This window comes from Amphiura filiformis, chromosome 17 (assembly GCF_039555335.1).
Source record: "Amphiura filiformis chromosome 17, Afil_fr2py, whole genome shotgun sequence".
In the NCBI taxonomy this organism is placed as follows: Eukaryota; Metazoa; Echinodermata; class Ophiuroidea; order Amphilepidida; family Amphiuridae; genus Amphiura; species Amphiura filiformis.
Genome location: NC_092644.1, coordinates 14,127,730 through 14,269,942, shown reverse-complemented (window position 1 = coordinate 14,269,942; position 142,213 = coordinate 14,127,730). Strand labels below are relative to the sequence as shown.

Here is a 142,213-nt window from a genome sequence, read left to right as displayed (position 1 = left end):
ATTAATCTGTAAAGAAATCAAGCCAGGTGAGCAAATGGGGTATCATTGATAGTGTGACGACACTTACCAAGTTTCAGATATTTTTCCCAAAAGATGTTGAATTAAGATAAACACAGGCGGATCATGTTTCAATGCTGTTAGAGTTAGTCGTTGTCGACGTTTGACGCTATACACTCCAAAAAAGAAACTTTTTTTCTCTGCTGAATTGTTTAAAATTGTAAGCAAAGCCTTGCTCAATTGTACTCAAAGCATACAAAGTGAAACATTTAAAGAGTTAACTAAATGTTTATATTTTGTACTTAATAAATATAAAGCAGTTAATATTTTTGAGAATGTATAAGCTGTCACATCTCCTACAAGTCCAGGTAATGGTTATGACTAATTAGTGATATGATACGATGCATTTTATTTTACGATCACAGTTTGCTAAATTAGACTATACTCAGGTGGCGGGAAGTTTGTGTTGTTAATTGGATATTAATGCACTTTGTTTTGTTTAATCAAGATTATTCGTGCAATGGAAAGATCATTTTATGTCCATGTATTTTTGAACCAAGTAGAGCCGGGTAAATGTTAAGATCACTTAAACCCATATCAAAAAATGAGACCTTTCCGGATAACTTCCCGATAGTCACCGGGTAGACACCGGCAAATTTCACATGCAAATTAGATAGGTAGTGGGTGACTACCCGATAAATTTTTGGGAAACCACAGTGGATACCTCTCAGGTAATAGGTACCGGATGACTACCCGATGACGTTTTTGGGAAACTAGCGGGTAACTACCCGATGACTTTTTTGGGGAACTAGCGGATAACTACCCGATAACTTTTCGGGGACCTAGCGGATAACTTTTGGTGACAATATACCTGGTGACCTCTTTGGAGACTTCCTGTTGAACTTTTGGGGAATGCAGAAATACAAATTCATGAGCATGCACAAATTTATTAGACAACTTAGCTTATTATTTGAATTGTAGTTTTTGGAGAAATACAACTCTGCAGGCATATGGTATAGGTGGTATAAACTAGTACACTCTTAAAAATACCTAGTCGTTTTAGTACTTCCTACTTAAATTGAATACATGAATACAAAAGCCACCTAAGTCCATGCGAAGTTATTTTGAGAGAAAAACCCGTGTATCATTTTAATTCCTTCAGTTAGATTTACATGGTCAATATGGTAAGTTTTACGTGCAAATGAGTGGATTAACCTGTATTAGGTATGACTATTAGCATTTCAGGGACTTCGTGGGGTTCATTTTAAATTTTGGACTTAGGTGGTTTTTGAATCATATACAAAGACAACAATGTTAGAATGAGATTACCACTAGTAAGATAATACAAAATAAAGCACACAGGTATGTATAATGTTGATAAGCATTCTGCCATGTAATATAAACCACACACTTTCCTTTATTAAACCCATTTTTTGTTCAAAAGTCATTCTCTAGCAATGAATGTGTTACAAGTGGACTTTTATACATACTGGATTTCAATCAATGTGTTACAAGACTCAAATCATGGAATTGGGTGATTCTTTCATACATGCTATTTTTCACATGCCCAATAGACACAGAGAATGAATTTGAGTTGTTCTTTCATGCATATGACAGGCCTATGTATAGCAACAATTTCCCATGCTTAACTCAATTTGGCCAAAGTATGGACTTAGGTGGCTTTTGTATTCATATATTCAATTGTCAACTCTGTATAGTATGTACCTTGGGGATATATTTTCTAATGTATGCATCAATAATTCCACGCGTACCCGAAATTACCCAATCAAAACAGGACTCTGTTTATATAGCGTATCATATTTCAGTTGCAATTATGTAACATTTGAGGTAATTCAACCCAGTGCTATTCTGGTTTGTCATACATTATATAATCCTCAAGTGTCATGCAAAGGTATCATGTATTTTACGGTATTTTACGGAATCCCTAGGGTCTTCAAACCCTGTTGGGAGACCTCACCTCGATAGCACCTTCCTCCTCTTTCTAATTTAAAGGTTATTTACATTAATGATATTAATATTAAATTATGCTTTCAAATCTAATATTGACAAACGTACAGTGAAACTTTTTAATGGATCTTTACTGTCTAATGTTATTCACTAAAATTTCCTAGAAGTCTTGGCATTCCTTTTCAACATTATTTTTTGTGTACATTATTAAACATGGTAGCATTCACTTTAGATTTGAAACTAAATTAAAATATATTTCTTGATTAAATAATATTTTTGTTGCATTCAAATTAAAATATATTTCTTGATTAAATAATATTTTTGTTGCATTTCATAAGAAATTTTGAAAGAGAGCAGGTGCATTTTTTATGTTTTGTTAACGCTAATAAACTTAAGTCATTATTCGCATGAAAGTTCATCTTAAACTTTAATCATTCCCGACGAGACGCTCGTTTTGAGAAATTTAAACTGTTCGATGAACAATGCGAAAATAAAGTGATCTTTCCAATACATGTTTCTCCTCAGTTCAACAATACACGGTTATATAGTTAGGGGAAAAAGTTCACTTTGGTGACCACTCTCTGGCTAGTAAGGTTTGACGATTGATTCGACTTCTATGGACCATTTAGAAAAAAATAGCCACCATGTCCCTCGCGAAAATCCCGGCATTTTTCGCTAGAGGCCAAAATCCAAAATGGCGGCCACCACCATTTTGAAAATTTAAGTTTTGAACCAGAGCACCTATAATCATGCACAAAGACACTTTTTCGGATATGTCGAGTACAAGGATTCCGATTCTGACATTAGTTTGACATTACGGCATCATTTTCACCCAGAAATCCAAGATGGTGGCCGGCACCATCTTGAAAAATTTAGTTTTGAACAAGAGGACCTTAAATCGTGTACAAAGACACTTTTTGGATAAGTCGACCACAAGGATTTCAAATTTGACATTACTTTGACATTACGAACTCATATTTACCCAGAAATCCAAGATGGTGGCCGCCGGCGCCATCCTGAAAAAAATAAGTTTTGAACCAGATTACCTAAAATCGTGTACAAAGACACTTTTTCCGGTAAGTCGACCCCAAGAAATCCGAATCTGACATTAATTTGACGTTACAAAATAATTTTTGCCCATAAATCCAAGATGGCCCCCATTTGGTAGAGCGTAAATGTGATTTTTGAATGAAAGCAGAAGCATAAATGTGTCATTTCCGCCTTATCTGGGGTTCATGTCCCTTATATGGGGTTTAAACTGCCTTATCTTGGGTTTACATCCCTTATCTAGGGATAAGGCGCCTTACCTGTGGTTTAGACGGCCTTATCCTGGGTTTACGTTCCTTACCTGTGGCTAAGATGCCTTAACCTTAGCATATCGCAGTCTAAACCCAGATAAGGCATCTAAACTCCAGATAATGCGCCGTAACCCCAGATAAGAGACGTAGACCGTCGATAAAGCAGTCCAACCCCCAAATAAGGCGCTTTAACCCTAAATGAGGAACATAAACCTAAGATAAGGCATCTAAACCCCACATAAGGTGCCCAAACTCTAGATACGGGTCCTTAACCCCAGATAAGGGTCGTAAACCTCAGATAAGACATCTAAATCCAAGATAAGGCGCCTTAACCCCAGATAAGAGACGTAAACTCAGATATGACAGTTTAAACCCCCGATAAGGCGCCGTAACCCCAGAAAAGGGACGTACACCTCAGATAAACCAGTCCCAACCCCCAAATAAGGCGCCTTAACCATAAATAAGGAACATAAACCTAATATAAGAGAAGTAAACCCCAGACGGCGCCTTATCTGGGGTTTAGACTGCCATATCTGAGTTTACGTCTCTTATCTGGGGTTAGGCGCCTTATCTTGGGTTTAGATGCCTTATCTGAGGTTTACGACCTTTATCTGGGGTTAACAACCCTTATCTAGAGTTAAGGCACCTTATGTGGGGTTTAGATGCCTTTTCTGGGGTTTATGTTCCTTATTTAGGGTTCAGGCGCCTTATTTGGGGTTTAGACTGCTTTATCTGGGGTCTACGTCGCTTATCTGGGGTTACGGCGCATCATCTGGGGTTTATATGCCTTATCTGTGTTTAGACTGCGATATGCTAAGGTTAAGGCATCTTAGCCACAGGTAAGGAACGTAAACCCAGGATAAGGCCGTCTAAACCACAGATAAGGCGCCTTATCCCTAGATAAGGGATGTAAACCCAAGATAAGGCAGTTGAAACCCCATATAAGAGACATGAACCCCAGATAAGGCGGAAATGGCACACTTATGCTTCTGCTCTCATTCAAAAATTACATTTACGCTCTACCAAATGGGGGCCATCTTGGATTTCTGGGCAAAAATTATTTTGTAACGTCAAATTAATGTCAGATTCGGATTTCTTGGGGTCGACTTACCGGAAAAAGTGTCTTTGTACACGATTTTAGGTAATCTGGTTCAAAACTTATTTTTTCAAGATATGCGGCGGCCACCATCTTGGATTTCTGGGTAAATATGAGTTCGTAATGTCAAAGTAATGTCAAATTTGAAATCCTTGTGGTCGACTTATCCAAAAAAGTGTCTTTGTACACGATTTAAGGTCCTCTTGTTCAAAACTAAATTTTTCAAGATGGTGCCGGCCACCATCTTGGATTTCTGGGTGAAAATGATGCCGTAATGTCAAACTAATGTCAGAATCGGAATCCTTGTACTCGACATATCCGAAAAGTGTCTTTGTGCATGATTATTATTGCTCTGGTTCAAAACTTAAATTTTCAAAATGGTGGTGGCGGCCATTTTGGATTTTGGCCTCTAGCGAAAAATGCCGGGATTTTCGCGAGGGACATGGTGGCTATTTTTTTTCTCTAAATGGTCCATAGAAGTCGAATCAATCGTCAAACCTTACTAGCCAGAGAGTGGTCACCAAAGTGAACTTTTTCCCCTAACTATATAAAATAATCTTTCCATTACCTGCCTTTCCTTGGTTTAATTATACGTGGACATAAAGTGATCTTTCCATTACATGCCTCTCTTTGGTTTAACAATACGTGGACAAAGGGTGATCTTTCCATTACCTGCCTTTCCTTAGTGCAACAATACGCGGTCTTAAAGTGATCTTTTCTGTGACCTGCCTTACCTTAGTTCAACAATACGTGGTCATAAAGTGATCTTTTCAATACCTGCTTTCCTTAGTTCAACAATACGTGGTCATAAAGTGATATTTCCATTACCTGCATATCATTAGTTCAACAATACGCGGTCATAAAGTGATCTTTTCAATACCTGCTTTCCTTAGTTCAACAATACGTGGTCATAAAGTGATATTTCCATTACCTGCATATCCTTAGTTCAACAATACGCGGTCATTAAAGTGGTCTTTCCATTACCCGCCTTTGCTTGGTTCAACAATACGCGGTCATAAAGTGATCTTTTCAATACCTGCTTTCCTTAGTTCAACAATACGTGGTCATAAAGTGATATTTCCATTACCTGCATATCATTAGTTCAACAATACGCGGTCATAAAGTGATCTTTTCAATACCTGCTTTCCTTAGTTCAACAATACGTGGTCATAAAGTGATATTTCCATTACCTGCATATCCTTAGTTCAACAATACGCGGTCATTAAAGTGGTCTTTTCATTACCTGCATATCCTTAGTTCAATATTCTATTACCTCACGACCCATTATTCAAAATCGCGGACTGTGATTTGTTGAAACGCATCACGTGAAAGACCATTACTTAGCAATAAAGTGGCCAGGGCAACGAGCTTTATATTCTTCTCGCATCACAGCGGACAGCAAAGCGTGATGTAGTATATTAGCGTCGTTACGCATTCTACGCAAAGCATTATGCGCCTGTCACACTACACCGAATTTAGTAAATCCGTTGTTGTTCGTCAATGATCGTTTTATGTTCTTTTTATGTCCTGCTATCATCCGTCAAATGCGTTTCGTGTTAGGTGATGTTCGTTAAGTCCGTCGGCAAGTTTTGTGCATGCACAAAACTTGTAACGGAGTGTACCGAATACACATGTTCGGTATTTATCCGATGTGTGTTCGTATGGTGCTGCATATTGCCGGAGTTTGTTCGCTCTCTTTTCGTTCATGTTCGTTCTTTGTTCGTTGCTCTCGGCCCGTGTTCGTTGCAAATACGTTCCTGTGAGGCCTTCACCACCGGATAGCATATTTTTGCATTCGGTGATGTACGTTGACCCATACCGTGTTAGTGTCACACTACACCGGATCGGTCTTCCGTATAAGAAACGGATGGTATTTTAGCAAATCCATTAGTGTTCGTCAATGTTCGTTTTATGTTCTTCATATGTCCTGCTATTATCCGCCAAATGCGTTTCGTGTTAGGTGATGTTTGTTTAGTCCGTCGACAATACGTTTCAAGTTTTGTGCATGGAGAAATAAAGTTTAATCTATGTGGTAAATTAAATATGAGCAAGGTTTTTAAGTCAAGTCAACACATATATAAATGACACCCAGTGAAAAAATTTCACTGACTATCCAGGATTTGAACCTGGGACCTTCGGATCACCGGACCGATGCTCTACCAACTGAGCTAATAAGTCAGATGGAGAAGAGCAGTGATGTTATTATCTATAGGCCTTCAGTTCAATACCCGCCCTCTATCATCTTCTCATCCAAGAAGCTTTAAGAAAGAGGTCAGTGAAATTTTTTCACTGGGTGTCATTTATATATGTGTTGACTTGACTTAAAAACCTTGCTCATATTTAATAATTTCGGAATGATTTCCAAACCTCTTTCTTAAAGCTTCTTGGATGAGAAGATGATAGAGGGCGGGTATTGAACTGAAGGCCTAATTGGACCTTCATTTTGAAAAATGGACAAGTCTTCCTTTTTGCTTCTGCTATGGACATCCACGTGTTATTTTTTAAAACAATTGTTTATATTATACAATAATGGTGAAAACTTTTCAATGGCTTCAATTAGGCTTTCGTTTCACCAATTTGCGGCTGTTTCAAACTAAAATAGTACCCAATAATAGTGCTAAAATTGATCCAAAAAATGACAAATGGCTTCAATTGGGCCTTCATTGTCCAAAGGTTTCTCACCTCTATTGCCCCTGGACGCTGGTTGCCCTGATATATCAGATTTGTAGCCCTTTTGAACTTATTAGCCATTACTTGACCATTTTCGTCAAAGTTTTCCCCCTTAAAAGTTGTCTTTCCCTACTTTGTTCACCCTCTGAAAAAGTGCTTGCTACGTCACTGCCTCTAAGGGTCAAAAACCCTCTCAAACACCCTCTCCTCCCCACTTTTCTGATAGGGTGGACGTCCCTGTTGGTGCCACATGCCACGGATTCGCCGGTCATTTGTCGGACGTTGAACGATTGAATATAAAACGCCTGCAGGATTATTAGCGGCCACAACGCATAGAGAGACGAACGGGAATCGGACCCCCAAATCCGGACATTTGTCGGACGTTGACACCCAAATCCGATCATTTGTCGGACGTTGAACGATCGAATATAAGACGCCTGCAGGATTATTAGCGGCCACAACGCATAGAGAAACGAACGGGAATCGGACCCCCAAATCCGGTCATTTGTTGGACGTTGAACGATCGGATATAAGACGCCTGCAGGATTATTAGCGGCCACAACGCATAGAGAGACGAACGGGAATCGGACCCAAAATCCCACCGAATCTTCTGCCGGACTGGTGATTTTTCCACGGAATAAAATATTTTTGTATTCGGTGATGTACGTTGATCCAGTCCGTCGTAGTGTGACAGACCTATTACGCTTGGTTACACGTTCTGCAATACTCGCTATCACTTGCGCTTTGGCTACGCGTAGGCGCTCCACCTTGAGGTAAACAACTTGAAGTATTTGGGTAAAAAATGTGATATTTTCTCTTTAAATCGCACTATTTTGTGGTAATAGAATAGAAATAAAGGGTGCAGCATTATCCTTTACACGCAAATAATGTGTCCTCGGCAGTAAAACATTTAAATAATGGGTTCGGCTGCGCCTCACCCATTATTTACGTTTTTACTGCCTCGGACACATTATTTGCGTGTAAAGGATAATGCATTACCGTTTATTTCTTAAATATGCGGTCTTGAAGTGATCTTGACATTACATACCTTTCCCTTAATATTACCATACACCTTGTTTTGTATTTCCCTCTCCATTTTTTAAAACCTTTAGTCACAATCATAGAGCTACCACATCATGGAACAATCTCTTATGTGCTAAGAGTTTTGTAAATGTTGTCACTATAAATATGATAAATTAATAACCTGTGATATATTTAACTGTAAGCGTTCGCAGGCAAAAGCAGTTCGATCATCCGTTAAATATTCAAAAGAAACAGTTTTATTATTTGCACATTGTATTTCACATATAACCTACATGTATTCCATAACGTTTATGAGAAAAAATTGATCAAATATTAAGGGTAGACGAGGTATTGTTGGTCGAAGCAACCTAAAAATCGATTTTCATTATGTAGATCAATATATTATTGAATAATAACACATTGATGTTTTGCAAAAGTTCATTCTACAAATCGTATACTTTGCAAACTTGCTTAATTTATCGTTGTTAATGAGTTATGTACGTTTTACAAAAGTGTTGTTGTTTCAGCCCTCTTTACAACGTAACTCAAGGACCGCAGCACCTATAAAAGTATATCTGTGATATTTTTATTCTTCTACACATTCGCCATGAATTGAGCAATGCAATTTTTGCCAAAGCTCACTACCATTCGTAAGATGCTGTGAACTACCAGATCACAACAGTTTAAAATAATTAATAACCTTAAAGAGACACACACTGACTCTCTTTCCGGAGCTCTGCTCTTATAAACTCCTCAACAAAAGTTTGGAAAGTTTTGCCAACTACTACCTTCAGAATTTGGGAGTAGAGTCAACCCGATTGAACACTTGAGGGACCAGCTTTATCGTGCTGTGCGTGCCATATGCAACCACATTGAATGACCTGCGACGAATCCTTGTTGAAGAATGGAATTCCATTCAACAGTAACGTGTAACCAGGTCGGTGAGCAGCATGAGGAGAAGGTACCTGACTATTGTGGCTACCTGTGGTTTTTCCACCCGCTATTGAGGTTAGTGGCTAGCGTTGTTTGAGCACAGATTAATGGTCAATTTGGCAAATTCTGTTTGAGACCCCACTACATTCACAAGGCGCGTACTCAGCCGTGAAAAATGTTATGGTTTCAAATGGGGTGTCATTGTAAAGGGGAGTATTGTAGCTATCCAGTGATATGCAACACGATATGAATATGTCACAAATAATTGGAGATACAGATGCTTGAAAAAAACATTCCAAACTTTTGTTGAGGAGTTTATCAACTCTCTGAACCCGCACTGCTGATATTGACTATTGCCGAATATTAAAGGAATCAATATTGTGGATTACAGCAGTTACTTTCTGTTAAACACAAACACCCACACCCCAACTTCTACACACACCCTAACGCCATACACACCCCTACTCACCCACACGCCAACTCACCAATATAACCACAAACGATGATAAGACCTAAATAGATCATTACACAAATAACGTATGTTGATTATGAGGCACTGAATGCTTTAAGGATATTTAGATGGCATGTCGAACCGTTCGAGTTAACCAGAATTGTGACGATTTTTAAGATAGAAAGTGCTCAATACTCTATTTCACTGCCCCGATGAGGTATTTCTGCAGGCTTCACTTATACTGATTCCACAACTGTTTCCCGCGGCGTGTTAGCAAACAAGCATGGTTATTACCAATGGTCAAATAGATAAAACATGAATAACCTGGAATGACCCCACTATAAGGTATTGTTCTCTTATGTAAATGGGGAAGATTTAAATCTGCAACACGGGCGATTATTTCATGATATATTTATGAATGCAACATGTCAAAATGCATATCAATAGTGTTTTGTATGAGCATTACTAGAATCACAGAGTTATTGCGAAAATATAACATTGTCGAATTTGAAGGGGAAATACAGAACGTTGTTAACAAAATGTTAAATGTTGACGAGTTACAATATAGTTTTTAACATAGGCTCTGTTTACTGTTGTTGAATTAGTTACCAATATATATACCAACCACTGTTTGCAATGAAATACGATACAAGAACGGCATCTATACCTTCCAACTTAAACAAATAATTTTTTGTAGAAATGGAGCGCAGCGGTCATGAAATTCCCCTTCTTGTCTATTTTAGAAGTTAAGATAACTTATTCGTGTCCATGAAATCAGTCCATATTTTCCTTGAAATTAATACTTTAGTACATCAATATAGCAGTCCAAACTATAACTTATTCAACTAGTATTGTTGTTGTAGAGTTTACATGTAGTCTCTTTTACTCTAGCACATTGAATCCAATAATTTATCTGTATTTTCGGAGTTTAATGGAAACACTCTTGCGGAAATCGCTCGTAGCGTTTCCCGCCATTTTTGTCGATCGTGTAGTCAATTTAGTCACACGGGAAACTATTATTTTAGTCTAAGCCACGTACATGAAGAAAAAAACAGGCGTAGTAACCAATGTTAAACAACAATGATGATTGAATAATCTGTGATAATTGTGTTTCAAATCAAAAGTTTGATCTACTTATACCATTATACTTCCTCACCTTTACTGCAGCAAATTTCAATTTAATTGGAACACGGTGTGATAAGCTATTTTTTAGATTGAGGTCGACACTATGTTATCATTGATTCTTGGCGATAGACATACTACTATGATTGCAAGCGGCATTTTGTGACACACATATTATCTTTAAGAGTCACGCGTCATTTAATTCTTTGATTTTCATAATACACTTCAAAAGGCAAACTGATTATATATATGTGGGTAACCATCGGAAATTCAGATCCGATACGTGTGTAAAACAAGAACTTTACATGCTTGCTCAAAGACAATATTTTGTAACGAACAAAGCATTTCTTTGTACACGGTTGTTTGATGGCATGTAAAAGTGTGCCATTTTAAAGAAAAGTTGAACAATGATGGCGCTATTTATCTTAAATCTGGTTTACATCTTTACAACTAGGAGAAGACACTTGTATAATGTCATTAGAACATCAGAAAAAGACTAACAAATGGGAACGAAAATTTTAAAAAACTTTTTATCATGAAATGTAAGGAATAATTCATATTAATTGGCCAATTTAGATTTAAAAGATATATAAATAGCGCCCTCAATTTGCACACAAATCTACAGTTTATATAATAAAAATGACAAAAAAAGCAGAAAATGATGAATAATGTGATGTAGATCTATGTTAAAAATTGCCAAAAATATTTGTATGAATATTAGTGTGATAACTGTTGGTATTGTCCAGGTCTATAATTTTGTACATTATAGTTTTCTTAGAAAAACTAATAATCACATCAAACAAAATAATGAACACGTGTAAGACAATTTTGAACAAGAAGGTGGTCTTTCCTTTTAGTCACAACTCCATGGTTCAACAGGGGAGGATGGGTTAGGGTAGTGGTCTTCTTACTCTCTTCTCGTTTCACGCCACATGTGAGTTTGCTTTCCGATCCATGCTCTTCCTCGCATGGTTTTTTCCGGGTGCTCCGGTTTTCCTCCTGCTTCTAAAATCTCCTGCTTCTTCATATCCCTGTCCCGTCATATTTGGGGGGGGGGGGACATCCCTTTAATTTGGTAGCCTCTGAGCAATATTGGGCGTTGCCTGGCTTTGACCGAATGTTTTAAATTAAATAAATAAATAAATAAATAAATAAATATAATACGTGGATATAAAGTGGTTTTTCCATTAGCAACCTCTCCTTGGTTGAACAATAATATGGACATAAATTGATCTTTCTATTGTCCACCTCTCTATAGGACAAACATACGTGAACATAAAGTGATCTTTTCATTACCTGTCTCTCATTGGTTCACAAATATGTAAATATACATAACAATAAATTGTTTGACGTTTGATAATTGGACTATTAAGAGAACGTGTAGGTTCTGTGGTAGCAGATTTCTAGTAAGGTGTTGAAAAGTGTATTGCCTTTTAACAACTCATGATTGTGTGCAAAAAAAACTAATAAAATAATAGAAATAAAAAATATTGTAAACCAACCCGAAAAAGAAACAGATATAATCCTTTATTCTCTTTCTACATGCATATCTTTGAGTAGTTTGCTGATATTGAAGGTGATTGGCAACCTAAGGCAATATCAAGTAATCGTAAATCTTTAAGTACATGTTCGGATTAAATGCTTGCGAAAACACATTCATGTAAGCTGGTGTTAACGATTTAGAGGAAAGCTTTTACTGTGTATCAATTGTAGCATACAACATGTGTCTAGAGATCTATCATTATAGCCTTATGTGGATTGGCACGTGGTGGCAATCAAAGGTTGTTGCTAATTCAAACAGCTTATTGCCCAGCGCTTTTTGCAGTCGCTAGTCTGTAAAAATCGTCTGGCATATTTAATTGCTGAGAGAACTTGGTTTAAGAGAACAAGTTTATGCTGTCTTTTATACGTATTATATATACGTTTCCTGTAATATCCTCAATGATATCTTCCTAGCAATAACGATGGAACTAATTCATAGAATAGAGTTTAATAAACTCTTATATTGAAAAAGAAAACACATCTTATAAAGCAATGGTTTAATTACTTGTGCACCTTTTATTTAAAACAAATATTGCGCTCAAAGATCTTCTCAAAAACATATTTTTTTTTATTTTTGCAGGAATTTGTTATGCTAGCTGAATTTCTTCCATCATTTCTTTTCTGAAAATGTATACTTTTACATACTTCTCATCATTACATTTAGAGATACAATAAAAAACAATATCAAAATTATTGACTCGAGAAAGGTATACAGACTATAGTGAGATTCGGAATTGCAAATAGACTTTGATTATGATTTACGTCTATGATGTCATTATTATAATAGTATTTCATCTATATTGACATGATTTATGAAATCGAATACGGTACTCTTTGATTTTCGTCGAATAGTTACATGCATCAGCATCGTTAAAAGTCCGTAACTTACGGGATATATCTTAATAACAACAACAACAACAACAACAACAACAATGAAATGTTGTTTAATTTTGTTTAAGCATTTGATTTCTAAAATTATTCTTGTAAAATGCATAAATATTGAAGATGACGATGAAGATGAAGATAAAAGGAATTATCAATGAACAGATACAGATAAGCAAAACTAAGCAGGTCCGAATATAAAGCCAGTTAATATGGCGCTGCCCTAAGCTAGAAAGGAATATTTTGAAGGTTGCGTTTCAACAACTTCTTTCAGTTATATCCCGCATGTAAATTTTACAAGCTGATCCGCTTTTTGCAATATGCAAAGAACCTTTTATCCTGCAATGTGTTTCTTTTGCTAGATATTAAATATGATCATAAACTCCTCAACAAAAGTTTTTCAAGTTTTTCAAGCATCTATATCTCAGATTGTTTGTAATATGTTCATATCATGTTGCTTATAATTGATGAACAGCTAATTTATTTTCCTTTACAATGATACCACATGTGAAACAATCACCCTTTTCACAGCTGAGTACACGTCTTGTGAATGTAGTGGGGTCTCAAACAGAATGTTCCAAATTGCCCATTATTCTGTGCTAAAACATCACTAGTCACTAACCTCAATAGTGGGTGGAAAAGCCATACGCAGGTACGCAGCCACAATAGCCTAGCACCTCCTCGTCATGCTGCTCACCCAGCCTGGTAACACGTTCCTTTGGGGTGTCATTTTATTCAGCCAGGTTTCGTCGCAGGTCATTCAATGTGGTTGCATTGACTACTTACCACAAGTGTCCAATCTGTCGAGATCTGGGCTGATGGCAGGCCATTCCATTCTCTCTATTCCTATATTCTGTAGGTAGTCTTTGATTACCCTGGCTCTCTGGGAGCGACCGTTGTCATCTTGGAGGATTGCATTATGTCCCAGAATGCGAAGATATGAAATTGCAGCTTGCTGCACAGAATAATGGTCAATTTGACACATTCTGTTTCAGACCCCACTACGTTCACAAGACGTGTACTCAGCCGTGAAAAAGATAACTGTTTCAAATGTGGTGTCATTGTTAACATGATTAAGGGGAATAAATTAGCTGTCCATTGATATGCAACAGGATGCGAACTTGTCACAAATAATCTGAGATACAGATGCTTGAAAAAACTTTCCAAACTTTTTTAAGGAGTCAATTATGATCATGAAGACCGAGAGCCAAGGAGAGAACAAAGCGAGGACATTTTTAGGAAACATCGATCTGAATTACGATAGTTATACAGCCTGTCTCAAAAAAAATTGTGCAAGTAAAAAGCGCCCTCCCTGGCAATTAGAAAATACCGTTGTGACATGATGCTTACATCACCGTCAAGGACGTAGTCTTAGCTCTCAAATGCCGTTTGTTCTGTTCAATTTGATTGTTTTAATCTCGAGATATGTTTAGTTAAAGACAAAAGGGTAAAATGACAATTGTGCCACTTTTACTAGGGAAGAGGGCTTTACATGTAACAGTGATAACATCAAGTTTATCAAGAATTCCTTCGTGAAATCAAAAGAATGCATCAATTACACAATACAAATTTGTTTGACTTTTGACTGTTGCAGGAATGATGATTCTCTTTTTCCACTTAAAAGAGATTAAAAGATAAATAAATATTTCACATTCTGCTGTAAAAATTAAATACATGTGCATGCCAATGATTTTATCATGGTAAATACTGTTCTCTTAGAACATGTTAAAAGATAAAAAAAAAATATTGCGCACTTATAGGTTAATGAACGCGTATTACTTGTTGGGAGAGATATTAGACAAAATAATGCACGCGCGCTGATGTTGATGCGTCTAATGCATGCGCCCCGAAAGGGGGAGTGCATTAGACGCATCAACATCAGCTATCATTGATTTACATATACAGCTCTCTTCCCTAGTAAAAGTGGCACAATTGTGATTTTACCTATTCGTTGTTAAATAAACATATCTCGAAATTGGAACAAGCAAATTGAACAGAACAAACGGTATTTGAGAGCTAATACTGTGCCCGTGACGTTGATGTAAGCATTATGTCACAACGGTATTTTCTAATTGCCAGAGAGGGCGCTTTTCACTTGCACATTTATTTATTTTTAGACAGGCTGTAGATGCTTGAAAAAAACTTTCCAAACTTTTGTTAAGGAGTTTATAAGAAATGTAGTCCATTATGATCAAGAAGATCGAGAGCCAAGAACAGAACTAAGCGAGGACATTTTTAGGAAACATCGATCTGAATTGCGATAGTTATATAGTTTAAAGTCAATGTTATACAGTGTAGGAATGAATAATGCATGATCATGAAGATCGAGAGCCAAGGACAGAACTAAGCGAGGACATTTTTAGGAAACATCGATCTGAATTGCGATAGTTATATAGTTTAAAATCAATGTTATACAGTGTAGGAATGAATAATGCATGATCATGAAGATCGAGAGCCAAGGACAGAACTAAGCGAGGACATTTTTAGGAAACATCGATCTGAATTGCGATGGTTATATAGTTTAAAGTCAATGTTATACAGTGTATGAATGAATAGAATACAACTCAACCGGAATTATATTGTCACTTCCAGCAGACTTTTTCAGCCAACGGCCGTTGACATAATATTTAGCATTTATCGGTGTTGACATCAGCATTCCGCTGAATGATTTATGTAGATTAGAAATGACTGGACATGCGTTAATAATTATTCTCTTGTCCTGTTTCCAACTCAGGGTATACATGAGGACAAGTTGAATCCTCTTAGTTAGGCGTACTTTAACATGTGATCTTTTAACACGATAACCAAGTGTTAATTTTCTTCTGATGACGATTTATGTAAGTGAGTTATGCCGTTGGTAATACCTTGGAAAATACGACAATTTACCTACAGTAAGCCAAAGAATTAAGGTACCAGTTGTGTGCACCCCTGTATATCCCAAATAAAGACAAATATGTCAAAATTAAATCAAGTAGTCAATACTTGTACTCTCTCTTTAGCTCGGATTTAAGACCTTATTTGTTGGAATCGGTTGAGAATTAAAGAAACGGTGATCTAAAACTTAATGAAGAAACAAAATCAAAAGTTGCACTTCCGTGTTCTAATCAGTGAAAGCACAACGCCAGTTTTAACGTGCTAATCAATGGAAGCGCGGCGCTAGTTCTCTTGTTCACGAACGCTTTGTGTACAAATCAATAGGGCATGCAATGAAGGAAACTGCAACTTTTATATTGGTATCTTCCTTGGCTTTTGGGATCACCGTGTCTTTATTTCTTGAACAATTTCAACGAATGAGGATTCAATTCGAGCTAAAAGATGCAGCTATTGGCTGCAGGTTTCAATTATGATCTGTCTTTGTTTAGGATATACAGGAGGTGAACATAACTGGTACCTTGATTTTTTGGCTTACTGTATGCCAGATTATACGAATGATCTAATAATCGATATTGAACTGCATATGCATGTTTCATTTGATTTTGCCTCTAACATATTAATCTTCTCCCAGTTTTACTCTTTGAAGGTCTTAAGTTAAAAGAATCGTGAAAGAATTTTGCGTTGCAAGGTTATAAGATTATCATTTGATTCCATTTATGCCCTTCCAAATGAAATTGCATTATATACTTTACTAATTACGAGCAAATGATGTGTTTTACTTCGGAGAGCAGTTATTCAAATACATTCCAAATAAAAACATCTATGTTATTCTCTTGTAGACATTGTTTATTTACCTTCGTGGAGACTGGTTAAAACAAAGGTGTACCAAGTAAGAAGGCAGTATATCTGCTTTCTTACTTAATTATAGACACACCGGTTTTACTTGGACGGAAATATTTTCACATATGAATGTCATATCATGAATGAAGGTCATTTGACAGATAAGATTAAATGTCATGGGTATATGTAGCTTAGATATAATGTTTTCCAGTCGAGTTTCTCTTTATCTAATGTAGTAAATAATCAAATCGTCCTTTACATTAGTTAGGGTACTAGTTGTATAATGATATTTACCTTTAAGCCTAAAAAGACTTGCTCCTTACAGCTCACGAGTTTATCGTTCCATTACTTGCCACGGATTGCCAGAGTCAAGACTCATCAACTGAAATTGATACTGCAGCCAAACAAAATTGTTTCGCTAGCCCAAGATTGTAACAGTTCGAGAACCTTTGTAGTCGCCTGCTCCGCAGCCAATGATGATGATGACTTGCCTCTCCTTAGTTTATTTAACAAATACGTGGCCATAAAGTGACCTTTCCCCATAATGTAATATTATTATTGTTATTTTTATTAGTATTATTATTTATTATTATTATTATTACTATTATTATTATTATTATTATTTTATTATTATTATTATTATTATTATTATTATTATTATTATTATTATTATTATTATTATTATTATTATTATTATTATTATTATTCATTTACTCATTTATGCTATTTAGTTTATATCCATGTTCATCCATGGATTTCTAAACGTCAGTGTGTGTTTTATGATTTTAAATAGATGTATTTGTGTTATTTATGCTTACATATTAGCTGATATCATTAAAATTTTTAATTTACGGCTTTCGTTGATTTTTACTATGTTAGTACTCCACAAAACCTTCAAATACCACATAATTCAGGTTGCATATTAAAATGACGACAATTGATACACAATGGGAATGACAGCTACGAAATAAACGAGGTGAATGAGGTTTATAGTTTATGTGGCGATGCAATATTGCTATACCCTGGGGTAGCGTACTGCTGTCATTGTAAAGCAAACTTGGTACATTTCAAAGATGTCAAGGTATGAAAATCCTAGTTTTATTATTACGTAAATCTGGGCTTTTTGATCGTGGTTATTGCACCTGAACCTATTGGGAAATGGATTAACCGTATTGCTTTTCAAATATTTAAAAAGAGTATATTATTATCAACACAATTCAAAATAATAATAGATATCCTTACAGCTTCTTAAACTGGAAAAGTGCATTACTTGAATTATATTTTTGTTATCTGAAAGGTGAATAACTTCCATCGAATATAGAAACTTACGCAACTAATACTTCTTCCAAGGTAACATCGAATTTAATATTCAATTCCACTTTATTTCCAGATATTAATTTTCAGACAAAATACTAAATTGATATTTATTATATTATATTATTTAATTAAGACTAATACATTGCTACTGAGAATAGTTGAAAGGCCAAAAAGGGCAACATTGTCACCCTCGTAAGTCAGAAAAAGGATGCAGGTCATTTGACAGATAAAATTAAATGTCATAGGTATGTGTAGCTTAGATATAATGTTCTCCAGTCGAGTTTCTCTTTATCTAATGTAGCATATAATTAAATCGTCCTTTACATTAGTTAGGGTAGTAGTTGTTGATATTTACCTTCACGCCTAAAAAGACCAATTCCTTATGCAGCTCACGAGTATATCGTTCCATTACTTGCCCATGCTTGCCAGAGTCAAGACTCATCAACTCAATTGCTTGGCCACATACTTCGTACTTGACATTCCACCACACGGGAAGAGGAAGCCAGGTTGTCGCACACACTGTACTTGCAGTATGTCCAGCACCTCATGGGATATACTGAAGGGATACTGCAGCCAAACAAAATTGTTAAAACAGTTGGAGAAACTTTGTAGTATCCTGCTCTGCAGCCAATGATCATAATAGCTTGCCTCTCCTTGGTTCTATAAATACGTGGTCATAAAGTGATATTTCCTTTGCCCCACCCTAGTTCAACAATGCTTGGTTTGTTATAATAATAATAAATATTATTATTATTATCATTATTATTATTATTAGTGTTATCATTATTATTATTATTATTATTATAATTATTATTATTATTATTATTATTATTATTATTATTATTATTATTATTATTATTATTATTATTATTATTATTATTATTATTACTCTATTTATGCTACTTAGTTTATATCAATGTTCATCCATGGATTTCTAAACGTCAGTGTGTGTTTTGTACTATTTATGTTTTTATATACATGTATTTGTTTAATTACTTATGCTTACATACTTACTGGCATCATTAAAATTTTAAATTTACAGCTTTCATTGATTTTGCCTATGTTAGTACTCCACAAAACCTTCAAATACCATATAATTCAGGTTGCATCAATGACGACAATTGATACACAATGGGAATGACAGCAACGAAATAAACGAGGTGAATGACGTTTACAGTTTATGTGGTGATGCAATATCGCTATACCCTGAGGTCTCGTACTGCTGTGATTGTGAAGCCAACTTGGTACATTTCAAAGATGTCAAGGTATGAAAATCCTGATTTTATTATTACGTAAATCTGGGCTTAAAGCTTATAATTTTTAGATCGTGGAAATTGCACTTGAACCTATTGGAAAATGGATTAACCTTGTCGCTTTTCAAATATTTAAAAAAGAGTACATTAATACATAAATCAACATAATTCAAAATAATAAAAGGTATCCTTACAGCTTCATAAACTAGAAAGGTGCGTTACTTCATAATGTTCCTCTTGAATTATATTTTTGTTATGTGAAAGGTGAATAACTTCATCGAATAAAGAAACTTACGCAACTAATACTTCTTCCAAGGAAACACCGAATTCAATTCAATTCCACTTTATTTCCAGATATTTATTTTCAGACAAAGTACTTAATTAATATTATATTATTAATTCTAAATTGCTGCATGTAGAGAATAGTTGAAAGGCCAAAAAGGCCAGCATTGTCACCCTCACAAGACAGAAAAAAAAATAAACAAGCAAAACCAGAGACTATCACACAAGGCACATAAAACTACCTCAATCAAAAGATGAGATAAGATTCGATTAGTTCTATTTTTAAAAGGAATATTTCATGATATTATCAATTATCATGACTAAATTTGTCAATTTTGTCTATATATTTTGCTTGCCAAAAGCATCAATGATCGTAATAATTCCAAAATACTTCAAGGAACATCTGGGCTCTTGGGTTGAAATCTTTGGAAGTTTTCAGATTCGCAAACCAACATCAGGCAATGTCATGGATTGATGTTGAAGTCAACGTTGAGTCCGCAGGGAAACGTATCAGCGGGTCTGTAGTGATCTTTATTGTTTTTTAGCCCGAATGCTAGTCTTACAGGGTGTCTCAGAAAAAACATTTGAAATTTGTGCAAAAATCTAACTTTTTTATGATTTGTTTGAAAAATTAACATTTTTTGACATCACTTAAAACCGCCGATTGCAAGTTTGCTCTGATGAGGATGCTTTAATGTACATGAAAAAAAATTGTTTAATAACTTTTTGAATATTGGAAAGGAAAGTAACTTCTTGAATGAACTAAATATTGCGCCTTGAACATAATTGCCCAAAAAATGCTTCCAGCTTCTCAAGTACATAATAATTACACATTGAACTAACCAATTCGAAGAAGGTCTGTTGAATTTGTAACAGTAATCTTCTTTGATACATTTGACATTTGAATGTCCTGGGTATTAACGCTCATATTGGACATATTGAGGTCAAATTATGAGCATTAAGTGTTGAATGCGGGTTATTGGACTATGCCACTAGCAATGCGATGTTTGGTCGTAATGTATGGAGACAAGCAAATAAAAGGTAAATATCAAGTTAATATTGGACTTTTGAAATGAACGATGAATCAGCCGTCTAGATTAGTTTCAATATGTGACATTTTGAAGTAATAATTTGTGCTCTCTCTTTATCCCCACGAAGTGCGTATATTACATTGCACGAGGCGGAATTTATAGAAGACAGATGAGGGTAGTTGTATAAGATAAGTCGGTCGCTGCTAGGCGAGATGACAGTAAAGCAAAATTAATGGTGAAAAGCCGTGTTGAAATGCAGTTTTATGGAACATAGCATCGTATCTTGGTTATCAAAAGAGGCCTTATTCACACGTATGAATTTGTCTGCGGTGATTAATTCTGCTCTGATGACGCAAAACACTCGTCGGTCGTATCGCATGGTGACGTAAAATGCGTATTTCGAGAAAAACGGCATTTTTGTGAAATTTATTGTTTCTGTACTTTAAAAAATATACAATTTAGAAAAAGAAAACCATTCCAGTCTAAAGAAGACATTCATCAAGTCAATATCAATGCTATTGTAGTCACAAAACTTCACTTTTTTCGTCGGTATTTGAAGATCGATTTTTAATGCAAATACGATGTCAAATACTTCGCTATATGAAGCTGTTATTATTACGAACGGCATGATACGTTGCTATGGAAAACACGTATAAATGAACGACTTTTAGCAAATACTGCGCTATGTGAAACAGACAATTTGAAATAAAGGACATACGACCAGGTTAATTAATTAATTTGGTAATTTTGAAGAGCGTCGTCTACCTACTTAATCTGCCAAAATTCATAAACATGTCATGTCGTTTCGTCACTATGTGATATGGCTGACGATATACGACGAAATCACGCGTCACAATTTCAGCCTTCTGCTACAAAAGTTCGCTTATTCTTTTTCCCATCTGAATTTCTTGTATCGTACCGGTAACTATAAATATAATTTTCACATATCAAAACTGTTCTGTTTCTTCCTTTCCAATTTTGTTATTAGACATAATACTCCTGACTTGTTATTTGGGAAGGATTGGGAAGACATATGGCTTGGTTTATAGTTCAAAGACTAACTACGACGTGCGACATGCATCGAATGTTTTCCTTGATATTACGATCCAGTCCATTGGCCAGAACGCATTCGCTCATTCTAAGCGATTCAACCATATTGTTCCAGTCTTGTTACACAGTGTTATATCAATGACGACAAAGTTCCTGGCGTCCATAGTCTTCCGACACATTTGAAGTTTCACACCAGCACAAATATTTCACATGAAATATTTTGGTACACACAAGTATGTGATTTAGTAATGAGACAAAGTGATTTTCCGTGCATGCAATACCATACTATTAATAAACTGTAGATCAAGTAAATTCGCTAGCATTGACAAAAATCATGCCAATATATTGAGAAACTTACAGCAAACCTGATCTCAAGTTTTTATCGTCCTTGATGATGTTAATCATGTAAATGCACATATGTCATCGATATGGCTGAATTAGTATTTTGAGAATAAAACACATTCTGCTCGTCAACGTCAATGTTATGCAAAAGTAAACTTCTTATTAAACTAATAATTTGCTTGAAAAGGATTTCTAAAGATGAAAAGATTTATTTTGCGCATGCAAACTCTCTTAATAAGTCGGGATTTATATGACGTATTTATAATTGGCTTCATCTTTTTGCAGTATTTATCGCTGAAAATGACAGAAAGCAACTATTGTTAGATATATAGGAAGTTTCATGATCATTATAGCAGCAACTCCCTCATTTCCAACTTTGAAAGTTAAACGGGCTGCACAAAGGCTGAATAATCAGTCAAGTTAGCTCAATCGATAAGGCGTTCGACTATGGTGCCTAGTATGCTCTCGTGGAAAAAAATTGAGTTAGCTTGAAATCCCCCTGGACAAGGAACTAACTGTTAATTGTTTCGTTGTAACCCGTACGAAACTCGGGGAGCTGATCCTGGTTGCGATGGTTATTTGTGGCTCTTGAAGCAGCAAAGTCCCTGATTTGTTGTTACATGGTTTATGGAATGATGTGGGCCGTAGTGGTCAGCGACAACCTGTAAAGTGTGCTGAGGTTTGTGGATCAACGTCAAGGCATTGTGCCTGTGCATAGCGCACTATAAATCAGTGCGCTGGGTTTTTTTTATTGTATAAAGCCTTTGGAGGGTTTTTTTCCAGAAAAACAAAATCAGCCCCTTTTATTAAACACTGAGTGACCATTACTTCCGCCATAATTCCGTACATCGTGACGTATTTAATAAAATCCAAGGAAGGGCCTTCACTTTATTATATTTATTTTGTAAATTGCAACTTTCTAATGCAATACCAGTGGCAGAATAATTGAGACAAATATGCAAACATACAAACGGAAGTATGAATAGTGCTCTATTTATTTGATTTTCTTCTTTCCATTCACAATATGCACTCTTTTACATACCCAGTTTACATAAATCACATCAAATCAACCAGTATTCAACGATGATGATAATTATTATCCTTATAGAAGATCCAAATTCATCATTACACATGGATTGTCTCTATTACAACTACAACATACGATGTGTATTTCCACATTTCCCACCAATATATAAAATAAACAGTTTCCGAGCTCTTCGCAGACTATGAAATGTTAGTTTAACATGTTCATTTTAAGCACCGTAAGCAAATAAATATGTAGGATATCTCCCAGTCAGTCGTGGCTCTAGCTCTGATCTCACAAGTAAAAACACTGTATCTGACTTTTAACTCTCTCCACGCGGGTATCGACTGCAGATTACAAGTTTCATTTTTTTTAGAAATTCGAAAATTTAAGAATTGTACATTATCATGGCCATATTTGGAATCAGCATGAAAAATGCATTAAAATGAGTACAAACAAGCCTAGCATTGGTTCAGTGGTTCTTAAGATAGCTTTTGAGATTTTGAAAAAATATCTCGAAACTTGGAATTCTTATGTTGAAGCTTATGGCTAGCACGCAGAGCATTAATCTCTAGCAGATGTTGCATTTTACTACGAGTAAAGGGATTAAACATATCTGTGTCTCGGGCAAAAAGGCTTTAACTGATACATCATTTACTTGAGGAGCAGACTGGCTCGAAAACACCCGCCTCCTAAGTAAAAGGACAGTATATGCTACGTTATTTATTCACAGATACTTGAAAGTACTTATGAAGAGTTTGTTTCCGAAAGTCGTTAAATCCAATAGCTGCCTTGTGTCACAATTTTCTGGTATATTTTAACATTTTTAAGGTTAAATAATATTGAAGGATTTGAATGGATATACAATGTATCTGTAACTATTTATTTTTTAACTATTTTAATCATCATTTTGTCCCCTAAAATTCTCTAAAGCAAAGTTTAAAAATGGCTGTCAATAATGGATTTAGCTCCTTATGGAACAAAACAAATTCTTTTATATTTATTATTTTCTTCTCCGATTTGCAATTACTTTTTTAAGGATAACCAACAATTGTTATAAATATTCTGTTGGTACAATCTTATTAGATTAACAAGGTTACTGTAACTCTTAGGAATAATTCTTCAAATGACTTTTACACAAAGCAGCATTTGGAGTTAGCGCCTTTTGGAACAAAACTTTTCATATAAACGACTTCTTTTAACTCCCGATTTTGCGTAGCGTCTCCTCTTTCTATTTCCTGCATAGCTTTTGAATCGCTTTCGGAGCTTAAGTAAATAATCAGCTTTCGTTAACTCAATTTCAGCTGAAGTTTTTAGCGCAACAATCATCATAACCTCCAAGACCTTTAGATAATGATTACTTCAGACAAACACGGTCGTGAATGATTACAAATGTATCCATTAGTTGCATCGTTTCTTGGTAATTACGTGTTTTCCGCCTTTGGAGTCATGTTTTTCAACTCGGTGATTAATGATCCATAGGTATCAGCAATGTACAAAAATAAACTTAAAAACCTTAGGGATACTTGCATACGAGGGTCGGTCAGTATGTAATGAAGGTTGACCTTTGACTTAATATATTGAATATTTTGTTTTTAATTTCTTTATGAATCGACTAATTTTTAGCCAGTGACAGAAGACCTTTGATTTTACGCTAATGTTGTTATGTAATCATTTTTATGTTGCTTGAAAGACTAAGGAAGGTAAGGTGTTCTTACTGTTGCTGTTCATGTGACCATATAGAAATGGCATTAAAATAATCCATATGGGGTCGCAAGTCAAATTTCATTACATACTGAGCGACCCTCGTATATACAAGTATCTGTGGTATCCAGCTTACACTAACAAAATATAATGGGTTTGATTGTGGCTCATATGTATTTTGTTTTCTATTAACCCGTCCCACTAAAAGGTTACAGTGGTTCAGCGGTACGGTACGGCCTTTGATTCATGATCATAATGTTACGGGTTCGAGCCCAGACAGTAGAGAGATTGCGATGTTCCAAACGCAGCACGTGGAACGTACGTTTTTACGTACGTTAATACGGTGTTAAATATTGCTAGTCTCGGTTCCAAACTGGATTGTGCTCATTCGTCACGAAGGAGAACAAGTCAGCTGGAAAAAAGACTACAATATTTGGTATAATCTAATCTAGGTCGATAGAGGGCATAGTGATTGAAAAAATAACAGTAAGCTGAGTCTCTGCCTAATTCAAACAGGCCGCTTTTGATTTTGACTAAAATTTTGACCTACATGCTGATTAAACCTAATTAATTTTTGTGCTCCCCAAATATTATAGTTGCCCAAAAACATATATTTTGGTAGATTAAAGATCACTACATCCATACATCATGACTTTACTTTTAAAATGAGACTTTTTCATCCTGAAAATTGGGCGTGTTGCATGGACTTAGACATGAGGTAAAATCAGCATATTTCAACGCAGCATCTGCGTTTTATTCTACGTTGGAATCCAAAATGGGAAATCGCAATGTCATTTTTTGTACGCAAAGTATCACACACATTTCAATGGGCAATCTCTGCGTATGAATATTGCGTTTAAATTTAGTCCATTTTTAACACATCGCTGTACCTTTATTATAATGATTTGTTACAAACAAAAGGATCATAATAATAATTAGACTTTCCTTCGTATGTTTATTATCTTTGACTGTCTTTAACATATTGTGAAATGGACAAATTTTGTGCATTTTCAACGATGTATCTACGTCGATTTCGCACGTGGAATATCTTCAAAAATAGCTAAATACGTGACCTCGCTTCGATACAGGAGAGTGGTTTTGAATAGATCAACGTACGTCCGATGTCTACGTTTGGAAATCGCAATGTCTCTAGTACCGTCGCGTTACGCACTTATGCAAGCATTTATTCATTACCATTACAATGCTTCTTATAAGGTTTTATTTCAGTGTACAAGAAGCATACACAAGAAATCATATAACACATCTGGGCAAATTTGCATTTGCCCACTCACTCTACACACCTACTTATACACTCGCACAAACACACCTCATGTGCTTAGACCAAACTTGCCTAATGCCCCAACACACACCCCTGCCATAATACATACATACGCCCATCACCTGCACATTTACACATACACCCCACTCCACAACACCATTACATGATGCAGTCATGTCTACAGTAGAATTCATCTCGACCTTTGCAGGACTTAAACCCCATTAAAAGCTATTAAACCAAGATAACACTCATTGAAGCAGCTCAACTGATTAAATCAGATCTTCTCTGGTTGTGTACAAGTGTCTGTTTTCAATGTGCGACATCGCAATAAAGCTGGTATTACAGCTTCAGTTGGGTAACCGATTATAAAGGAAACGAAAGGAAACAATGGTATGTGTACCATTGTTCACGAAATGAGACAAAGACCAGCTTTTTGTTAACCAGCATTCTTCAAAATGAGCAACATAATGATTGTTGACTTAACACGGTTTGGAAATAATTTCTTCATATTTTTGGTGTTATCTGTCGTTTACATATCCTTCCTAAAACACAAAAGTGCGACCCTCTCCAAACATCTAAATTAGCTAAAAATTTAGGACATGTTACAAAACTTTATTTTCTAGAACCTATTTAGAATAATTTAAATGTAGCTTTTACCGTTTTTTTTGTGGCATCCTTCAGAAGTGAGCGGTCCGATACCAATATTTTCGGTCAAATCTCCATTCAATTAACACGGGGAGTTGGCTAGCTATGCCTTGCCCTCACTCATATTTTACAAAAGTGCGACCATTTCTGAACATCTAACCTAGCTGTAATTGTAGGTCATGTTAGAGAAATATATTTGCTAGAAGTTTTGGAGAATAAATAAAATATTGGCTGGTTATTTTTCACACAGTGATGTTAACTAGGCAAGTGTCCATTCTCCCAACATACATCATTTGTTGAGGTCACACGTCAATGGTGAGAGCACTGTGTATTGTGTATAGGAAAACGGACAGTAACTGCAGTATGATCAACCACAAGCGCAGCATGAAACAGAATCGATAGATGTTGCACAAATATTTTTCAAGTCATATTCTTATATACATATGGTACCCATTTCCAAAAACACACCGCGCACATGCGAATGCACATCCACAGCCACATAACCACCTCAACCTAATAGACACATTCACACGCGTACAAATATAACATCACCACGTGCACACAACTTACGTACAAACACCCCCATACACTCCTTGTCATTGGTTGGTTTTCAGTTTTATTATCATAACATAATAACATTATAACGTAGTGCATCACACATCCACATCGCATACGCAAACTAGTCGATTTATGCTCCTTCGTTACTAAACAAGGACCACAAACCGGCTGGGACCGCGACTATTTACCAACACGTATGTGCACCCTCTCAGACACACCACCACACCCCTTCCCCCACACACACACCCCACACGCCCCCCCCCCCACATCCCCCACACACACACCCCCACACTCATAATATTTTACGGACACATGATCAATTTGTCTATTCCAAGAAGAATATAAACATGTCTTTCATGCCATCGCAGTCAAATACAGCGTAGGTGTGATAATATAAATTTATATCTTTGATTGAACCAATTGATACTTTTCATCGCACACTTTTCTGGCTAGTCATTCTCAGAAGCACATTCTTCAGTGTATTCTTAAGAAGATTCATTAAGGCTCTCCTACTTGCATTGTCAGAAGACAGTAATTATTTACGATATAAACACAGGTGGAATATGGCCCGGTTAATAAACTTAAGTTTGTTACCCCTGCTCTCACTTACAACAAGCAGTGATCTGGCATGGTCATCTGAACATAATACCTTACATTGTACCGTATCCAATATAACCCAAAGACTTGTCAAACTCTATAGACACATAAATTACAATGACCCATGAGCGAACTGTTAAATATATAGTCTGCTTGAACACTTGATGGTGTGATCTGCACTTAATTTTATGACAGCTATATTCCCCTTAACATCTCTCATTTATTATAAGGTACGTCCTAATCATGTTTAAGAGTTTGTGAGATGACGTTTGCAAATTTGTTTCGACTTTTACGTCAACTTTACATAATCGATTGGTTTTCGTGCCCTATTTAACTTTAAGGCGAACTTTTAATTGATCACTGCACCAACTGCGTCTTGAGGCTTAAGCAGTTTACCAATCGAAAGAAAGCCATGTGTAATCGACTACCGCAAAATATATATCTTTTGTTCTGTCGAGTGGGTTGTTGGTCACACTCAGGCACAAAAGACTCTACCTTAATTTGATTGAACACGAATGAACTCGCTAGGCGATAGCCCCAGGCTCTCTACTAAAGTGCTAATATTGAGCACATTAGTGCACATTTAGTGCAGTGATATGGTTATTCAGTTTATTCCGTATAGCGCCATAATATGTAGTGTTACAGTATATTTAAGGTTATGCAATATTGTTAGATTAAAAAGAAAAAAAATCTAATGTTACGCAAGGTGAATGAAAGTCACCCATTTCATATTTAGCCATATTTATATTTCGAGGGCTTAGAGCAAGAACTAGCTATATCCATAATTACATGTTACTCATTTCGGCAACAAATGGACGGTTAATTCTGCCCTCTACAGTATAATGTAAGTGACTTTGGGGGTATGTACATGGTCACTTGCGTCTAACTAACCATGCTAACTGTAAAAGTGACCATGCATATACCCCAAAGTCACTTGCATTTATTATGGAGGGCAGAATTAACCATCCATTTGTTGCCGAAATAAGTAACATGTAATTGTGGACATAGCTAGTTCTTGTTCTAAGCCCTCGGTTTACTCCTCAATTTATATTTTACTCCTCAATAGAGGCGTCCATGGCAGAATGGCTTTGAATAGATAATCCTTTAGGTTTGTGCCTTTGAACTGCAAACTCTCAATCATATTCACCGTGTAACAGGTTTCATTGTATTGTGAACAAACCCTTTTTCACACTTTCAATTCAAACAGTCGACCTCTGCTATCAATTTGGTATTGCAAACATTCGACATTTAATATCAATGTTTAAACTGACGTTTAGGTTGTGGTATGGACCAATACTGATTATTTTATTTACCTAAGTTGACAGTGTAAATTGTCGTACTAAAGAAAACACCACTGTACTTCAGAGCACTACACTCCAAAACGCTGCACTCAAGAGTGCTGCACGCCATGTCACTGCCATCCAGAGCACTCCACTCCAGAGTACTGCACTTCACAGTACTCCACGCCATAGTACTGCACTCCAGAGCACCCCACCCCAATGCACTGCACCCGCAGAGTACTGTTAGTACTCAAGAGTACCCCCTCACAGTTCACCGCATACCAATGAATGGCAGATTGTTATAAACCGTTCTTTACATTACCCACGAAGTGCCTTGTGTTAACCCGGTTTGCCAAGCGTGGGGTTTACACTGGTAAAAATAATCAACAACATCGTCCTCTATATACAGTCAGTATAGCACAAAGGGACGGTTCATAATTATCTGCGGTTCGTCAGTATGGAAAACCACAACAAATATTTGGCGACGCGAACGCTCTCTCAAAGATAATCTAATAGCGCCACAAACAGGTACAAAACATAGCGCACAATAACTTTCTTCCAACAACTTTCAACAAGACTTATATAAATGTTTTAATAATGTGTATACGCCTTACACCATAGAAATGCTGTTATTGCTTCCCAACTATTAGCCTCAGGCGTAAAAGCACTTTCTAGAAAACTGTACAGAACCAGATTATTTGATACAACTGATTCCGCATCCAGGTCACATAATTGGTTAGCTGATCATCTCAGACAAAGCTAAAGAATATCTTTTCCTCTATACTCACAGGTTAAGAAGAAGAATTAGTATTTGGATTTACATTGAAGTTCCATTGTTACTGACAGAATTTCAGAACTCTCGCTGATTGGGGGATCCAGTCCCTATGCACCTTTGTTGAAGTATAAATGAAATTCACTTGCTGTTGTTAGGTGGTCAAAAAAGGAATACCCAAAGAAATTGGCACTTTCGTTACAAACAACATAAAATTGGGCTATAAAGCATTATACTATTGCATTGTGTTAATTGCTGATCTCAGTAATTCTTCCTTATAAAAAGCTATATACGAACCACACTAGGAACTTATTTTAATGTATAGCTTTATAAACAATGGAATCAAAGTAATTATGAAAGATCTGGTATAAATAATTTATAAATCAGCTATCATCTTTCATCCGACTCCCAATTTAGACAATCACACATTCCCGATTTACGCGAAATAATATCACATTTCGGCATACAACACGTCTCATGAGTCGTTAACACTGGAGTAGTTTCTTCCGTTGTAGGCACTGATATAGTACTTGAATCATACAAAACACTGGAGTCAGTCTTTCTTTCAGTCTCTGATACACGGTTCGTGTCTTGCATCTGTGAACCGTCTTGTTCATATGTAGGCTGTTCGTGGCGATATGGGGCTATTTTGGGTGATGTCTGAAAGTTTCTGTTGGTGGAAGGCACATTGACAATCAGCACTGTTATTCCTAGCATTGTTAGAGTTCCAATCACACGGGCGACTCGGTAGATGAGTTTCTGACGACGAGCAAGTTCGGCTCTGTTTCAAAAAAGAGAGAAAGAGAATATAAATTACTTAGTATGACTATGAGTAAACTGGCTTTTTGACACAAAACTACAAAATAAACAAGCACAATTTTTGCGGTTTGTTTGTTTGTTTGTTTGTTTGTCTGTCTCTTTTATTTCTTCTTTTGCCTGGGTTACTCATTCAGTGGATGATTTAAGGTATCCTCTGTTCTTCCATGAGGCCCAGGGACTTTTGCAATCTTGTATTCATAGGGAAATATAAGAAAGGGTGTTTTCTTGTACTTCTAGCAGTAAAAGGAAACTGTTTACTACAACTTAGTAACTTATTTGGCGGATAAATAGAGGCTAGTAGGGCACATTCACCTGAAAATCACAATTTTCACAAGAATGTGCCATGCGCCGTTTTTATACTGGGCCATATTGTGCTGATCTTTGGCATTCGTAACAATTTTAACTAACCTTAAGATGTGATATATGTTTTATTTTACTCATGATATGTGATACATAAACCTTTAATTGTCTTCATTAGTCTTGTTTATTCGCATTAACAGCATCACGTATATGACTTCAAATATAATATCATGACTATATCATCCGCTCACTACCAATCAAGGTCAATATGGTCAAATGAATTGAAATATGCACTCCATAGCTCTCTGCTTTTCTTGAAATCTAAAAATACATGTAGCTCATAATCATAAAAGCGCGCAATCCTTTTTTCATAATAACGACCTCTCCACATCAAGATAAGGGGATGCGCATCTACAGACGTTCGAGACTATGATCAGATAATAAAGATTGCAGCAAAGCTATAACATATCGAATTTATTTTGCACACAAATTAAAAACTATAAGCACGTGAGATTTGCTGCGCAATTCGTTTCACACGTAGAATCGATTACTAGGGTAACAATCTTTAACGATGAAGTGGTATACAAAGCTTTATTGCATTTGATTAAAACAACAGTACCAGCAACAACAATAACACCATCATGTAAAAAGTAAAATTAAGTATCTCCAAGTCACTTCCTAGATCTTGACGAGTAAAAGCTCCTAGTGGTTTTCATATAGGTAACTTCTAAAGGAGATTCTCCATAATCATGTTAGATTCTTTAAAGCAGCCATGCATAGGGGATTACCAAGTATTCCGTTACAAGCGTGTTTCCACTATAACGCAGTATATTGCTGAACAAATCTGAAGATATGTATCACGACGACTAGAGGAATTAGGCTTAGTTTTAATATTACGTTTAATGATCATTGAAAAATAAACGTTGTTCTTACGGGTAAAATGGAATACATTCAATTCAATTGTTTCAATTTAGTTTAACACAAATATATCAAAATGAAACAAACGGATATACATGTGTTTTATGATATTGATAAATATTGGGGACCTTAGATGCAGGAGTGGATTGAAAATCTATCATTGTGCGTGTTCAATGGTAGATTTTGTATCCACTCTTGTATCTAGGGTCTTCGATATTGATCAATAAGATTGAATGTATATGGGCCGCATAAATCCAATATTGCCTCATGAGTCTATCCCATAAACTATTGGTTGTAACACACAAAAAGTCACATAAAATAATAAGCTAACGTAAACTGAAACACGCAGATAAGGTACCGGTATATAAATGTTATTTATTATTATTATTAATCATTACATAATGTTTCAATAGCAGCTTACAAATATTCTAAGATTTATTCTCTGGCAGACTATTATGCCTATAGGTTTTATACACTTAAGGTTATTAATTATTTTAAACTGTTGTGATTTGGTAGTTCACAGCATCTTGCGAATGGTAGTGAGCTTTGGCAAAAACTGCATTGCTCAATTCATAGCGAGCGTGTAGAAGAATTAAAATATCACAGATATACTTTTATAGGTGCTGCGGTTACGTTGTAAAGAGGGCTGAAACAACAACACTTTTGTAAAATGTACATAACTAATTAACAACAATAAATTAAGCAAGTTTGCCAAGTATACGATTTGTAGAATGAAGTTTTGCAAAACATCAAGGTGTTAATTTTCAATAATATATTGATCTAGATAATGAAAATCGATTTGTAGGTTGCTTCGACCAACAATACCTCGTCTACCCTTAATGGAGATTTAGTCCAAAAGACTATAGTTCACACAAACCTAACCTGCATTCAGAACGTGAGAATTGAACGTATTGAGTGTGAAAAGGAAAAGTGCATGACACAACTTATTCTGTCAGGTAATTAACTACATTATCTCTGCTAAGCAACATTTACATTACTTCTATTGCATTGGTTTTGCTATATTAGTTCAATGGAGCATATCTCAATAGTGGCTCTGGAGACATCCGGGCTCAGTTGTGGTGGATGGTCACATATTATTTTTTGATCACATTAAAATTTGGTGCCGTGAGAAGCTTGGTTCCGCTCTTTATCCTAAATGCCTCTTCCTTGTTGATTAATACAATCATGCATTAACTTATATTTTATACTTCTACAGGCGCTGCGTTATGTTACCAATCTAAGGAGGTCTTATTATCTTATTGTTGAACTAATTAAAGAGAGACAGGTAATGGAAAGGTCACTTTATGTCCACGTATTGTTGTACCAAGAAGAGGCAGGTAATGATAAGATCACTTTATGTTCAAATATCTTTGAACCAAGGAGAGGCAGGTAATGGAAAGATGACTTTATGTTCACATAATTGAACTAAGGTGAGGCAGACAATGGAAAGACTTAATGTTCACGTATTGTTGAAGCAAGGAGAGGAAAGTAATTGAAAGATCACTTTATATCCACTTATTGTTGAAGCAAGGAGAGTCATGTAATGGAAAGATCACTTTATGTTCAAGTATTTTTTAATCAAGTAGAGGCATGTAATGGAAAATTGCTTTATTTTCACGTATTGTTGAACCAAGGAGAGGCAGGTAATGGAAAGATCACTTGATGTTCAAATATCTTTGAAACAAGGAGAGACAGGTAATGGAAAGATCACTTTATGTCCACGTATCTTTATACCAAGGAAAGGCAGATAATGCAAAGATTACTTTGTGTCCACATGTTGTTGCAACGGACGTGTAAATTCATAACCAAACCTAACAGTTATAAAGGATTGTACATGTATTTGAAATTTTGGGACATATGGGAGAAGACCGTCACATGCGAAATCAGAAAAGGAATATTAATATAAAAAAAATGGTCAATTATACAGATTGGACTCCAAATATGGTGTTGAATATATCATCGGGTTTACACAAAAGGGTTAACGTCGGTCTTCGATGTCAATTTCATCGGCATATATTACCCGTGTTTGTTACGCTCAAATGACATTTCTTCCTTCACGCTTATAATTTCTTATGAATTATTTATACCTTGACAGGGGTATTTGGGACTACTAGAGCGCAGAGAGAATGTATTAACAAAACTTAAGTATACAAGATCATACTCAAAAGGAATTAGGGGTCGAACTATAAAGGAAGCGTCATCCTGCAACGGAATCTCTGCAGGCTTTGTTGCATTTCAGATTTTAATATGCATGTCCAAAAGGTTAGGTGTGGATATGAAAGTTGCCCTCCGGTTTCAAACTAACAAAACTTATTCGATTTTGCAGACTTTGAGATTTTGTTTGTGGGTGCGCGCGCATGTGGATGTATGGCTGGAGTGGGTTGGTGGTATAATGAAAGACAAAGATAAAGAGAATTTATTGCGTCTGACGTCATCTGTCAATCAAACTCGAGCACGGTTTGTTTACAAGTGTCGTGATGATGACTTGCTGAACGTGGTTTTATAACCGGGCGCCTTATTGTTAATTTTGCAACTTTCGACATGCAAACCATCTCAAAAGTTAGGTCTTTATAGTAGGAGACTTTCTTAACCGAAGGCACCATGTCCACAATGCCTAGAAAAGCTGCTTTTTGCCTTGTAAAAGTACGTAATTTTTCGCCATTTTCTGCTATTCCTTTTCTCCGATCAGCACCAGATAGATCGGTCTTCCTTTTACGCGCTGATTAACCGGTGTAAACCAATCAAGGATCGTAATTGACAGTGACATCAGACGCGATAAATTCTTTTTATCTCTGTCTTTAATTATAGCTGGTGATGGTTGTGTGATGTGTGTGGGCGTGGGAATGTGCACATGAATCACATTATGTGCACATGAATCGTATGCACCAACATGTCTTGGATAGAACAGTGAGGTCATAATACACGTTGTCTGCAGTTAAGTGATATCGCCCTCTGTTGTATTTAGTGTCGTTATATTAAGGTTACACCAATTAAAATACATTAAGGATACGCAAGAATTTGTGAAGTAAAAATGCCTTGATATCCTCATTCTTTAGGTCCTGCCCTCTTTCGGGGGCTAATATAAGTTTGGTGGATATAACGACTTACTCTCCTCGCGGGGCATCCTTAAACAAAACTGGTTTTGAGCACTGTTGTTCTTTACCATACCACCGTATCTATTCCCATAGCACTCTCGGTTATTTAACTACCAAATTACTCATTTACATATTCTACGGGGATTAAATATAGCTCCAAAACTTTGTATGTACTGAATGGTACTCACGTGCCGTCATACATATAATACTGAATGGCACGCACGGTTATTTAAACTCGTGCGCTAGTTTGTAATGTTTCAATGTTTCAATGTTCCAGTGTACGATGCGTAGCGTAAGCCTCTTCCTTTGTTTGTAATAATAATAATAATAATAATAATAATAATAAGAATAATAATAATAGTAATAATAATAATAATAATAATAATAATAATAATAATAATAATAATAATAATATACACTTATAGAGCGCGTTACAAACAAAACAGTTTCTTAATGCGCGTTACAAACAGAAAAATCTTAACTACAAGATATACTACAAATTTAAAAGCCCAATAGAACAAGACAAGATAAAATCAAGCAAGATTATTTACAACACATCATAATTCAGCGAAAAACGAAAATAATATAAATCACAACAACCACCAAACGTGCCTTCGTAGTGTAGCACGGTGGAAAGGCAAAAACAACGCAAGCACCAGGCCGTGAAAACACCGGGAGACACCAGAAAACACGCCTAGGGTTTGAAGGAGAAATTAAACAATTAATGATGCAATCAAACAATTAAATAAAGCCAAACAATAATGCAATTTAAAAAAAACACTATTTGCCGTGGACAGAGAAACGTGTACTGTCCAAGATAGGACGAAATGACATAAAAGACAGAATAACACCCTTATAACTTTACCCACTACAAAAAGCTAATTCACAGGCATAATGTTAAGTATACAAAGCAAAAAAACCCATAAAGTGTATGATTATATAGGCTGGCGGATAAGCATCATTAATTGATCCCGTACACTGGTATATATGTAAAGTGTTGTTTGTACCAGACTTGGGTCCTGTTTATCAGGGACAGTATGTGTAGCTCAGTTGTTAGAGCACTCGCCCGACAAGCGAGAGGTCTGGGGTTCAAGTCCCCGCACAGGCAGGTATGTCCGGAGTTTTACTCTGGTATATTTGCCTATGCATGTCATGTTTGCATTTGTAAATTCATGTTTAATTGTGCAAGTGTGCGATGCGTAATTCTTCTTTCCCATGCATAACCAAATTACTCATTCTACGGGGTTAAATATAGCTTCCAAACGTTTCATATTCTAAATGGCACTTCTGTTCTATTGAATACACATTTTGTGCATACAATCTCCCGTAGGACAGGAGTGTCTACTCTGTACAGCAGGCGCGCTTGTGTGTACGCGACTTCTTGTATGCCTACGTATTAGGTGGGGTAAGGCTTTGCTTGTGTACAGTGTTCCTGAACAGGAAAATAGCTCCCATTTTAAAAATCCATTTTGAGTAAACTTTTTCGGGTGTATAAATTCGATTGAAACACGATCCGCCTATGTTTATCTTAATTCAAATATCGATCTTTTGGGGAAAACACCTGAAACTTGGTTAAGTGTCGTCACACCATCAATGATACCCCATTTGCTCACCTTGCTTGATTTCTTTACAGATTAATGTTCCCACGTGGTTTGATAACGATATTAAAGGGTACACTATGAAAGTTTAATGAGATCATGGAAGGTGTCACAGCCCGAACTCACGGGGATCGAAATTGAAATTGAAACTGTAAATGGCACTATTCATTCTTTCTCATGTGATGGTTTAAATAAAACTTTATGTATGGTTTAACCACTTAAAACGAGAATTGGTCCTAGGAACAAATTATTGTGTCACTATAAAGCTTGCCTGCACTTATTTGAATTAATTGTTCTAGATATTAAAGACCCATTCAGTGATCCCAGCGCAAGTGTAAAAAATTAAAATTGTTTATAAATTGCTTAAAAGTGAAGGACAAGTCATTCAAATTGTCAATTGGTATTTTTGAAATGACAAATTTGGCAAAAACGAAGAAAACAGTAGTACTGACGAAGTTGATGCCCATTCAAATACATGTAGCTAATTTAGATACTGTCAGTATCTAAATTACAGATTCGTGTAAAATGTTTTATTTTGTCTTAAATACGCGGCTTTCAGCTGAACCACTCGCAGGTTATGTTAGCACATCTATAACAATGACAAAGGTACCAAAATCTGAATTTTGATGATTTTTACGATCGTCCGGATGAGCGATCACTTAATGGGCCTTTAAATGAAAATATACGTCTCCCCATTTTCCCCTGCATTCTGAATACGAAGAATGTCTTTCTGATATCAAATAATTTTCATTTTTGAAATTCACGATATAATACAAATTTTATGACAAATTATTAAAATTTGATATTTTTCACATTTTGATATATAACAGTCCTCGAAGTAAATTTTATAAATCTAATGATATATTCTTAAAGTGTATGTAGCTGGGAGGAAAAGCCGACGATCAATTGAAAATTTTGACCTTACATATTGAAGATATGGATTTTCTCCCCAAAAGACCTATTTTTTTTTGTGTGTTTTGGGAAAAAATCCATATCTTCAATACGAAATGTCAAAATTTTCAATTGATCGTCGGCTTTTCATCCCACTTACATACACTTTAAGTATAAATCATCAGATTTATAAAGTTTACTTCGAGTACTGTTAAATATCAAAAATATCAATTTACAATTGCCATTTGCCATAAAATGTGTATTACATTGGGAATTTCAAAAAATCAAAATTATTTGATATCAGAAGAACATTCTTCGTATTCAGAATGCAAAGTCTGATGTGCTCTAATGTCCCACAATAGATATTGTCCAAACGTTCATACCCCTTCCCTTAAGCATACGGGGCTGAATGTTTTGATTCTCCTTAGTGATGTTATATGTGTTTGTTTGCATTACCGGCCTCTTATTCTGTACATATTTATGCTTCTTGTTCACGATGTATTTTTGTAGTGGAGTCTCCTTGAATATAAATAAATTAATTAATTAATTAACTAATAAATAAAAAAATTCATTCATTCATTCATTCATTCATTCATTCATTCATTCATTCATTCATTTGTTTGATGATAGGTAGACGTAAAGTGATCGTTTCATTACCTACCATTCTTGGATTCAACAATAAATGAAATCAATTGATCAGCAATACGTGGACATAAAGTGATCGTTCCATTACTTATTCTTAGTACAACGATACGTGAATATAGAGTATGTTTTACATTAACTATATCTCCCGGGTTCAACAATGCTTGGGTATATATATAAGTGTTTTTTCCATTACTCTTGATTCAGTAATACTTCCTGTGATACTTCCATTAGCTGCCTTGTATTGGTTCAACAATACGTGCAGATAAGTGATGTGTCCATTGTTGTTGCTTATTGTCTCTTATTGTCTCACAAAACCACTATTAATAATGAAAGATAAAAAGAATTTATTGCGTCTGACGTCATCTGTCAATCAAACTCGAGCACGGTTTGTTTGATGACTTGCTGAACGCGGCGGTATAACCGGGCGCCTTATTGTTAATTTTGCACCTTCAAACATACAAACCATCTCAAAAGTTAGGTCTTTATAGTAGGAAACTTTCTTTCGCGAAGGCACCATGTCAGCAATGCCTAGAAAAGTTGCTTTTTGCCTCGTAAAATTACGTAATTTTTCGCCATTTTTCGCTATTCCTTTTCTCCGATCGGCACCATATAAATCGGCCTTCCTTTTACGCGCTATTAACCTGTGTAAACCAATCAAGGATCGTCAGTGACATCATACGCGATCAATTCTATTTATCTCTGTCTTTCAGAATAATTTGAAAATGCCACGACTATATTGACTAGACCAATGCACACTCAATTACTTAACCCCAACGTATGGAAGACCTTGTCCCTTTATACTGACGAGTGCCAAGCTTCATTTAGTTATTTACTTAAGTAGCATCATTTCCCCGGTTCCTTTACGTCTGGGAAGGAAAATGTTAAAATGAATTACAAAGGTGATGCATCTGACGCCAAAACGGAAACAGCAAGATGCCTCTATAGAGGTAGGGGAACCTGGCTAGGTATCAACCATAATATGTTCACCTTTATATTTTGACAGTTTACTCCTTAGTTCAAAATATTACGGCACTAAATTTTCAAAGTTACATTTTAACCGAAGAATAGTTTGCCATATCTCAGGTGTCACTGACTTTGCAGATGTGGAAATTTCTAAATCTGCATGACCAGCTGTGGTCGATGATGTCTAACATAGAGACTAGACATAGTGATATATATATCAGATATAGCTTTTTAAAGCTCTAGGGTTTTAAAAAAAAACCTAGAACTACGAAGAGGGGCTTTACGTCCAAACGACCTAAGCTAATCGTAGATACATCCTTTGATTTTCGTTTTGCTCTTGTGAAATTATTTCAAGAGCTACTGACTTTTTACTTGTTAGTTAGGTGAAAATAGTAATTTTCTTTTATATTTAGGAGAAAAGTTGGTGCAAATCGCATTTTTGTATAATTTTTAGGCAAAAATCAATTTTGACTATACTCTTCTACATAGCAAGAATTTCCCAAAATTACTTGGGCGCCATCGTATTATTACGTTATTACGATATTATATGGGGAATGTTTGTACTTATTTTGGTATCACTGGATAGAAGAGATCAATAGCTATACATTAGTATCAAATATAACGGTATATGGTGTTTATAATTAAAGCGGTCGCAACAACACCCCTCTTTGTAGTTCGTGTTATAAAATATGGCTCAGTAGTTCTAGGGTTAAAACTAGGTGAATAAAAAACTTTCAAATTCGTTTTTGTAAGCTTGACGCTTCTTGTAAGTTCGACGTAAGTGGAAATATAATATATATTACCCACTATTATCATTAAAGTGCACATACACTCCATTAATGCTGGAAAAGGGAAGGAGTTATATATCACCACTGGGCGAGAAAACACAAAGGTCAAAATGTAAAACCTCACATGTAAAAAGTTGGCTCCGGATTGGTTACACAAAGCTCATTATGTAACGATTTTCTAATTTGTTTAATTCCATCTACAAAGTCTTATAGACCATTTCATATATCAAGATCGGAAAATTTCGGAAAACCGAGCTATTTATCCAATAAGCTAGGGGTCAAATTGTACCCAAACTGGCGGGCAAGAAATGTTATGAATTACGGTACCCTTTAGCGCCAAAATACAGCTTATTTACCCAATGTGAGCATGGGTCATCGGTTAAAATATTTTCCAAGCATATTGAGTTAACAGCTACTCGGTTTTTCACAATAAGATACTAATGGAAAGAAATGATAAAATGTTCGTCATTTTTCGTCAGTTAATTTTTTTGCAGAACGTCTTGTTTATGCATCACCTCTTCCACAGGTCAGTCTCTTACACAAGACATTCCACCACACGCTTGATTGCACATTGATAATCACTGACTCTCAGCCATAATTGCCCGTCGAAAGTTTATCGTAGTTTATGATGCCTGTTACACATTGAAACTTTGCACTGTATATGATGCTGAAGAGGTACTTTCATACGCGCGAGATAGGAGAAATTATTTTATGCTTCGGGTTTTATCGGAATTACTCAGTATGAAAAGGTCTATTCCACCGATCAGAGGAGAGAGAACGACAATGAATAGTATCGTTTACAGTTTCAAACGCAATTTCGATCCCCGGGAGTCCGGCTATGTGACACCTTCTATGATCTCATTAAACATTTATAATGTTTTCTTTAATATCGCTATCAAACCACGTGGGGAAATTAATATGTAAATAAATCAAGCCAAGTGAGCAAATGGGGAATCATTCATGGTGTGACGACACTGGGCGGGAAAATCCTTCCAAAAGTCAAATGCAAAGCCTCGTAACAAGTGTTCCCTAGGTACATAAACTTCACATGTGCAATGTTGGTCAAATTATTTTTTTTGCATGTCCCGATTTACCTCCTGATACTTCCCTTCAACTGTAAACAACATTAGTGTCTGTAAATTACCAAATAACTAACATCATTTTTATATAAATTTCTCATGCAAAATGACCAAATATTTCCATAATTATTACGAGATAATAGCAATTTCTAGTCAAACAAAACTGTTATTCTCTTTTCTGCACATATTTTTATGCCTTAGGATGTTTTGCATTTACAGCCACATGGTAACCAGAAAAAGCAACAATTGATTGAAAGCTGCCTAATCTTCCATGTTTTTTTCTATTAAGCACAATTTGCGATCATATTTTTATTCGAACACATTTGTTATGCTACTACTTAAATAATCAACTGGTGATGTATACAAGTACTTTGTAGTTCAATTGACAACTCTAGTATAAACCTTAGGGATATTTTCTAATGTAATGATCGATAATTCCACGCGTAACAACCAATCAAAACAGTATTTTGTTTATACAGCGTATTATATTCTAGTTGTACACATTAAATTTAAAATTTGCTCCTGTTCTATCACATTTGAAGTAATTCAACGTAATGCTATTTTGTTTTGTCTTAACCTTTATTACATCCTTAATGGTCATGCAAAGGTATTAGTATATTTTACAGTGTTCGTGGGATCATGTGCGGTCTCTGAACCCTCTCTGTTGGGAGACCTCATTTCTAGAGCGTCTTCTCCCTGTTGCATGTAATTACATGAATAACAATATCATTTATTATTATTAAAACATACAAATGCTTGCAAATATATAGCACAGTGGGCGTTTGTAGTGGATCGTCAACTACCTCATTTTATTCACATAAAAAAATTAGTTTTCTATATTTGTTCTTTTTTTATTTTACATGGCAAAAAAATTACAAGAATATTACTTCTGGTTGCTACACAAGTGTTGAGTAATCTAGCCGATCCCACGCGTTCAATTTTCAGCAACGGTGTACAAATATCTCATGTTTATAATGCATGTTTACATTCACTTTCGAGTATGATATCATACAGGTCTCGAACCCTTTTTTATTCAAGTTAAAATGTACCTCTTCTTTTAGAAAAATGTTTGTCGATTATCTATTGAATCTACCAAGAATTTGAAAAGAAAAATAAGAATGGTTTTACGTTTTGTTAATGCTTAAACTCAACCACTCCCATCATTTGTTTCGCGCATGTTCTTCTTCTTCTTCTTCTTCTTTGTGGATACTGTCCAACACCCCTTTTATTTCAAAGAAGTCAACCCGACAGGATACTGAGCGCATGTGGTTTGCTTGTTACTTTCTTGTTGTTGTTGATTTGAAGTATTCTTCCTCGTTGAAGTTTTCTTTGTCAGGGATTGTGGTTAAGTTGCTGGGTAAAGAGTTCCAAACAGTCTTTATTGGTGGCGAGTGGAATAAGGTTGTTTGCTGGTGTTGATGTATGCCTGAGGTGCCGTTTGAGCGGACGCAGTGTCTTTTGCACTGGGATTGCGAGGTGACCCGCGATTGCCTGGTGGAAAATTGTCCATTTTGTGGTTTTCCTTCTGTCGTTGAGGTTCTCCCAATCTAGTTCTTTCTTCATTACTGTCACGCTTGACCTCCTCTTGCACGATTTTGAATTGCTTCTATTTGTTTTTATGAGGAAATTTGCTCACTTTATGGTTTCACAATACGTGGAGATAAAGTTCATTAGCTGTATCTCCTTGGTTTAACAATACGTAAACACATGGAGCGATATTTCCATTGCCTGCCTCTCTTTACTTCAACAATACGTGGACATAAAGTGATATTTCCATTACCTGTCTCTCCTTGGTTCAGCAATACGTGGACATAAAGTAATATTTCCATTGCCTGCCTCTCTTTGCTTCAACAATACGTGGACATAAAGTGATATTTCTATTGCCCGCGGCCTCTCTTTGCTTCAACAATACGTGGACACAAAGTAATATTTCCATTGCCTGCCTCTCTTTGCTTCAACAATACGTGGACATAAAGTAATATTTCCATTGCCTGCCTCTCTTTGCTTCAACAATACGTGGATATAAAGAGATCTTTCCATCTCTTACCCCCTTTTTGGTTCAACAATACCTGACCGTAGAGGGATCTTTCCAATACATGCTTCTCTTTGATTTAACGATCATAGTAGTTAGGGGAAAAAGTTCACTTTGGTGACCACTCTCTGGCTAGTAAGGTTTGACGATTGATTCGACTTCTATGGACCATTTAGAAAAAAATAGCCACCATGTCCCTCGCGAAAATCCCGGCATTTTTCGCTAGAGGCCAAAATCCAAAATGGCGGCCACCACCATTTTGAAAATTTAAGTTTTGAACCAGAGCACCTATAATCATGCACAAAGACACTTTTTCGGATATGTCGAGTACAAGGATTCCGATTCTGACATTAGTTTGACATTACGGCATCATTTTCACCCAGAAATCCAAGATGGTGGCCGGCACCATCTTGAAAAATTTAGTTTTGAACAAGAGGACCTTAAATCGTGTACAAAGACACTTTTTTGGATAAGTCGACCACAAGGATTTCAGATTTGACATTACTTTGACATTACGAACTCATATTTACCCAGAAATCCAAGATGGTGGCCGCCGGCGCCATCTTGAAAAAAATAAGTTTTGAACCAGATTACCTAAAATCGTGTACAAAGACACTTTTTCTGCTCTCATTCAAGAAATCCGATTTACGCTCTACCAAATGGGGGCCATCTTGGATTTCTGGGCAAAAATTATTTTGTAACGTCAAATTAATGTCAGATTCGGATTTCTTGGGGTCGACTTACCGGAAAAAGTGTCTTTGTACACGATTTTAGGTAATCTGGTTCAAAACTTATTTTTTTCAAGATGGCGCCGGCCACCATCTTGGATTTCTGGGTAAATATGAGTTCGTAATGTCAAAGTAATGTCAAATTTGAAATCCTTGTGGTCGACTTATCCAAAAAAGTGTCTTTGTACACGATTTAAGGTCCTCTTGTTCAAAACTAAATTTTCAAGATGGTGCCGGCCACCATCTTGGATTTCTGGGTGAAAATGATGCCGTAATGTCAAACTAACGTCAGAATCGGAATCCTTGTACTCGACATATCCAAAAAGTGTCTTTGTGCATGATTATAGGTGCTCTGGTTCAAAACTTAAATTTTCAAAATGGTGGTGGCGGCCATTTTGGATTTTGGCCTCTAGCGAAAAATGCCGGGATTTTCGCGAGGGACATGGTGGCTATTTTTTTCTAAATGGTCCATAGAAGTCGAATCAATCGTCAAACCTTACTAGCCAGAGAGTGGTCACCAAAGTGAACTTTTTCCCCTAACTATAGGTATATAAAGTAGGCATATAAAGTGAACATTTAATATCTGTCTTGATGCAATATAAATATCTTGACATAAATTGCTCATTCTATTACATATATCTCCTTGACTCAACAATGCATAGATGCATGATCTTCCCTCAAGTTGCTGTTATAGATGGTACATGTATTTTGCTTTCAAACCTGTATGTTTTACTCATACCAATGTTAATTAGAAAAATTTGAAATGCGACAATTATATCAATGTACCTTCGATTCATTAACCCGAACATGTTGAAGACCACGCCTGTTTATGATAACAAGTGCCAACCTTCATTTTTATGATAGCAAGTGCCTATATACCTTCATTAATATTAACTTAAAGTGCTCTTACCATCCTCTTATTTCTTCAAAAGTACGTGGATATAAAAAATATTTTTGTATTACCGCCTCAATAAAACAAGCGAGCCTTCCAAACAATCTTTAAAAAACAAACAAACAAAAAACCCGCTTTAAATCACAAGAAATAAAAAGCGCAATACAACAGGAATGTGGAACCTTACTATATACATTATGTAGTAGTAGCAAATGCAAAGCGAAAAAAACAATGATTTATAATTGTCCTCATGTCATCCAAAACCGAAGCTATAGACGATCTATTAAACCAGTCTGGTCAAACTACATAATCTAAGGCAATTTCAAATAATTCATGACCATGTCTTCTCATGTAATAGTATAGAATTGTAAACTTCGTATCATGTTTAACGACTATGAAGCTTTTACATCTTAAATTTATACCGGCGAATTGAATTTCTGTTGATTTATTTAAATAATGTTAAACATTGAACACTATTTCCCTCGTCGTAGGCTTTCAGCATAAATTAAATGGTTCTCAGCAAAAGCAGCTTGAAAGCAATTAAAAAAATTCTTGCGATAAGAGATAGTTTGACAATTAAAAACTTTGATGGGAAAGATAATGAAATAGGCGTAATAACTACCGGAGGGGCGTGAAGGAATCTATTCACATCAGGACCAGCAAAAGTGATTTGAACAAAGACCATGGACGCCACAGACTTTCCGGGGTTTACAACTCTTTACTGCGTCAGAGCATGTCACGTGACTCACGTTACGGTTCGAGGGTCTCTGACCAGTAACACACATCTTTCACCGGTCCATCTACCGAGTGAACAAGGAATAGTGCTACATTCCGAAAGCATGTGAGCTCATTTCCGCTTTAAGTAATATTTTAATTTTACTTCATCACTAATAACTACTACTAAAATAATTACCTATAAAATTATAGCTTAAAGCCATATTATAACATTTGCTGAGGAAGATGCCCTCAATATTTTTCAAAACTCTGTTTTTTACATGATTATATTGTACTTTATTAAACTAACATATCCTGCAAAAATCAAGACTCTAGGTGCTGTGGTTTTGTCAAATCCGAGACTTTGAATAAAACGCAGGAACCGTCGCGACGTTTTATTATTACGATGGAAATATTAGTCGAACGCGTAGCCTACACGATGTTCATCACGTACTTGGCGTGCGGGACGCTTAATTTCTTTCTGCAACCATAATGGGCCGCAATATATCACTAACCGCATAGTCCGAGGCAAGGTTCATTATTGTCAGTGTTAGGGTCTTAGGGTTAGGGTCTTATGGTTAGGGTTAGGGTAAGGGTTAGGGTTAGGGTTAGGGTTAGGGTTAGGGTTAGGGTTAGGGTTAGGGTTTAGGGTTAGGGTTATGGTTAGGGTTTAGGGTTAGGGTTAGTGTTAGGGGAAGGGTTAGGGTTAGGGTTAGGGATTAGGATTAGGGTTAGGGTTAGGATTATATTCGTATTTATTAGTACTAATATACTAGTATATTGTGTGTAGACACTTTATTCCGTAATCAATAGGTATCATAAACAAACACCTTTCTGGCACAACGAATCATAGCCCAGTCGTGTAGGCATTAGACTATGGGTACATACCCTCGTTTCATCTTTTCTGTTTCGGGAGCTCTATTGTTCAGAAACGGAAACGCAAGGGATTTATGTGAATTGATCTGCTCCTTGAATTCATTGAAGTACCAATCAGCTGATTTCAATAAGTAGATACCTGCATGCCTGTTGTTAATAAAGGCTGGATAAGACAAGAATGGAACACCCACAGTGTGTGGATGACCGGTGTTTTTAGTGGTCTAGCGCCCCTTTCGGTCGCTTTAATGTCCTCTAATACTAGGGTTGGGCGAATCACCATCATTTTTTTTAAACGAGTTGTTTCTATGGCCAAATTTGCCGTAGAACACGAATCCGCCAAAATTTTTAACCTCCGATGACGTTTGACCCCCCTACTATTCAAAAATTCAAAATGGCTGCCAAAATGACATATTTTTGCTTATTTGTGGCATATTTTAATAGATACATAGCTTCAATGTGTCTTGTTTTATATTTTTGGGATTGAGGAATACAAATTTGACACCGTTGAGATGATTATTTGTACCCTGTACAAGTTCAGTCGCCAAAAATTCAAAATGGCCGCCAAAATGACGTCATTTTGCTTGTAATAGCATATTTAATAGATACATGGCTTCAAATAAGTCTTTTTCATATGGTTTTGGATTTGGGAGCACAACTTTGACACTTCTAAGAAGATTAGGAGTACTCTGTACGTGTTATCAGTTGTCAGAAATTCAAAATGGCCGCCAAAATGACGTCATTTTGCTTGTAATAGCATGTAATTGACAGATACAAATATATCTTTATCTATGTTTTGATGTAGGCGAACACTTTAAACATAATTAGCAGTATCATATACTAATTATGAGTTGTCAGCACTTAATATCATCCAATTTTGTTGAAGAAAACTGCTGAAATCTACTCTTAATGAGTAGATTTAGTTTATACGTGTTTATACGGCATGTCGTTGCATTTGTAATTTCTAGTAACTGAGAGCAACCTACATTTTGTATTTTACACTAGGATATATTTCAACAAAGCATCAATATCTGCTGACAAGTTTGATTCTGGTTTCTTAGCATTTTGAATGGATTGTCACAGTTCTTCACACGACAATTTCACCATTTGAATCTACTATCGACTTTCATTTGTCGCATTTGGCGAATATCTGGGGCTACTGTAACCCTGAGATAGCCAACGTGTAAACGATTAGTTTATACGTGTTTACACGGCATGTCGTTGCATTTGTCATTTCTAGTAACTGAGAGCAACCTACATTTTGTATTTTACACTAGGATATATTTTAACAAAGCATCAATATCTGCTGACAAGTTTGATTCTGGTTTCTTAGCATTTTGAATGGATTGTCACAGTTCTTCACACGAAAATTTCACCATTTGAATCTACTATCGACTTTCATTTGTCGCATTTGGCGAATATCTGGGGCTACTGTCACCCTGAGATAGCCAACGTGTAAACGATTAGTTTATACGTGTTTATACGGCATGTCGTTGCATTTGTAATTTCTAGTAACTGAGAGCAACCTACATTTTGTATTTTACACTAGGATATATTTGAACAAAGCATCAATATCTGCTGACAAGTTTGATTCTGGTTTCTTAGCATTTTGAATGGATTGTCACAGTTCTTCACACGACAATTTCACCATTTGAATCTACTATCGACTTTCATTTGTCGCATTTGGCGAATATCTGGGGCTACTGTAACCCTGAGATAGCCAACGTGTAAACGATTAGTTTATACGTGTTTACACGGCATGTCGTTGCATTTGTAATTTCTAGTAACTGAGAGCAACCTACATTTTGTATTTTACACTAGGATATATTTCAACAAAGCATCAATATCTGCTGACAAGTTTGATTCTGGTTTCTTAGCATTTTGAATGGATTGTCACAGTTCTTCACACGAAAATTTCACCATTTGAATCTACTATCGACTTTCATTTGTCGCATTTGGCGAATATCTGGGGCTACTGTAACCCTGAGATAGCCAACGTGTAAACGATTAGTTTATACGTGTTTACACGGCATGTCGTTGCATTTGTAATTTCTAGTAACTGAGAGCAACCTACATTTTGTATTTTACACTAGGATATATTTGAACAAAGCATCAATATCTGCTGACAAGTTTGATTCTGGTTTCTTAGCATTTTGAATGGATTGTCACAGTTCTTCACACGACAATTTCACCATTTGAATCTACTATCGACTTTCATTGGTCGCATTTGATGAATATCTGGGGCTACTGTAACCCTGAGATAGCCAATTTTGCTGTTCTTTTTCAGTTAAGTGTGCAAGGATATTGATAGAATCCTGTGGCACAGGATGGCCCTTACATGCATCTAGCAAGTGTCTTCATTTTCAGTTCTGCTTTCTTCACGAGGGTTAGTAGCTTTGATATTTTAACCGTCTGCGGGTAATTGGACTATGTCTCCTAAAACATCTGAAAAACTGTCAGAACTTCTTGCCCATTTACATTTTTGGCATTTATCAGCATTGCTAAGTGTTGTGAATGTCGGACGGGTTAATTGATCGACGTGGACCCACCACTTGCTACAATGCGCAAATCATGCAGCTGATAAAGTCTCAGAAACATTGAACAGAAAATTGGAGTTCAAAAGCTGCTAAACATAACTGCTGGAGAGAAAGTGTTCACATCACCTGGATATAGTGTCCATACATTGGCCCTAATTGTGATTTCGAAGCTACTATCTCCAATTTATGCAGCTCACTCCATATATCCCTCTACAATGAATAAACTTCATGGATAGAGACACAAAGGTATCGATAGTACTGGCTTCAAAGGGTTCACAGCAAATAGATTTGGTAGGATTGGTGAGATTGCGAAGGAAATCATGTGTCATCGGCAGTGTCCATCATAGACTTCTTTGATGCTGTCGTTGATATCAACTCAAATAAGTTAGTTTTGGCAGACGGTGTCCACGTATATACAGAACGATTGGTTCCTGCATTGAGATCTATTCTCAGCTGATTGGTGCTTTCATTTTCCCATTGATGGATCTCCTGGGCATAGATGATAGAGACAGCCATGTCGACAAAGGTGAACGGAATTGGGCTGGGGTATATTCATGTTTTTGAACAAAAGTTACCTGAACATCGAATTGAAACAAATCAGAGATGAGATGGCCAGTCCAAATCAGACATTATGGAGCAGTATTTGATGAGGTGATACGTTGAAGAGACAGTCTAAAAATGTCATTCTTTCAAAGTGATGAGACAAGAGCGGTAGAAATTGATGAAGCTAAGATGGAATTTGCTCCTCTATAATATGAAGCAGAATATGTTAAATTTGATGTTGGTATTGTAGAAAGTAGTGAAATTTTCGTGCAAAGAACTGAGACAATCCATTCAAAATGCTGTGAAACTAGAATCAAACTTGTCAGCAGATATAGATGCTTTGTTGAAATATATCCTAGTGTAAAATACGAAATGCAGGTTGCTCACAGTTACTAGAAATTACAAATGCAATGACATACCATGTAAACACACGTGAACTAATCCTCTTTATATTACTACTCCTTAGAGAAGTAGATTTCAGCAGTTTTCTTCAACAAAATTGGATGATATTTAATACTGGCAACTCATAATTCGTGTATGGTACTGCTAATTATGTTAAAAGTGTCTAATTTGTGTTCCCCTACATCAAAACATACATGTAGATAAATACATATATGTAGCCATGTATCTGTTAAAATGTGCTATTGCAAGCAAAGTGACGTCATTTTGGCGGCCATTTTGAATTTCTGGCAACTGATAACTCGTACAGGGTACTCCAATTCTTCCTGTAAGTGTCAAAGTTGTGCTCCCAAGTCCAAAAATATATAAAGAGACTTATTTGAAGTCATGTATCTACTAAAATATGCTATTACAAGCAAAATGACGTCATTTCGGCAGCCATTTTGAATTTTTGGCGACTGAACTTGTACAGGGTACAGATAATCATCTCAAAAGTGTCACATTTGTGTTCCTCAACCCCCAAAACATATAAAAAGACATATTGAAGCTTTGTATCTATTAAAATATGCCACAAACATGCAAAAAGATGTCATTTTGGCAGCCATTTTAAATTTTTGAATAGTAGGGGGGGTCAAACGTCATCGGAGGTCAAAAATTTTGACGGATTTGTGTTCTACGCTAAATTTGGCCATAGTAACAACTCGTTTTAAATCAATTTTGCAAAAAAAGTTCAGATTCGCCCAACCCTACTAATACCGATAGGCCTTTGATGTTGGTAAACTGATTCACATGTAATGTGACAAAACACCCATAGTGGGTAGGAGAACATGAACACTAATATGAGATACTGTATTAGGATCACATATTAAGTATCATGTGAGAGTATACTCTTGTACTCCAGAAGACAGGATCACATATTAAATGTGCGACACTATGGAATATAAAAAGCAGGATATGGGTATGTTAAAAATTGAAATGAGGTATGGGGCTGGCTGGGGGTGGCTACGGGGCGTTATCTCAAGGACAATATTGTTCAAGGTTGCGCCGCAGGCTTACAAAGAGACAATATTGTTCAAGGTTGCGCCGCAGGCTTACAAAGAAACAATAGCAATCAAGCTTAAACTTTAAATTAGCACCCGATAGAGGGCAGGGCCTGAAGAATGAGGGAAATTATGGGGTAACTATTTAACGGAATAAACTGCATAATCATATTATTTAGATTTATTCCGTTAAAAATCTTATTTTAACTTATCAAATTACTAGTTTTTATATTCCATAGTGTCGCACATTTAATATGTGATCCTGTCTTCTGGAGTACAAGAGTATACTCTCACATGATACTTCATATGTGATCCTAATATAGTATCTCATATTAGTGTTCATGTTCTCCTACCCACTATGGGTGGACAAAATGCCAATCCGAATGAAAAGGTCGAATTTTCTGTAAAAACGTTGAAATAGGCCCAATTGTCAGATTAACAATTGATTGTCAAACCATGTCCTATTTATTCAACATCATCATCATCATCGTCATTGTCATCAACATCAGCACCATCACTATCATCATCATCATCATCATCATCATCATCATCGTCATCGTCATCATCATCATCATCATCTCCTCTCCTCTCCTCTCTCCTCTCCTCTCCTCTACCAGATCATCTCCGCGTCTCATCATCCCCACTCTCTCAAATAATATACATTTAAAATAGATTTGAGTCTGGCAATTTTGCCTGAAGCAATTATCAGATTACCAATTCAAATGAAAGAAATCCTATTAGTTTCACTTCAACGCACTTCTATGGTGTTGCATATTACCAAGTTTTAAGGTGTATTTGGGACGAAAATAGTTCCCCATTATCGCTACATAAGCATAATATGACCGATTTTTGCGCGATTGCACGTCGAACAAGTATACGTAATTCTTGGCAACACTGATTACTATTGATTAATTTCATTAATCATGTTAATGTATATTTCGACGCTGGATTATTTTCAGGAGATACTCCCGCTTAGGCTGGAGTACCTATACACCCAACGCAAGTCAATTGAAGCCGTACACTTTATCGCGAATTTACCACCGTAAAATTTAGACACTTCTTTTGTCTAGATTAGCATCAACTCTCTCATCTCACGTTTTTCATGTCAGAAATTAACATAACTCCCGAAACCGAAACAGAAGTTATCTTCGTTCAACTTTTCTGTAGTCAACAAAAGACAAGAATAAAAGGATTGTTCACACGTACCATGCTAACACTTCAAAATAACAATGAGATCCGAAACCGAAACCGGAAACCGAATCCGAAACAGAAAAGATGAAAGGACCCATAGATTGTGGGTTCGAAGCCCAGGTAAACCATTGTAGAATTTTAATTCTATCGATTTCTTTTTATTTTATCAAGTAAGAGGAAATAATAATGGTAATAAACTCGTGTTGTGTGTTATATCATGGAAGTAATACACATGGAAGCTGGTCAAATACTACATCAAAGTGAGTATCATACTTGCCGCGATACTGAACAAAAGCAGTACAGTTGAAAGTGGAACAATTGAGTCATCGCATGGTCAACGTGTACCATGTCTAAAATCAAAGTTCCCGCTTAAAAATCAATAGCAGTACGAGGTCGTGTAGTAAGTCCTGGCAATGGGCTGTGTTATATTACCGCAGTGCATGACTAGTTTTATGAACACAAACAGATTTTATAAAATCCCTACGTACTAATGGTCAGAATGCTATCAGTTTAATTTATACAATTTTATTAAAAGTATGTAATTATATGAAAACCTACCGATTAAATGTATATATAGGCTAGACTTTCAGATAGCAGTTTTAAAACAGAAAATGAAATGAAATACAATTTATTTTACGCAAAATGTAAAGATAATACCCGACTCTGGAACACTCTGATCAACAGCAATTTCGGGCAACCCCGGGCACACAAATAGCTGCGGGATTCATTTTATAATGTAAAGCATGTGCCAAGTGCGCATCAATTATTACCGCTAATTAGTGGTTTAGACGTAAATGCATGATTTCCAATATTTTGAAGTTTAAGAAAATCTGTAAGTATAGGGCAGAAATCGATATTTTGAATGGATGTCTGTAATTATGGATTACAAATCTAACATCCCTGTCACTTTTTTCCGAATAAAAACAACATACTTGAAACATAATCAAGAAAAACACGATTTTTGCTCAAAATAATAAACCTGTAAATAAACGAACTGGCAATAAAGGCGGCAAGTCTGATCCACATCAAAGACACGCTGACTTCATTGTTATCACAATAGCTTGATACGTACCCTCTATAGAATGTTACGTAAATAATTCAATAGGTGTTGGATCGACCAGCTTCCATGTCTCTTACTTCCATGGTTATATCTAGCCTCATAGACCTATGATTACATGTATGTACTATGTGTTATCGCATTGCGGCCCATTATGGTTGCAGAAAGAAATTACGCGTGCGGGACGGACACATCAAAGAATAGTACCGTAACACAACCGACGGAGTGATACACATTGGCGACATCGGCGCTGGTAGTAAATTCCAATTTTCTTTGCTTTTACTCAGTTGTGTTATGACGCTAATTGCTTGCCATAGCTAATTTAAATATATATCGCTCCGCGGCGTTCTCTCCTCAATTACCCCGGACTATTATTCGGGGCAGTTGTCAGCCAGCCATAGTCGGAGGATGAACTAAGAATATTTCGCTCATCTATTATATTATTGTGATCACTTTGTTGATGAGAAATTAAAGTTTATTTGTGAAGTTATATTTTGCTCTCCGTTTGTTTCTGTTGAGTCTTTCCCGTCTCAGATGGAAGATCTACTAGCCATGTATTTGGTTTAATTTCTAGTAATCAGATAACTGGTTAGTGGATCTTCACATCAAATCTGAGTCATAATAAATGGTGCAGAATCCGATCTTTTCCGGTACCAAGCAAGCTGTGACTGGCTGTCAGCTGCCCCTGGTGGGAAAAACCAACCCCCAGGTAAGTTAATTTGGTATTATTATTTATAGCAATATTGGATTGATTCATTGTATATATATTATGTGATATTTTTGATAGATTAAGTGAAATACGCTTCTAGTGATTTCCCGCCAAAGTTGTTTTATGGCGCGAAGAATTTTGTTGCGTGTTTTCTGTTTTCGGCCATTTTGTGAATAATATTGCAGCGTGATATTCTTGTATTGATACAATGTATATTAATGGCGAAAAGTAAATGTGATTATGGCTCCTATAGGCATACAAGTTGCCCTAGGTATGCACCGAGGCATACCAATTGCTGACTCAGAGCAGCCAGAGAAGGTAATCCATAGTACAGAATATAATGCTCTTCTCCGACTCAGTCATGAAATAGTGAAATTAGTGGATACAAGTAGTAGGGCAATAGTGAATACAGTGAGAGTAGTACACGAAAACGTAGGACGTACAAACAATTGTTTTGGCGAGGTCAATGAAAGGATATTGTCCAATGAGAGGTACATTGAATCTATTGAACAAAATGTAAAGGATCGATGTCATGCACCTGTAAACAGTAATAGCTGTATTGATCAGAGTCCGTATACGTGTAGAGAGGTTAATGACCGTAATATGAAATGTTACAGATGTAATACACTAGGTCATAGCTACAGACAGTGTCCTGAAAAGGAAGATGTGTATAATCGGGGTCGTAGTAACTGTTGTTATCCAACTGATGAACAGGTAAAACATGCACAAACTGTACAGAAATTTGTTTCAAATAGTTGTAATGTAAACAGTGTGACTGACCAAACGCGTCAAAAGAGCAGTAATTCTCCGTGTAATTCAGCCCAAGTTCCGCGCAATGGAAAATTTGATTCAAATTTTGCCGCGTCTGAATGCGATAGTGATAACGTTGAAACAGATTTTGATGAAGAAGTTTATATTTCTGTCACTATTGGTAGCCAAAACATTGACTGTTTAATTGACACTGGTTGTACAATGAATCTAATCGATCATGAGTACTGGCATTCTTTGGAATTGTCACACCAAATTGTAGTGTCAAAACCGCGATTAACAAAAGCCCGTACCGCTAACAAATCTGTGTTGCAAATCAGTGGTTTTGTTGTTGTTCCGTTGTTTATTGAAGGTTCAAAATTTCTCGTGCCAATGTATATTGCTCGAAATCTTAGTCAGGAAATCATGTTGGGAAAAAGATTCCTAAAACAGCATAAGGCCAGATTAGATTTTAACACACAGAAATTGCGATTGTTTAAGAAAAGTAATTTGCGTGTAATTGAAAGGCAAGAAATTCCGCCTCATTCACAATCAGTGGTGCGTGCGAGGTTATCGAATAATCTTCCAAAAGGCACAATAGGATTATGTCAGGGAGGACGGAGAGTCACTGCTTTAGGAGTATTGATTGCCAATACAGTATCAAGTGTTCAACCTATTGCTAACAAATCTAGTTGTAGTACTCAATTACTTGTGTTAAACACTAGCAATGAACCAATTGTGTTGTATCCTAGAACAAAACTTGGTACATTTACACTTGTAAATAACAGTGAAATCATTCATTTTACCGATATAGATGACTCTGTAGTAGATGAAGTACCTGTAGCATCAGTCCATGTAAAGGCACAGAATTCGCCAGATCCTAAGGTACGTGAAGTTCTTTCTCAGGTCAATTTCAATGATTCTCATTTAACTGAAACCGATTCTGATATGTTATCTGATCTTATAGCTGAGTATGTAGACGTTTTTCAAACCAAAGATAGTCCTAGAGGAAGATATACGAAAATTGAGCATGTCATAAGAACTGGTAATCATCCGCCAATCAAATGTCGTCCTTATAGACAACCTCCTCATGTGCAAGCTGAAATACGTAAGCAAGTCAATCAGATGTTAGAAGATGGTTTAATCAGAGAATCCACCAGTAGTTGGAGTTTTCCTGTTGTAATGATTCCTAAACCTGATGGTACACTAAGATTCTGTTGTGATATGAGATTATGTAACCAAATTGTGGAAAAGAATAATTTTCCTCTACCTCACATAGATGATGCATTAGATAGCTTAGGCGCAGGAACACCAAATTATTTTTCCACACTAGATTTAGCGTCAGGTTATTACCAAATTGGACTTGAAGAAAGCTCAAAACAAAAGAGTGCTTTCATTACACAAGATGGTTTGTATGAGTTTAATGTAATGCCAATGGGGTGTACAAATTCTCCAGCCACGTTTCAAAGAGTTATGCAAGAAGTGTTCAGAGGTTTAAATTGGAAATTTGTATTAATATATCTTGATGATGTAATAGTGTTTTCCAATTCTTTTAATGAACATGTAGATCATTTGAGACAAGTGTTTCAGAGGTTGAGAGAAGCCAATTTGAAGCTCAAGCCTAAAAAGTGTACTTTTGCTCAAGAACAGGTACGTTATTTAGGACACATTGTAAGTAAAGATGGGATAGCTACTGATCCAGAGAAAACCAAAGTAGTCCAAGAGTATCCAGTTCCAACGAAGGTATCGGAAGTAAGATCATTTCTAGGTTTTGTAGGCTATTACAGGAAGTACATTAGAGATTACAGTAAAATTGCGGCACCTTTAACATATCTCACTCGTAAAGATGTTCAATTTATTTGGTCAAAAGAGTGTGCAGAAGCGTTTGAAATCCTGAAACAAAAGCTAGTAGAACCTCCAATTCTTGCCTACCCTCGTTTTGATGGTACTCAATTTATGTTGCAAACAGACGCCAGTATAAAAGGTCTTGGTTTCATTTTAGCACAGGTACAAGATGGTGAAGAGAAGGTAATTTGTTATGGAGGTAGAGCTTTGCATGATTCCGAAATGACGTATACAACTACTGAACTTGAAGCTTTGGCTGTAGTTGAAGGGATTAAGAAATATTCCCCATACCTTCAACATATTGTAAAGTTCATAATTCAGACTGATCACTGTGCATTGAAATGGTTGTTTGGTCAAAAGCGTACAACAGGTCGCCTCGCAAGATGGGTACTGAAGTTACAATCATATACTTATGAAGTAGTCCATAAAAGAGGATGTAAGAATGGTAATGCAGATGCACTAAGTAGAATACCAACTCAAGTGTCAGAATCTTGTAATTCATGTAACTCATATCATGTTGATTCCCCTACTTCCTCAGCAACAGATTCAAACTGGACAGAATGTGGCTTGGAGACAATGACTGATGACGTCATCAATGACTCTCCTACGTCAGAGACAAAGCCAGATCCAGAAGTGAATACTGTTCGAAATCTGAGATTTCAGAGGAATAGACGACTGGATGGAGACAAAAAGTATGTAGATATTCAAAAAGTTCCTTCTTTACCAACTGATGTTAATGTGGACCATTTCAAAGATGCTCAATTAGCTGATCCTTTTGCTGGTCCCATGATAAGATTTTTGGATGAAGACATATTGCCTGATAATCAAAGACAAGCACGTGATATTTTATTGCAGTCAGATCAATACTATGTCCATGAAGGTATTTTGTATCATATATGGCACACACCCGCCAAACGTCACATGCCAGAAAGAAATACTGTGCAATTTTATGTACCTGTAACCATGATTGATATCATACTTAACAACTGTCATGATAATGTTTTAGCAGCTCATTTTGGTTTTCAGAGAACATATCACAAAATCCGCCAAAGATATTTCTGGAAACGTATGTATAGAGATGTTGACAATTGGGTAAGATCGTGTATATCTTGTGCTCAGAGAAAATCACATAGACACAAAGTTAGAGCTCCCATGATGACCATGAAGGTCCCCAGTGCATTTGAACGTGTAAGTGTGGATATCTTGGGTCCTCTACCTATTACAACCAATGGTAATCGGTATGTATTGTGTTTTACAGATCACTGTACCAGATGGCCTATCTTAGTTCCAATTAAGACTATGGATGCAGCCACTGAAGCTAGAGCATTCTTTGATCATATTATATGTCAACATGGTTGTCCGCAATATTTGCTTAGTGATCGAGGTACAAATTTCCTCAGTAAACTGGTGCTTGAAGTGTGTAGAATTATGCGTACATCAAAGTTGAATACAAGTAGTTATCATCCACAGTGTAATGCTATTCAGGAACGTTTTAACTCTGTTATCTTAGATACCTTGTCACACTATGCTAATGAGTATCAGACAAACTGGGATGAGTATATTCCAGCCATTCAATTTGCATATAGGTCTACACCAGCAGACAATTCTGTAGGATTTAGCCCTTTCTTTTTATTATATGGCAGGGAAGCAAGACTACCCCTGGATGTGACATTGATGGCTAAGAGTGAATACCCAGAGAAGACAGTGAGAGAACACATCCATCATTTGGTATCTCAATTAGAAGTGTTCCGTGCAATATCTAAGCAACATCTTGAACTTAATCAAGCTAGCATGAAAGACCGTTATGATGAACATGCAAGTGATGTACAGTTTCAGGTGGGTGATACAATTTGGTTATATATTCCAGCCACTCAACCAGGCTTGTCCAAGAAGCTCATGAAATTTTGGTCAGGACCATACTTACTCGTAGAGCAAACGGGGCCCGTGAATTTCCGTGTTCGAAATCTGACAAACAATAAGTTGATGTCAGCCCCAGTGCATGTTAATCGAATGAAGTTTGCCTATGATCGATATGCCAGACCAGAAAATCATGTCATGCCCAAAGATTTTGTGCAAAGGGATCCTCTAGAAGATGTTGTAGATGCTGATTGTCCAGATGACTCGTTTGCCCCACTTATGGCATCCCAGGAATTGGATAAGCGCATATCTTTTATACCGGGTCTACCTTTGACTCCTGTTACCACAAGTAGTGAGTATGAAGTAGAGAAGATTTTACGTGGTAGGTACAGGGACAACAAGCTTCAGTATCTTATCAAGTGGCGTGATTTCCCAAGTTCCAGAAATACTTGGGAGCCTGCTGATAATTTAAACCCAGCTGCTTTGGAATTTTTGAAAAGTAATCCTGTGAAGATATCTGGCAAAAACAGATGAATGTGTTGCAATTAAATTTTGTAATACTAATGTTGTGCATAGAGCAGATTGTAATTTATGAAATTTTTGAAAATTGTGTGTTTATAGAATTTTGGCCGTGTTAATTTTTCAAAATTTGTGAAGAATTTAAGAAAGGCAGCGTGTGTTATGTTAGGATGTTATACTGTATAAATCAGGTTATATTATATATGGTATACGGTATTCTTATATGCTAAATTAGATAGTATGTATGTGTTATACTTATACTGTGTATTTTGCTTGAGTTTATATTTCAGAGAATTCGAGTCGTGCTGAATGGATTATGGAGTTCTTCGGTCATTTTCGTGGTCAATCATCTGAACAATAGGTGCATTTGGATTTGAACTTGACACAGAAGAATTTTGTTCCAGTTGGTATGCAATATGTGTGATTCTGAAATGATTGTGAATTTTCGTCAGTACAATATGTGTGTGATTCCAGAATAAGATTTGATTCAGAAATAAAGAAATATTATACGGGTTATTAACTGTGACCTGATACATGACATCATTTTATGCAAAGTATGTTGCAACTTTAAAACCTTTTTCTAGAACTTTGCATACGATTTTCATGTAAGCCCGTTATATTCTGAATCAAATATTATCAAGGTATTGTTCTTCAGCGCTGAATGTCTAAGTGCAATTTCGTCGTGTGGAATTGTTTCGTCGTGTTCGTCAAGTACTGTATCTACGGGAGGAACTGCGTCTTATTTCACAATGTTGGTGCATTGAAAACTGCAATTATATGAAGAAATTAATTCGTCTGTTATTTATATTGACATCCGTCATCAGTTATCGTCTAATTGCAAAAGCAATTTTTATTACGTCATGTTTAAAATTTTATGGAAAACATGATCTGAATCACACCGACAAGTTAAATGTCAAGTTCATCACGCAAGTGTCAAGTTCAACGTCAAGATCAGCGTCAAGTACAGTGCAGCGAATGGGTTCAAGTCGACAGCGGTGGATCTACTGGCCATGGATTCAGCGATTCAAGATTATGAACTCTAGGGTTAATTTTAAGGTGTAGTTTAAGGTGTAGAGTAAGATCTTCGCACTTTCTGAAACACATGGAACTTGACATTGTAAATGCCCAGTTTGGGGATTGTGCAAGGTCTTGGTCGATGTCTTTCAGAATTGTGTTAGTTTGTCATCCCCTTTTCCCCTTTTCCTTGTCTGCTGTACGAGCTTCAGAGTTTTAAAAGATGTTGTTTTTAAAAAATTAATTTTCTCCCCATCCAATCGTGTTTTGGAGTTAAATGTTTCAGATAAAAAGATGCAGTTAATTATTAGTCATGCAGTTACTTGATGAATGTTATGTCTGATGTTAAAGTTTATGTTAAAAAGATATAATTATTTTTAAATCATATGTTGAATCAATTCAAATTGCTATTTTAAAAAGTTATATTCTTAAAATTAGAATTGTCAGGCGCCAATTCAAGAAAGGCAGAGCGTGTGTTATGACGCTAATTGCTTGCCATAGCTAATTTAAATATATATCGCTCCGCGGCGTTCTCTCCTCAATTACCCCGGACTATTATTCGGGGCAGTTGTCAGCCAGCCATAGTCGGAGGATGAACTAAGAATATTTCGCTCATCTATTATATTATTGTGATCACTTTGTTGATGAGAAATTAAAGTTTATTTGTGAAGTTATATTTTGCTCTCCGTTTGTTTCTGTTGAGTCTTTCCCCGTCTCAGATGGAAGATCTACTAGCCATGTATTTGGTTTAATTTCTAGTAATCAGATAACTGGTTAGTGGATCTTCACATCAAATCTGAGTCATAATAGTTGTTCGGCTCAAAATTAAAAGGGGAATATCTGATAAGGAAAGCTATCATTTTATGGCAAAGAAATACTAATCTATTTTGTATAGAAATGTTATAATATGTCTTTAACCTCAATGCTACTGCGCTAGTTTAATTGATATCTTTGATTTACAATTTGTAATTGAAAACTTGGGCTTTTTTGTAAAGAAATGGTACTGACCCTGAATCTGGAGAGAGTCTTAATATCTGCGCTGCGGTGTTGTTCCTTTGTATATACAGGGTGTCCCTGAAAGAACTATATCGTCGGAAACTTAATTACTTGGATATTTTAACACCACAACTATTAAAAGATAACTAAATAACTGGTGTGCATGAGAAATAAATCAACTATCACATACATTTTGACAATATGACTACACCGTTCTTGAAATATAAGAATTTTACGAATCTCCCTCATTTTCAAACATTTCCACGGATTCAAATATCAATCGATGATCTGTATTCGGAGTGTTAATCACTGCGCAAGAACGGATTGCAACTAGGGTAGTTTTGTAAAATTCTTTTATTTCAAAAACGGAGCGGTAAATTATCAAAATTAAAGTACAATAAAAATCAGTTCCTGGCGATACAGTTCTTTCACGGACACCCTGCATGTTGCAACCCAATGCCGTTTTTCTTAGCAATATATAAGTCAAGACCTAATGACTTGTCTGTACAAGAGCAGGTGAAATGATTTACCTTCACATTTAAACTAATGCTCAGTTGCTGTTATACTTACACATCCACATAATACAGTCTACCGTATATATACCTAACTGGAATCTAGCCTGGAGGTTTTTTTTAAAGTAAATCTTGCGAGGCTGTCTCAAGGTACTTAAACACATTTTTTTTAAAGTATTTTATATGGATATTTCAATTACGGTATGATCTTAAATGAGACATTTATTCTTTAGCATCCGCACGTTGCCTGCGATATACAGTTCCCATTGAACAATGAGCTGGTTTGTTCCCTTTTTTCTTGGAAAGAATAACCACGTTTATTTGCCAAAACAATATTATCATCTATCGCAAGCGTCTGCATGGTATGGGGTATAAATTCAGCTTAAAATATATCCATTATTATAAGAAACTGTGCCATTTTGTATAGCCTGTAGCCAACCAGTGTAGTGTCATAATCAATCAGTACAATATCTTTAGTTGATATGAGAAATGATTTGATAATTTATTGGTTAGTGTACTCTGAATGATAGTTGGTCTCATCAACCAAACTATTTTCTTTTTTGATTGAATGATATGAAACATATTCTCTCATAGTCCAATGAGTTATAGCAGAATTTCCTTTTATAACTACAGCATATTGTCTTTGTCAATGTGATGTCAGCTTCAATATATCAAATCGACCTGGTGGAAGAGAACCTACGTGCCTGAGGTTCAAACTAAACAAACCTCAGCTAAATTTTTTTGGTTAAGCTTAATAGCAAGCTCTTCTGCCTGTATTATAGTCCTTACAGGCTGCCTATAGTACTATCTATAATTATTGATCATTAATACGGGAGGCAAATATCTAAGGCACATGGCTCGATTTCTCTGCTTCATTAAATGTTCACATGTTCACCATTATTTGAGATGGCCATTATCTTTCAAAAGTATTTTAGTGACATTTAGAAATTCGTATCTTGGAAAATTGTATCATTATTCCATCTTTCTAAAACGATTCGAGTCATTTTGTAGATGGGTACGTAAATTTCGAGAAGATTATGCCCACATCTTAAATTGAGATAAATTAAAGGTAGGACAAGGTATGAATGAATGAACTTAATTTGAAAAAACAAACAAATATACCCCTTGATCATTCACCATGCTATACTACGATCAGAGGCTAAATGAATACCACCAAGAACAGAGTGAATTTCAAGTTTGAATTTGAAGCATGGTAATAAGTATTATAGTAAAAATTGGTTAATAAGTGTGGTTTGATGGAAAGTATCCCAGGGTAATTTTTGGAATGAAAATTGTAGTTCACTTTTTGTGTGCTATTTTTCTGTTTATATCTTACTGTCATTCTTAAAGAAGTCATTAAACATTATTGTGATTTTGGGATCAATCCCAAGACATCGCCTTTCTTTCTGTGCAGAAGTTCTTATGAACAATAAGTGTCAGAAAATCTTTTAAGAGAGCGACGAAGTTCCAATTTAAATTACACAAAGTACAGTTAATATCTTAAATAAAGTTCATTAAGTCAAACCAGTTTAAATCCTTATTGCATATCTCCATAGTACACTAAGGTATTGTGTTAAGTTACACACTTTGTCTATAGGGATAAGTCAGGTAAACCATGGTCGTCTAACATACGTCACACTCAAGTTCATTACCGCGTAAAAAGGATTTGTTTAATACATGTGAGGCGACTTTTACTTGATTTCAACTAATTGTGTTCTTTGTTAAAACATACAAAACCGTAGGGATGTAAAACAATACAAAGCTGCTACTATTAATAAATGAACACTGCGTTTGAAAAATAATACTTTTAAGGGTAAGCGAGGTATTGTTGGTCGAAGCAGCCAAAAAATCGTTGATTTATTGTTTTTAATGAGTTATGTACGTTTTACAAAAGTGGTGTAGTGTTCAGCCCTCTTTACAACATAACTCAAGAACCACAGGACCTACAAAATATTATCTCTGATATTTGAATTCTTCTATACACTCGCTATGAAATGATCAATGCAAAAATCACTACCATTCGCAAGATGCTGTCAACTACCAAATCGCAACAGTTTAAAATAGTTCCTAACCTTAAGCTTGTAATGTTACTCGTAGAATAATGGGTTGTTTTTAAATCTCCATGGCCTGTGACTCCGTGACATATTACAACAATAAGCTATTTTTCAAGTTCAACACTAACATTTGGAAAAGGAGTGTCTTTCCCATTATAATAAAATCCTTAAAACCCTTAGAATCCTTATTTCCGAGAGTGTACTACTTTAAATAATCTCAAATTTCTCGAACATTATGTTCGCAATTTATATATTCAAACTACTAATGCGGCGGTAAAACTCATTTCAAATATGATGTAATAGCAGAAGGTACCCGAATGGTTGACTAGAAGCAAGAGGTCACGCATAAAATTCTTTCACGGCAGATCTGAGGCGCTGCGTTTATTGAGCTTACTTGTCAGTCCCGCGGCCAACTTTAGAGTTCAACATGCAACATTGACTTCATGCAATAGGAATATTATGCATAGGACAAGCCCAAAATGTGTGGTAGGTGGTGTGTGTGTGTGGGGGGGGGGTAGGGGTTATGGTGTATTTATACAAAGGCGTCTGTGTCTACTTTGTTACGTTGAAGTGGCGTAAAACATTTCACAGATGAAATGGGAAATATTGCAGCGATAATTCGGAAAATAGTAAAACTTCATTATTAGGACTTAGTTATATCATTTGTATATAGTAACATCAGGTTTCAACAAGATACTAGGTTGGCAGACCCCATGATAGGCCTATATCTTAGGACAAACTTTGACTCTAGCTTTACTACATGATGAACTTGTCTCAGAGTGTGTGTCTCCTTTGTAAGTTATGTGTTAGTTTGTTTGTCTGTCTCGTTCTCTCATGAACTTATTGTGTTTTGTGTATATATTGCGTGAAGCTGCGTAATTCTAAGCAACGGGGCAACAGGTGAGCTTATTTTATAGGGTTTTTTTTTTATAGCTGTGTACTATTTCACTCATCATCGGTAGGCATTAAAACCGATCGCACAAAATCACGTCCTTCTCGTCTTTGAAAATCAAAATTTATTTACCGATTTCGGTACGAAAGAATGGTGGGTTCTGGTCCTTAAAAATCCCAAGGTGGGTTTATGATATTATGATCCAAAGTAGCATATATTTTCTTATCGTTTTCTTTATATTTCACCAGGTATATCTACCTTAATCTCAAATTGAGAAAAATGGATATATCGGTTATTGAATCTTAACTATGCAAACGCAAAGTGCATTACGATATAAAATGGATATCTTTATGTCATACGCTGTAAAAATTTAGAAATTTGGTGATTTTTGGTTCATGTAGAAAAAGATCCCTACTAAAGAAGTTCAGAATGAAGAAAATTGACGCAAGAGTAGAGATGATATACAAAGGTAGCACGCGATATGTTTTTTATGGTCGAATGCAAACGAAATCTCTTGAGACTGTTTTCATTCACGACAGAGACACCGCTAATTGAGTGCCATATACTCCCAAACCGTGCGCACTCACTCCAAAGTGCTATTAAACTGTAAAACCATTTTCATGTTGCCCTCCTATTCAATATACCTAGATGTATGACGTATATTGCTTTATATACGGAGTACGGATCACTACCATTCGCAAGATGCTGTCAACTACCAAATCGCAACAGTTTAAAATAGTTCCTAACCTTAAGCTTGTAATGTTACTCGTAGAATAATGGGTTGTTTTAAATCTCCATGGCCTGTGACTCCGTGACATATTACAACAATAAGCTATTTTTCAAGTTCAACACTAACATTTGGAAAAGAGTGTCTTTCCCATTATAATAAAATCCTTAAAACCCTTAGAATCCTTATTTCCGAGAGTGTACTACTTTAAATAATCTCAAATTTCTCGAACATTATGTTCGCAATTTATATATTCAAACTACTAATGCGGCGGTAAAACTCATTTCAAATATGATGTAATAGCAGAAGGTACCCGAATGGTTGACTAGAAGCAAGAGGTCACGCATAAAATTCTTTCACGGCAGATCTGAGGCGCTGCGTTTATTGAGCTTACTTGTCGCGTTCGGTGGCCAACTTTAGAGTTCAACATGCAACATTGACTTCATGCAATAGGAATATTATGCATAGGACAAGCCCAAAAAATGTGTAGGTGGTGTGTGTGTGTGTGTGTGGGGGGTAGGGGTTATGGTGTATTTATACAAAGGCGTCTGTGTCTACTTTGTTACGTTGAAGTGGCGTAAAACATTTCACAGATGAAATGGGAAATATTGCAGCGATAATTCGGAAAATAGTAAAACTTCATTATTAGGACTTAGTTATATCATTTGTATATAGTAACATCAGGTTTCAACAAGATACTAGGTTGGCAGACCCCATGATAGGCCTATATCTTAGGAAAAACTTTGACTCTAGCTTTACTACATGATGAACTTGTCTCAGAGTGTGTGTCTCCTTTGTAAGTTATGTGTTAGTTTGTTTGTCTGTCTCGTTCTCTCATGAACTTATTGTGTTTTGTGTATATATTGCGTGAAGCTGCGTAATTCTAAGCAACGGGGCAACAGGTGAGCTTATTTTATAGGGTTTTTTTTATAGCTGTGTACTATTTCACTCATCATCGGTAGGCATTAAAACCGATCGCACAAAATCACGTCCTTCTCGTCTTTGAAAATCAAAATTTATTTACCGATTTCGGTACGAAAGAATGGTGGGTTCTGGTCCTTAAAAATCCCAAGGTGGGTTTATGATATTATGATCCAAAGTAGCATATATTTTCTTATCGTTTTCTTTATATTTCACCAGGTATATCTACCTTAATCTCAAATTGAGAAAAATGGATATATCGGTTATTGAATCTTAACTATGCAAACGCAAAGTGCATTACGATATAAAATGGATATCTTTATGTCATACGCTGTAAAAATTTAGAAATTTGGTGATTTTTGGTTCATGTAGAAAAAAGATCCCTACTAAAGAAGTTCAGAATGAAGCAAATTGACGCAAGAGTAGAGATGATATACAAAGGTAGCACGCGATATGTTTTTTATGGTCGAATGCAAACGAAATCTCTTGAGACTGTTTTCATTCACGACAGAGACACCGCTAATTGAGTGCCATATACTCCCAAACCGTGCGCACTCACTCCAAAGTGCTATTAAACTGTAAAACCATTTTCATGTTGCCCTCCTATTCAATATACCTAGATGTATGACGTATATTGCTTTATATACGGAGTACGGATGAGATCATCGGATTGAGGTGCAATAAGTGAGGAGTATAATAATAGAAAATAAATCCTTCGTAGATAAAGCTAGAAAAAACCAAATATTTCTCCTTTCATTGATAAAAAAAAAAAGATACGTATAGCTGGTTAAAGGGGATGGATGCCTTCTGAAATAAATCAGCATTGAAATTGATATTTTCCTTCCTCAGGAGGTTTCAATAGATTTGTGATAACTAAAAGTCAAAAGTGTGTGAAGAGGATGGCACACTCGGATTCAAATTATAGTCAACAATATATTACTGTATTTATACACTAAGGATTCATTTTGATACAACACACTGCGCTCACTGTTTACTGTGAGAACATAGCAACTGTTGTTTGATACAACTACATATATAACATTTTGGTCAATTTTTTAATTTGCTTGTTATTTGTACTAGCAAGAACAAAACGTTAGATATACAATTTTGATATTCAAAATAATGTAATGCGCTCTATTTATTTTTGCATTGCTCGCCTTTTATACGAGCACATCTACATGCAACAGCAAAACCTAGACATTACCTGTCTCACCCATGGGTCAACATATCAATTTGTAAAGCGCTCTTTAGCAAAGTCATAGTTCATTGAATTTACAACCGTATGACAAAACAGGCGAAAATAGGCACCTTTTTCGCAAGATTTCCAATTTAAAGAGAATTGGATATTGCTCATTCTAGTGACGCTAGTATATGGACAATATAAGTGTGCTTTTTCATTTAATGACATAAAATTTGAAAAATAATGTAAGGAACACTTGAGGTTTTGACCTACATTTTGGTCAACAAATGTGCATGAATAGGTAGTTTTCAACCGATTTACCACATTCGCCTATTATAACATTGAATTGCGTAATCTGTTGACCTAGTGACGAAAAGTGTTTTTAGGGGAAGTGTTAGCTTTCGTTTGATATAAGGTTTGATATAAAAAAATTCTGATTGGATCAAGGGAACACTTGAGGTTTCGACAAATCGAATCAAAAGGCCACTTTTTTCAGTCAGAAGCTCCACAGCTCTTACATTGCTATGCACTCAACCGTGTAGTGTAATCAAAGACAAAATAATGATAATAATTTCATAATCGACCAGCTTGTATCACAGCTTCCATTTTGGATTTATATTAATATTACAAGGTGTGATTGGCATATCCTGGCCATAATTCGAATCTGATATGAAAATAATATAGGCAATAGCTTTTACAGCGATCCATGCCTTCCAAGGCCACTGAATCATATGTATCAGGATATTGCTACTCAATGCATAATTTCTTCAAAACTAATAACACTTGAACCTGAGAGAGATATTAAGTTGATGTGATCCACATAATAGGTTGAATAGATGTGTCAGGAATTTAATTGCTGAGCGATAGTACAGCTGAATGTGGATGTCCTTGAGAATGCGTGCAGTGATATGGATTCCAACGGTGATCTGTTCATACAAAATCCAGAACTTATCGGCATACCTAATTTAAGATGAAAGACTTTTACCATAAAATTGTGAAATTTACTTTTTGGAGTCATTGTGATACCCGTGAAATTTATTTAAGCTTCGTTTTTTCTGAAATAAAGATCAATAATTGACTCCGCACTTCTGTTAATGCCACACAGTGTCATTGAAGAAACTAATTGCTTTATTTCGCAGAATCACATTTAAACTAACATCCAATGAATTAATCCAACGACAATTTTGATATTGTCCGTATTTTGTGGGAACGGTTCACATTCATGAATACTTTCTCAAATAGGTGGCACATGCATTAGAGGGCACAAAATTGGAGACGAAGAGCTTTTTAACACTCTGTTTTGCAATAACAGTACCAGAACGTTGCATTACATGTTCCATTGCCTTAGCAATGCCCATGGCGTGAACCAGATTAACCCGTAGACATTTACAAGCCTCAATGTAAATATAACAGTCTGGTCATCTCTGATGTCATTGATTTGTGTCTAAGTGCCTGCTGTAGTTTTAAAGGGAAGTTTCTATGATAGAGTAGTTTTCAAATATTGGACAAGCGTAAGAGTTGAACAAGCTAAGGAAAGTACGAAGAACCAAGCTTCAATAAACAAAAAGACTGCTAGTGTATGCTGTTATGCCAATGCTGTCTATGAAAGTGATTGCACTTTTGCGGATACTTTACGTTTAGAGGGGTTTAAAGTCAAACAGGTATTCAGATAAATTAAAAGATCGGTATCTTAACCAATAAGGTAAACAAAATGAGTTTATGTACTCCATATATTAAGTTTTAAAATTGAAAGTGTGCAGTTATTTTCGGAGTATATAGTGGTTTGCAATTGAACCAGGGAGGATTGTTTTTCAAGCGTGGAATCCAAATCCTGTCTTCAGCTTGGCATCAAAAAAGAAACGAAAGCAGAGAGGATGTAAGAGGGAGGAAAGACAGTGAGAGAGGGAGAGAGCGGGAGAAAGAGAGAGAGAGAGATATAGAGAATAAGAGAAAGGCAGGAAAAGGAAGGAGAATCAAATAACTTAAGTTTGTGATTGTATATTTCATTAAACTAATAAATACATTTTAATGGATATATTAAATTGTGAACTTACTATAATATTCCCTAACAACTATTCTTTTCTGAGAAGAATTGCAGCCTTTTAAATATTGCGTTTGTAAAAATATGAACAAATGTATGTTATACTTTCATGAAAACATTATGACATTGTTATAAAAATAAATAAATATGTTCCTTGAATTGAAGAAGATAATAGAGTTTGAAGTCTATCTTGCTTAGATTTTATTGTATATCTTGTATCGAATTACAATGAATGTGTTTTTTTATGTCTGTCACATACTAATTTAAAACATTTAATTTAATACATGCGCAGAATAATGCAATTAAAGTTTTCTTTATTTGACTTGTATTCATGTACTGTGCTATGACGCATGACCTTCGCTTACAAAGGTCATGTTATACTTAATTCAAACATTTCTAGTGAAGTACGCTTTCCGTTACCTGAAGTACCTACATTCAATGACCACTTTTTGAATTTGTATTGCAAAAGGAAAGTAACATAACTACGGTCTGCTTCCTAAATGAAACATCATTACTATCATTGGAGGAATACAATAATACTTCCAATAGTAATAATGATTGATATGTTGAAGTATGAGGCCTCGAGGGTCTTTCACAACGTTTAGCCGCTACCCCTTTAACTTCAATTATATGCTTGCAATGAAACATTTTCCAGATGACAAAAGAACAAAAACAAGAATTTTACATGTATAAGCTTATAGCCTACATAAACATCAAATGTACAAGGTAGCCGAAAGATTGTAAACAATAAAATACATTATGATGGCACATTCAAATTAAGCCACCTTTATGATGTATAGATATCTGGTGATGAGAGTGTTACTTCAATCAATACAAACAGGAAGTTGGTGTCAACTACCAACAACTCAAGCAGATCAGTACATCATCTGACTGTTGAAAAGAGCAGACCTTAGCTCTTGAAACGTCCCATACAGTAAGTGTTTCAATTGGACTTGCATAGAAGAAATATTTAATTAATGGAATACTACAGTCCTGATAAACTTAATCAAGAAAAAATACAGTAATGTTTTAATAATATTAAATGTCATTATTTTCTACCCTGAAGAGCTATAAGTTTGGTTTAAATGAAGCCACTTATTAAATATTTTAGTGACTTAAAGTGCACTTCATCGTTTCATACCGACACTACACGTAGAACACTTTATTCGGCTGCCATTGAAATATATCAGAAGCATTTCACTTCAGCAACGACACAACCGTAAATGTATTTCTTTCATGTACACGCCAATTTACTATTCAATCCATTATTTGACCAAACGGAATGGACATTACGACTTGAATTGAAAGACTCCGCTTTTGTTAGATCATTGCAGGTCAAACAAAAGTGACTTCTGAGTGCGAACTTCCAATCTCGTGTGTTATCCTTGAGTTGAAAAAAGGTAATTTCATCTGGGCAACGTTGGTAATGAAAAGTTTACTTTTGTGAGGTAAGATTTGTATTAAGAAAATATGACCTTGACTGAATTCACGTAGTTTTGCCTTGTAGTCAAGTGTGCGTAATATACGTGCTAAAACGTTTGAAATGCTGGTTTTTATACAAACAAAATCAAAGAAAATGAACATTCGATGACATATATAAATAAAAAGCAGTTTGAAGCTTTACGATACGAAATACGTGTATGTACGTACTGTCATCTTGTCTGCTGAAAGTTCCGCTTTGGTTTTGAAAGGAAATGCTTCTCTGCCATGCTTTACGTGCCCATCGGAGTGTCACCAATTTGAGAGGAAAAAAGAAATATGCCATTGTAAAAAACGTGCAGCCGATCTCCTTGACATCCATTTCTGTGTCTCGTTGAATTAGTTATAATGCTCATCGTAGATCGGTCATTCACCCATGCCGTCATATGCCATTATAGCAGGAAATTGAATACAAAAAACCTTAATGGAGTTTAAGAGTGTTGTACTTTTAATGTTAAATGACTTTGTGATCATAATTGTAACAACAATATTATCACCAGTAAAAGTGAGAACGGGATGCTATCATAACATTAACAACGGTATAACGTGCTTTGGAACTTCTAAAGATGTTCACTCTTATCATAAAAAAATAAGATGCTCTTCTGTGTAAACACAAAATGACCTCTCTATATGTGGTCTGTATAGAGCAAGATATAGGCAGAGTTAATTCTTCATTCTATTTGTATGTCCGTACATTGGTCCACAAGTGCAAATGTTTGAATACATGTATTTAAGTAATTAGTTCGCAAACACGTCTTCTTTTCTGGTAATTGTGTGCGCAATTTACCAATTAGCTAATTGTGTATGACCAGACCTTTTTAACCTTTTTAAATCAATCGGGTTAATAAACACTGAAGAAAGACAAGAAAACTAATTACGTAGTTTACCATTTTGGACAGTACTGTTAATTGGGCCAATATTGCTGATTTGATTTCGATTTCCCTTAGCTTGGTGTTCCTTATTAGCTTGATTTCAAACTTAATGTAGATTAAAGGCAACTGGTAGTGAATTTTCACCAAGAGATAAAGCACGTCAACGACGTTGTATGTCAACAGATAGAACTGTATTACATTAATATGTCCCAAAGAAACCCTATACAATAAGTCATGTAACACTACATATGACACATAATATGATGGCGAAAGTTAGCAGTATTCTGTTTCACTTAAACATCCTTTGAGATTTGAAATACAGGCACTGCTAATTTAACCTCAGATCTATGTGGCTGTAATATAAATCTGGTCTTCTCCGTTGGGCTATTCCAGTTGAAATCCATACAGGAGTGATTTTATGCAAATGGGATATCCCAGTCAAAATTTGCACTATCCCCTATGGAAGACATGACCTTTATCTCCCACACATGATGGAGTGTGAATTTCAAATGGGGTTAACTGACTCTATTTGTAATCTACACTCCCTGTGTGGGAGATTAAGGTCATACCTTCCATAGGGGGTACTGCGAATTTTGACTGGAAATCCCATTTGTATAGAATCACTTACTTCTGACTTCACTGAATTTATGTTACTTCTTTGGTAAAGACCACTAAGCCTCAAGGAAGAACATATGATTAATTGTGTTTTCAACTGATTGAGTGTCCCAGGTTAAAGAAGAAATAAAACAAACAAACAAAAACATGTATGATAGCTTCTGATGCGGAGTAGATGATTTTACATTAAAAGAATACTTGTTATGTACCCAATAGTAATATCATATGCTAGCATGGGACGCATGTTAATGTGTGCTCTGAAGTATAGCATTCCCATGTTTATAATGTTGTTCATTCCGTGGACTATTCTCGCATTTTCTAATCCCACGTTTGTTTACAAGTTTAATTTGCGTAATAGCAATAAGTGCATGTACTCAAGGGCCGTTGGGCCTTTTCAAATTTCTGGTTTTAGTTTTGGTTATGGTTTGGTGACATGGTTTCTCATTTATTGTAGATAAGCTCTCGCTTGAAGTTTATTTTTCAACACATTGTCCCAAGTTGTTATCATCACCTCATAACCCCAAAACTTAAAGAAAGTGCACTTACTAATGTAACCATCTGCTATCAAGAGGTTAGAAGGCTCTAAACAAACGATGCGTTTAAAATTCGATTAGTCTCGAGTAGAGTGTACAGTTATGTTTGAGAGAGTAAATGTGCTTTGATATTTCTAGGTCGGTTGTTTCTTTTTCACGAGCCATATATTTTCTGCTACGTGTATTACTTTTCAGGATACATTTGTCACTTGTTTTTTTCATCAGTCTTACAATACTGAACGAGACCTTTAAGAAATCTGTCTAGTCTCTAGTGTCTCTTGTGTGGTTATTTAGTTGTCTTGGCCATGTTGAAATAACCTTCAAGAATCTTACTTGCATATTTCAAAATCGTTTTGACACGATATCTAATTTATGACATATGTTTCAACGTAGTTATTATAAGTTGAGCTTCAAGCAGTTATATAATTATTGCCTGTATTTGTGATGCCGCCTTTATATGTTTTCTCTGTTTGTTCATGCGATTGCATTTCGAGTATAAAGCAAGATTTTTCTTTTATAAGTATAAGTCTTTGAAACAGGAGTATTGTAAACTATAAAAATAGTATTCCATTGTGGCTTCAATTAACTATCAAAATATTGCGGACAAGGTGATGTTTTCAGTATGTTTCACGTCATGAATATAACAAAACAGTATTGTGAAGGTTAAAGATATTCTTCGTTAAGATGGTAACATTTTCAAATAACAGAGATTCTTTTATGTCTCTTGTATGTAGATTACTATCGTGACAAACGTATAGATTTTATAAAGGCACGTTTGATAAATATGTGGTGAATCTAAGCTCTTTGTTGACATTAAGTATCCCCCCTCAAAATAAAACACATCGCCAAACAAGCATTATTAATGTTATCATCAAAAAGGTTACAAATAAAGCATTGAAAAGTTACAAACTTTGACAGGAAGGCCAAGTAACGCATTGCTTTCCCGTGCTACATATTGTATCAAAATGATTGCCACCCATCGGTTTTCATTGACGCATCCAAATTCAATATACGATACAAATAATTTGTAGATTCATTGGATAACAAGCCACAAGCTATCAATTCTGAACATTTCAAAAGTATTCAATGATGCATTTGAAAGAGGCAGGCTTTTCAATAACATCAAAAATGGTAGGTACAAATCTTTTTGATACTTCTATAGCAGAATAATATATTTTCCCATTATGTTTTGACCTTGAACATTTTATTGCCTTATTATATGTCTTTTGGATTCGGGAGTAGGCTAACGAGTATTTTGAGAAGCTCACTATTACAGGGTGCTTTTATACGCTGCATAACCGTCCATTTCTATTACGTTGGCCCCATTCAGGAGTTTCAAATGCTCAATGCAAACTGACATGATTTAGTCGCCTAGGTATGAAACAGAGCATGAGTCCACTTGTTGCTTAACTGAATTCTGAGCACAACACAAACAACGTGATTTAATCGGGCCTCTATAGGATAAAAGGACAGTCATTAATTTGCTTAACTGCAAAACTTAGATAATCTATGCTCAAATTAATCAAAATTCCCAGAAAAAAATCAGAACTTGAGTAAACATAGAACCATCATGATTAAATTGACATATGCTTAGTGGTATTAGATGGAGCATAACAGCCGAACATTTTGTACCGGGAATCTAGGACGTCTTTCATTGTGTTATTGTTTATTTGAACTTGAGACTAATAGCCTTCAACAATGTTCAGAAAAGTATATGCAGTAGAGTTTTGTATACCAGGTGATATTTAAATAATCGCCATTAATGTTACTTTTAGCTACTTTTTTGTAATTTAGAAAATGAGCACATTATACATCTAAACATTTGCTATTTCTACGCGATTTATATGTTAAGCATTTTTGTTTTCGACGAGTCAGTGACGTTATCTGACGTCATTGACTTGCCGAGTGTAAGTATATTCCAGTTGCAGATATTCTATGTAGTTAATCCATACAGTAGAACATGTAGAATCATGTTATTTCTACTGCATGATTTTCTTTAAACATGGGCCGGATACTGTACTTCAAAGGATATAATTTGTGAGATAAAATCTTGGTGTTCTGCAATATTCACTTATAATAACCTTTTGTGTTCATGCATTGAAAAGGCTAATTGAAAATCACAAGTAATCTAGTATTTGTTTTTGCTTTTATGTCGAACATTAGACCATTTGTGACCTGCTACCACAAAATGAGAATAAAGTCGCAAATTAGTAGCTTTGAGACATCCTGACTGATGGGTTGATGTTCTTTGTTTGCCGCGCACCTGTACAGACCAGCAGTATGTCCTTCGTGATATGGCCCATTGTGCCCCCCCCGCCATTCACAAACGACGTGCAGACATACTATTGGCTTGCGAAGGTGCGTGTGAAGCAAAACACCAACGCAGCGGCCAGGCATACTGCAGTTACTGTCCGTTTTCCTATACACAATACACAGTGCTCTCACCATTGAGCTGTGACCTCTACAAATCGTGCCACGTTAAAAGGATAGGCATTTGCCTAGTTAACGTCAATGTGTGAAAAATAACCGGCCAATATTAAAAGTACTCTCAAAACTTCTAGCAAATATATTTCTCTAACATGACCTAAAATTACAGCTAGGTTAGATGTTCAGAAATATTCGTACTTTGGTAAAACAGTGAGTGAGGGCAAGGCATAGCTAGCCAAATCCCGTGTTAATTGAATGGAGATTTGACCGAAAATTTTGGTAAACGGACCGCTCACTTCTGAAGAATGCCACACGAAAACGGTACAAGCTACATTTAAAGTACTCTCTGTTCGATCATCATGATGAGTTTTTTTATTTGTTTGCCGAAATTTGGTACTGTAGGTAATTGACAAAGGGTCGTACTTCGCTGATGAGTAAGTGACAGTGAACATGAAAATCAGGGCCCATAACCCAAGTTAGTAGCTAGTTAGTGGAGGCCGTCAAGGGACGGATTATTGATTATTGAAGTGCCTTATTAATAGATACGCACTATTTAGGGCAAGAAAAAAAACCGGGACACTTTTGGAGACATCATCATCATCATCATCATCATCATCATCATCATCATCATCATCATCATCATCATCATCATCGACATCATCATCATCATCACTTTCTACATTTTTTCTAAACAACATAGGGCCTACCGTTTTAATAAGATTTTTTTCTTGAAATGCATGTAACTATAATTATTGTTTAGAGCGTGATGAAATAAAACATCACCATTTTCATCACAAAACAAATATAATGCATAAGAAATCGTTTGTTTTAGAGCGTGATGATGAAATAAAACATCACGGTTTTCATCACGAAACAAAGTAATACATAAGAAATCGTTTGTTTTAAAGCGTGATGAAATAAAACATCACGATTTTCATCACAAAACAAAGTAATAGGCCTACAAAAGAAATACATTTTTCGAGAGTGATTAAATAAAACATCACGATTTTCATCACGGAACAAAGTAATACATAAGACATCGTTTGTTTGATTGCAATCAACCGCGACAGTTCGTCTCACACACATAACAATGCACTGCGATCAAATAGGTTGATGACAACATTTGATTGAATGGACTGCACTGCGCCATGATTACGTGCACCGGTTCAAATCCTTTGTTTGGAGCCAATCAATAATTTCACGTACAGCCTCTATGCAAATTAGAGTTTACACACGCTGCAGCTGGGGTAATCGACCGAAGCTGGTTGCCGTTAGTGATCGAATGCATGAGCTTATTTGCTTTATTGAATCGATTTACTGGATTAATTTCCTGTTAACTGGGTTTAATGCCACAAAGGTCGAATCGGGCTTGCAATGGACCATAAGTGCATCATGGATATACCGAAACTACCAACATGCGACTTTACGCTGATGATTATTTATTAGACTCTATTGGATCTCATGGTAATTAGACTAAATGGATTTTGGACTAAATGCTTATTGGACAAAGTGATAGGGGATAGGACACATGGGTTTAGACTAATTAGATATGCACCGTGTGATATTAGACAAAATGGTGTTAGATCAAATCTCAAGTCACCAAGCGGGATGGAACGAATGTGACCTATACATAGCATTAGCTTGGGTGGAACTGTTTTATAGTATGCATCTCATAGGTTCCGATATTTTGATGAATATTCAATATTATATTAGTAGCGCGAATGCACCAGCTGGGCTTTTTTGTGAAGATCCTTAAGCATGATTTCTTAGTATTCTCATCTAATTTCTATATCTTTATTATTAATATACCCGGCTCTATCAAAGATGAATTTCATTTCCACGATTCATAATTCAATTGAATAACTCCAAACCCTTAAGGTATAATTGTTAGCCTGAATACACTATCAAATTTTTTTAAAAGAAACTTATTAAAATACAAATTGCTTGTATATTGTTATCAAAGGTATCTAGAGGAAAGGGTATTATATATGCACAAGCCGGCTTTAAAATACGATTCTTTTTGTTACTGAGACTTTGATGACAAGAGCCCATGTATAAATTACATAATAATCAAAATTAAAGAAAGTAAGTACGTACGGTTGGACTATAACACGTTGATTGTATTATCAACTGCATGAGTTATACAGTTGCTCGCCTGTTCAGAAAATCCACTGATTTATACAACAAGACAAGAGTAAACAAAAATACGTATAAAAGGATATCATTGCAAGGATTTGTTCTTAGAATAACAGGAATTGGGCCGACACGAAAGTTTTCTTGTCGTGATATTATATATTATTTGTCCACTTACATCAAGAAATGACTTATTTATTCACCCAGTTTAAGAGCTATTTGTCACCATACTAAAAGTTCTCAAATGTCGGTTAGAATTATTGAAGCCCTAGTCTCATTCTCAAATTCCAGGTTCTTGCTGTTTAGACTTCATCGACCACAGCTGTTTATGCAACGTAAACTATTTCTAGTCTGCATAATTTAGCGGCAGTTTATCCCAAATACCCCCACTGTAAAATGGTCATAAATACTTTAATAAATGCTTAAACGGCATTCACATTTTCAGAAGCAACTTTAATTCTGTTTAGCCGCCGTCTCGATTTTGATGTCAAGTTCATTCGCGAGGCTTCGCAAGACTTCCTTGTTGTCACTATGTATGTTGCATTTATCATAACAGTATACTCTTGATGTCATGTCATAAAGAAGACAGCACTATTCTTTTTTAAATGAAATTTTAAACTGTTTCTGTTTTATCACAGTTGTTTGACATATTACTGGGAATTAAACTCAAATATTATATTTAGAAATAAGTGTCTTAATTCTGTATTGTATTATGTGTTTTTCATACTCTAGAACACACACTATAATGCAGATTCTTCTATATCTAAAGAGGCATCTTGCTTCCCAGGCGTAAAAGAACCGAGAATTGTTTCTTATAAGTCCAGGTACTGACTGTTGAATTTAGGAGAAGTAGATAATCACGGTAATGGTGGAATCTGGATGATAGGAGGGCAATAGGGCATGGTATCTAACACCTTCCAATTGAAAAACCCGCACATTCTTCTTGCAGTCATTATGTCATAGAGCTCTGTCAAATCATTGATAATCAACTGTACACCGGATAGTGGTAAGAGCAATGGTGTATACAATTTGTGTAATCATGGAACGTGTAGCTATTAGTATATGTCAGTACGAGCGTATGGCTTATTGACTTTCGTTGCTGATTACAGACATAGAGTATATGAGATTATTATTGCAACATTAATATGAGTAACTAGGTTATGATCCTGTACTAATTGTAAATGACAATAAAATGGCAAAACAATACGTAGCAGTTCACAGAGGTGACAAGCCAACTGATTTTGTTGCTCGTTTTAAAATTATAAATGTTTTTATAATAACTTTTATCGTATTTTGTCATCGTCACCATCGCCATCTTGACGAGATCAATTCTAAGAATCAAATTTCTGTTTTGTTTTTTGTTAAAATGTGACCATCAGCGAAACATATGGAAGGCACAAAGATACTTTGTGACCGCCTCTAAAACGTAGATCCCAGCATGCATCAGCGGTAGCAAGACGTGTTCTGGAGACGTCCGGTCTTATTTTTCGTCTTTTTTAATGGAATACGGTGGAAATGTAGTCTAATTGTTGGATATATATCTGCATAAGTGTCTCGAGCTTCTAAAGAAACTATAAAACATGTCGAACGGGCGAAAATCCGGAAAGAAACACAAAAGACATTCATCAAGTCGATCCAGCACAGGTGAAGAGTTTGCCGAATTCGGAAACCGTAACAGTAACGAGTCTCCGGTGTGCAGTGAAAGATACGGCATGGCGACTACGAAAGAACAACTCGATATAATTATGAAAAAACTTGAGAAGCTCGAGATACTTGACACAATCAATAAGCGGCTAATGGATATGGAGAAGGATATTCACGAAGTTAAGTCCAAGGTGGCGGAATTAGAAGAAGGATTAGAAGAAGCTGATGCTTCTATTAAGGACTTGACTGATGGGAAGGTAGACAAGAAAGACTATGACAAGCTGGAATCACAACTCGAGGATTTGGCTAACAGAGCAAGGAGGAACAATCTGGTATTCATAAATGTGCCTGAAGGCGTTGAACAAGGTAATAATAAATGTGCTGAACTTATTAAGACGATTATTGCTACGCACCTTGAACTTGACCTGGATGATAATGATATAGAAAGAGCTCATAGAACCCCAACGCATCTTACGGCCCCAGAGCCAATCCCAGGCCAATTCATGTGGCATTCCACGCCTTTACTGTGAGACAGAAAGTGATTAAGGCTGCTAATCTGTTAAAAACTAATCCTTATCCCGATGGCGAGGCTCAGCGTAAACTTGTGATTACGGAAGACGTCGCCCCCAAGCTACAAATTGAGCGTGCCAAGTTGTGGAAACTTCGCAGAAAACTTTTGGAGGAGAATCCAGCTAGAAAGGCCTTTGTAAATTACCCATCGTCGCTCAAAGTAATAGAACCAGATGGATCCGTAAGGCGGATAAATGCAAAGAACATTGAGTAATTGTTTCCAATATGATTCGGACTATCGGATAAATACTGCATGCATGCAGAAAGGTAAACTTTAGGAAAACACAGGATTTGACTTTGTTTACAAACAGTTAACTGTGGTTTCGCGGGTGTTTTTACCATCTTAAGCCTGCATTAATTTGTTTTTTTGTTTGGTATGTTTTACAAACTTCTGTTTAAGAATCCTTATATGTGTGTTTTTTGTTTTTTTGTCAACCCAAAAAATTTCAAGATTAAAAATCGTTACCTGATATATGTTTATTTAAAAATATTTTCTGAATTAAAACAAGATTAATCTAAGATTTTGTACATACAATGCCAAAGGCTTAAGAGATGGTAAGAAACGTTCCACTGTGTTTTCGTGGCTGAAGAACAAAAACTTAATGTTTACTTTTTTGCAAGAAACGCATAGCACTCGTTTTGATGTTAATGCGTGGAGTGCACAATGGAAAGGCACATCAATATGGAGTCATGGAACTTCAAATAGCAGAGGTACTGCCATTTTATTTGATGAAAATTATGACTGTGACATTATAAAAAACTTGTCGACCAAGATGGGCGTTATATAATTGTGGATGTTAAAATTTTTGATGTTATATATACATTGGTCACTGTTTATGGGCCAAATAGAGACTTGCCGCTTTTTTACAGAGAAGTGGACAATGAACTTGATAATTTTTGTTGTGACAATATAATTTATGCCGGTGATTTTAATCTTGTTTTAAATGTGGCTTTTGATAAGAAAGGTGGTCGCAAACAAACAAATTTTAAATCTCAAGAAGAGATTCACAAGTGTATGGCCAAAAGGGATCTGGTTGATATCTGGCGTTTAAATAACCCTGGTAAGATGATGTTTACTTGGAAATCAAATCACCAACCACCTATCATGTGTAGATTGGATTTTTTCCTGATTAGTACAGGTTTAAAGAATAAAGTTAAAGATTCTAGGATTCAACATGGTCTAAGATCAGATCATTCTTTGGTTACGCTTTCTTTATATGGTAACGAAAGCAATCATGGTAAAGGAATGTGGAAGTTTAACACCTCCCTCTTACAGGACACTGAGTATACTAACTTGATACATGACGTAATTAAGGATATTTGTTCAAACAATTCAGAGGCATGTCCTGATATTCTATGGGAAACTATGAAATGTGTTATTAGAGGTGAAACAATTAAATATGCAAGTCAGAAGTACAAAAATATGAATCAAGCTGAAAAAAGTCTTGAAGGTGAAATAAATGATCTTGAGCATGCATATGTTAATAATCCAAGTGTTGATCTTAGAAATAAAATTGAGACCAAGAAACATAACCTGGAATTCATCTACGAAGAAAGAGTTAAAGGTGCAATGGTCAGAAGTAAAGCAGATTGTATTGAATATGGTGAGAAAAAAATTTATTTACCGATTTCGGTACGAAAGAATGGTGGGTTCTGGTCCTTAAAAATCCCAAGGTGGGTTTATGATATTATGATCCAAAGTAGCATATATTTTCTTATCGTTTTCTTTATATTTCACCAGGTATATCTACCTTAATCTCAAATTGAGAAAAATGGATATATCGGTTATTGAATCTGAACTATGCAAACGCAAAGTGCATTACGATATAAAATGGTTCTTCATATCTTTATGTCATGCGCTGTAAAAATTTAGAAATTTGGTGATTTTTGGTTCATGTCGAAAAAAGATTCCTACTAAAGAAGCTCAGAATGAAGAAAATTGACGCAAGAGTAGAGATGATATACAAAGGTAGCACGCGATATGGTTTTTATGGTCGAATGCAAACGAATGCAAACGAAATCTCTTGAGACGGTTTTCATTCACGACAGAGACACCGCTAATTGAGTGCCATATACTCCCAAACCGTACGCACTCACTCCAAAGTGCTATTAAACTGAAAAACCATTTTCACGTTGCCCTCCTATTCAATATACCTAGATGATATATGACGTATATTGCTTTATATACGGAGTACGGATGAGATCATCGGATTGAGGTGCAATAAGTGAGGAGTATAATAATAGAAAATAAATCCTTCGTAGATAAAGCTAGAAAAAGCCAAATATTTCTTTAAAAATGATACGTATAGCTGGTTAATAAATCACATCGAAATTGATATTTTCCTTCCTCAGGAGGTTTGAATAGATTTGTGATAGCTAAAAGTCAAAAGTGTGTGAAAAGGATGGCACACTCGGATTCAAATTATAGTCAACAATATATCACTGTATTTATACACTAAGGATTCATTTCAATACAACACACTGCACTCACTGTGAAAACATAGCAACTGTTGTTTGATACAAATACATAACGTATTTAAAATTGTACACAACATTTTGGTCAAATCAATTTTCTTGTTATTTGTAATAGCTTGTAGCTTCTAGCAATAACAAAATGTTGAATGTACAATTTTGATAGTCAAAACAATGTAATGCGCTTTATTTTGTTTTCATTGCTCGCCTGGTTTTGGTTCAGCTATACGAGCACATCTACATCTACATTCTTCATCTGCATACACACTGAAAAAAGCTACAAAGAAGCAATATCTAGCTGGGGTTATTTTACCGTTACCTGCCTCTCCTAGATTCAACAATACGTAAACATAAAGTGAATTCTCAATTAACTGTCTCTCCTTGGTTCAACAATATTTGGACATATACCATTAACTGCCTCTCATTGGTTCAACAATAGTTGGACATAAAGTAATCTTTCCATTAACTGCCTCTCCATGGTTCAACAATACGTGAACATAAGGTGATCTTTCCATTGCCTGCCTCTCCTTGGGTCAACAATGCGTGGTCTTTAAGTGATCTTTCCATTACCTGTGGTCTCTGAGTACAACAATAGGTGGACATAAAGTCATCCTTCCATTACCTATCTCTCCATGGTGCAATAAAACGTGAACATAAAATGATCTTTCCATTACTTGTCTCTTCTCGGTTCAAAATACGTGAAAATAAAGTAATTTTTCCCATATACCTACATCTCATTGGATAAACAAAACCTAGACATTATCTGTTTCACCCATTGGTCAATAATACGTATATAAATATATAAAATAGATATAAAATTTCATATAAAATTTCATATTATATTCGACCAGCTTGTATCACAGCTTCCCTTTTGGCGTTATATTAATATTACAAGGTGTGATTGACATAACCTGGTCATAATTCGAATCTGATATGAAAATAATATATTAAGCAACCTTTGTTAATTATATAATGCAAGCTTTAACGGCGATCCATGCCTTCCAAGGCCACTGAATCATCAGGATATTGCTACTCAATGCATAATTTCTTTAAAACTAATAACACTTGAACCTGAGAGAGATATTAAATTGATGTGTTCCACACAATAGGTTGAATAAATGTGCTAGGAATTTAATTGCTGAGCAATAGTACAGCTGAATGTGATGTCCTTGAGAATGCGTGCAGTGATATGGATTCCAACGGTGATCCGTTCCTACAAAATCCAGAACTTATCGGCAGACCTAATTTAAGATAAAGATTTTTATGGTATACACCATAAAATTGTTCAAATTTGTGAAGTGACTTTTTGGAATCATTGTGATATTCCAAGTACATATCTAAGCTTCAAATTATCTCGGAAAAGAGTTCAATAATTGCCTCCACACTTTTGTTGATGCCACACAGTGTTGCATTTATACCAGCATCCAATGAATTTTGTCGAAAATATACATGATACAAAAATAACTTGTGTGTTGGCATTTAAAGCTTACTCTAACTTTTATATCATAGTCTCATTAACGACAATTTTGACGTTTCCGTGTTTTGTGGGAATGGTTCACAATTTCGAAGTACGTATTCATGCAATACTTTTTCAAATAGGTGGCACATGTATTAGTGGGTATAAAAATTGGAGACGAAAAGCTTTTTAACACCCTGTTTTGCAATAACAGTACCCGAACGCTGCATTATATGTTCCATTGCCTTCGCAATGCCCATGGCGTGAACCAGATTAACCCGTAGACATTACAAGCCTCAATGTAAATATAACAGTCTGGTCATCTCTGATGTCATTGATTTTTGTCTAAGTGCCTGCTGTAGTTTTAAAGGGAAGCTTCAATGATAGAGTAGTTTTCAAATATTGGACAAGCGTAAGAGTTGAACAAGCTAAGGAAAGTACGAAGAACCAAGCTTCAATAAACAAAAAGATTTACTGCTGGTGTATGTTGTTGTTCCTGTGCTGTATATGGAAGTGATTGCACTTTTGAGGATACCTTACGTTTAGAGTATTTTAAAGTCAAAAAGGTATTCAGACAAATTAAAAGATCGGTATCTTAACCAAGAAGGAATACAAAATGAGTTTATGTACTCCATATATTAAGTTTTAAAATGGAAAGTGTGCAGTTATTTTCGGAGTATATAGTGGTTTGAAATTGAAACCAGGGAGAATTGTTTTTGAAGCGTGGAATCCAAACTCCTGTCATCAGCTTGGCATCAAACAAGAAACGAAAGCAGAGAGGATGTAAGAGGGAGGAAAGATAGTGAGAAAGTGTAGGAGGAGAATTGCAGCCTTTTGAATATTGCATTTTTAAAAGATATGGACAAATGTATTTTATACTTTCATGAAAACATTATGACATTGTTATTAAAAAAAACTACATATGTTCCTTGATTTGAAGACTTGCTTTGACTTTATTGTATATCTTGTATCGAATTACAATGAATGTGCTCTTTCATGTCTGTCACATACTAGTTTAAAACATTTAATTTAATATAAACGCAGAATAATGCAATTAAAGTTTTCTCTATTTGACTTGTATTCATGTACTCATGCAATGACGCATGACCTTCGCTTACTAAGGTCATGTTATACTTAATTCCAATATTTCTCGTGAAGTACGCTTTCCGTTACTTGAAGTACCTACATTCAATGGCCACTTTTTGTATTTGTATTGCAAAAGGAAAGTAACATTACTACAGTCTGCTTCCGAAATCATTATTATCATTGAAAGCATACAATAATATTTCCAATAGTAGTAATGATGGATATGTATATCTACAAGGCCTCGAGGGTCTTTCAAAAGGTTCTGCCCAACCCCTTTAACTTTAAGTATACACTTTATAAAACAATACTTTTTACGCAGAAGTGGTGAATATCTAAATATATTTACATAACAATTGTTGTCACCCCTAATATACGCTATATAGTGTTTGATTAGATGTATAATAGTGTTTGTGTTTGTGTTTGTGTTTGTGTTTGATTACATGTATACACAAACATGTACAAGGAAACATAACAATTGTACGCAAATAAAGACAAATTTGTTTAAAAACATTACATTTATACCGCCTAAAGAGTGATGCATTGGTTTACACTTACAACACTTTTTTCGGCTGCCAGTGAGATATATCAGAAAGCATTTTACTTCAGCAATGGCACAACCGGCAATGTATTTCTTTCATGTACACGCCAATTTACTATTCAATCCATTATTTGACCAAACGGAATGGACATTACGACTTGAATTGAAAGACTCCGCTTTTGTTAGATCATTGCAGGTTAAACAAAAGTGATTTCTGAGTACGAACTTCCAATCTCGTGTGTTATGCATGAGTTGAAAAAAGTCATTTCATCTGGGCAACGTTGGTAATGAAAATTTTACTTTTGTGAGGTAAGATTTGTATTGAGAAAATATGACCTTGACTGAATTCACGTAGTTTTGCCTTCTACTTCCCATTTAGTCATGTATGCGTAATATACGTGCTAAGACGTTTGAAATGCTGTTTTTATACAAACAAAATCAATGAAAATGAACATTCGATGACATATAGATAAAAAGCAGTTTGAAGATCCACGATACGAAATACGTGTATGTACGTACTGTCATCTTGTCTACTAAAAGTTCCGCTTTGGTTTTGAAAGGAAATGCTTCTCTGTCATGCTTTACGTGCCCACCGGAGTGTCACCAATTTGAGAGGAAAATAGAAATATGCCATTGTTAAAAACGTGCAGCCGATCTCCTTCACATCCATTTCTGTGTCTGGTTGAATTAGTTATAATGCTCATCGTAGGTCGGTCATTCACCCATGCCGTCATATGCCATTATAACAGGAAATTGAATACAATAAACCTTAATGGAGTTTAAGGGTGATGTACTTTTATGTTAAATGACTTTGTGATCATAATTGTTACAACAATATTATCACCAGTAAAAGTGAGCACAGGATGCTATCATAACTTTACATTAACAACGATATAACGTGCTTTGGAACTTCTAATGATGTTCACTCTTATCATAAAAAAATAAGACGCTCCTCTGTGTAAACACAAAATGACCTTTCGATATGTGGTCTATAAGGAGCAAGATATACAGCCTGTCTCAAAAAAAATTGTGCAAGTGAAAAGCGCCCTCTTTGGCAATTAGAAAATACCGTTGTGATATGATGCTTACATCAACTTCACGGGCACAGTCTTAGCTCTCAAATACCGTTTGTTCTGTTCAATTTGCTTGTTCCAATTTCGAGATATGTTTATTTAACCACGAAAAGGTAAAATCACAATTGTGCCACTTTTACTAGGGAAGAGAGCTGTACATGTAAATCAACGATAGCTGATGTTGATGCGTCTAATGCACTCCCCTTTCGGGGCGCATGCATTAGACGCATCAACATCAGCTCGCGTGCATTATTTTGTCTAATATATCTCCCAACAAGTAATACGCGTTCATTAACCTAAGTGTGCAATATTTGTTTGTCTTTTAACATGCCATAAGGGATCTAAAATGAGCGTTTATTGCGTTTCGACAGTATTTTTTGTGGGACATGAGAACACTCAGACCTATCGAATTGCATTCTGAATACGAAGCATGTCTTTCTAATATCAAATAATTTTCATTTTTGAAAATCACAATATAATACAAATTTTATGACAAATTATAAAAATTTGATATTTTTCAAATTTTTGATATATAACAGTCCTCGAAGTAAATTATATAAATCTAATGATATATTTTAAAGTGTATGTAGCAGGAGGAAAAGCCGACGGTCAATTGAAAATTTTGACCTTTCATATTGAAGATATGCATTTTTCCCAAAAAGACCTAATTTTTTTTTTTTTGGTGTTTTGGGAAAAAAATCCATATCTTCAATACAAAAGGTCAAAATTTTCAATTGATCGTCGGCTTTTCATCCCACCTACATACACTTTAAGCATAAATCATCAGATTTATAAATTTTACTTCAAGTACTGTTAAATATCAAAAATATCAATTTTTAATGATTTGCCATAAAATGTGTATTAAATTGCGAATTTCAAAAAATCAAAATTATTTGATATCAGAATGACATTCTTCGTTTTCAGAATGCAATTCGATATGTCTGATGTGCTCTAATGTCCCAAAATAAATACTGTCCAAACGTTCATACCCCAGCCCTTAAGTGACTAAAAGAGCAGTATTTACCATGATAAAATCATTGACATGCACAGGTATATAATTTTACAGCAGAATGTGAAATATGTATTTATCTTTTAATCTCTTTTAAGTGGAAAAAGAGAATCATCATTCCTGCATCATGATAAAACAGTAAAGACGGTCAAAAAACATTTTTGTATTGTGTAATTGATGCATTCTTTCGATTTTACGAAAAAACTCTTGATAAACTTGATGCTATCACTGTTACATGTAAAGCCCGCTTCTAGTAAAGTGGCACAATTGTGATTTTACCCTTTTGTCTTTAACTAAACATATCTCGAGATTAAAACAAGCAAATTGAACAGAACAAACGGCATTTGAGAGCTATGACTACGCCCTTGACGTTGATGTAAGAATCATGTCACAATGGTATTTTCTAATTGCCAGAGAGGGCGCTTTTCACTTGCACAATTTTTTTTTGAGACAGGCTGTATAGGCAGAGTTAATTCTTCATTCTATTTGTATGTCCGTACATTGGTCTTCGTCCACAAGTGCAAATGTTTGAATACAAATATTTAAGTAATTAGTTCGCAAACACGTCTTCCTTTCTACTAATTGTGTGCGCAATTTACCAATCAGCTAATTGTTTAAGACCAGACCTTTTTAACCTTTTAAAATCAATCGGGTTAATAAACACTGAAGAAAGACAAGAAAACTAATTACGTATTTTACCATTTTGGATAGTACTGTTAATTGGGCCAATATTGCTTATTTGATTTCGATTTCCCTTAGCTTGGTGTTTTTTACTAGCTTTGTTTCAAACTGAATTTAAATTTAAGGCGACTGGCAGTTGACTTTCACCAACAGAAAACGCGCGTCGACGAGCGTTATACGTCAACAGATAGAACTGTATTACATTAATATGTCCCAAAGAAACCCTATACAATAAGTCATGTAACACTACATATGACACATAATATGATGGCAAAAGTTAGCAGTATTTTGTTTCACTTAAACATCCTTTGAGATTTGAAATACAGGCACTGCTAATTTAACCTCAGATCTCTGTGGCTGCAATATAAAGCTGGTCTTCTCAGTTGGGCTATTCCAGTTGATATCCATACAGAAGTGATTCTATTCAAATGGGATATCTCAGTCAAAATTGCACTATCCCTATAGAAGACATGACCTTTATCTCCCACACATGATGGAGTGTGAATTTCAAATGGGGTTAACTGACTCTATTAGTAATCTACACTCCCTGTGTGGGAGATTAAGGTCATACCTTCCATATGGGGTAGTGCGAATTTTGACTGGAAATCCCAATTGTATAGAATCACTTACTTCTAACTTTACTGAATTTATGTTACTTCTTTGGTAAAGATCACTAGGCCTCAAGGAAGAACAGATGATTAATTGTGTTTTCAACTGATTGAGTGTCCCAGGTTAAAGAAGAAATAAAACAAACAAACAAAAACATGTATGATAGCTTCTGATGCGGAGTAGATGATTTTACATTAAAAGAATACTTGTTATGTACCCAATAGTAATATCATATGCTAGCATGGGACGCATGTTAATGTGTGCTCTGAAGTATAGCATCCCCATGTTTATAATGTTGTTCATTCCGTGGAGAAATTATGTGAAGATATTCTCGCATGTTTCTAATCCCACGTTTACTGACTACATAAATTGGCTGTTTAATTTGCGTAATAGCAATAAGTGCATGTACTCAAGGGCCGTTGGGCCTTTTAAAATTTCTGGTTTTGGTTTTGGTTTGGTGACATGGTTTCTCATTTATTGTGGATAAGCTCTCGCTTCAAGTTTTTTCAACATCATTGTCCCAAGTTGTTATCATCACCTCACAAACCCCAAACTTGAAGAAAGTGCACTTACTAATGTAACCATCTGCTATCAAGAGGTTAGAAGGCCTTAAACAAACGATACGTACAGTTATGTTTGAGAGAGTAAATGTGCTTTGATATTTCTAGGTCGGTTGTGTCTTTGTCACGAGCCTTTTATTTTCTGCTACGTATTACTTTTCAGGATAGGCCTACATTTGTCACTTGTTTTTCATCAGTCTTACAATACTGAACAAGACCTTTAAGAAATGTATCTAGTCTCTATAGTGTCTCGTATGTGGTTGTTAGGTGTTTTGGCCATGTTGAAATAACCTTCCAGAATTCTACTTGGCTATTACAAAATCGATTTGACGCGATATCTAATTTATGACATATATTTCAACGTAGCTATTATAAGTACGTCGTAGTGAGCTTCAAGCAGTTATATAATTATACCATGTATAGACGTCAGAATGATTTTTACTCTTGGACCTATAAATTGATTAAAGTGAATGCAGCGACAGAGGTGGGAGTTCGAACTCACAACCTTGTGATCACGAGTCCGGTGCTCTATCCACTACACCACAAGGCTCTAAACAAACGATGCGTTTGTAATTCGATTAATCTCGAGTAGAGTGTACAGTTATGTTTGAGAGAGTAAATGTGATTTGATTTGTTTTTTCATCAGTCTTACAAAACTGAACAAGACCTTTAAGAAATGTTACTAGTCTCTAGTGTCTCGTATGTGGTTGTTAGGTGTTTTGGCCATGTTGAAATAACCTTCCAGAATTTTACGTGGCTATTTCAAAATCGATTTGACGCGATATCTAATTTATGACATATATTTCAACGTAGCTATTATAAGTACGTCGTAGTGAGCTTCAAGCAGTTATATAATTATTGCCTGTATTTTGTGATGCCGCCTTTTTATGTTTTCTCTGCAATTTGTCCATGCGATTGCATATCAAGTATAAAGCAAGATTTCTCTGTTATGAGCATAAGACATTGAAGCAGGAGTATTGTAAACTATGAAAATAGTATTCCATTGTGGCTGCAATTAACTATCAAAATATTGCGGACAAAGTGAGGTTTTCAGTATGTTTCACGTCATAAATATGACAAAACAGTATTGTGAAGGTTAAAGATATTCTTCGTTAATATGGTAACATTTTCAAATAAGAGATTCTTTTATGTCTCTTGTATGTAGATTACTTTCGTTACAAACGTGTAGATTTTATAAAGGCACGTTTGAAAAAATCTGTGGTGAATCTAAGCTCTTTCTTGACATTAAGTATCCCCCCTCAAAATAAAACACACCACCAAACAAGCATTATTAATGTTATCATCAAAAAGGTTACAAAAAAAAGCATTGAAAATTTACAAACTTTTACAGGAGGTCAAAAAGTATTGCTTTTCCGCGCTGTTTCAACATGATTGCCACCCATCGGTTTTCATTGATAATGGAAGAGTCTGACACATCCAAATTGAACACAAGATACAAATAATTTGTATATATATTCATTGAATAACAAGCCATAAGCTATAAATTCTGGACATTTCAAGAGTATCCAATGATGCATTTGAAAGAGGCAGGCTTTTCAATATTAAAACATCAAAAATGGTGGGTACGAATCTTTTTTATACTTATATAGCAGAATAATATATTTTTCCATTATGTTTTGACCTTGAACATTTTATTGCCGTATTACATGTCTTTTGGATTCGGGTGTAGGCTAACGATTATATTGGAAAGCTCGCTATTACAGGGTGCTTTTATACGCTACTTAACCGTCCATTTCTATTACGTTGGCCCCATTCAGGTGTTTCAAATGATCAATGCAAACTGACATGATTTAGTCGTCTAGGTATGAAACCGAGCATGAGTCCACTTGTTGCTTAACTGAATTCTGAGCACAACACAAACAACGTGATTTAATCGGGCCTCTATAGGATAAAAGGACGGTCATTGATTTGCTTAACTACTACATTCTCAAATTAATTAAACTTCCCAAAAAAATGCAGAATTTGAACAAGCATAGAAACTATCATGATTAAATTGACCTATATGCTTAGTGGTTATTAAATGGAGCAAGACGGCCGAACATTTTGTACCGGCAATTTATGACATCTTTCATTGTGTTATTGTTTATTTGAACTTGAGACGAATAGCCTTTAACAATGTTCAACAAACTATATCTAGTAGAGTTTTGTATATCAGGTGATATTGAAATAATCGCCATTAATGTTACTTTTAGCTACTTTTTTGAAAATTAAGAAAATGAGCACATTATACATGCAAACATTTTCTGCTTCTACGCGATTTATATGTTTAGCATTTTTGCTCTCGACGAGTCAGTGACGTTATCTGACGTCAGTGACTTGCCGAGTATAAGTATATTCTAGTTTCAGATATTCTATGCAGCTAATCCATAAAGTAGATGCAAGTTTAATCATGTAATTTTTACTGTATGATTTTCTTCAACCCCCTGGACAATACTGGTCATCTAACAGTATTTCGGATTGGTTGATAACTCAAAATGCTCATTTCAATTGTCAATTATGACTGGGCTTTGAACTATTTATGGTCAAACTTGCATTTGCAGATGATCTTATTAATACCCTCATTGTTTGGTTCAAAATTGGACACAATATTCATTTTGGCCAATCGGCAGGTAGTTCTCATGGGGTTAAACATGGGCCGGAAGCTGTACTCCCAAAGGACATAATTTACGCAATATTCACTTTTGGATTCATACATTGAAAAAGCTAATTGAAAGTCATCATAAGTAATCTAGTCTTTGTTATTGATTGTATGTCGAACATTAGTCCATTTGTGACCGGCTACCACAAAATGAGAATAAGTCGCACATCCTGGCTGCTGAGTTGATGTTCTTTGTTTGCCGCGCACCTGTACAGACCAGCAGTATGTCCTTCGTGATATGGCCCATTGTGCTTCCCCCTTCACCATACTATTGGCTTGTGAAGGTGCGTGTGAAGCAAAGAACACCAACGCAGCAGCCAGGATATATCGAAACTACCAACTTGCGACTTTACGCTGATGATTGTTTTTATTAGACTAAATGGCTCTTAGAATGTTCAGACTAAAGGTTATTGGATCTCATGGTAATTAGACTAAATGGATTTTGGACTAAATGCTTATTGGACAAAGTGATAGGGGATAGGACACATGTTTAGACTAATTAGATATAGACATGTGGTATCAGACGAAATGGTATTAGATCAAATATCATGTCACCAAGCGGGATGGAACGAATGTGACCTATACATAGCATAAGCTTGGGTGGAACTGTTTTATAGTATGCATCTCATAGGTTCCAATATTGTGATGAATATTCAATATTATATTAGTAACGCGAATGCATCAGCTGGGCTTTTTTGTGAAGATCCTTAAGCATGATTTCTCAGTATTCTCATCTAATAATGATATATCTTTATTATTAATATACTCGGCTCTATCAAAGATGAATTTCGTTTCCACTATTCATAATGTAATTGAATAACTTCATACCTTAAGGTATAGTTGTTAGCCTGAATACACTATCAAATCTTTTTAAAAGAAACTTATTAAGGGGGTACTACACCCTTCGATAAATTTTTGACTATTTTTGCACTATTCTCAAAAACTAATAACACACTGATAACAAAAGTTATTTATATTATAGGGGCAAGGAATCCAATTACTACACAGGCATTTCAGTGACCCAAGACATGCGGTTCGTTATTTATGATAAGAAATGAGGTACCGCTAGGATATACCTCATTTCCTATCATATACACTGAACCGCTTGTCTTGAGTCACTGAAATTTCAGTGTAGTAATTGGAGTCCTTGCCCCAACAATATACATAACTTTTGTTACCAGTGTGTTTTTAGTTTTTGAGAAAAATACAAAAATAGTCACAAATTCGCCACAGGGGTGTAGTACCCCCTTCAAATACAAATTGCTTGTATATTGTTATCAAAGGTATCTAGAGGAAAGGGTATTATGCCCAAGCCGACTTTAAAATACGATTCTTTAATAGGCGAGCATTATACGTGCTTTAAGGCATCATTGCTCTTCATAAACTGGTATTAAATACGTTATGAACTTTAATTATGTCATTATTCCCGCAGTATTCCTTTTGTTACTGAGACTTTGATGACAAGAGCGCATGTATAAATTACATAATAATCAAAATTAAAGAAACTAAGTACGTACGTACGGTTAGACTATAACGCGTTGGTTGTAACCAGGGACAGGCGATTTGCGCGGAACTTTTTTTCCGCGCAATTCCGCGCAATTGGCTATTTTTTTCCTATGGGCAGGGATACATGATTTGCACTGAAAAAAGAGTTCCGCGCAATTCCGCGCAATTTGCTATTTTTTTCCGCGCAAATCGCCTGTCCCTGGTTGTAACTATCAACTGCATGCATTATACAGTTGCTCGCCTGTTCAGAAAATCCACTGACTTATACAACAAGACAATACTTAACAAAAATACGTATTGAATGATATCATTGCAAGGCTTTGTTCTTAAAATAACAATTGGGGCAACACGAAAGCTTTCTTGGTGTGATAATGTGTATTTTGTTTCCACTTACATCAAGAAACGACTTATTTATTTCACCCAGTTTTAGCTATTTGTCATCATACTTAAGTTCTCAAATGCCTGTTAGAATTACTGAAGCCCTGTAGTCTCGTTCTCGTGGTTAGACTTCATAGATCAAACCTGGTCATGCAACGTAAAATATTTCTAGACTGCATAATTTAGCGACAGTTTATAAGGTATACCCCCACTGTAAAATGATCATAAATACTTAATTAATTAAATGCTTCAGCATCTAACACTAAAACAGGATTCACATACTTAAGCTTTTTTTTTCGAGAAGCAACTTTAATTTTGTTTAGCCGCCATCTCGTTTTATACTTTGAAATTGTGTAGTGTTACACGTAGAATAATGATCTTTAAATTCTGTGACTCCAAAACTTATCAAACAACAATAACATTTGAGAAAAGATTGTCTTTCTCATTATATTATTTCCAAGAGTCAGAGAGTGTAATACCGGTACTTTAAATAATTTCGGATTCTCAGAACATTAAGTTCACACTTCACATATTCATACTACTAAATTGGCATTAAAACTCATTTCAAATATGATGTAATAACAGAAGGTACCCATATGGTTGACTAGAACCAAGAGGTCACGCATAAAATTCTTTCACGGCAGATCTGAGGCGCTGAGTTTATTGAGCTTACTTGTCAGTCTCGCGGCCAACTATAGAGTTCAACATGCAACATTGACTTCATGCAATAGGGATTATGCGTTAGGAAGACATGCAATAGGAAGACAAGCCCAAAATATATGGTGTGCGGTAGGTGGGGTGTGTGCGGGATGTGGGGAGTATTTATATAAAGGCGCATGTGTATATACTTTCGCTACAATTTGAAAACATTACACACGTGAAATGGGAAATAGTACAGTGATAATTCGGAAACTGGTAAAACTACATTATTAGGACATCATTTGTAATAACGTCAGGTTTTAACAAGATACTAAGTTTGTAGAACCATAATCCTATATCTCAGGACAAACATTGACTCTTCCTTTACTACATGTACATGATGAACTTGTCTCTGAGTGCGTTTCTCCTTTGTAAGTTCTGTGTTCCTTTGTCTGTCTTTTTCTTTCTCTCATGTACTGATTGTATTTTGTGTATGTACTGCGTGGTGCGTAATTCTACGCAACACGTGAGCTTTTTTTTTCATCATTGGTGGGCAGAAAACCTGATTGCACAAAATCACGCCATTCAAGTCTTTGCAGGTATTACCATTTCATTTACCTATTTCTCTACGAATAAATGGCGGGTTCGAGTCCTTAAAAATTCCAAGATAGATTTATGAAATAATGATCAAAAGTAGCACATATTTTCTTTATTATTTTCACCACGTATATTTACCTTAATCTCAAATTGAGAAAATGGATATATCGGTTATTGAATCTGAACTATGCAAACGCAAAGTGCATTACGATATAAAATGGTTCTTCATAATATCTTTATGTCATACGCTGTAAAAATTTAGAAATTTGGTGATTTTTGGTTCATGTAGAAAAAAAGATTCCTAGTAAAGAAGCTCAGAATGAAGAAAATTGACGTAAGAGTAGAGATGATGACAAAGTAGCACGCGATATGGTTTTTATGGTCGAATGCGTTTCTCCTTTGTAAGTTCTGTGTTCCTTTGTCTGTCTTTTTCTTTCTCTCATGTACTGATTGTATTTTGTGTATGTACTGCGTGGTGCGTAATTCTACGCAACACGTGAGCTTTTTTTTCCATCATTGGTGGGCAGAAAACCTGATTGCACAAAATCACGCCATTCAAGTCTTTGCAGGTATTACCATTTCCTTTACCTATTTCTCTACGAATAAATGGCGGGTTCGAGTCCTTAAAAATTCCAAGATAGATTTATGAAATAATGATCAAAAGTAGCACATATTTTCTTTATTATTTTCACCACGTATATTTACCTTAATCTCAAATTGAGAAAAATGGATATATCGGTTATTGAATCTGAACTATGCAAACGCAAAGTGCATTACGATATAAAATGGTTCTTCATAATATCTTTATGTCATACGCTGTAAAAATTTAGAAATTTGGTGATTTTTGGTTCATGTAGAAAAAAAGATTCCTAGTAAAGAAGCTCAGAATGAAGAAAATTGACGTAAGAGTAGAGATGATGACAAAGTAGCACGCGATATGGTTTTTATGGTCGAATGCGTTTCTCCTTTGTAAGTTCTGTGTTCCTTTGTCTGTCTTTTTCTTTCTCTCATGTACTGATTGTATTTTGTGTATGTACTGCGTGGTGCGTAATTCTACGCAACACGTGAGCTTTTTTTCCATCATTGGTGGGCAGAAAACCTGATTGCACAAAATCACGCCATTCAAGTCTTTGCAGGTATTACCATTTCATTTACCTATTTCTCTACGAATAAATGGCGGGTTCGAGTCCTTAAAAATTCCAAGATAGATTTATGAAATAATGATCAAAAGTAGCACATATTTTCTTTATTATTTTCACCACGTATATTTACCTTAATCTCAAATTGAGAAAAATGGATATATCGGTTATTGAATCTGAACTATGCAAACGCAAAGTGCATTACGATATAAAATGGTTCTTCATATATCTTTATGTCATACGCTGTAAAAATTTAGAAATTTGGTGATTTTTGGTTCATGTAGAAAAAAAGATTCCTAGTAAAGAAGCTCAGAATGAAGAAAATTGACGTAAGAGTAGAGATGATGACAAAGTAGCACGCGATATGGTTTTTATGGTCGAATGCAAACGAAATCTCTTGAGACGGTTTTTATTCACGACAGAGACACCGCTAATTGAGTGCCATATACTCCCAAACCGTACGCACTCACTCCAAAGTGCTATTAAACTGAAAAACCATTTTCATGTTGCCCTCCTATTCAATATACCTAGATGACGTATGACGTATATTGCTTTATATACGGAGTACGGATGAGATCATCGGATTGAGGTGCAATAATTGAGGAGTATAATAATAGAAAATAAATCCTTCGTAGATAAAGCTAGAAAAACCAAATATTTCTCCTTTCATTGATAAAAAAAAAGATACGTATGTGCTGGTTAAAGGGGATGGATGCCTTCTGAAATAAATCAGCATCGAAATTGATATTTTGAATAGATTTGTGATAGCTAAAAGTCAAAAGTGTGTGAAAAGGATGGCACACTCGGATTCCAATTATAGTCAACAATATATTACTGTATTTATACACTAAGGATTCATTTTGATACAACACACTGCGCTCACTGTGAGAACATAGCAACTGTTGTTTGACACAACTATATAACATTTTGGTCAATTTTTTAATTTTCTTGTCATTTGTACTAGCAAGAACAAAATGTTGGATATACAATTTTGATATTTAAAATAATGTAATGAGCTTTATTTATTTTTTCATTTCTCGCCTGACTTCAGCTATACGAGCACATCTACATTCTTCATCTACACACACATTCATCAAAGATGCATAGAAGCAATATCTAACTGATGTTACTTTAACATTACCATAACCTCTCCTGGGTTCAAAGATACGTGGACATAAAGTAATTCATCCATTACCTGCCTCTTCGTGGTTCAACAATACATGGACATGAAGTGATCTTTCCATTACCTGCCTCTCTTTGGTTCAACAATACGTAGATATAAAGTAATCTTTCCTTAAGCTGCCTCTCATTGGTTCAACAATACGTAGACATAAAGTGATCTTTCCATTACATGGGTCTGGTTGGTTCAACAATACGTAGATATAAAATGATCTTTCCATTACCTGCCTCTCTTTGGTTCAACAATACGTAGATATAAAGTAATCTTTCCATTACCTGCCTCTTCTTAATTCAACAATACATTGACATAAAGTGATCTTCCCATTACCTGCGTCTCCTTGGTTCAACAATACGTGGACATAAAGTAATCTTACCATTACCTGCCTCTCTTTGGTTCAACAATACGTAAACATAAAGTGATTTCTCCATTAACTGCCTCTGCATGGTTCAAGTGCAAAATTTTCCAAAAATTTTCGCAACGTTTTTACGTTTATATATCAATATTATTCAATGTCCTAACGTAAACAGCCAAAAAGGAAGAGTTACATCTAAGATAATAATTGAGCGACATGTTCTTTGTTTTTTCAACATGTTTGTCTATTGTTGAACCCACATTTCTTTTAGCCAAGGCCCGTCGTCTACCGACGGCCTAGGATGAACCAACGGCAATGATGATCGCCCCCCCCATTGGCTACGCCACTCATATTGGCCCTGAAGCGACCCACTCCTGTTCGCAGACGGTTCAGTTTCACCCATATATGGCGTGACAAATCCGAGCCAGGGCTGGAATTCGACGAATCTGGGATATAGCTCTTCAGGGGCGAAGATGACGACTGCAATATCTGCTGCCATTCATTGCCAGTCCAATGAGCCGATGTCTCCTTGTTTTGTGCCTGATGGATCAAAGCATGTGCCTCCGATGTGAATGGGTGCCGCGACTTCAGTCCAGGTTTCTGGACGTCTCTGTTGGCCACTTCATGGAGAAGATAGACTGGGTTCAAAGCACGCCGAGTCATAAAGTGATCTTTCATTTACCAACCACTGGCAGCTTGCTGCAACAATACAAGCACATAATGTAATCTTTCCATTATTTGCCTCTCCTTAGTTCAGATATTTCCATTCACCTTCAATCCATTTCATAAGTAGCCAGCTTTAATAATAATAATAATAATAATAATAATAATAATAATAATAATAATAATAATAATAATAATGATAATAATAATAATAATAACTGACAATAAGCGAAATAATAACAATTTATTTGGTTTATTTTCAATTATTTTATTATTAATTTGTTCTTTCAGTCCAGTCAAGTGTTAGAAAATCCGTAGGGATAATATAAATCCAGCGTGATTGACGTAACCTGGCCATAATTCGAATCTGATATGAAAATAATATAGACTACCTTTGTCAATTACATAAAGCAAGCTTTAACAGCGAACCATACCTTCCAAGGTCACTGAATCATATGTATCAGGATATTGCTAATCAATGTATAATTTTTCAAAACTAATAACACTTGAACCTGAGAGAGATATTAAATTGATGTGTTCCACACAATAGGTTGAATAGATGTGCTAGGAATTTAATTGCTGAGCAATAGTACAGCTGAATGTGATGTCCTTGAGAATGCGTGCAGTGATATGGATTCCAACGGTGATCCGTTCCTACAAAATCCAGAACTTATCGGCAGACCTAATTTAAGATAAAGATTTTTATGGTATACACCATAAAATTGTTCAAATTTGTGAAGTGACTTTTTGGAATCATTGTGATATTCCAAGTACATATCTAAGCTTCAAATTATCTCGGAAAAGAGTTCAATAATTGCCTCCACACTTTTGTTGATGCCACACAGTGTTGCATTTATACCAGCATCCAATGAATTTTGTCGAAAATATACATGATACAAAAATAACTTGTGTGTTGGCATTTAAAGCTTACTCTAACTTTTATATCATAGTCTCATTAACGACAATTTTGACGTTTCCGTGTTTTGTGGGAATGGTTCACAATTTCGAAGTACGTATTCATGCAATACTTTTTCAAATAGGTGGCACATGTATTAGTGGGTATAAAAATTGGAGACGAAGAGCTTTTTAACACCCTGTTTTGCAATAACAGTACCAGATCGTTGCATTATAATGTTCCATTGCCTTCGCCCATGGCGTGAACCAGATTAACCCGTAGACATTACAAGCCTCAATGTAAATATAACAGTCTGGTCATCTCTGATGTCATTGATTTTTGTCTAAGTGCCTGCTGTAGTTTTAAAGGGAAGCTTCTATGACAGAGTAGTTTTCAAATATTGGACAAGCGTAAGAGTTGAACAAGCTAAGGAAAGTACGAAGAACCAAGCTTCAATAAACAAAAAGACTTACTGCTGGTGTATGTTGTTGTTCCAGTGCTGTATATGAAAGTGATTGCACTTTTGCGGATACCTTACGTTTAGAGTGTTTTAAAGTCAAAAAGGTATTCAGACAAATTAAAAGATCGGTATCTTAACCAAGAAGGAATACAAAATGAGTTTATGTACTCCATATATTAAGTTTTAAAATGGAAAGTGTGCAGTTATTTTCGGAGTATATAGTGGTTTGAAATTGAACCAGGGAGGATTGTTTTTGAAGCGTGGAATCCAAACTCCTGTCATCAGCTTGGCATCAAACAAGAAACGAAAGCAGAGAGGATGTAAGAGGGAGGAAAGACAGTGAGACAGGGAGAGAGCGGGAGAAAGTGTATATTTCATTAAACTAATAAATGTGTTTTTATTGGTTATATTAAATTGTAAACGAACTTACTTTAATATTTTCTAACAAATATTCTGTTTTCTGAGGAGAATTGCAGCCTTTTGAATATTGCATTTTTAAAAGATATGGACAAATGTATTTTATACTTTCATGAAAACATTATGACATTGTTATTAAAAAAAACTACATATGTTCCTTGATTTGAAGACTTGCTTTGACTTTATTGTATATCTTGTATCGAATTACAATGAATGTGCTCTTTCATGTCTGTCACATACTAGTTTAAAACATTTAATTTAATATAAACGCAGAATAATGCAATTAAAGTTTTCTCTATTTGACTTGTATTCATGTACTCATGCAATGACGCATGACCTTCGCTTACTAAGGTCATGTTATACTTAATTCCAATATTTCTCGTGAAGTACGCTTTCCGTTACTTGAAGTACCTACATTCAATGGCCACTTTTTGTATTTGTATTGCAAAAGGAAAGTAACATTACTACAGTCTGCTTCCGAAATCATTATTATCATTGAAAGCATACAATAATATTTCCAATAGTAGTAATGATGGATATGTATATCTACAAGGCCTCGAGGGTCTTTCAAAAGGTTCTGCCCAACCCCTTTAACTTTAAGTATACACTTTATAAAACAATACTTTTTACGCAGAAGTGGTGAATATCTAAATATATTTACATAACAATTGTTGTCACTCCTAATATACGCTATATAGTGTTTGATTAGATGTATAATAGTGTTTGTGTTTGTGTTTGTGTTTGATTACATGTATACACAAACATGTACAAGGAAACATAACAATTGTACGCAAATAAAGACAAATTTGTTTAAAAACATTACATTTATACCGCCTAAAGAGTGATGCATTGGTTTACACTTACAACACTTTTTTCGGCTGCCAGTGAGATATATCAGAAAGCATTTTACTTCAGCAATGGCACAACCGGCAATGTATTTCTTTCATGTACACGCCAATTTACTATTCAATCCATTATTTGACCAAACGGAATGGACATTACGACTTGAATTGAAAGACTCCGCTTTTGTTAGATCATTGCAGGTTAAACAAAAGTGACTTCTGAGTACGAACTTCCAATCTCGTGTGTTATGCGTGAGTTGAAAAAAGTCATTTCATCTGGGCAACGTTGGTAATGAAAATTTTACTTTTGTGAGGTAAGATTTGTATTGAGAAAATATGACCTTGACTGAATTCACGTAGTTTTGCCTTCTACTTCCCATTTAGTCATGTATGCGTAATATACGTGCTAAGACGTTTGAAATGCTGTTTTTATACAAACAAAATCAATGAAAATGAACATTCGATGACATATAGATAAAAAGCAGTTTGAAGATCCACGATACGAAATACGTGTATGTACGTACTGTCATCTTGTCTGCTGAAAGTTCCGCTTTGGTTTTGAAAGGAAATGCTTCTCTGCCATGCTTTACGTGCCCACCGGAGTGTCACCAATTTGAGAGGAAAATAGAAATATGCCATTGTTAAAAACGTGCAGCCGATCTCCTTCACATCCATTTCTGTGTCTGGTTGAATTAGTTATAATGCTCATCGTAGGTCGGTCATTCACCCATGCCGTCATATGCCATTATAACAGGAAATTGAATACAATAAACCTTAATGGAGTTTAAGGGTGATGTACTTTTATGTTAAATGACTTTGTGATCATAATTGTTACAACAATATTATCACCAGTAAAAGTGAGCACGGGATGCTATCATAACATTAACAACGGTATAACGTGCTTTGGAACTTCTAATGATGTTCACTCTTATCATAAAAAAATAAGACGCTCCTCTGTGTAAACACAAAATGACCTTTCGATATGTGGTCTATAAGGAGCAAGATATACAGCCTGTCTCAAAAAAAATTGTGCAAGTGAAAAGCGCCCTCTTTGGCAATTAGAAAATACCGTTGTGATATGATGCTTACATCAACTTCACGGGCACAGTCTTAGCTCTCAAATACCGTTTGTTCTGTTCAATTTGCTTGTTCCAATTTCGAGATATGTTTATTTAACCACGAAAAGGTAAAATCACAATTGTGCCACTTTTACTAGGGAAGAGAGCTGTACATGTAAATCAATGATAGCTGATGTTGATGCGTCTAATGCACTCCCCCTTTCGGGGCGCATGCATTAGACGCATCAACATCAGCGCGCGTGCATTATTTTGTCTAATATATCTCCCAACAAGTAATACGCGTTCATTAACCTAAGTGTGCAATATTTGTTTGTCTTTTAACATGCCTTAAGTGACTAAAAGGGCAGTATTTACCATGATAAAATCATTGACATGCACAGGTATATAATTTTTACAGCAGAATGTGAAATATGTATTTATCTTTTAATCTCTTTTAAGTGGAAAAAGAGAATCATCATTCCTGCATCATGATGAAACAGTAAAGACGGTCAAAAAACATTTTTGTATTGTGTAATTGATGCATTCTTTTGATTTTACGAAGAAACTCTTGATAAACTTGATGCTATCACTGTTACATGTAAAGCCTGCTTCTAGTAAAGTGGCACAATTGTGATTTTACCCTTTTGTCTTTAACTAAACATATCTCGAGATTAAAACAAGCAAATTGAACAGAACAAACGGCATTTGAGAGCTATGACTACGCCCTTGATATGATGTAAGAATCATGTCACAATGGTATTTTCTAATTGCCAGAGAGGGCGCTTTTCACTTGAACAATTTTTTTTTGAGACAGGCTGTATAGGCAGAGTTAATTCTTCATTCTATTTGTATGTCCGTACATTGGTCTTCGTCCACAAGTGCAAATGTTTGAATACAAATATTTAAGTAATTAGTTCGCAAACACGTCTTCCTTTCTACTAATTGTGTGCGCAATTTACCAATCAGCTAATTGTTTAAGACCAGACCTTTTTAACCTTTTAAAATTAATCGGGTTAATAAACACTGAAGAAAGACAAGAAAACTAATTACGTATTTTACCATTTTGGACAGTACTGTTAATTGGGCCAATATTGCTTATTTGATTTCGATTTCCCTTAGCTTGGTGTTTTTTACTAGCTTTGTTTTAAACTGAATTTAAATTTAAGGCGACTGGCAGTTGACTTTCACCAACAGAAAACGCGCGTCGACGAGCGTTATACGTCAACAGATAGAACTGTATTACATTAATATGTCCCAAAGAAACCCTATACAATAAGTCATGTAACACTACATATGACACATAATATGATGGCAAAAGTTAGCAGTATCTTGTTTCACTTAAACATCCTTTGAGATTTGAAATACAGGCACTGCTAATTTAACCTCAGATCTCTGTGGCTGCAATATAAAGCTGGTCTTCTCAGTTGGGCTATTCCAGTTGATATCCATACAGAAGTGATTCTATTCAAATGGGATATCCCAGTCAAAATTCGCACTATCCCCTATAGAAGACATGACCTTTATCTCCCACACATGATGGAGTGTGAATTTCAAATGGGGTTAACTGACTCTATTAGTAATCTACACTCCCTGTGTGGGAGATTAAGGTCATACCTTCCATATGGGGTAGTGCGAATTTTGACTGGAAATCCCAATTGTATAGAATCACTTACTTCTGACTTCACTGAATTTATGTTACTTCTTTGGTAAAGACCACTAAGCCTCAAGGAAGAACAGATGATTAATTACCTAGCTGGGGGGTTTACTTTCTTCTTTCTTCTTCTTTCTGGCAATAAATTTCAAAACGCTTCTCCTCCTACATGTTACACCCTACAATTACGTAACTTGCACATATGTATCGGCTATATCCAGTGCCCATAGGGTGCAAACAGAATTGGGATCAAAGGTCATTAAAGGGCATTTTCGGTATATAACCAAATATCTTCAAAATGCTTCTTCTGCCACATATTACATAGCACAATGACGTCACTTACACATGTGCATCGGCTTTACCCAGTGCCCATACCTTGCACACAGAATTGGGGTCAAAGGTCATTAAGGGGGTAAAATGTTACAATTGCATTATCTGGACATCTGTAAGGAGTATGGGGCTCAAACTCGATACAATAAATCTCATGACCAGGGAACATTTTGCGGGGGTCAGGTCAAAGGTCATGCAGAGGTCAAATTTTAGAAACGCATTTCCTGGACATCTGTAAGGGGTACGGGGCTCAAACTTGGTGACAACAAACTTAATGATCAGGGGAACATGTTGGAACACTTTGCAGGGGTCAGGTCAAAGGTTATCTGGGGTCAAATCTTTATAACTTCATTTTCTGGATATCTGCAAGGGGTATGGGGCTCAAACTCAGTGACAACAAATCTCATGACCAGGGGAACATTTTGCAGGGGTCGGGTCAAAGGTCATGTAAAGAGGTCAAATTTTCTAAATGCATTTTCTGGACATCTGTTAGGGGTACGGGGCTCAAACTCCACAACAACAAACTTACTGACCTGGGGAACATTTTGGAACACTGTGCAAGGGTCATGTCAAAGGTCATCTGGGGTCAAATCGTAGAATTTCATTTTCTGGATATCTGTAAGAGGTACGGGGCTCAAACATGGTGACAACAAACCTCAAGACCAGGGGAACATTATGGAACATCATGCATAGGTCAGGTCAAAGGTCATCTGGGGTCAAATCTTAGAATTGAATTTTTTGGACATCTGTTAGGAGTACGGGACTAGAACTCAGTGAAAACAAACCCCATGACCAGGGGAGCATTTTTGGAACATTTTGTAGGGGTCAGATACCTCCACAACACCAACATGCCCCAGCTAGGTTTGTGGTCTATGACCACCATTTGCCACTAGTTCTTCTTCTTCTTCTTCTGGCAACAAACTTCAAAATGCTTCTCCTCCTACATATTACACTCTACAATTACGTAACTTGCACATATGTATTGCCTATATCCAGTGCCCATATGGTGCAAACAGAATTGGGATCAAAGGTCATTAAAGGGGCATTTCCGGTATATAACCAAATATCTTCAAAATGCTTCTTCTGCCACATATTACATAGCACAATGACGTCACTTACACATGTGCATCGGCTTTACCCAGTGCCCATACCTTGCACACAGAATTGAGGTCAAAGGTCATTACGTGGGTAAAATCTTACACTTGCATTATCTGGACATCTGTAAGGAGTATGGGGCTCAAACTCGATACAATAAATCTCATGACCAGGGGAACATTTTGCGGGGGTCAGGTCAAAGGTCATGCAGAGGTCAAATTTTAGAAACGCATTTCCTGGACATCTGTAAGGGGTATGGGCTCAAACTTGGTGACAACAAACTTAATGATCAGGGGAACATGTTGGAACACTTTGCAGGGGTCAGGTCAAAGGTTATCTGGGGTCAAATCTTTATAACTTCATTTTCTGGATATCTGCAAGGGGTATAGGGCTCAAACTCAGTGACAACAAATCTCATGACCAGGGGAACATCTTGCAGGGGTCAGGTCAAAGGTCATGTAGAGGTCAAATTTTCTAAATGCATTTTCTGGACATCTGTTAGGGGTACGGGCAGGCTCAAACTCCACAACAACAAACTTACTGCCCTCTGGAACATTTTGGAACACTGTGCAAGGGTCATGTCAAAGGTCATCTGGGGTCAAATCGTAGAATTTCATTTTCTGGATATCTGTAAGAGGTACGGGGCTCAAACATGGTGACAACAAACCTCAAGACCAGGGGAACATTATGGAACATCATGCATAGGTCAGGTCAAAGGCCATCTGGGGTCAAATCTTAGAATTGAATTTTTTGGACATCTGTTAGGAGTACGGGACTCAAACTCGGTGAAAACAAACCCCATGACCAGGGGAGCATTTTTGGAACATTTTGTAGGGGTCAGATACCTCCACAACACCAACATGCCCCAGCTAGGTTTGTGGTCTATGACCACCATTTGCCACTAGTTGTGTTTTCAACTGATTGAGTGTCCCAGGTTAAAGAAGAAATAAAACAAACAAACAAAAACATGTATGATAGCTTCTGATGCGGAGTAGATGATTTTACATTAAAAGAATACTTGTTATGTACCCAATAGTAATATCATATGCTAGCATGGGACGCATGTTAATGTGTGCTCTAAAGTATAGCATCCCCATGTTTATAATGTTGTTCATTCCGTGGAGAAATTATGTGAAGATATTCTCGCATGTTTCTAATCCCACGTTTACTGACTACATAAATTGGCTGTTTAATTTGCGTAATAGCATTAAGTGCATGTACTCAAGGGCCGTTGGGCCTTTTAAAATTTCTGGTTTTGGTTTTGGTTTGGTGACATGGTTTCTCATTTATTGTGGATAAGCTCTCGCTTGAAGTTTTTTCAACATCATTGTCCCAAGTTGTTATCATCACCTCACAAACCCCAAACTTGAAGAAAGTGCACTTACTAATGTAACCATCTGCTATCAAGAGGTTAGAAGGCCCTAAACAAACGATACGTACAGTTATGTTTGAGAGAGTAAATGTGCTTTGATATTTCTAGGTCGGTTGTGTCTTTGTCACGAGCCTTTTATTTTCTGCTACGTATTACTTTTCAGGATAGGCCTACATTTGTCACTTGTTTTTCATCAGTCTTACAATACTGAACAAGACCTTTAAGAAATGTATCTAGTCTCTATAGTGTCTCGTATGTGGTTGTTAGGTGTTTTGGCCATGTTGAAATAACCTTCCAGAATTCTACTTGGCTATTACAAAATCGATTTGACGCGATATCTAATTTATGACATATATTTCAACGTAGCTATTATAAGTACGTCGTAGTGAGCTTCAAGCAGTTATATAATTATACCATGTATAGACGTCAGAATGATTTTTACTCTTGGACCTATAAATTGATTAAAGTGAATGCAGCGACAGAGGTGGGGTTCGAACTCACAACCTTGTGATCACGAGTCCGGTGCTCTATCCACTACACCACAAGGCTCTGAACAAACGATGCGTTTGTAATTCGATTAATCTCGAGTAGAGTGTACAGTTATGTTTGAGAGAGTAAATGTGCTTTGATTTGTTTTTTCATCAGTCTTACAAAACTGAACAAGACCTTTAAGAAATGTTACTAGTCTCTAGTGTCTCGTATGTGGTTGTTAGGTGTTTTGGCCATGTTGAAATAACCTTCCAGAATTTTACGTGGCTATTTCAAAATCGATTTGACGCGATATCTAATTTATGACATATATTTCAACGTAGCTATTATAAGTACGTCGTAGTGAGCTTCAAGCAGTTATATAATTATTGCCTGTATTTGTGATGCCGCCTTTTTATGTTTTCTCTGCAATTTGTCCATGCGATTGCATATCAAGTATAAAGCAAGATTTCTCTGTTATGAGCATAAGACTTTGAAGCAGGAGTATTGTAAACTATGAAAATAGTATTCCATTGTGGCTGCAATTAACTATCAAAATATTGCGGACAAAGTGAGGTTTTCAGTATGTTTCACGTCATAAATATGAGAAAACAGTATTGTGAAGGTTAAAGATATTCTTCGTTAATATGGTAACATTTTCAAATAAGAGATTCTTTTATGTCTCTTGTATGTAGATTACTTTCGTTACAAACGTGTAGATTTTATAAAGGCACGTTTGATAAATCTGTGGTGAATCTAAGCTCTTTGTTGACATTAAGTATCCCCCCTCAAAATAAAACACACCACCAAACAAGCATTATTAATGTTATCATCAAAAGGTTACAAAAAAAAAGCATTGAAAATTTACAAACTTTTACAGGAGGTCAAAAAGTATTGCTTTTCCGCGCTGTTTCAACATGATTGCCACACATCGGTTTTCATTGATAATGGAAGAGTCTGACACATCCAAATTGAACACAAGATACAAATAATTTGTATATATATTCATTGAATAACAAGCCATAAGCTATAAATTCTGGACATTTCAAGAGTATCCAATGATGCATTTGAAAGAGGCAGGCTTTTTCAATATTAAAACATCAAAATGGTGGGTACGAATCTTTTGATACTTATATAGCAGAATAATATATTTTTCCATTATGTTTTGACCTTGAACATTTTATTGCCGTATTACATGTCTTTTGGATTCGGGTGTAGGCTAACGATTATATTGGAAAGCTCGCTATTACAGGGTGCTTTTATACGCTATTTAACCGTCCATTTCTATTACGTTGGCCCCATTCAGGTGTTTCAAATGATCAATGCAAACTGACATGATTTAGTCGTCTAGGTATGAAACAGAGCATGAGTCCACTTGTTGCTTAACTGAATTCTGAGCACAACACAAACAACGTGATTTAATCGGGCCTCTATAGGATAAAAGGACGGTCATTGATTTGCTTAACTACTACATTCTCAAATTAATTAAACTTCCCAAAAAAATGCAGAATTTGAACAAGCATAGAAACTATCATGATTAAATTGACCTATATGCTTAGTGGTTATTAAATGGAGCAAGACGGCCGAACATTTTGTACCGGCAATCTATGACGTCTTTCATTGTGTTATTGTTTATTTGAACTTGAGACGAATAGCCTTTAACAATGTTCAACAAACTATATCTAGTAGAGTTTTGTATATCAGGTGATATTGAAATAATCGCCATTAATGTCAGTTTTAGCTACTTTTTGTAATTAAGAAAACAATGTAAACATTTGCTATTTCTACGCGATTTATATGCAGAGCATTTTTGCTCATTGACTTGCCGAGTGTAATTATATTCTAGTTTCAGATATTCTATGCAGTTAATCCATACAGTAGAACATGCAAGTTTAATCATGTAATATTTACTGGATGATTTTCTTTAAACATGGACCGGATGCTGTACTCCAAAGACATAATTTGTGAGATAAGATCTTGGTGTTCCGAAATATTCACTTATAATAACCTTTTGTGTTCATACATTGAAAAAGCTAATTGAAAGTCATCATAAGTAATCTAGTCTTTGTTATTGATTTAATGTCGAACATTAGTCCATTTGTGACCTGCTACCACAAAATGAGAATAAAGTCGCACATCCTGGCTGCTGAGTTGATGTTCTTTGTTTGCCGCGCACCTGTACAGACCAGCAGTATGTCCTTCGTGATATGGCCCATTGTGCCTCCCCCCTTCACCATACTATTGGCTTGTGAAGGTGCGTGTGAAGCAAAGAACACCAACGCAGCAGCCAGGATATATCGAAACTACCAACTTGCGACTTTACGCTGATGATTGTTTATTAGACTAAATGGCTCTTAGAATTTTCAGACTAAAGGTTATTGGATCTCATTGTAATTAGACTAAATGGATTTTGGACTAAATGCTTATTGGACAAAGTGATAGGGGATAGGACACATGGGTTTAGACTAATTAGATATAGACCATGTGGTATTAGACGAAATGGTATTAGATCAAATGTCAAGTCACCAAGCGGGATGGAACGAATGTGACCTATACATAGCATTAGCTTGGGTGGAACTGTTTTATAGTGTGCATCTCATAGGTTCCGATATTGCGATGAATATTCAATACTATATTAGTAACGCGAATGCATCAGCTTGGCTTTTTTGTGAAGATCCTTAAGCATGATTTCTTAGTATTCTCATCTAATAATGATATACAGGGTGTCCCAGAATGATCTATACCGGGAAAGATGGAATTTTTTAGGTATAAAGGGCATGTTGAATGGTCATATTGTTTTGCATTTTAAGTTTTCCATATATGTAGCTTTCTCAGATTTTTTAAATTTTAAAAATTGGACGTTTCTAGCAGAAGTTATAGAAGATTTCGTAAAAATGGTGAATTCTAAGTTTTGACAACGCAACCTATTTTGAAAATCTGTAACATTACTAACCGTTCAGCACAAAGTTATTTGGAAAAAAGTTATGCAGGTATTTTAGCTGTGTCCTGTTCATATTTCCACTAAATAGCCGATATCTATCTATTATTTATGACGTTACGAAGCAATCATTATATGGAATTAAGGATTTGTGGCCTAATCCCATTCTCTCTTTGGCGGTAGTTTTAAATATAGTTATTGTGGTGTGAGGTCCATGTCATTTGAAATGCTTGCAGAGATCGAACTGGTTGTGTTACAGAAAAGATGGCTCCTCAATTTACTGTACAGCAGCGTGGATTTCTTTCAAAAACTTACTGGCAAACCGGCAGCTATGTTGAGACGCAAAGAAGATTCATTAGACGATAGTGTATAACGTAAAGAAGTTTGGTGAGCACCGAACTGTCAGGAATCGGCAGAGTGAAGCTTCAGGTGTTCGTAAGACTGAAAGAACTAGGGCTAACATTACAGCTGTCCGGCAAGCTTTAAGGCGCAACCACAACAGTAGTTGTCGTCGAAATGCTGTGCCGAACATCCCACGTTCTTCATTTAATCGTATCGTGCCATTTTTCAAAGGTATGCGAGTCGTTTTTCATGGATTTTACATTATTGCATGCCACGCCAAAACAAATAAAGGTAGCGTGCCGAAATTAACAGAATAAATAGGAGACATGTCCAACATTATAATGCTGGTATCAAAAATAGATACACTGCCCGTCTTCTATTTTTTAGTTATTTTTGCAAACACGGTACAAATCATTCTGGGACACCCTGTATCTTTATTATTAATATACTCGGCTCTATCAAAGATTAATTTCATTTCCACTATTCATAATTCAATTGAATAACTCCATGCCCTTAAGGTATAATTGTTAGCCTGAATACACTATCACATCTTTTTAAAAGAAACTTATTAAAATACAAATTGCTTGTATATTTTTATTAAAGGTATCTAGAGGAAAAGGTAGTATGCACAAGCCGGCTTTAAAATACGATTCTTTAATAGGCAAGTATTATACGTGCTTTAAGGCATCATTGCTCTTCATAAACTGGTATTAAATACGTTATGAACTTTAATTATGTCATTATTCCCGCAGTATTCCTTTTGTTACTGAGCCTTTGATGACAAGAGCGCATGTATAAATTACATAATAATTAATATTAAAGAAAGTAAGTACGTACGGTTAGACTATAACGCGTTGATTGTAATTATCAACTACATGAGTTATACAGTTGCTCGCCTGTTCAGAAAATCCACTGACTTTTAAATACAACAAGACAAGACTAAACAAAAATACGTATAAAAGGATATCATTGCAAGGATTTGTTCTTAAAATAACAAGAATTGGGGCAACACGAAAGCTTTCTTGGTGTGATCATACATATTATGTTTAAACTTACATCAAGAAACGACTTATTGATTTCACCCAGTTTGAGAGCTATTTGTCACCATACTTAAGTTCCCAAATGCCTATTAGAATTACTGAAGCCCTGTAGTCTCGTTCTCAAAAACCAGGTTTTTGCTGGTTAGACTTCATAGATCAAAGCTGGTCATGCAACGTAAAATATTTCTAGACTGCATAATTTAGCGACAGTTTATAAGAAATACCCAACTGTAAAATGATCATAAATACTTAATTAATTAAATCCTTAAATTAAGTAAAATATGATTCACATACATGGCTATTTTTCCAGAAGCAACTTTAATCTGTTTAGCCGCCGTCTCGTTTTATACTTTGAAATTTTGTAGTGTTACTCGTAGAATAATGATCTTTAAATTCTGTAACTCCGAAACTTATCAAACATTACATTTTAGAAAATATTGTCTTTCTCATTATATTATTTCCGAGAGTCAGAAAGTGTAATACTTTAAATAATTGTGGTAAAACTACATTTATTAGGACATCATTTATAATAACGTCAGGTTTTAACAAGATACTAAGTTTGTAGAACCATAATCCTATATTATTTTGTAAATTAAATCTACACCAAGACATAGTCCTATATCTTCCTTTACTACATAATGAACTTGTCTCTCAGTGTGTCTCCTTTTCAAAAATCGTTTGTCTGTCTGTCTCTTTCTCTTATGCACTGATTGTATTTTGTGCTGCGTTATTTTATAGCTTTTTTTTTTTTATAGCTGTGTACTATTTCACTCATCACCGGTAGGCAGAAAAAACGATCGCACATAATCACGTCGTTCTCGTCTTTGAAAATCACCATTTCATTTACCGATTTCTGTACGAATGAATGATGGGTTCTGGTATTTAACAAATCCAGGGTAGGTTTATGAAACTATGATTCAAAGTGGCACTTTTTTTTTTCTTTATATTTCTTTATGTGAATCGGATCTATTCAAACGCGAAATGAATGGAATGTGGTGATTTTTGATTAATGTAGAAAAAAAGATTCCTAGTAAAGAAGCTCAGAATGAAGAGTAGAGATATACAAAGGTAGCACGCGTTATGGTTTTTATGGTCGAATGCAAGACGAAATCTCTTGAGACGGTTTTCATTCACGACAGAGACACCACTAATTGAGTGCCATATACTCCCAAACCGTACGCACTCACTCCAAAGTGCTATTAAACTGAAAAAACCATTTTCATGTTGCCCTCCTATTCAATATACCTAGATGATGTATGACGTATATTGCCTTATATACGGAGTACGGATGAGATCATCGGATTGAGGTGCAATAAGTGAGGAGTATAATAATAGAAAATAAATCCTTCGTATATAAAGCTAGAAAAAGCCAAATATTTCTCCTTTAAAAATGATACGTATAGCTGGTTAAAGGGGATGGATGCCTTCTGAAATAAATCGGCATCAAAATTGATATTTTCCTTCCTCAGGAGGTTTGAATAGATTTGTGATAACTAAAAGTCAAAAGTGTGTGAAAAGGATGGCACACTCGGATTCAAATTATAGTCAACAATATATCACTGTATTTATACACTAAGGATTCATTTTGATACAACACACTGCTCTCACTGTGAGAACATAGCAGCTGTTGTTTGACACAACTATATAACATTTTGGTCAATTTTTAAATTTTCTTGTCATTTGTACTAGCAAGAACAAAATGTTGGATATACAATTTGATATTCAAATTAATGTAATGCGCTTTATTTATTTTTTCATTGCTCGCTTGGCTTTGCTTCAGCTATACGAGCACATCTACATTCTTCATCTACAAAGATGCATAGAAGCAATATCTAACTGATGTTACTTTACCATCATCATAACCTCTCCTGGGTTCAAAGATACGTGGACATAAAGTAATTCATCCATTACCTGCCTCTTCATGGCTCAACAATACGTGGACATGAAGTGATCTTTCCATTACCTGCCTCTCTTTGGTTCAACAATACGTGGACATGAAGTGATCTTTCCATTACCAGCCTCTCTTTGGTTCAACAATACGTAGATATAAAGTAATCTTTCCTTAAGCTGCCTTTCATTGGTTCAACAATAGGTAGACATAAAGTGATCTTTCCATTACATGGGTCTCGTTGGTTCAACAATACGTAGATTCAAAGTGATATTTCTATTACCTGCCTCTCCTTGGCTCAACAATACATGGACATAAAGTGATCTTGCCATTAACTGCCTTTTCTTGGTTCAACAATACTTGGACATAAAGTAATCTTTCCATTAACTGCCTCTCCATGATTCAACAATACGTGAACATAAGGTGATCTTTCCATTGCCTGCCTCTCCTTGGGTCAACAATACGTGGTCTTTAAGTGATCTTTCCAATACCTGTGGTCTCTCGGTACAACAATAGGTGGACATAAAGTCATCCTTCCATTACCTATCTCTCCATGGTGCAATAAAACGTGAACATAAAATGATCTTTCCATTACTTGTCTCTTCTCGGTTCAAAAATACGTGAAAATAAAGTAATTTTTCCCATATACCTGCATCTCATTGGATAAACAAAACCTAGACATTATCTGTTGCACCCATTGGTCAATAATACGTATATAAATATATAAAATAGATATAAAATTTCATAATATTTCATATTAAATTTCATATTATATTCGACCAGCTTGTATCACAGCTTCCCTTTTGGCGTTATATTAATATTACAAGGTGTGATTGCCATAACCTGGTCATAATTCGAATCTGATATGAAAATAATATAAGCAACCTTTGTTAATTATATAATGCAAGCTTTAACAGCGATCCATGCCTTCCAAGGCCACTGAATCATATTGTATCAGGATATTGCTACTCAATGCATAATTTCTTTAAAACTAATAACACTTGAACCTGAGAGAGATATTAAATTGATGTGATCCACACAATAGGTTGAATAAATGTGCTAGGAATTTAATTGCTGAGCGATAGTACAGCTGAATGTGATGTCCTTGAGAATACTTGCATGCAGAGATATGGATTCCAACGGTGACCCGTTCTTACAAAATACAGATGATGATAATGACGATGATGTCAAACTTATCGAGAGACCTACTTTTTGGAATCATTGTGATATTCTAAGTACATATCTAAGCTTCAAATTATCTCGGAAAAGAGTTCAATAATTGCCTCCACACTTTTGTTGATGCCACACAGTGTTGCATTTATACCAGCATCCAATTAATTTTGTCGAAATATACATGATACAAAAATGTGTGTTGGCATTTAAAGCTTACTCTAACTTTTATATCATAGTCTCATAAACGACAATGTTGACATTTTCAGTGTTTTGTGGGAATGGTTCAAAATCTCGAAGTACGTATTCATGCAATACTTTCTCAAATAGGTGGCACATGCATTAGCGGGTATAAAATTGGAGACGACGAGCTTTTTAACACCCTGTTTTGCAATAACAGTACCAGAACGTTCCATTATATGTTCTATTGCCTTCGCAATGCCCATGGTGTGAACCAGATTAACCCTTAGACATTACAAGCCTCAATGTAAATATAACAGTCTGGTCATCTCTGATGTCATTGATTTTTGTCTAAGTGCCTGCTGTAGTTTTAAAGGGAAGCTTCAATGATAGAGTAGTTTTCTAATATTGGAGAAGCGTAAGAGTTAAACAAGCTAAGGAAAGTACGGAGAACCAAGCAAAGACTGCTAGTGTATGCTGTTATTCCAGTGCTGTCTATGAAAGTGATTGCACTTTTGCGGATACTTTACGTTTAGAGGGTTTTAAAGTCAAACAGGTATTCAGATAAATTAAAAGATCGGTATCTTAACCAATAATGAATACAAAATGAGTTTATGTACTCCATATATAAAGTTTTAAAATGGTTTAAAATGGTTTGAAATTGAACCAGGGAGGATTATTTCTCAAGCGTGGAACCCTAACTCCTGTTACCAGCTTGGCATTAAACAATAAACGAAAGCAGGGGAAATACAGGGAGAGAGGAGGATAGCGAGAGAGAGAGAGAGAGAGAGAATGACAAAAAGGCAAGAGCAATACGGTGAAACATTGAATCAAATAATTGTGCTTAACTTTAATTTGTGATTGTATACCGGTATTTCATTAAACTAATAAATACGTTTTTAACGAATATATTAAATTGTTAACATACTTTAATAATATTTATTTAACTATTCTGTTCTCTGAGTAGAATTGCAGCCTTTTGAATATTGGGTTTTTTAAAATATGAACAAACGTGGTTTATACTTTCATGACATATATATTATGAAATTGTTATAAAAACTACATATGTTTCTTGAATTGAAGAGCATAATATAGTTTGAAGTCTACCTTGCTTTGTAGATCTTGTATCGAACTACAATCAATGTGCTCTTTCATGTCTGTCACATACTAATTTAAAACATTTAATTTGACTTGTATTCATGTACTAATGCTATGATGCATGACCTTCGCTTACAAAGGTCATGTTATACTTAATTCAAACATTCCTCGTGAAGCACGCTTTCCGTTACCTGAAGTACCTACATTCAATGACCACTTTTTGAATTTGTATTGCAAAAGAAAAGTAACATAACTACGGTCTGCTTCCGAAATGAAACATCATTATTATCAATGAAAGCATACAATAATACTTCCAATAGTAATAATGATGGATATGTATATCTGCGAGGCCTCGAGGGTTTTTCAAAAGGTTCTACCCCAACCCCTTTAACTTTAAGTATACACTTAAAATGACACATTTTCTAGATGCATGAGAACAAAAACAATACTTTTTAAGCAGAAGTGGTGAATATCTTAATATATTTACATAACAATTGTTGTCAGCCCTAATATATGCTATAATATTTGATAACATGTATACACAAAAATGTACAATGAAACAGAAAAATTGTAAGCAAATAAAGACATAGTTGTTTAAGAACATTAAATTAAATTATATGCTTCCTAAAGAGTGATGAGTTTGGTTTACTCTTACAACGCCTTTTTCGGCTGCCAGTGAGATATATCAGAAGCATTTCACTTCAGCAATGACACAACCGCAAATTTAATTCTTTCATGTACACGCCAATTTACTATTCAATCCATTATTTGACCTTACGACTTGAATTGAAAGACTCCGCTTTTGTTAGATTATTGCAGGTGAAACGAAAGTGACTTCTGAGTACAATCTTCCAATCTCGTGTGTTATCCTTGAATTGAAAAAAGTCATTTCATCTGGGCAACGTTGGTAATGAAAAGTTTACTTTTGTGAGGTAAGATTTGTATTGAGAAAATATGACCTTGACTGAATTCACGTAGTTTTGACGTGTACTTCCCATTTAGTCAGGTGTGCGTAGTATACGTGCTAAGACGTTTGAAATGCTGTTTTTAAAAAACAAAATCAACGAAAATGAACATTCGATGATATATATAAATACAAAGCAGTTTGAAGCTCCACGATACGGAATACGTGTATGTACGTACTGTCATCTTGTCTACTAAAAGTTCCGCTTTGGTTTTGAAAGGAAATGCTTCTCTGCCATGCTTTACGTGCCCACCGGAGTGTCACCAATTTGAGAGGAAAAAAGAAATATGCCATTGTTAAAAACGTGCAGCCGATCTCCTTCACATCCATTTCTGTGTCTGGTTGAATTAGTTATAATGCTCATCGTAGGTCGGTCATTCACCCATGCCGTCATATGCCATTATAACAGGAAATTTAATACAATAAACCTTAATGGAGTTTAAGGGTGATGTACTTTTATGTTAAAAGACTTTGTGATCATAATTGTTACAACAATATTATCACCAGTAAAAAGTGAGCACGGGATGCTATCATAACATTAACAACGGTATAACGTGCTTTGGAACTTCTAATGATGTTCACTCTTATCATAAAAAATAAGATGCTTTTCTGTGTAAACACAAAATGACCTCTCTTTATGTTGTCTGTATGGAGCAAGATATATAGGCAGAGTTAATTCTTCATTCTATTTGTATGTTCGTACATTGGTCTTCGTCCACAAGTGCAAATGTTTGAATACATGTATTTAAGTAATTAGTTCGCAAACACGTCTTCCTGTGCGCAATTTACCAATTAGCTAATTGTTTAAGACCAGACCTTTTTAACCTTTTTAAATCAATCGGGTTAATAAACACTGAAGAAAGACAAGAAAACTAATTACGTATTTTACCATTTTGGACAGCACTGTAAATTGGGCCAATCTTGCTGATTTGATGTCGATTTCCCTTAGCTTGGTGTTCTTTGCTAGCTTGATTTCAAACTTAATGTAGATTAAAGGCGACTGGTAGTTGACTTTCACCAAGAGATAAAGCACGTCAACGACGTTGTATGTCAACAGATAGAACTGTATTACATTAATATGTCCCAAAGAAACCCTATACAATAAGTCATGTAACACTACATATGACACATAATATGATGGCGAAAGTTAGCAGTATTCTGTTTCACTGAAACATCCTTTGAGATTTGAAATACAGGCACTGCTAATATAACCTCAGATCTCTGTGGCTGTAATATAAATCTGGTCTTCTCCGTTGGGCTATTCCAGTTGAAATCCATACAGGAGTGATTTTATGCAAATGGGATATCCCAGTCAAAATTCGCACTATCCCCTATGGAAGACATGACCTTTATCTCCCACACATGATGATGGAGTGTGAATTGGGAGATTACGGTCATACCTTCCATAGAGGGTAGCGCGAATTTTGACTGGAAATCCCATTTGTATAGAATCACTTACTTCTGACTTCACTGAATTTATGTTACTTCTTTGGTAAAGACCACTAAGCCTCAAGGAAGAACAGATAATTGTGTTTTCAACTAATTGAGTGTCCCAGGTTAAAGAAGAAATAACACAAACAAACAAAAACATGTATGATAGCTTCTGATGCGGAGTAGATGATTTTACATTAAAAGAATACTTGTTATGTACCCAATAGTAATATCATATGCTAGCATGGGACGCATGTTAATGTGTGCTCTGGAGTATAGCATCCCCATGTTTATAATGTTGTTCATTCCGTGGAGAAATTATATGAAGATATTCTCGCATGTTTCTAATCCCACGTTTGCTTACAAGTTTACTACATAAATTGGCTGTTTAATTTGCGTAATAGTAATAAGTGCATGTACTCAAGGGCCGTTGGGCCTTTTCAAATTTCTCGTTTTAGGTTTGGTTTTGGTTTGGTGGCATGGTTTCTCATTTATTGAGTTCTTATCATCACCTCATAACCCCAAAACTTAAAGAAAGTGCACTTACTAATGTAACCATCTGCTATCAAGAGGTTAGAAGGCTCTAAGCAAACGACGCGTTTAAAATTCGATTAATCTCAAGTAGAGTGTACAGTTATGTTTGAGAGAGTAAATGTGCTTTGATATTTCTAGGTCGGTTGTGTCTTTGTCACGAGCCTTTTATTTTCTGCTACGTATTACTTTTCAGGATACATTTGTCACTTGTTTTTTCATCAGTCTTACAATACTGAACAAGACTTTTAAGAAATTTATCTAGTCTCTAATGTCTCTTTATGTGGTTGCTCGGTGTCTTGGCCATGTTGAAATAACCTTCAAGAATTTTACTTGGCTATTTCAAAATCGATTTGACGCAAAATCTAATTTATGACATATATTTTAACGTAGCTATTATAAGTACGTCGTAGTGAGCTTCAAGCAGTTATATAATTATTGCCTGTATTTCTGATGCCGCCTTTTTATGTTTTCTCTGTTTGTTCATGCGATTGCATTTCGAGTATAAAGCAAGATTTTTCTTTTATAAGTATAAGTCTTTGAAACAGGAGTATTGTAAACTATAAAATATTATTCCATTGTGGCTGCAATTAACTATCAAAATTTTGAGGACAAAGTGAGGTTTTCAGTATGTTTCACGTCATGAATATGACAAAACAGTATTGTGAAGGTTAAAAATATTCTTCGTTAAAGATGGTAACATTTTCAAACAACAGAGATTCTTTTATGTCTCTTGTATGTAGATTACTTTCGCGACAAACGTGTAGATTTTATAAAGGCACGCTTGATAAATCTGTGGTGAATCTAAACTCTTTGTTGACATTAAGTATCCCCCCCCCTCAAAATAAAACACACCACCAAACAAGCATTATTAATGTTATCATCAAAAATCAAAAAAGTTACAAATAAAACATTCAAAAGTTACAAACTTTGCCAGGAAGGCCAAAATAAAGCATTGCTTTCCCGTGCTACATGCTGTATCAAAATGATTCCCACCCATCGGTTTTCATGATAATGGATGAGTCTGACGCATCCAAATCCAACATAAGATACAAATAATTTGTAGACTCATTGAATAACAAGCCACAAGCTATAAATTCTGGACATTTCAAGAGTATTCAATGATGCATTTAGAAGAGGCAGGCTTTTCAATAAACATCAAAAATGGTGGGTACAAATCTTTTTGATACTTATGTAACAGAATAATATATTTTTCCATTATGTTTTGACCTTGAACATTTTATATTGCCGTATTACATGTCTTTTGGATTCGGGAGTAGGCTAACGAGTATTTTGGAAAGGTCGCTATTACAGGGTGCTTTTATACGCTACTTAACCGTCCATTTCTATTACGTTGGCCCCATTCAGGAGTTTCAAATGCTCAATGCAAACTGACATGATTTAGTCGTCTAGGTATGAAACAGAGCAGGAGTCCACTTGTTGCTGAACTGAATTCTGAGCACAACACAAACAACGTGATTTAATCAGGCCTCTATAGGATAAAAGGACAGTCATTGATTTGCTTAACTGCAACATTCTCAAATTAAGCAAAATTACTAAAAAAAATCAGAATTTGAATAAGCATAGAAACTATCATGATTAAATTGACCTATGCTTAGTGGTATTAGATGGAGCATGACGGCCGAACATTTTGTACCGGGAATCTCTGACGTAATTGATTGTCTTATTGTTTATTCAAACTTGAGACGAATAGCCTTTAACAATTTTCAACAAACTACATCTAGTAGAGTTTTGTATATCAGGTGATATTGAAATAATCGTCATTAATGTTGCTTTTAGCTACTTTTTTGTAATTAAGAAAATGAGCACGTTATATATCTAAACATTTGCTATTTCTACGCGATTTATATGTTAAGCATTTTTGCTCTCGACGAGTCAGTGACGTTATCTGACGTCATTGACTTGCCGAGTATAAGTATTCTAGTTTAAGATATTCTATGCAGCTAATCCATACAGTAGAACATACAAGTTTAATCATGTAATATTTACTGGATGAGTTTCTTGGGCCGGATACTGTACTTCAAAGGATATAATTTGTGAGATAAAATCTTGGTGTTCTGCAATATTCACTTATAATAACCTTTTGTGTTCATATATTGAAAAGGCTATTTGAAAATCATAAGTAATCTAGTATTTGCTATTGATTTTATGTCGAACATTAGACCATTTGTGACCTGCTACCACAAAATGAGAATAAAGTCGCAAATTAGTAGCTTTGAGACATCCTGGCTGCTCGGTTGATGTTCTTTGTTTGCCGCGCACCTGTACAGAACAGCAGTATGTCCTTCGTGATATGGCCCATTATACCCCCCCCTTTCAAAAAGACATACTATTGGCTATTGAAGGTGCGTGTGAAGCAAAGAACACCAACGCAGCAGCCAGGATATACTGAAACTACCAACTTACGACTTTACGCTGATGATTGTATATTAGACCAAATGGCTCTTAGAATGTTCAGACAAAGGTTTTTGGATCTCATGGTAATTAGACTAAATGAATTTTATCACTAAATGCTTATTGGACAAAGTGATAGCGGATAGGACACATGGGTTTAGACTAATTAGATATATACCATGTGGTATTAGACGAAATGGTATTAGATCAAATGTCAAGTCACCCTGCGGGATGGAACGAATGTGACCTATACATAGCATTACCTTTGGGTGGAACTGTTTTATAGTGCGCATCTCATAGGTTCCGATATTGCGATGAATATTCAATACTATATTAGTAACGTGAATGCATCAGCTGGGATTTTTTTGTGAAGATCCTTAAGCATGATTTCTTAGTATTCTCATCTAATAATGGTATAAATATCTTTATTATTAATATACTCGGCTCTATCAAAGATGAATTATTTAATTAAATAACTCCATACCCTTAAGGTATAATTGTTAGCCTGAATACACTATCAAATCTTTTTAAAAGAAACTTATTAAAATACAAATTGCTTGTATATTGTTATCAAAGGTATCTAGAGGAAAGGGTATTATACACAAGCCGGCTTTAAAATACGATTCTTTAATAGGCAAGCATTATACGTGCTTTAAGGCATCATTGCTCTTCATAAACTGGTATTAAATACGTTATGAACTTTAATTATGTCATTATTCCCGCAGTATTCCTTTTGTTACTGAGACTTTGACGACAATAGCGCATGTATAAATTACATAATAATCAAAATTAAAGAAAGTAAGTACGTACGGTTAGACTATAACGCGTTGATTGTAATTATCAACTGCATGAGTTAGACAGTTGCTCGCCTGTTCAGAAAATCCACTGACTTATACAACAAGGCAAGACTAAACAAAAATACGTATAAAAGGATATCATTGCAAGGACTTGTTCTTAAAATAACAAGAATTGGGGCAACACGAAAGCTTGGTGTGATCATATTATGTTTCCACTTACATCAAGAAACGACTTATTTATTTCACCCAGTTTGAGAGCTATTTGTCACCATACTTAAGTTTTCAAATGCCTGTTAGAATTGCAGTCTCGTTCTAAAAACCAGTAAAATAGTTCTAGACTGCATAATTTAGCGACAGTTTATCCGAAATATCCCACTGTAAAATGATCATAAATACTTATTAAATGCTTCGGCATCTAACACTAAAAGAGGATTTACATACTTAGCTATTTTTCCAGAAGCAACTTTAATTCTGTTTAGCCGCGCCGCCGTCTCGTTTTTGATGTCAAGTTCATTCGTGAGGCTTTGCACGACTTCTTCGTTGTCACCCTTAAGTTGCATTTATCATAACAGTCTACTCCTGATGTTATGTCTTAAAAATTACAGCATTTTTTTTATTAAATTTTAAATTGTTTCTGTTTTATCAGAGTTGTTTGACCTAATGGGAATTGAACTTCAAATATTATAATTATTCAGAAACAATTGCCTTAATTCTGTATTATTGTTAACATTGTATAATGTGTTTTTTATACTCTAGAACACACATTATAATGCAGACTTTGATTAGAGCAGTTTTACTATTTACTATTAAGGGAACTGGAATGGGCATTTTGAGCGTTTCGACAGCATTTTTTGTGGGACATGAGAGCACATCAGACCTATCGAATTGCATTCTGAATACGAAGAATGTCTTTCTGATATCAAATAATTTTCATTTTATGAAATTCACGATATAATACAAATTTTATGACAAATTATTAAAATTTGATATTTTTCACATTTTGGAGATATAACCGTCCTCGAAGATCAATTGAAAATTTTGACCTTTCATATTGAAGATATGGATTTTTTCCCCAAAATGACCAAATTTTTTTTGGTGTTTTGGGAAAAAAAATCCGTATCTTCAATACGAAAGGTCAAAATTTTCAATTGATCGTCGGCTTTTCATCCCACCTACATACACTTTAGGTAGAAATCATCAGATTTATAAAGTTTACTTCATGAGGGCCTACTGTTAAATATCAAAAATATCAATTTTTAATGATTTGCCATAAAATGTGTATTAAATTGCGAATTTCAAAAAATCAAAATTATTTGATATCAGAAGGCCATTCTTCGTATTCAGAATGCAATTCGATATGTCTGATGTGCTCTAATGTCCCACAATAAATACTGTCCAAACGTTCATAACCCTTCCCTTAAAGAGTAGAGAAAAAGAGTCATTTCAAATATTGTAATACTCTTAACGCTTAACTAAAAGCTTGGAATTGTGACATTAAGAGTGATATTGTAGCCTGGTCTTAACATTTTGAATTCTAACACTTGTGAAACGTCATTGTCTTTATACAATTTTTGTAAAACAGAAAAAAAAAAGAAAATCCACTTTTCCATTTAAATAATCACTATCTTCTTTCTATCGTATTAGTGTAACCTTAACGTTCTTTGTGCTGATAATTTGGACTAAGAAGTAAAGTGTTAAAAATTTTAAAAAAAAGTGAACATATTATGGTTGATACCTATAGCTAGGTTCTTCTACCTCATAGAAGCATCTTGCTGTTTCCGTTTTGGCGTCAGATGCATCACCTTTGTAATTCATTTTAACATTTTGCTTCCCAGACGTAAAGGAGCCGAGAAATGATCCGACTTAGTCCAGGTATTGACTGTTGAATTTAGGAGAAGTAGATAATCACGGTAATGGTGGAATCTGGATTATTCGGAATGATATCTAACACCTTCCAATTGAAAAACCCGCACATTCTTGCGGTCATTATGTCATAGAGCTCTGTCAAATCATTGATAATCAACTGTGCACCGGAGAGTAGTAAGAGCACTGGTGTATACAATTTGTGTAATCATGGAACGTGTAGCTATTAGTACGTGTAAGTACGGGCATATGGCTAATTGACTTTCGTTGCTGATTACAGACATAGAGTAGATTTGGTTATTAGTGCAACATTAATATAAGTAACTAGGTGGTACTAGAGACTATGGAAGAAAGTTCTAACGAAAATTCCCAAACTCAATCCCCAATCTATGTTACTATAAATTTTTTCAAACATAATTCAGTACTACTTGTACAAGACGATATAATGGCAATAAATTACGCAGCAGTTCACAGAGGTGACAAGCCGACTGTTGCTCGTTTTATAATTGTAAATGTTTTTATAATTGCTGGAGTTGCAGTCAATCGTTCTAATATTATTCCGTTACTACTAATAAAACAGCATTGAAAGCACATGTTTCCAGTTTGCGGTAAAGATCGGTAGGCTACTCGACGTACAATTCTTATGAAAACTAATTATTAACTATTTTCATTCAATGATGTTGGTTATTAGGATATGTATCATGTAGGGTCATTGGGTTTGATTTTTAAAGCATTTACAGCCTTTTCATATTAATACAATTCCATTTTAATATTATGCCTTGTTTTTCTTCCGTTTCTAATAGCGCCTTACAGATTGAGCTAACCGGGCTGACATACATGTATGGAAAGGTTTCTATACAAAAACGATTCTCTTATAAACCATCATGCGCACAGTTTCCACCTCGATACACCTGAGCACACATTTTCCTCCAAGAGCTTCCAAGTAGAGAACAACAAACAGTGAATGTCTCCACCACAGTCTTTGATTACACTACACGGTTGAGTGCATAGCAATGTAGGAGCTGTAAAGCTTCTAGCTAAAAATGGGCCTCTTTGATTGGTTTTTTTTGTCGAAACCTCAAGTGTTCCCTTCATCCAATCATAATTGTTTTTTATATCAAACGAAAGCTAACGCTTCCCCCTAAAAACAGATAACACAATTCAATGTTATAGCAAGGCGAATGTGGAAAATCTGTTGAAAACTCCCTATCCAAGCACATTTTTTGGCCAAAATGTAGGTTTTAAAAGTCAAAATCTCAAGTGTTCCTACAATATTTTTCAAATGTTATGTCATTAAATGAAAAAGCACACTTATATTGTCCATATACTAGAGTCACTAGAATGAGCAATGGTTATTTCTCATTAAATTGCCAATCTTGTGCAAAAATGTACTATTTTAGCCTGTTTTGTCATACGGTTGTAAATTCAATGAACTATGACTTTTAAAAAAGAGCGCTTACAAATTGATATGTTGGCGTTACTATGTCTACTCTGTTGGTAACTACACAACAACAACAATGAAAAGATGTGTATTTTGTAAGAAAAATTTAGACAAAGTTAGGTCGTGAAATCAAGTCGTTCAATGCATGGAATATAAATCCCTATATTTTGTTTATATTGTTTTTAATAATACATTCACTAACATCGCGATTCACTTAAATATATGGTAATATGTCGCTTGCATGTATCAACAAAAACAACTATTAAATCTGTTTTATATAATATGTAAATCTTTCACGATGTAAAATTCCATCACATATCGCTTATGACTTACAAATTTTGCCACTATCATATTTGTTCTTATTACCTATATAATTTAGATATATCTTATACAGGTGCATGTATTTATGACAATACTTGATGGTAATAATGCATTCTGTAAGACAGGTAATGATTTTCTTATGACGCTCTGTATCTTCAAGAAAACCCACAAGCGAGACAAAGAGATATTTATTATTGAAAACGAAGCATGTGGTTTTTTAACTACTAGTATATGATATCATGATGTGCTGAATATTGCATAATCGAGAATCATTGGGGGTTTTCGCGTCCTATAGTAACGATTGATCTTAGAATGGTAATGATATTGGAAAGTACAAATCGTAAGTTAAATTAAGTATAATTCTATTTAATTCACAGTATTTTAAGCAAAATAACAGCAATCTATCTCTGTAACACTCTGTGACCGCCTTTGTCCAGGGCCGGATTTACCTTTTTGGGGCCCTGGGCAAGGCCAAAATTTGGAGGCCCCAAACTCATCGTGAAGGAGGCAAGTGAACGCAGTGGCGTACCGTGGCCGCTCCTACCCCGGGGGCTGAAGAAAAAAAATTTAAAAAAAGGGATTATAGGCGCTACATCGCTAGCGCCCTAAAAGCAACACATTTTGATGTATAGTACCATTTTCCGCCATTTTTCTTTACTAATTCTTTTTGCCACCCTTCGTTTTGCCGCCCCTGTTTTGGCTGCCCTTCATCTTCCGCCGCCCCTTCGTTTTGGCCGCCCCCTGCTTTTACCCCGGGGGGGCTCGCCCCCAAAGCTCCCCCCCCCCCAAAAAAATACGCGCATGGAATGCAAGTGGCCAAGTCTTGGTTTTGGTATCAGATCAACAGTTTCGACTTGGTTTTAGTATCAGATCGACTATTTTATCCCACAATGAAGGTGAATGTTGCTTTATAATGAGCCAGTGCGAGCAAAAGCGCAAATTGTGCCAAAACATGGTGTTTTTCAGGCTAAAAGGACGCATAGGGTAATTTTGGGGGCACCCAAAATTTGGGGGCCCTGGACCCGGGCCTACCTGGCCCAATGGTAAATCCGGTCCTGCCTTTTGTCAGTTTTATTGCTGCAAAACATGAACATTTCCTCAAAGTTATTTATTAGATTCTTAAGGGATCGGATAGTGACGTTTGCACAGTATTTTGTGTGGGAACTGAGAGCACATTATATAGATACACAAATTCTGAGTACAAGGAATGTCCTACTGATATCAAATAGTTGTGATTTTTTAATTCGCGATATAATACATGTTTTATGTTGCTGGAAGGAAAAACCGACAATCATTTGAAAATTTTGACCTTTCGTATTGAAGATATACGTTTTCCCCTAAAGATCTTAAAATTTGTATTTTATAATTTTCGTAAAACAAAATTATATTTCTATGGTCACGTAATCGACAAATACATGGGTTTGTAATGTATAAATACAATCAGCAAAATAATAAGCCGTTTTTGTTGTTTTCAATTGTTTAAGGCTTTAAGCAACATTTTAAACGCGCATCACTCAAAAATAAGTATTTTATTGGGTTTAGCAGTATGTACAGGGTGATTTAAAATGAACTGCACCCAAATTCAAAAATTAGAATAAAACACTTACCGACATTTAAATAATTTGTGTTTGTAAGCTGTAACATGGTAGTATGTTTTCTATTATTGGTGAAAAAATCATGTCTTTACCTCAAATGGTTTTGAAGAAAAGTACATATTTATAAAACACACCAATTGTGTTACTGCAGTAGAGAACACGGATAAACTTAGTTCCATGTGTTGGTCTAAAAATGGGATGATAAATTGAAAATGCGATATCTTCTGACTAAAACCACTTATTATCAAAATTCAAAAGAACACTTATCACTGCTTTCTATGATAGTTTTTTTGATATGTACAATCTCCGCGAATATACAAAAAAATGGATAAAGTTGGGTACAGTTCATTTTAAATCACTCTGTATACCGTTTACCATATGCAATTTAACTGGTTACTCTGTAAAATAACAAACTAAGAGTAGCCTATGACCGACTTATGACCTATTTCGCATGATCGCTTGCTATCGTCGAGCCAGGTGTTAGCATTTAGTACTGGTCATTCAATGTTTACAAGATAGTACTACCATGGAGGTATATAAATAAATGGAGAATGATCGCCAGAATTCTAATCTCCTAAGTGGAGATTATCCCGTTACCTCTATTCAATGAGTCACCAAACTTGAATTGACCAGCCACTTCAGCCAAGCTATTGATCTCCACGATGGTTATGAGCCTCTACCATGGTTCATTGATTATCACTTCCAAAATTTCCTCATAGGAATTGACCCTACATTGACCCGTACCGGAAGCCTTGTAAAAGAGACTGTATAATGACGTCAGCTAGTCAATCAGCTAGTTCAAAGTCACCAGTTTTGATAGCTTATAGTTTCAATGTATGATCGTGCGAAAACCCGAAGAAATTCGGATGTTCTGTTCTCAAGTTATGAAACTGTTTTCTACACTAGTTGTGCCGTAACTTGACAAATATACTTAGTTTTCATGTTCATATATCAAGCTTTTAAGGGGGTCTGAGGGAGTTCAAGTATAGTGCAAATGAAAGCAAAACGTTTTTACCTTCCGATTGTGAAACAATTATGTTGGGCCAATTTGGGCCATTTGAGTTACGAGCGAGAAAAATTTACCGGAAGTACTTCGGAATTCAAGCAAAAGTGATGATCAGACAATCTTTTCTAGAGAGAAATATTGATATATGGAATGTATAGGCCCTATATACTTTGTTTAAACAGTTTCTCATAGTTTAGTGTATGATAATCGTGATTTTGGTTGAGGCTTCGGGTCAAATTGATTGAGTGCCATGACGGATATGTCATGTTATTGTTTTTAAACTTTTAATTCTGTATTGTCATGAAATCGTATAGGCCGCCTAAATCATCACCATTAACCTTCTCATTGTATAATAAATAATTAGCAGTATTTAGGCCTAAATGATTATTAATATTATTAGGAGGCTATCATTTTCTTTGGAGGAGGGGTTCCAAATATACGGGGGGGGTCATAACTTTTGAAAAAAAAAGTCATTTTTTCATGACCAAAATGTAGGGAGTCACAAGATGACAACAGATAAGGTGTTTCTTTTTTCAAAAAGACTGATTTCTTGATGCAATTTAAGCACTCAATTTTTTGGCGAAAATGAGATTTTGATATCAAACTTTTATGAAACATGAGCACTTAATTTCCAATAAGTATAAACTTCATTTTACCCCATTGAAATCAATGGCCAGTGAAACAGACTTCACACTGTAATCAGCTTAGCATAATCAATATAAACCTGAAATTGCCTATTCAACAATAATTGGTCATAACCAACGTAGTACAAAAGAGGCTTGGCTGGATCATTCTCCATTTATTTATATACCTCCATGGTACTACTATCTAATCAGTTGTCATTATTAATTCATGAAATAACCGCAGAGTCCAATTTATATTTCAAGTTCAATTTAGTTGGAATTAGTTGTTGGATTAATTGTTAACGATGATACTCATGTCATTATTATGTCTAAATTGTACATGGTTTGCAAATAATATGCAAGCAGAGGTTTTTTTATTGCTGTTGCGTACAGAATTACGAATGAAACTACTGTACGAATATGCTGCAAAATGTGACACAGCTTTGATTAGTATAATGTCTATACCAACCAACAGCGTTTAATTCGGATAATACGCCTGGATGAGCTAAATGAAACTAAACCCATCGGAAAGAAGGCTGCATGCCGTTTTTATAGCTGTGATTTGTGGACGGTTTTCTCAACAGCTAACCATAAAGAGATTTTTACAATTCTGAAATGTTCAATTCACCAAATGACTGGCTACATAGAGCCTTGGTTCTGTATAAATTTGACAGAATTTCTGGTGGTCTTCGGTGCACCACTGCGAAAAATGGAGCGTTTTAACAACCAAAAGTTGCTTATTGCAGGTTAGAAACTACCATTAACTTCAGAAAAATGGTGTTTGTACTAGGGAATTTAACCATTAGAAACGAATATTTCTTCTGTAACTTTTAACACATGACATAACTTGAAGTGAGCCCTAAACCGAACATTTCACATTTCGTTCAAACAGCAATATACAGTTTTGTCAATAATATCAAAATGAGACAATAAAGTCCAGGGATCGGCAACTGGTGGCGCGTGGGTCACCTATGTAGCCTACTGCAATAAAGAGGAAAAAAGAAATAGAGAAACAAACAATCGAAAGGATGAAAAAGTTGCCCTTGGATCCCTTGCACCAGGGACCTTCAGGCGAGCCCTGCACCCCACCCGTTAGTTGTTACACTCTCATGGGTAGTGACACCTCAGTGGCACTTTAAGGTATGTAGTTCAGGACCCGTGAGTTAGACAAACAAACAAAAAAGATAAACAGACAATCAAAAAACACAAATAAACAAATAAATAAATAAACATATAAAATTCCTTGCCTGTTGCGCTACCAATCATGCTATACCATCATAACTCACCGTGAAGGCATTCTTCGGCCTTGGTTTGCTCTTACTTCATTTCTGACACTAGTTCTCTCCTGACCAGGCGGTCTTTCATAAAGCATAAAAAATCTGACATTGCCATTTCTATCTTGTCGGTAACGGCAAGCATTTGGACGAACCATGGCACTAGTCTGACGTCGTCGCCGACGTAGTGTGTCTTCACGGTACACATATCCGACGTCGTCTCTATTCCTAGTCTGTCTTGTCGGTCTTCTTCTCTTGCTGACAAATTCAAAGTTATATTCCTCACCACAATTTGTATTATCTTCCTCTTCCTGACTTTGTTTTGAGAATAAGTCACTACATGATTCTTCTTGTTTAAGTGTGTCTTCTCCACTGTCCTTGATATTATCAATTGATTTACTTTCGTTGATTTTCTCACAGATTTCATCATTGCTGATCTTGTCATTTTCCTCTTGTTTTATTTGCTTGGAATGATTAGTAGTAGTATTGTCCTTCTGGACATCACGTAATTCCAGCATGTTGTGAGCTGATGGTACAAATTTGATACCTCCAATACCCTGGCATTCAAACTCTTTAGTTTTAATTCATAGTTAAAGAAAATATTTCATCTAAGCATACATTGATTTGTGCTGGCTACAATGTTCCTTAAATCCGTAAAATCCCTGGCATCACTTTCAAGTGCATCATCACACCATCGTGGACGTTTGTGTTACAAAAAAGCAGACGGTGATATGTGATATTCTCTTTAGTTCGCAACAAATCCGTGTGCGTCGTATTTCAATATACTCTCTATGGCCTTAACGAAGTGTCCATAACATCTTGTTTACGCAGTAAATCCTTTTTTTGAAATTCTTATCGCCTTATTTCATCATCTGTCAGCTTTCTGTTTTTTGTTATTTCACGAGTTGCGACATCCATGTCTCTCTCCCGGGTCTCTCTATAGCTGTCCATATATTATATTGGACCATAAAGTCCGTAGCACTCGTATCGTGAGCATCGTTATATTCCACACAGCCAACGCATCCACGGAAACTTTGAGTGAGAATGATAAATTGGCGCTTCACTACATTTTACCAATATCTGTTCACGCTACCATTTATCTACGCATGCGTTGTGAAGTCATAACAGCAACCTCTATCAGAGATACTTTCATCATTTAATATTAACCTCTGGATAATGTATGGTTACTCGAAGATCTTTTAAACATTCTTATTTGTTATGGTTTGTTGGGACACAATCCGTTAACCCTAATATGTTTGACGTTCACAGAATGACCTCGAATGTGTTGGTAACAAAAACGCATACTCAATTATTCGTAGTCAAATTTTGTTTTGCGCTATGATTGTTGGATTGATGGTAATAAAATGTGCCCTGTGATATCCGGCCATAGTATTATACAAGTGCAAATGCAGACCTGCACATTTTTCCGTACTAAATACGCACCATTTCCTAAGTATACTATTAGTTAGCTCAGATCATGAACCATTGCAAGGGGAAACAGTACTTATCCACGGAGTAGTCCAGGTAACGAGAAATGTTGGTGTCTCCCATTCACACTAAATTTAAAGCTTAATTGGCGATAACTGATTGCTTTTTCAACCGCGCAAGATGTAATATACTGCGTATCCTTACACTTTAAAAACATCCTAATTTTAAAACTAAATCTATTTCTGCACATTATGACACCCCATTGAATTCAATGTAACCTCAAGCAGTAAAGTTACAAGCATTTGATTAGACGAAGGTCCAGTTTTAATGTGACAAACTGGACCTTCGTCCAAATCAATTGCTTAATGTAACTTTACTTCTTGGGGTCACTTTGGATCAAATTGGGTGTCATAATGTGCAAGAGTAGATATTGCATTTATTAAAACATAAATGTACCCAAATATATATTTTTTTAGTTGAGATTTTTTCTAATTATAAGGATACTTTTTTTTTTTTTTGGCGCAGTGTACTTCACCTCATTGGTTAGTCGGTTGATTACTGCTAGCTTTCACCAATGCAATAATACTGTGCATTTTGCAAGCCCGTATACATTCTTAATAGTTTAATAACTTTCCTACTTTGTTCAAGTTTGTCCAATATTTGAAAACTATTCTATCATACAGGCTTCTCCTTACGAACTGCAGGCACTTAGACAAAAATCAATGACATCAGAGATGACCAGACTGTTATATTTACATTGAGGCTTGTAATGTCTACAGGTTAATCTGGTTCACGTCATGGGAATTGCGAAGGCAATGGAGCATATAATACAACGTTCTGGTACTGTTATTGCAAAACAGGGTGTTAAAAAGCTCTTCGTCTCCATTTTATACCCTCTAATGCATGTGCCACCTGTTTGAGAAAGTATTGCATGAATACGTACTTCAATCAACACTGTGACCCGTTCCCACGAAATCCGGAATATGTCAAAATTGCAGTTTTTGAAACAATGATATAGCGGTAAATGTTAGAGAATATAAAGCTTTCAATGCAACCACGCAATTTTACAAACAAGCCAAGCAAATTTACAAACAAGCCAAGTTACAATATTGACCTTTGTTTTCCGAAATAATGTTTTTCTTAAATAATACTAAGGGTATCACAACCAATGATTCCTGAAAGTCAAATTCAAAAATTTGACCAATTATTATAATATGCATCTTATAGAGTCTTTTATCTTAAATTAGGTCTGTCGATATGTTCTGGATTCTGTAAGAACGGGTCACCGCTGGAATCCATATCACTGCAATCATTCTCAAGGACATGATATTCAGCTGTACTATCGCTCAGCAATTAAATTCCTTGCACATCTATTCAACCTATTGTGTGGATCACATCAATTTAATATCTTTCTCAAGTTCAAGTGTTATTAGTTTTGAAAGAAATTATACATTGAGTAGCAATATCCTGATACATATGATTCAGTGACCTTGGAAGGCATGGATCGCTGTAAAAGCTTGCTTTATGTAATTAACAAAGATTGCCTACATTATTTTTATATCAGATTCGAATGATGGCCATGTTATGAAAATCCTGTTGGATGCAATGTTTCTAAATATAGCATTGGACTGAAATAACAAGTTAATAATAAAATAACTGAAAATAAAGCAGATAATAATAAGTCATTTTATTACATTTTGTAGGGTTAATATCACGGTTGCTTGATGACATGTAAAACTGAGTCATTTTTAATAAAAGTGGAACAATGATGGCGCTATTTATCTAAATCTTGTTTGCATTTTTACAAGGGGTAGACACTTGTAAAATGGTATTAAACATCAGCAAACAGACTAACAACTGACAAGGGAATTAAACAAATTTAAATTATCATGAAATGTAGGGTATAACTCATATTATTTGGCTAATTAAAATTTTAAAAAAATATATAGCGCCCTCAATTTGCACACAAATGTACAGTTTATAGAAAATTACTACAAAAAAGGAGAAAAGGGTGACTAATTTGATATAGAAACGAAAAATCTATGTTAAAAATTGCTACAAAGTATAATGTGCATATAATGTTATGCAGTTTATTAGTGTGATAACTGTTGATATTATTCAGATCTACATTTGAACATTATAATAATGTTTGAAAAGTTAATAAAGATAGATGAATAGATAGATATATATATATTTATTATTATCTTCTCACTCATTACATAATACAAGAATAATACATAAGAATAATACATTATAAAGATATAAATAATAATACATATATAATAAACTATGGAAATGCATAATACAACGATGTAACCCCTTGATACAGGTATATGGCATTTATTTGACATGACAGCAGGTTGGTAGACAACAAAAATGCCGAGTCCAACCAACCAACTGTCATGTCTATCAATGACATATCCTATGTTAACATTTAAGGAAAAACAAAGAAAAAAACAAAAAATGCACATATCAAAAACTAATTATTGAAAGTAAATTAATGAAATTAGTGAACAATATATTGGTGAGGTACACATGAATGAAAGACTGTAAACAATTAGGAATAGTTTTGCATAAGATGTTGTTTATAAATGATCACATCAAACAACCTTGCTATAAATACAGAAAGACATGGAGTGAAACAAGCTGGTCGAATCTGATATGTCACAATGCTCACACAGCTTAACATTTTATGTTGTGAAATGCTCACATGCCTATGCTCAGCATAACTGATAAATATTCTCAATTCAGCTAATCTTTCAAATGAATTCATGACAAAAAAAAGCACTAGGAAATGAATGAAATAAACTAGAAATAGGCATTCTTATGACAGCTTTCAAGAAAAATTACATCAAAAATCTAAAAATGCTGAAGCTACTGTACAGTTGTTCTGTTTTTTATTTCGTTTTTGGTTTGTTTTTTAATCAAAAGTTTCCATCGGGATTAGCTCGCACTTTTTGATATATACTGCTCCAGGAAAGTATCCTTACACTTGATAAAATAATCACAATTTCAAAACTGAACCATATTGGGGTAACTTTGTTTTTTAATAGATGCACTATCTAATCCGGCACATTTTGACACCCCATTGAATCCAATGTGACTTCAAGAAGCAAAGTTACAAGCATTTGATTAGACGAAGGTACAGTTTTAAAAGTGACACACTGGCCTATTCAAAACTCCACGAACTAGACATCTGGTTTGAGAGTGGTAAATGGCTAATGTCAACCCACATTACAAGCTTGTGTAGTAATGTCACTTACCATCTTCGTAACATAACACGTATACGCCGGTTCTTAGACAGAGACACATGCCACCACATCGTTAGGTCGTTAATTCTTTCTCGTCTCGACTATGCAAATGCAGTTCTACTTGGAGCAAACGCAACTGACATCGCGAGACTTCAGAGACTGCAAAATTGGGCGACAAAACTAATTTTCTGTGCAAAGAAGCATGATCATGCAACACCGTTCATCAAAGAGCTCCACTGGCTTACTATCAAGAACAGAATAACATTCAAAATCCTTGTCATTGTTTTCAAGTGCCTAAATGGCTTTGCTCCATCATACCTTGCCTGCAACTTGTCTCTGTACTCACCTGCACGAACTGGCTTACGATCTTCAACTGACACTACCAGACTCACTGAACAAACTTACACACCTCGCACTCTTCAATCTGCTGCCGACAGATCATTCGCATATGTTGCTCCTCGGTTGTGGAACACTTTACCACCTGCTCTGCGTTCTGTTGCATCACTTCAAATGTTTAAGAAAGGACTTAAAACATACCTTTTCACACAATGATTTTCTTTTGTTCCATATTATTTGCTTGCTTTTATTTTTGTTTTGTTTTTATTATATAGTGTATCATCACACACGCTGTGATCTCTATGAAACAGCGTGTCATAAATACTTTGTATGTATGTAATACAGAAAGACATGGAGTGAAACAAGCTGGACGAATTTGATATGTCACAATGCTCACACAGCTTAACATTTTATGTTGTGAAATGCTCACATGCCTATGCTCAGCATAACTGATAAATATTCTCAATTCAGCTAATCTTTCAAATGAATTCATGACCAAAAAAAGCACTAGGAAATGAATTAAATAAACTAGAAATAGGCATTCTTATGACAGCTTTCAAGAAAAATTACATCAAAAATCTAAAAATGCTGAAGCTACTGTACAGTTGTTCTGTTTTTTATTTCGGTTTTGGTTTGTTTTTAATCAAAAGTTTCCATCGGGATTAGCTCGCACTTTTTGATATATACTGCTCCAGGAAAGTATCCTTACACTTGATAAAATAATCACAATTTCAAAACTGAACCATATTGGGGTAACTTTGTTTTTTTAATAGATGCACTATCTAATCCGGCACATTTTGACACCCCATTGAATCCAATGTGACTTCAAGAAGCAAAGTTACAAGCATTTGATTAGACGAAGGTACAGTTTTAAAAGTGACACACTGGCCTATTCAAAACTCCACGAACTAGACATCTGGTTTGAGAGTGGTAAATGGCTAATGTGTGTGTGCCTTTAATTTAAAACAAAAGGAACAAAAGAAAACTGAAACAAAAGAGCTGATAAATAAAATGCAAGTTATGAAAAGTACAGAGAAGTAAAAACTGAAATAAATACTGCTTTAAATAAGGCTTCATTGAAGACACGGTGTAATCTCTTTGTTGCGCTTGTTGGAATCTTTTTACGCCTTGTGTAGGCCAATTTATCACTTTTAAAACTGGATCTTCGTCTATTCAATTGCTTGTAACTTTACTTCTTGAAGTCACATTGGATTTAATGTGGTGTCATAATGTGCAGGATGAGACCAATTTACCCCAATATGGTCCAGTTTTGAAATTGTGATTATTTTTCCAAGTGTAAGGATACTTTCTTGGCGCAGTATACAAGTGAAAAGCGTCTTTTTTTGCACCGTTCCTATTCTCTATTCTGAAGATACAGATATGGCGGCTTAAACTGGACGAAAGGTTTATAAATAGTTATACACGTCCGATGCGTACTCGTTTAAAACCCACATTCTAACAAGAAGTAGAAATTTTACGTCTTGTAAAAATTGATCCATTTAAGAAGACGACGATGATGATGATATCAAATGGTGATGGTGATGATGAAGATGATGAAGACGACGGCGACGACGATGAATACAATGACGATTACGAATACGACGATTATGATGATGTCGATGATAATTTTGACTGCCTTTTTTAGAGACGGTTAAAAAGTACCTCAGGGACCCTTTAGTATTTTACGTTGATGGTCATATGTTAACAAAGCCCACATTCTGTTTAAATTTAACGGAAGGTCTAAACAAATGCCACGCTAATTAATTTAAACATGACGTAGGTTGAACGACCGCGGTTTGACTTTTTTCCTAGACAAAGAAGGGGTTAATTTAAAACAATACCTGAGTGTACAATCAAGAAATACGATAAGGTTTTAATCAACTATATCAATATAAGCCGGCTTCATTAAACGAACTCTATTGAAAATGCAACAGCACGTTTGTATGAAGCTTGACTGAAGCTTAAAAAAGCAGAATTTACTACAACTAGTTAGTTTTCGGTATTGCCTTTACATAATTACAATCATTTGTGGTTTGGTGGTTTGTGATGATGATATGATGATGATGATGATGATAATGATGACGATGATGACGATGATGATGATAATGACGATGATGATAATGATGACGATGATGATGGTTGATGATGTCGATGACGATGACGACAACGACGACAACGACGACGACGACGATGATGATGATGATGATGATGATGACGATGATGATGATGGTGATGATGATGATGATGATGATAGTGATAATAAATAATAATAATAATAGTAATAAACCATGATAAAGATGATGATAATGATAATCTTGATCATTGTGAAGACGACGACGACAACAGCCACAGCTTTGAGGAGGAAGAACAGAAGGAAGGGGAGGAGGACATTAATCAACGATGACTTGAAATTTAGATCACAATTATATGGAATACAGTGTCATCGCCCAGATATGTTCATGGCAGAAATCGCCATGGTAGGTTGAATCCACCTCCACGCATGGCCATTTTGTTCCGACCTTTTTAATGGTTTTGAGACGCATAATGGGCCGAAGGACATCTGACTAAGGTTACTGACAATAGCCCGGTGACTGACCTCGCTGTGTGTGAGTGAACATGGTACGCCATAGGTCATCTGCTTTTAGACTACCTCCACGATTGGCCTATACACTGCGCTATATAGTTGGCACATATGCACTCAGAATTTTTGTCAGTTTTTGAGTTCAAGACGCAAGCTTCTTTCTCAAGACGCAAGCTGAAGACTATCATATCTGTTCAACACATATATTCAAGTGCAAGGATTTTCGTCTGAATATCAAAATCGTGCATAGCACATTCACGTGTATCGATCACTGGTATTGATTTTAGTATCTCTGCTGTACCAAGTAATTATTAGCCAGGCGATGTCGGTGTGTGGAATCACCTATTTAGGAATGACAGATGTGGTATGAACAGAGTAACAACACAAAAAACTTATATTAACTACAATTTGACCTGGAGATAATTTCCATCCAATTTTGGCATAAACTCTTGCGGTAGCAGCTAGTACACAAATATTAGTTAACCTACTATACTTCAATACTTGTTCTTTTGCTCGCAGATTATCTTAAATATCTAACTAAAGTGCAATTTAATTGATATCTTTACACAAGCATCGTTTATGGAAATGACCTAAATCTTAGAAAGCTAATGGACTTTCTTCTAAAATTATTTCTTGCTCCTTCCTTCAAACCTTGTCCTATCTGTAATTTATCTCGATGTAAGATTTGGATATAAACCTCTCGCATTTCATACCCATCCACAAATGACTATTAATCGTTTTAAAAGATAGAGTCATGATACAAATTTCAATACACACATCTCTAAATATATCTCAAATGTCAATGTAATACCTTGACAGATATATGACGCTATGTCAAATAATGGTGAACATGCGAACATTTAATGAAGCAGAGAAATATATAGCCATGCGGGTTAAATATTTGTCTTTCGTATTAATGATCAATAATTACAGATGGTACTAATAGGCAGCATATGGTAAGGCCTATCATACAGGCAGAAGAACTTAAGCACAATTTGAGCTGCGGTTTGTTTAGTTTGAACCCCGGGCACGTAGGTCCCCTTCCGCTAGATCGATTTGATATATATTAAAGCTGAAACCACATCGACAAAGACAAAGTTAGAAAAAGGTATTTTGCTCTAAGTCATTGGACTAGAGATAACATGAAATTCCACCACTTTCAAACGAGAGAATATGTTTCATACTACCAATGGAAGAACAAAAAACATACTTTCCGGTAGCAGTGACCAGACCGTTGACGACTTGCCCCGGGTACATATGTCAATGATCTTACAATTAGCAATGTAGGCAATCATTTAAATTGATTTAAAACGAGAACTCAGCGACGACGAGACTTGTAAGTGACAATGTATCATGGCTTACTTTTCATGAAATAACGTATTTCAAAACAAGTCATATTAATTCATGTGCCAAAATATCCAGAATAGAAAGTTTATCCATCTACAATACACATTGAAAGGCTGTATCAAGTAAGAGGGATCTAATGAGTGAATGTTCTTATCACGTGACCAGTCCAACGGGTCAGTTGCCTGATGAAGTCTGGTGGTTCCAGACGCAACGTCGCAATAGTTGCAAAAAGTAAGTTCCAGTATTAGATTTAATTCCAAAACTAAGAGGGATCTAATTATAAGTAGTATATAACTCAAATGCAATTAAGTTGATATCTTTACATAGTCATAATTTGTAGAAATGACCTAAATCTTAGAGTGCTAATGGACTTTCTTATAAGAATTATGTGCGTCAATCCGAAGGAGGGAACGTGTCCCCTCCACTTTTCGGCCAAATGACCAGTTTTTGTTCTTTTAAGCCACTTTTTGACATTTCAGGCCGAATGCCCCCCTCCCCGATACACACACACACACATTTCTAGCCGGATTGGCGTTAATGACTCCTTCATTCAAACCTTCCTACCTGTAATTTTTCTCAATAATGTGGACCTAAACTTCTCACATTTTATACCTATCTACAAATTACTTTTAATTGCTTTAAAAAGATGAAGTAATGGTACAATTTTGCAATGCACAAATCTCTAAACGTCACTGGAATAACTTTGAAAGATATATGGCGCTATATCAAATAATGGTAAGTAAACATGAGAACATTAAATGGAGCAGAGAAATCTATAGCCATGTGGGTTTGATATTTGTCTTGCGTATTAATGATCAATAATTACAAATGGTACTAATAGTGGGCAACATGGGTAAGGATAGGCAGAAGAGCTTAAGGTTAGCCGAGAGTTTTTCATGCGCTTGATTTCAGAGGGGCGTAAGTTCATAAGAGAAACAGCCATGCAGAAAATGAACAAGCGTACCGGGACGTAGGCCTACTTACAATAGAATATCGATCCACGGTCAAGACATGAAAAGGCTATGAAACTTGGCTTAGCTCGTGCCCGGAGCTCGGATGCCGGGGGGGGTGGCACAAGCCGTTTTCGGCAATTTTCACAAGGATTTTATAAATTTTAAAATTGATTGGGGGCACTTCGTCAAGCTACGCCCTGGAAAATGTGTTGATTTTGAATTTATAGCCTTGATATCTTTGATGAAATCAATGCTGCTATTCCCCTGATTACAATGTAGGCCGAAGGGTAGGCAACAACAACAATATCAAAAAGCAATTATTTGTAAATCGAATTTGGGATGAAAATCAACAAGACAGACTTAGCAGGCCTACAAATTTCTGAATTATATAAAGTGAAAAACAATCAATCACGATTCACTGCACTCAGCGAATCAATCAAATAAAACTAAAAAGAAAGGAGCAAGAAAGAATAAAGACATAGTGAAAAAGAGGAAGAAAGAGAGAGAAAGAAAATAAACGAAAATGAAAGAAAGAAAGAAAGAAAGAAATGAAAAAAAGAAATGAAAAAAGGGAGAAAGAAAAGAGGAAAGAAAGGAAGTAAAAATGAGAAAAGAGAAAAAAAAGAAAATTCAGCCACACGGAGACTCGAACCCACAAAAATAGTTCACATTAGATTATCAGTCCAATGCTCTATCCACTCGGCCATCGATCAACTTACGCAATAGACTGTTCTCAAAGCGGGTGATACAACTATAATTGGATGCAATTCAAGATGATTACAATCGCGTCCGCATTATGGCTCTTAGAATAAACACGCATGTCGGCGCTGAAATTTTGAACGAACTGATGGAGGAAAACCTCGTTTTTGCAAAACTAGCTTCAATTTGGAGTGAAAATCAAATGGAATAGCAATTGGCAGAATGTTGAGAAATAATGTAGGTATTCAGATGTCTAAATTAACGTCTCGTAATCAAGATATCGATAATTTCACAAACCAGCTTTTTCTCAAGCAAATTCTCCAAAATTTTCCCCCCAAAAGGGCTTTTAAAATTTAATCGGTACTGTATTTGGTTCTTCCCCATGGCAACATTATTTCTTTGATCGATTTATAATACAATACGAAAAAGAAGAAAACAATCGCTCGGTGTAGATTTATACGGAGCGCACATTTGAAAAAAACCTCATGGAACGTGTTTTTGATGTTGTGAACATGGTGGGTAAAAATGCTTTAAACGAAGGATTTTCAAATTTATTCTAATAATTTGTATATAACACACACAAAAATGTTAAGCTACATCCAATGCACCAACATTTCACTCGCTGCGATATTTGAATACTGAGAAAACTCTGTTTTAGAGAACAACTTTATACGTCTTTTATACGTTTTTTATACGTCTCTTTGTGTAACCTTAAGTAAAACTTAAGCTGCGGCTTGTTTAGTTTGAACCCCAGGCACGTAGGTCCTCTTCCACTAGATCGATTTTATGTATTTAAGTCGAAACCACATTGACAAAGACAATACGCTATAGTTAAGAAAAAGGTATTTTGCTCTAAGTCATTGGACTAGAGATAACATGAAACTCCAACATTTTCAAACTAGAGAATATGTTTTATACTTTCAGTGGTAGAACATACAACATACTTTCCGGTGGGTGTGACTGGACCGTTGACGACTTGCCCCGGGTAAATATGCCAATGATCTTATAATTAGCTATGTAGGCAATCATTTAAATTGATTTAAAACGAGAACTCAGCGACGACGAGACAATGTATCATGGCTTGCTGTTCATGTAATAGCTTAATTCAAAACAAGCCATTAAGTAATTAAGGGACACACATTTGAAAAATGTATTTCACATGGATATTTCAGTTAAGGGTACACGATGTATTGTTGGCCAAAGTAGCCAAAAAAAACCCGATTTTCATTATCTAAATCAATATATTTTTGAAAAATAACGCTTTGATGTTTTGTAAAAGTTCATTCTACAAATCATATACTTTGAAAACTTGCTTGATTTATTGTTGTTATTGACGGTGAAGATGGAGGACAACACCAAGGAAGAAGCTTTGATCAGAATAAAGGCAGGTTAAGATTGCTTTGGAAGATTCAAGGATATTCTATGTGATAAAAAGCTACCAATGCATCTGAGAAGTAGAATGTTTAACCAGTGTGTATTGCCAACAATGACATATGGGTCTGAAACATGAAGAAAACAACAAAGTACCTGGAACAGAAACCACAAACACACCAAAGAGCAATGGAAAGGAAGATGCTACACATTACCTTAAGGGATAAAATTAAGAACACTGAAATAAGACGGCAAATTTAAGTCAAAGACAATATGGTGAAACTCAAAGAAGCGAAATGGAGATGGGCAGGTCACCTGATACGAAGGGAAAATAACAGATGGGATGGCGTGATAATATTACTGCCTCCATGTGACCTACATGGACAAGAAATGCAAAAGACAGAAAACAGTGGAAGAATCATGAAGAGGTCTACGTCCAACAATGGTCGAACACAGCCTGGTGAGGTGAGGTATCATAATAGCGCAGATGCGAAGACTCTCTCCATTTTTTCTTTATCTGCAAGTCACAAATTGTAAATGAAGACTTGAATTAAGCTAGAGGAGTAGCAGTGGGGTTAAGGCATAATTTTCTGAATAATTCTTTTACTAGTAACTATTGTTTCTTTATCTTCTAATCACAATAAGTTGAATTGTCAAACTATATCTCATCTTAACGGGTTATGCCATTTTAAATCGACTTTCGAAAAGTTTTTTGATACATTCATTGATTTCTCAAAAAGTAAAAATCGCAGTTTAACAAATAACGGTTCAAATGAAAGCCATTATTGGGGCTAATTGTTGTATCACTATGATAGGCCTGACACCAATATAAACACTTGTTTCGGTGACCCAAGTTCATGGTCATTTCTGCTCACGCACTTTTTACAGATGGCCTGGAATTTCATATTTCGGTTTCAGCGATTGCC

The 142,213-nt window shown here is 35.5% G+C and overlaps 1 protein-coding gene and 1 non-coding gene across 2 annotated transcripts; both read right to left on the bottom strand.

Moving 5' to 3' along the window:
* Nucleotides 1–6,464: 6,464 nt before the first annotated feature.
* Trnat-ggu (transfer RNA threonine (anticodon GGU)) lies at nt 6,465–6,538 on the bottom strand. Its single transcript has one exon. It is a non-coding gene; the product is annotated as a tRNA-Thr (tRNA).
* A 22,624-nt stretch (nt 6,539–29,162) lies between these two features.
* On the bottom strand, nt 29,163–130,241 carry LOC140137358 (uncharacterized). Its single transcript, XM_072158996.1, has 2 exons — nt 129,334–130,241; nt 29,163–30,611 (listed from the first exon to the last, which is right to left on the bottom strand). The coding sequence occupies exons 1-2, from the start codon at nt 129,837–129,839 to the stop codon at nt 30,221–30,223; spliced, it is 897 nt and encodes a 298-aa protein (XP_072015097.1). The 5' UTR covers nt 129,840–130,241; the 3' UTR covers nt 29,163–30,220.
* Nucleotides 130,242–142,213: the final 11,972 nt, after the last annotated feature.

Excerpts from the sequence above, each read along its gene's own strand:
- LOC140137358 (XM_072158996.1), bottom strand. The coding sequence starts at position 129,839 with ATGCTGGAATTACGTGATGTCCAGAAGGACAATACTACTACTAATCAT. Across the intron at positions 30,612-129,333 it reads GGCCGAAGAATGCCTTCACG|AGCCGAACTTGCTCGTCGTC; the intron begins GTGAGTTATGAT and ends TTTTTGAAACAG.